The 114,842-nt window shown below is 32.0% G+C and overlaps 9 protein-coding genes and 1 pseudogene across 13 annotated transcripts; 4 read left to right on the top strand and 6 right to left on the bottom strand.

Moving 5' to 3' along the window:
• Window positions 1-3,783: 3,783 nt before the first annotated feature.
• LOC123200073 (LRR receptor-like serine/threonine-protein kinase ERECTA) lies at window positions 3,784-12,738 on the top strand. The gene is made up of 27 exons (XM_044615177.1): window positions 3,784-4,432; window positions 4,946-5,084; window positions 5,213-5,284; window positions 5,532-5,603; window positions 5,700-5,771; window positions 5,883-5,954; window positions 6,042-6,113; window positions 6,216-6,287; window positions 6,408-6,479; window positions 6,592-6,660; window positions 6,753-6,824; window positions 6,939-7,010; window positions 7,299-7,370; window positions 7,513-7,584; window positions 7,666-7,737; window positions 7,823-7,894; window positions 8,175-8,246; window positions 8,320-8,391; window positions 8,466-8,537; window positions 8,625-8,696; window positions 9,133-9,201; window positions 9,310-9,381; window positions 9,526-9,599; window positions 10,000-10,128; window positions 10,954-11,301; window positions 11,573-11,943; window positions 12,143-12,738. The coding sequence occupies exons 1-27, from the start codon at window positions 4,333-4,335 to the stop codon at window positions 12,512-12,514; spliced, it is 2,967 nt and encodes a 988-aa protein (XP_044471112.1). The 5' UTR covers window positions 3,784-4,332; the 3' UTR covers window positions 12,515-12,738.
• A 495-nt stretch (window positions 12,739-13,233) lies between these two features.
• Window positions 13,234-15,293, bottom strand: LOC123200961 (agamous-like MADS-box protein AGL65). The gene is made up of 9 exons (XM_044616387.1): window positions 14,991-15,293; window positions 14,853-14,912; window positions 14,737-14,755; window positions 14,598-14,656; window positions 14,492-14,507; window positions 14,312-14,373; window positions 14,132-14,228; window positions 13,953-14,000; window positions 13,234-13,489 (listed from the first exon to the last, which is right to left on the bottom strand). Exons 1-9 carry the CDS (start codon window positions 15,173-15,175, stop codon window positions 13,466-13,468), a joined length of 570 nt encoding a protein of 189 aa, XP_044472322.1. The 5' UTR covers window positions 15,176-15,293; the 3' UTR covers window positions 13,234-13,465.
• A 12,082-nt stretch (window positions 15,294-27,375) lies between these two features.
• Window positions 27,376-49,614, top strand: LOC123200508 (myosin-15). The gene is made up of 38 exons (XM_044615693.1): window positions 27,376-27,637; window positions 27,723-27,872; window positions 28,936-29,081; window positions 29,188-29,344; window positions 29,672-29,730; window positions 30,523-30,679; window positions 30,999-31,148; window positions 31,251-31,387; window positions 31,865-32,011; window positions 32,102-32,203; window positions 32,828-32,885; window positions 32,970-33,071; window positions 33,579-33,616; window positions 33,713-33,839; window positions 33,930-34,103; window positions 35,374-35,505; window positions 35,728-35,837; window positions 36,196-36,256; window positions 36,397-36,574; window positions 37,396-37,601; window positions 37,917-38,036; window positions 38,721-38,819; window positions 39,147-39,368; window positions 40,579-40,718; window positions 41,015-41,126; window positions 41,259-41,309; window positions 41,393-41,479; window positions 41,664-41,834; window positions 42,003-42,155; window positions 43,324-43,500; window positions 46,697-46,834; window positions 47,684-47,754; window positions 47,865-47,964; window positions 48,046-48,102; window positions 48,195-48,251; window positions 48,353-48,433; window positions 48,522-48,604; window positions 48,945-49,614. Exons 1-38 carry the CDS (start codon window positions 27,518-27,520, stop codon window positions 49,066-49,068), a joined length of 4,554 nt encoding a protein of 1,517 aa, XP_044471628.1. The 5' UTR covers window positions 27,376-27,517; the 3' UTR covers window positions 49,069-49,614.
• Window positions 49,615-50,773: 1,159 nt separating this feature from the next.
• Window positions 50,774-51,945, bottom strand: LOC123200664. Its single transcript, XM_044615984.1, has 2 exons — window positions 51,563-51,945; window positions 50,774-51,379 (listed from the first exon to the last, which is right to left on the bottom strand). The coding sequence occupies exons 1-2, from the start codon at window positions 51,901-51,903 to the stop codon at window positions 50,977-50,979; spliced, it is 744 nt and encodes a 247-aa protein (XP_044471919.1). The 5' UTR covers window positions 51,904-51,945; the 3' UTR covers window positions 50,774-50,976.
• A 5,023-nt stretch (window positions 51,946-56,968) lies between these two features.
• On the bottom strand, window positions 56,969-61,011 carry LOC123200663 (fatty-acid-binding protein 2). Its single transcript, XM_044615983.1, has 11 exons — window positions 60,741-61,011; window positions 59,720-60,239; window positions 59,356-59,578; window positions 58,925-59,000; window positions 58,724-58,826; window positions 58,449-58,517; window positions 58,163-58,199; window positions 58,004-58,078; window positions 57,881-57,932; window positions 57,591-57,635; window positions 56,969-57,425 (listed from the first exon to the last, which is right to left on the bottom strand). Exons 2-11 carry the CDS (start codon window positions 60,214-60,216, stop codon window positions 57,328-57,330), a joined length of 1,275 nt encoding a protein of 424 aa, XP_044471918.1. The 5' UTR covers window positions 60,217-60,239; window positions 60,741-61,011; the 3' UTR covers window positions 56,969-57,327.
• A 2,277-nt stretch (window positions 61,012-63,288) lies between these two features.
• On the bottom strand, window positions 63,289-73,287 carry LOC123200653 (guanine nucleotide-binding protein alpha-1 subunit). Of its 4 annotated transcripts, none has more exons than XM_044615961.1 (14): window positions 72,583-73,287; window positions 70,814-70,881; window positions 70,620-70,692; window positions 69,999-70,036; window positions 69,787-69,876; window positions 69,529-69,606; window positions 69,200-69,307; window positions 68,960-69,061; window positions 65,382-65,437; window positions 64,972-65,106; window positions 64,636-64,729; window positions 64,459-64,518; window positions 64,299-64,378; window positions 63,289-63,868 (listed from the first exon to the last, which is right to left on the bottom strand). In XM_044615961.1, exons 2-14 carry the CDS (start codon window positions 70,874-70,876, stop codon window positions 63,688-63,690), a joined length of 1,158 nt encoding a protein of 385 aa, XP_044471896.1. In that variant the 5' UTR covers window positions 70,877-70,881; window positions 72,583-73,287; the 3' UTR covers window positions 63,289-63,687. The 4 variants fall into 4 exon arrangements, with proteins under 4 accessions (XP_044471896.1, XP_044471895.1, XP_044471898.1 ...); XM_044615960.1 differs by having other exon boundaries at window positions 70,814-70,988; window positions 72,583-73,286; XM_044615963.1 differs by lacking the exons at window positions 69,787-69,876; window positions 69,999-70,036.
• A 1,615-nt stretch (window positions 73,288-74,902) lies between these two features.
• LOC123199926 (uncharacterized hydrolase YugF-like) lies at window positions 74,903-77,305 on the bottom strand. Of its 2 annotated transcripts, none has more exons than XM_044614974.1 (4): window positions 76,480-77,305; window positions 75,890-75,985; window positions 75,563-75,676; window positions 74,903-75,327 (listed from the first exon to the last, which is right to left on the bottom strand). In XM_044614974.1, exons 1-3 carry the CDS (start codon window positions 77,107-77,109, stop codon window positions 75,572-75,574), a joined length of 831 nt encoding a protein of 276 aa, XP_044470909.1. In that variant the 5' UTR covers window positions 77,110-77,305; the 3' UTR covers window positions 74,903-75,327; window positions 75,563-75,571. The 2 variants fall into 2 exon arrangements, with proteins under 2 accessions (XP_044470909.1, XP_044470908.1); XM_044614973.1 differs by having other exon boundaries at window positions 75,609-75,676; window positions 76,480-77,302.
• Window positions 77,306-86,436: 9,131 nt separating this feature from the next.
• LOC123200425 (polyadenylate-binding protein-interacting protein 7) lies at window positions 86,437-92,389 on the top strand. Its single transcript, XM_044615598.1, has 6 exons — window positions 86,437-86,806; window positions 87,599-88,463; window positions 89,154-89,604; window positions 89,708-89,778; window positions 90,722-90,846; window positions 91,728-92,389. The coding sequence occupies exons 2-6, from the start codon at window positions 87,690-87,692 to the stop codon at window positions 92,017-92,019; spliced, it is 1,713 nt and encodes a 570-aa protein (XP_044471533.1). The 5' UTR covers window positions 86,437-86,806; window positions 87,599-87,689; the 3' UTR covers window positions 92,020-92,389.
• Window positions 92,390-93,194: 805 nt separating this feature from the next.
• LOC123200882 lies at window positions 93,195-99,878 on the bottom strand (annotated as a pseudogene).
• Window positions 99,879-102,922: 3,044 nt separating this feature from the next.
• Window positions 102,923-105,232, top strand: LOC123200040 (peptidyl-prolyl cis-trans isomerase Pin1-like). The gene is made up of 2 exons (XM_044615125.1): window positions 102,923-103,405; window positions 104,758-105,232. Exons 1-2 carry the CDS (start codon window positions 103,171-103,173, stop codon window positions 104,880-104,882), a joined length of 360 nt encoding a protein of 119 aa, XP_044471060.1. The 5' UTR covers window positions 102,923-103,170; the 3' UTR covers window positions 104,883-105,232.
• The last annotated feature ends 9,610 nt before the right edge of the window (window positions 105,233-114,842 follow it).

Raw genomic sequence — 114,842 nt, 5'->3', positions numbered from 1 at the left:
ATCTCTCTCTCCTCTAGTTGGGTATTCAAATTAGAAAGATGAAACTCTTTATCTTTTCCGATGAAGACGAGGGATTAAAGTAAAAACATACAAAGAATTGATTATATTAAAAAATTGTATCTTTACAAATTTTTATAAATAAGTTGGATCAAAGTAGTCAAAAATTTTGTTAAGAAATGCCAAAAGCTAAGACAACTTAGTAGTGATAAAGAAAGTAATCCTACACTTAAAAAGATATTAATACAAAATGATATGATATAATATTTGAAATAAAATAATATTATACGTGTTTATTTTAAATATATAAATAGACGCACACTTATATATATTATCACATAATTAGATGTTATTTTATTTTTAATTTAAAATAATCCAATTATATAATAACATATATTAAATATATATTTATTTATATACTCAAAATAGATATTCATAATTCTATTGTTTGAAATAACATATCAATTAATCAGTCAAACTTTGTATATTTGCCTATTATTTATATTTGGTCTCATTATTGTGCGAGGATTCGACAACAAAAATATTATTTATTAAAAAGAGGCCAAAAGACTTATTCTCACCCAAGGTTAGGAATAAACTCAAACTCATACCTTCTAACTTTTAAAAATTTAAACACCTACTTATCATCCAAATTTTTTGTCAATAATAAGGGTAAAAATATTATTTATTAAATAATATTAAAAATAAAATTTATCTCATTTTTACCCCCTTAGTTTTATAACATAACAATTTCCCCCAAAAAACTTAAGTTTTGAAAAATTAACTATTCTCTCCTAGGGTTTGTTTTTAATCTTTATCTCTACCAATGGTCGGAATCCATCGGCATCTTCATTGCTCTAGCAAAGATTGGCTCTGTCTCTCCCTACCAGTGCTCTTTTAGTTGTTTATCGACATTTTCATCTTTGTCGTTTAATTCTCAACAAATTGAAAAAATCGATGATGGGTTCATCATCGATTCAACATGTTGCCCTCCCTGTTGTTCAACGATGAACCCTCTCTATCGCTCGTTTCATTTCGGCAACCAACAACAAATAAGATTCTGTTGAGAAGTCGCTCGATTATGGTCGAAGACTAATGAGATTCCTAGACCTTTGACTAATATTCATCTTTGTTCTACGAGATTTGACCTATTTCATTGGTCCTTCTATTGTCGGGAGTGATAGCGCACATTGGAGTGGATTTCGTAGCCAAAAAATGAAATGGTTTTTGAGTTAACTCTAGTAAGGGGGAAATTGCTACTTTTCAAACTTTACGTAGGGAAAAATTGTTAGTTTTCAAACTAAGGGAGAAAAATATGATAAAACTTTAATTTTTTAAATTTTGTTGTTAAATAATAAGTTTGTCTTTCACTTTAACTGAGGATTTTAATAAATTCATGAGTGGAAGTTAGAGTTTTTGAAAATTGGAAGGTTTGGGATTACATCTAACCTTGGGTGGTCTGTTGGCCTTAAAAAAATGCTTGGTGCTTGATTCAGTATTTTGTTGACATTTGATAAAAATTAACCTTTCAAATAATTTAGAAATTATTGATATATTTACAAAGAGGGGATTAAAATAAACAGTTGCAATAAAATTTTAGGGGATGCTTGATACAAAAATAAAATAAAATTTTAGGATATATTTGGTTCAAATAATATTTTATTATAAAAAATGAATTATTACTTAAAAAATAGATTCTTTAAAATATTATTAAATATAAATTATTACTAATTGATAAATATAAATTAGGTCAAAAAACTTATTTCTACCAAAGGTTTAGTTTATTGTCGAACTTTTATCCTCTATGTTTTGAAAACCAAAATATCCACCCATCATTTAACTTCCATTTAAATTTTATGTTAGTTACAAAGGTAAAAATATTATTTAACTAATAATATTAAAAAATAAAATTATATTTCATTTTTTCACCTTAGTTTTAAAAATTAATTATTTCCCCTCTAGCCTTCTGTCACCTTGAGTCTCTCTCTTTGTCTCTTAATGTAAGAAGAAAAGATATAAAAGAGAGAGACATTGACGACCTTTCTTTCAATGAGATTTGTCTTTTCATCATGACAAAGATAGATCTGTGTTGAAGAGACGTCAGCTTTCTCTGCCTTCAACTGAGAGGGAGATAGACTACTTGAAGACTGGATGGAAAGCATCTCTAAAGAGATGGATCTCATCTTTGTTGCAATGGGAAAGAGAGCCGGATGACATATCTTCTAGGAGTAAGAGCGTCACTCGATGGTGGGAGGGAGAGAAACTAGCTAAAGATGGTGGCTAGAGACGGATACGCTGGTCAAAAAACTTGGGAAAGAAAAATAAACTTTAGAGGAGAAAAATAATTTTTCAAAACTTAAGTTAAAAAAATTATACGTTTTTAAAATTAAAATAAAGAAATAAGATAAAATTTAGAATTAATTTTAATATTATTGATAAAATAATAGTTTTATCTTTACAATTAACTGAAAATTTTAACAGAAATTAGATAACGAGTGAATATTTAAGTTTTTAAAATTTAAAAATGTACTAAATCCTAGGTGGCAAAAAGTGTTTTGGCCTAAAATTTTATTAAAACCTCAATTCCTTCTTCTTCTTGCATTAATCCATCAGTATCTCTTAATTCATGTAAATTTTTATTTCCAAACTTACTATTTTTTTCTTTAGAATCCAGTTTACAGTCTCTTTTCTCTTATTTTCAAACACCTCTTTCTATATTTTTTAAATTCTTAAATTCAAATAACTTTAATTTCCCATTTAATAAGATCATTTTTTAATAAAAAATACATCTATTTTAATTTTTATTAGTAAATATACTTAAGAATTCTACTAGAACTGCTCACCCGAAGATCAAGTTTCGGTTTATAAATAAAATAAAAACGAGGGAAGGACAGTTAAAAACGGAACGTAACCAACCTTTATTTTAATAACTGCCAAACCGAAGGGTTTGGTTAAAAAAGACCAAAGTACTATGTCCCACCCAAGTTTTGGTGAAAAAACAAATATATAACCGTGATATTGAAAAACTCAAATATTCACTCAAAGTTTAGTTCATTGCTACACACAGAAGAATTTTCCATTAAAATAAAATTAAAATTGTTATTTTATTAGTAATATTAAACTAATTAAAATTATATCTCATTTTCTTTTATATTTGAAAAATTAACCATTTTTTTCAAGATTAAAGTTTAAAAAATTCACTTTTCTCTCGTAGGGTTTGATATTTTAAAATTTGACTATTTCTTCTAATAAATGATGACCCTCTTTTGAAATTCGATCAAAACTTTCGTTTAGATAAAGAGCGTCATCCTTTAAAGGGTGATGTTTTATCATCACTAGGTTTGAGGTGAAGTTTTAGGTGGTTAGGTTTAGATTAAAAACTGACAATTGTCGATGATAGAAAAGACGAAGAAAAAACTTGTGGATTTGAAGGGGAAGGGAAACTCACTTTTTAAACCTTAAGGAGAAATATTAATTTTTAAAATCAGAAAAAAAATAATATAAAATTATATATTTTTAATATTATTATTAAAATAATAAATTTATCTTTTAATTTTAACCAAAGTTTAGAGGGAATGAATATTTAAGTTTTTAAAATATCACAAATACACTTTTGAAATTGGAGTAAAATATGGCTGGTAAATAGTTGTTTGGCCGTTAAAAAACAGTATCTACTAAATGATGACACTGAGTTTGAGATACCCTCTTCTCTTTTAATTCAGATAAACATCGTTTAACATTATTATTAACATGAACATTACAATTTCATTACTCTGTCTCTCTGCAACCCAAAGAGAAAGAGACCCTTTATTCACAATGGGATGACCTCATACTTTCTGAGAAATTAAGAGAGAATAATAAAGATATGAAATGTAGTAAGTGAGTGAGAGAAAGTTTTCCCAGTGTTGCAGGTTTTATGGCAGAGAGTTTTTTTAACTTTTATCTGTGAAATAATTTCTCTCTTTCTCTCTCTCTCTCTCTTTTACAGTTGTACATGCACTTCTCTCTCTCTTTCATTGCTCAATCTACACTGTATATTATAGATACGCTCTGTAAGCTGCTACAGCGCTGTGATTGAACGACCAGACTCAACAGAGCTCTATTATTTTGCCTCCCTTATCTCTATTCAAGTTCAACTTTTTTACTTCTTCATTCTTCATAAACTAGGGAAAAAGTTAAACAAGGGGTTCTCTTTGTTGTTGTATGTCGGTGAAAGGTGGCTAAATAGAGGGCAAAAGCTGTAGTGGTTGTTGAAGAGCTTCTGAGTTAAAAATGTTGTGTCGTTTTAAGATGGTTGTTGGCACTTGAGACGAGTGAGTGGTTTTGTGTAAATATATGGAGTTTGTTTCAAGGGCAGCCATGACATTTCATGTCCAGTTCATCCCACTGGTTTTTCTCTTTGCTTTGGGGTTTGGTTTTGTGGACGCAGATGATGGTGAGTGTTTGCTTTCGGAGTTTTTTGTGTTTTCTTTATGTTTGGTTACTCGAAAGCAGCAAGAATTAGTGACAATTTAAGTTGAAATGTCAAGGCTTGGTCTGAAGTATAAAACTTCAGTTTTTAGCTTTCTCTCTCTTAAAATTTCCGTTCTTTCCGATTCCGAGCTGCCAAACAAGGCCTACAGTAGTTTACTACTTGTTATTGTATTCAACGTTTACAAAGTCTGTTATTTCTCAGCAATATATCTCCTTTATGGTCCTTTTTCTTTTTCTCATATTACTTAGTTTTTTGGTCTAGTTGTTCGTACTTCTAACACTCGTTTTTGGTTTTAATAGTTGAGTTTTTTTGTCATCAAAGTCTAGTATTTTGCATAACTTGAATAATGATTTTAGATAACATCTGAGTTAGAATGATTTTGTGCTATGTCGTGTTGTGTGTTTAATCAAATATCGTGGCTAGATTTTTGGTTCGTGATTTAAATTTAATCATATGAACAATGGTATATTGAAGGAGCCACATTATTGGAGATAAAGAAGTCGTTTAGAGACGTAGATAATGTTCTCTATGATTGGACGGATTCACCATCTTCAGATTATTGTGTTTGGAGAGGGGTCACTTGTGACAGTGTCACCTTCAAAGTGATTGCATTGTGAGTATCGGTGGGGTTCTTCAAATATTTTTCTTCATTTATATATCAGTCTCACTATATCAGTGTTTTGGCATGTTTTTCTCAATATACTGTTTCTTGGATGTTAAATGTTTTTCTCTTTGTTGTAGGAATCTGTCAGGTTTAAATCTTGATGGGGAAATTTCACCTGCAATTGGAGATCTTAAAGACCTACTCTCATTGTATTTTACATTGATCTCTGTGCATTTGTTTTGAAATCTTAATCTCCTTTTTTATTTTTGTTAAGGTTCTGTTTGTTATCTCTGAGAAGATTCCTTGAAAAAGTTTGTTAAGGGCATTACTTGTTATGTTATCTTCAATTATTCCCCATTGGAACATCTGGTGTCTTAGCGTATCTGCTGCTTACGAATGTGGGGATTTAAACTTGGTTTAAGTCAAAACTGAATCATTTTTGTGTCCTTTGAGCAGAGATCTCGGGGGCAATCAGCTCTCTGGGCAGATTCCAGATGAGATTGGTGAATGTTCTTCTCTGAAAAGCTTGTAAGTTTGTTAGCATACTTTATGATGTATGTGTTCAAGATGTTAAGCATATTTTTTTTTTTCAATTTTATTAATATTGATGTCCGGTGTTATCAGAAACTTGTCATTCAATGAGTTATACGGGGACATACCATTCTCAATTTCAAAGTTAAAACAATTGGAGTTTCTGTGAGTTCTCCTGCAAGCAAGCATGTTTCAAAATTTTTTAATTCCATTCATATTGCTACCTTTTTACTAGGATTGAAAGTATATTATAACTTTATTTTGATCTTCTTGCAGAGTTTTGAAGAACAATCAATTGATTGGTCCAATTCCTTCATCTTTGTCTCAGATTCCAAACTTGAAAATTTTGTGAGTTCCCTATTACCTTCACCAATCTTTAATATATCTCTATACTGAATAATATATACTGATGTTATTCTTAATGCCTTGTTCTAGAGACCTAGCCCAGAATAAACTCAGTGGGGAGATACCAAGGCTCATATACTGGAATGAAGTTTTGCAGTATCTGTGAGTACATGATATAATTGTAGTTTTCTCCTTGTGATTTCCCACTAGTTTATTTTTAATAAATCTTCAAGCTTACATTTTTTTCTTTCCCTTTTCCCTTAGTGGTTTAAGAGGTAATAATTTGGTTGGTTCGCTCTCTCCAGATATGTGTCAACTTACCGATTTATGGTATTTGTAAGTCTTGTAATATCCAACCTTTCTTGCTGACAATCTAAGCCTGTATGACTCTTAGCTATGTCATTTGCTCTATAAAATTCTCTGCAAATGTAACTGAATTTCACCTATCATTGTTAGTGATGTCCGAAACAACAGTTTGACTGGTAGCATTCCTCAGAACATTGGCAATTGCACTGCCTTTCAGGTCTTGTATGTATCATTCGTTGAGGCCATACTTACTTGAAGTACATAACTTGTATTAATTTAGCTTATAAAGGCTAGTTAATTTATTTATATTATAATCTTTTATTGTTACTGGCAGGGACTTGTCATACAACCAGCTTACTGGAGAGATTCCATTTAATATTGGGTTCTTGCAAATAGCTACATTGTATGTGCTTGCTTTTGCTTTTTTTTTCAAACCAGCTTGGTCTTGATACTTTGAATTCTGAAGTTGGTCTAACTTTTGACTGTTTCTGGTAGATCCTTGCAAGGTAATCAGCTTACAGGGAAGATTCCATCGGTGATTGGTCTAATGCAGGCACTTGCTGTGCTGTAAGTTCATTTAACTAATTGTTTAATGAAGTTATTTCTCAATGCACAGGTGGTCACAAGTGAAGCTTTATGAATTTGTGTTATGCCCTTCTGAGATCCCTCTGTCCTATACAGGGATTTAAGCTGCAACCAGTTAAGTGGACCAATTCCTCCCATTTTGGGGAATTTAACTTACACAGAGAAATTGTAAGTATGTTCTTGCTGCTTTTGTAATTTATCATCCCTGTTTCTGGTGGGATATTCTTTAAAATAAAAAATTAATACGACATAAGTAGTTGCTAGTATCCTGCATGCCACCAGAGAATTAATTATCATATAAACGCTGCTCTTCTGTATAATATGGAACTGTTATTTAAAATTTCTATTATATTTATATCTATGTTATGATTTACTTGAACAGTCAGTTAATTCTTAACTTTTCCATTTATCATTGTATGGAATATTATGATCAAAATAATCCTGTGCTTTTTGCAGGTATTTACATAGTAACAATCTGACTGGACCCATCCCTCCAGAGCTTGGGAATATGACAAAGCTTCACTACTTGTATGATTACTTTGTCGCTATTGCAGACATTCCAGTTTCATATATTATATCACAGCTGTGTCTACTAGGGTGATATTCGTTGTGTGTTTTGAAAGTGGAAAAGGTTATATCTCACTCTCAACCAGTGCTGTTCTTTCTACAGGGAATTAAGTGATAATCATCTCATAGGGCAAATTCCAGCAGAGCTTGGGAAGCTCACTGATTTATTTGACTTGTATGTTCTACCTGAATTGTTCCTTTTTCTAAGCATTCCAGCATTGACTGTAACTGAGCTTCTAATGCAAGATTTGTGCAGAAATGTTGCAAACAACCAGCTGGAAGGGCCTATACCCGATAATATTAGTTCCTGTACAAATCTCAATAGCCTGTACGCATATCAGTCATTCAACTATATTCTTTTGAATGTTAAACTGTTCTTAAAGATAGTTATCGAACTTTTGATTTGATGTCAGCAATGTGTATGGAAATAAGTTAAACGGCACAATCCCAACTGCATTTCAAAGGCTAGAGAAGATGACAGACTTGTAAGTTCAACTAGTGGTTCTATCAAACATTTGGCTTGAATGATCCTGGACTTGCTTTTCTGGTTTATTTATTATGTGTGCTGTCTGTGGAACTTTATTCTGCACGTTATTTCTCAAGTCCTATTACTTTGATTGTGTATTTTTTTGTGTTGTCCAGGAATTCCTTCACCAATTTTTCTTAGCTTAATTCTTGCCTTCTTTATTTCTCTGTGTTTGGTTTGTCCATGCACACAAACATGCATATGCATTTATTCACAGAATTTGGATATGCATTGCTCAGGAACCTATCATCCAACAATATCAAGGGTCGTATTCCAATTGAGCTCTCTCGTATTGGTAATCTAGATAAACTGTAAGTATTCACTGCTCTATACTATCGTCTTTTCACATATACCTTTTATACTAATTTTTCGCCTTATGCTCAGTGATCTGTCCAACAACAAACTTAGTGGTTTGATTCCTTCTCCTCTTGGTGATTTGGAACATCTTTTAAGGCTGTGAGTTTTGCTGCAATTTAGTTTCTGCTTTTCTATGACTTTCAGCTTGCTTAAAGCCTCTATTTTTTATTCAGGAACTTGAGCAGAAATCAGTTAACTGGATTTATTCCAGCGGAGTTTGGTAATCTAAGAAGTGTTATAGAAATGTATGAAATCTCTAATCGTTGCTTTATTTATTAGCTTTGGGATTTTAATGGTTTATCTATCTTATTTTTCATTCTCTCACATAACAGAGATCTTTCTCATAATCATCTCTCGGGTGTAATTCCTCAAGAACTTAGTCAGCTTCAGAACATCTTCTCTATGTAAGTTAATAAATGTCACCATATAACTTACCAATTTTAGGTAGAACCAATGGTAGATGCTCTGTTGTGATATTATATATGACATTGATAAATTTAATGAGACCTAAACCAAAAAAAAAAAAATTAACTGTACTACGGTTTCCAAGGTTACGCATTAAATATGAGCCGAACTGTTTACTCAGACAGCTTTACTTTTTGATGATTTACAGTGTACAGGTGCAGTTTTGTTAACTAACGGTATTGTTTTATCAATCTCATGAGCAAAAAGGGTAGTCATCATTAATAATGTATAAGTTCCCCTGGGTTGCATGGTGTTGGTTCTAGATGTGGTTGCTTTCTATTTGTTTGTGGATTGTGAGTTCTAGTTGTTAATGGTTCACCTGCCACTTTTGTGGCCATTGTTCCCATTATAATCTCTTTCTGCCAATTATTGTAGGAGGCTGGAAAACAATAATTTATCGGGGGATGTGACACCGCTCATCAACTGCGTTAGCCTTGCAGTCCTGTCAGTTTATCCTTCACAATCTTTTGTTTTCTTTTCAATTTAGCTTGACTGTTAGATTTTTCATTTTAATTTTGTCTTATAACAACAAACTTAACCTAACTCTTACAGAAATGTCTCTTATAACGACCTAACTGGTAATATTCCCACAAGCAATAATTTCTCAAGGTTTTCGCCTGACAGGTCAGAAAGCTTCTGTTACTTGAATTTCTTGCTGCTACTTTAAAACTTAATGCTGAAGTCTATCATATGTTGTTTTGTAGGTTTGTAACTTAGCTCATTTTTTTCTTAGGGACCTTTTTCATGAATTGACCTTTGCATGTGCAGTTTCATTGGAAATCGAGCTCTATGTGGCTATTGGCTGACTTCTCCATGTCACAAGTCTCTCCCATCAGAGCGAGGTAATCCTTCACTTGAAGTGAGAAATTCATTTGACATTATCAATCCGTTTAATAAACAGCCAATAACTGTCACAACTCCTAATATATCTGATGAATCTTTGGCTTGATGAACTGCAACACCAGTCATTAGACCATATCTATTCATATCATGACAACCTACTAGCTCAAGAGGACTGAATGCAAGAAGCAGAGCACTTTTGTCTTGATTTTGGTTTCATATATCAGTGAGTTGTAGTTGTTCTGATTAAGTAACAAATCAGTAGAAAGCAATGGTTTATAAATATGTTCTGCAGCTAGTATAGTCTGCTTTTCAATATGGGGATAAAAGGCAACTTTTGAAGGTGTAATCCTTGCTGTAGAATGTGCTAACGTGTTTATCCATTTGTTGTTTTCTTTACAGTTACAATTTCAAAAGCAGCCATTCTTGGGATTGCACTTGGTGCACTTGTAATTCTTCTGATGATCTTGGTGGCCGCATGTGGACCATATAATCCTGCACCTGTTCGGGATGGAACTCTTGACAAACCAGGTGCCTTTTCTTATTATTTATTAGAACCATTCGAATCTTTATTTTGCGTGGAGAATCTCCTAGAAAGGCTATTAGTGAGGACAGTTTATTTGAGACTCCCAATTGCACAAACAAATTAATGAAAAAAGAAACCTATTTTTATTGAATTAAGAGGATAATTACAGCAAAGAGAGAATACAAACATCCAGGTGCTCCACCTGGAAACTGACTTGCAAAGCTACTCTGCATCTAATGATTATCCATAAATGCTGAATGAATCATTCCCCTCTACCTAATACACTTAAATAGCTAGTTCCTTCCTTTATTCTCAATCTTGACCTTCTAATTTACATTTGATAATATTGCCCTTTTCTTTTGTCTTTCCCCTTTAGTCTGATATTGTTGCCATTTGTCATTGCCTTGCCCTTTACTCTGATAACATCGCCATTTGTTGCTGCCTTCCACATCTGCAGTTGCTGCCACCTTTCTAGTCCGCTGCACCTTTCATTGTTTCTTCCTTTTGTAGACCTTCAATGCCTTAATCTTCCGTTGTCTTCTATGGTAAGTAGCAACAATCAGGGGCCTAATAATTAACTATGACTTACTCATTGGCTCAGTTACCGAGGAGAATGATTCATAAATTGAATTCATGTTAAGCCATTTTGTTTGTAAATGGTACTTATTATAGCGAAGAATCCAGAACATGGTGACTGTAAAATGAGGTCCACGTGTGCATTAATAGATAATTCAAAGCTCTTTGTTATAAATGTAATTTTGACATCTGATCATCCAGTCTATCAGAAATTGTGCCAAATTACTGATTCTTTTGCTTTTATGGAACAACAGTTAATTACTCAACACCAAAGTTAGTAATCCTTCACATGAATATGGCACTTCATGTGTATGAGGACATCATGAGGATGACTGAGAATTTGAGTGAGAAGTATATAATTGGTTATGGTGCATCAAGTACAGTGTATAGATGTGTTCTAAAAAACTGCAAGCCTGTAGCTATTAAGAGACTCTATTCTCACCATCCACAGTGCTTGAAGGAATTTCAGACAGAGCTTGAGACAGTTGGGAGCATCAAGCATCGGAATCTGGTCAGCCTGCAAGGATACTCCTTGTCTTCCTCTGGGAATCTTCTCTTCTATGATTACATGGAAAACGGAAGTCTCTGGGATCTTCTTCATGGTCAGTTAAGAGTGTTACAACGATTTCTATCCATTTTTGATACATGATGTTTCATTTTTATATATTTAGCCCATTCTTAGGTCATCAATAAATGTACATAGCTGAATACAACTCAATGTAGGCTTGTGTCATTTTGATATATTGTTCAACCCTATTCTTCTGCTCTATTGATGATGAGACCATGTGATATACTATAAACTTGGACATGATTACCTGCAGGAGGATATGTATTTTTGGAATTCTTAACTCTTATGTGCTGTTTCGATCTCAGGTCCTGCAAAAAAGAAAAAGCTAGACTGGGACACTCGACTTCAAATAGCACTCGGGGCTGCACAAGGCCTCGCATATTTACATCATGATTGTAGTCCTAGAATCATCCACCGGGATGTGAAATCATCTAATATTCTGCTGGACAGAGATTTTGAGGCCCATCTCACTGATTTTGGCATTGCTAAAAGCTTGTGTTTGTCCAAGTCGCATACCTCTACTTACATTATGGGTACCATTGGTTATATAGACCCCGAGTATGCTCGAACTTCCCGTCTGACTGAGAAGTCTGACATTTATAGCTTCGGGGTGGTTCTGCTTGAGTTGCTAACTGGAAGGAAAGCTGTGGATAATGAATCCAATCTTCATCAACTGGTTAGTCTTCTATTCATTGAATTTGCAATTTTAAGTATAATGGTGATGCCATTAGGAGGAAGATCATGAGCCTAGTTCCTCCTGGGGCAGTACCCACCAGAATTTTTTTTTTTTTTTTGGGTTATAGTTCATTACATTATATTTTAAGCAAGAGTAGATTGTTAATTAGTTATTCACATTTTGAACCTTTTTATTTCAGATTTTATCGAAGACAGCAAACAATGTTGTGATGGAAACTGTTGATCCCGAAATCACTGCAACATGCAAGGATCTAGGAGAAGTAAAGAAGGTTTTTCAGCTAGCCCTTTTATGCACAAAAAGGCAACCATCAGATCGGCCAACCATGCATGAAGTTACACGTGTTCTCGGGAGCCTTATAACCGTGAGCACACCCCCAAAACTACCAACTTCAACCCCCGCTGTCAGGCACTCATTGACCACAATGCCCTCCTACAAGGATGAGTATGCAAATCTCAAGACACCACACTTGCTCAGTTGTCCATCAATGAGCACATCAGATGCTCAACTCTTCCAAAAGTTTGGAGAGGTAATATCTCAGAACAGTGAGTAAAATGTGCCTAGAACGGATGATGATGAATTATTGGAGAGTGAAAGTTGATATGAAAATTTGAATTGTCTGTATGAAAGATCTGTTGCTAATCAAGGCTAGATGAGGAGAAGTTAAAAAGAAAAGTTGAACTACTTTTACCTATAGATAAAGTTGAAATGTGATGTAGTACCAAAAGTTTATTTATGTAATGTAAGTTGAATGGAAAAATTATGGCACTTTGTTTAGGGTGTGATGGGGCCACTGCTACTGGTTTAATGGTCTGTCGTGGTGAGGCTAAAATTCACACATTCAGAGTTTTCAGGGGTTGGGTCTGTTGCTGCAGCTCTGTAATATGGCTGCATTATATGCGTGAGAGAGAGAGAGCGAGCGAGCATCAATAATGCACTGAGGACTGAGATAGCCTTTAACTAGACAGGACTTTTGACCGTGATTTTATCTGTTAGGATGTTGATAGATCCCCTAGTAGATTTTCCTTGTTTTGCCTGTGTCATGAACATTTTCTGAAACATTATATATTAAAATCTTTGTGGGTTGTCAAGGATGAGGGCTTGGGTTCAACGTCTGCTGCTATCGTATCAAAATTTATGTTTTTGTGGTTGGTCATTGGATTCGAAATTTTATGGGTTTAGTTTGGTTTTGTCGCACTCTAGGCCAAGAGCAATCATTCATATGCTACATAGAAATGCCCAGAAATCTAGGCAAACCAACATGAAAAGATATAAACTCAAGAAAGTATGGGTAAAATATGAAACTGACAATGTCAGAAGCACAACCCTCAAATTCAAAATTAACTTTCAAAATATGGGCAGTTACATGGTCCATTTAATTTATAATGAAGATTATCATTTATGTTTTACAGAGGCCATAAATGATGCATGAGTCTTTCTGCATGTCTTGAAAGGGTAAATGATAATTGCTGCGAAGGTGCCAGGCTGTGAAGATTTGTTTGTATTATACTTTCTGGTCCTTAGATGCCTGCACACAAATTAAACCCGGCTGTCAGCTGTTACACATACGTATTAAGTATTGAGGTTTTAATGATCATCAGCATAAATTTGAATCAAAAACCCCAGTATAATCCTATGAAAAATCAATGGCACCCATATAATTTGTAACCTGGAAGATAGCTAGCAGTGTATGCATGGCAATATCTCAACCTGGGTTGTCTCCGATTCCAAGAAAATCGGTAACTCAAAAATTCATGCCTAGGTAGTTGTTTGGTTCGGAGGGAAATCCCACACGGTAAAACAGAACCCAGACCCAGATTATCTTCTCTGAAGATGTGCTTAATTTTAGATGGAAGTGATATCTATGATTAAAGTTAAACCACCTAACATGAGTTTCCCAGAAGGCTGGAATCAGAATTATTGAAATAAAAGTGGGATTAAGGAAATTTTCATAGCCATACAAAATAGGTAAAGTTTAAAAAAGGGGGAACCTGGTGAAGGGCATCAAATTTCTGCTGGTATTCGAGCAATAGTTGTCTCTGAAAATGAACAGAATTAGTTAAAGTTTGTAAAACTTTATCATCTATAATGGGTCATTTGACTTAAGTTCGGTAGCAAAAGCTCATAATGGTAAAGACAAGAAATCAAGTCTAAAAACGATTTGAGATACCTTCTTAAATCTGATTTTATTGACAGAACCCACAAGATGTTCCTCCATGATTTTGATCTGTTCAAGGTCATTCACAATTTGGGGATTCTTCCATTCCCTAACAAATCAGGATTATATACTTGATTAAAAAATGAAGATGATAAAACAGATTTGAGATATGAAAATTGACTGTTGAAAAACCTCAATATTCTGCTTTTCTCTTCAAGTTTTTCTTTTACATCCCTAAGCTTTTCTTCATGCAACTGCACAAATGATTACAGCGTTAATCACATTCCCAAACAATTTTTTTTATTATTTGACAGGAGAAAATAAAATCAATGGACTTCCATTTCATAGCTGTGACCAAGTGTGGAATTCTACCTGGAGTACTTCATTTCTGCAATAAATATTAAAAATAAAAACAAGTTAATGGAGTTTACCCAGAAAGCAGCAAGTTCCAATTACCAATCAGAAAGAAAATCTGTACCTGTCCTCTGAGAAATTTCTTGGATCGATGTCAGAGTTAGCATATATTTTCTTCAACAACTGAATTTCCCAGGAAAAAAAGTTAATAAGGACAGATAAAATGGATTTGTAAAAATTAAAAGACTGAGCTTTTTGCATACCTTCATGGTGTAGCCTCTCCTGGAGGACAAAACAACAAACACATAATATCAGAAGACAAATAATTCACAACAATTAATTAAATTTAAGCACCAGTTGAATTATATCATTATGTCACCTCTGTTCACGATCTTCAACAGACAATTTTGACATTTTCTCCACCACATTGCTGAGATCCCTGCAATGGAAAATGCAGCAGTAAGCAAGAATTGCAGATGGGTTAATGAAAAATTAAAAAAAAAATAAAAGAAAATACTTGTTGTGGCCAACAAAGAGTGATGGTTTTCCCGTGGGGGAGAACATGAGGAGGGCTAAATCAATTTCACAAAGCACTGAAAGTTCTTTAGCCTTCTTCAGCAATCCTACTTTTCTCTTTGAATATTTTGACTGCCTTGCCTGGACAGTTTCCAGTCTCCTGATTGTCAACTTTGTTCTTGGCATTTTCAATTTCCTGTAATGATTTTCTGAACAATGAAGTTAAATAGGGTTTACTAGTTTAATTACATAGAGCTAGAAAACAAAATGTAATTAAGAGGAGTATCTAGGGGAGTTCATGACATTAAAGTTTGGATTTGTTGTATGAGGATTATGGTTTAAATTTATATTTATGCAATTTAACCTAATCTGAAGTCCACCCATTTCATTATTATTAGAACAAATGCATTCATCAACTTTTATTTTTATTTCATTCTTATAATAAATTATGGGTTTCCATAAAATTATACCATTGTGGTGCATTTTAGAATGAATTTTCATATTAAACACAATTCAACTTTTTTTTTAATTAATTCATTCTTATGAATTTTTTCTTTTTCGTTTCATTTTGCTTAAAGGGTTGAAAGGAGATGGTCCATCAAATTATTCATAAGGGCCAACTTGATCCTCTTCTTAAAGATTCCATACGAAAGAATTCTAACAAAGTCGTCTATTGTAACTCCTATTCATATTTATACTTTTTAAATTGACAATTTTTTTTCACATTTTGTTAAAAGACACTTTACTTCTTGTAAATACACACTAAACCCATATTTATTATAGTCTTGCATTAGTTGAGGATGATATGAACCACTTACCCCATTTATTGTGAGCGAAACCAACCCCTTTAAAGGTAGGTTTAGGACATAAGCTAAAAAAATTTTAATATGTATAAGTCATGCTTACCTTTGTTTTAATTTGATTCTTTTAGCTTGTTTTCACTAGTGCGCTTCTTTTAACTTGATTTCTTTAGCATGTAAAGGATGATGTGCACTTGAGTGCAATCTCTAACTTTGGAATTTCATTTTATGAATTTTATTGTGAATTGCACCTTCTTGGTATAGGTTATTTAGTGAGATGCATGGTCAAAATGTTTTTATTATCACTAAATAACTATTTTTAATTTTTAACCACGTGTGCTTAGATTGTCTCATGTTTTGTTGATTGAGATTATGATGTTTTAAAACTATTTATAGGCATTTTCTTATTAGTTAAGTGTATTGTTATCATTAATTTCATCAATCATTTATCTAACCGGCTTGTCGTTTAGCTGTTCATTATACATATGTGCAATATAACTTCTCTATTTATACATAAGTGTATATATATTTGTGTATCTAAAGTAGGTATACATAGTATTGCTTCTCATTTAATAAAATTACATACACCCATTTCATGTGTGTCTTCATGTGATTGATTGATTTTGAATTAAGAATAAAGTAATACCTACTCATGTAATGATACATATAAATGTATTGCTCTTTGTCATTACCATATCGTGTTTTCCTATTTTGAATTTTAAATTTTTTTAATCTATTTCTTGTTTTACTTTCTATTTTATTGCTATTTTAAATTTAATCAAACATCGATTTAAGTTTTGATAGTAAGTTATCATTAAATTAGTCTTTTGCTCCTTTGGTTCATTTTAGAAGTGTCGATGGGCTCGGCCGAGCTGGCTCAGGCTCGGCCCATCAGGCTAACGGGTCGGGCCTAAAGCCCAAACAGTGATGGGCTTTCGGACCGGGCCGACCCATTAATATATGAAGGCCTAAGGCCCGACCCATATATAAATGGGTGGCTTTGAATATTTTTTTTAAAATTATTTAAAATTTTTAAACAAATTATTTTTCAAATTATAAAACATAAATAAATATATATTATAATAATAATTAAATAGATTGAATTCATTTGATACTTGATCTATTTGTAATATTTTGTAATGATAAAATTAAAATAAAAATAAAATTGTAAACACAAAGAATTATTATTTATGAATTTAGATATCTTCTGAAAGATAATTAATTAGAGAAAATAAAATTGAAAATATAATAAAATAATTGAGATTAGAGATTTGTAAATGAAAGTGAAAATGAAGAAAAATTAAATAGGTTTATATAAAAAAATAAATTAATTAAAAATTTTTTTAAAAAAATAAAGGCCAAGGCTTCTACTACAAGGCAGAAGCTTTGTTTGGCTTCTGCCTTGCGGCAGAAGGCAGAAACACAAGGCAAAGGCAGAAATTCTGTCAGCTAAAATTTAAAAAAAAAATCTTAACAGTATCGGGCCGGGCCGGGCCAGCCCACGGGATTAATATTAAAGCCCGAGACCTGGCCCAGTAGGCCCATGGGCCTAGCCCGACACGCTACAGTATCGGGTCGAGCTTTCTCATGCCGTGTTTTTTTTTCGTGCTTTGTGTCGTGCCTCCATTCAACCCGGCCCAATTGACGTGTCTAATTCATTTTGATATGTATGTATAATTCTTTTTATAGATAATTTGATTGTTGGATACTCTATATTTCATTCAATAACTTATATTTAAAGAAAAGAGAATAATTTTTTTATAGCATTACATTATGGGAAATCAAAATTTTTATACTTCTCATAATGTAAACTCTATGCTTGTTAGGATTACATTATGGAAAATCAAAATTTTTATACTTTTCATAATGTAAAATCTATGTTTGTTAATCATTTGCATAACTTTTTTTTTATTACATGTTACCGTGATTTTTGAGGGTTTTTTTTTTTTTTTGTTAAACTCTCGCTAAATTTGAACTATTATAACTTGGAAAATTTTAAACAATAGATAATGAAACAAAGTTTATAAAGGTGTATTAGTATCCATTGCATTAAATATTTTATATATCATTTTCACAAAATTATAAATGTTAGTTAAAGTGTTGCTTGAATCTCATTTGAGAGTTATTTCATTAAGAAATTCATCCATTTTGTATTTTATGTTTAAAACCTAACACAAGTGAAATGTATATTTATTATAAGTAAACTTCTTAAAATTGAGTTAGATGTAGGTTGGTAAACGATGATGACCCCCCTAACAAAAGTCTTGATTCAGTGGACTAATTATAAAAATTCATTTTCATTACATTACAACTCATTTCCATGCTTTTTTTTATTAGAAAACATAAATAAGTTTAAATTTAATATTGCTAAAACAACAAGTCAAACTTGAGTTAAAATTGAGCTTGGCTTTTCATACAAAGCTCGAGCTCGAGCTTGATTTTATGAAAATTGTTGAGCTTGAGGTCAACTCTCTTAAGTCAAGCTCGAGCTTAGCTTGATTCGAATTTACCCCTATCCACAATTGAAATCACGTATATTTAATCTATATAGTGAGTGAAAACCGTGTATACTTATTTCTGTTGACTTTTCTGACAATTTCAATTAATTATCAATCATCACAATAGGGAAAAATGTTCGCATATCGATCTTTATTATGTTTAATAGTTTATAATATTGAGATCTAATGTTGTTTTAATAGATTTCGTAGGTTTTAAATCATGATTTTTTTTATTAAGTTTTTGTTTGAAATAGCTAAAATCATTTCTAATTTTCAAGAAACTTGTCAATTGTTTTGTGTTAGAATTAGTTTAGAATTGATTGTTAGTAAAATTAGTTTGAAAATGAGAGGTTTTTACTAATTTTTGTCACCATGCATGATTTGTAATCACCATGTGAGTCATGCATGGTGACGAACGATGAAAATGAGAGACTTTTTAATATTTTTCAAGAACGTGAGATTTGCATGGTGAGAGTTTGTTGTTATTTTCCACATGCAGTTGGGTTGATATTCACCATGCGGGTTACACATGGTGGGTTTTTTTATATTTTCCAAATGGTCCTTTTTTTCCCCTATTTACCAATCTAGGGGGTTACTAACATTTTCTTTTTTTGGATAATTAATATTCTATAATTTAAGGTATTTTAACGTGTATTTTTTGAAAATTTGGTTTTTTAAAAATAAAATATGAAATGTTGATATATTATAGAAAATAATTGATTTATTATTTTTTTTAATACAAAATGTTGCTTCTAGGCCTATATGAAAACATGAAGCAACTTTTGGTGACACTATATTCTAATCAAGTGTCATCTTAAGGTGCAAGTCATTACATGGGGCCTTGAGATGTGATGGAAAAGATTTTTGTTGCATCCTTGGAGGAACAAAAAATATTTTAAAACAACATGTTGTGGAAAGCTTTTACATTTGGAGGAGTTGAGCTTTAGCAGAGTATTAATACATTTCGTTATGTTATAGGAGTTAGTTAAGGTAACCTTTAGTGTGAAGTTATAGTTCAACTTGAATAGGGTTGACGTTGGGTTCAACCTATTAAAGTTTTCCTTTGTGATGGGTTTATGATCTAACTGTCATATGAAGATGTAACATTATCTTCCTGTCTCATATGAACAGGGGATTTAAGATACTTAATTTGGAGATGAGAGTTTCAGTGACTTAAGACGATATGACAAAGGTGATCAAAATGAGTTTATAGGGGGAGGATGACACCAATGTTGTTAAGGTGGTGTTACTATGTTGTTTACACATCATATCAGACATGGCAATGGGTCATGTTAGGTTGGCTCCGGCTCGACCCATTAGGTTTATGGGTTGGGTCAGGTCAGGCTTAAGACTCATACAGTAATGGGCCTTCAGGCCAGGCCAACCCATATATTTTTGAAGGCCCAAAGCCTGACCCATATATAAATAGGCTGGATTGGCCCATTTAAATAATTTTTTAAATTTTAAATATAAATTATTTTTCAATTATTATAATTGAAAATAATACATCGAATATTTTATTTATAATCTCTCATTTGTGGCGAAGGAATATTGTGGTTACATGATAAAAAATATTATAAATTTATAATATAGTACAAATAAATTGATTTACATACTGTATAAATTACAAACAGAAATAAAATATATATACTATATCGTTTATCTACTCATTTTTAACATTCAAATCTCTAAATTCTTTTGACATTGGATCCATTTGTAATATTTTATAATGATAAAATTGAAATTATAAACATAAAAAATTATTATTTGCGAATTTAGATAATTTTTGAAAGAGAGTTAATAGAGATCGATCATAAAAAGGTGATCAACAAGGACGTCATTTAACTACACTTAAATGGATTTAACTCTTACTCGTGAGGGGTACAAGTATGGAAAATGACTTGCATATTCATTTGTGATTGTATATGTCAATTGTATAAGGACTTGGAACTATTCATGAGGAAGATCCCTTCATGCGATCGTACAATTTAATGAAGTTTCTATTAGCTTTCTAAGTAAGTGTGTTGTCTATTTGCATAAATGAATATTTATGTAACAATATGCTTATAATTTATTATTAGCATTTTAACTTTGTTATTATAGTATTAGATATATGAGACCTTTGACACACTAGATAGCTAAGCAAATTTGACGTCACTTTTGACAATACCTTGAATGCTAAGTTAAGACATTAAAGACATCCTAGGTTTGGATGATGTTGGGACTATATCCACATTATTAGTTGTTATTTATTTTAATTTAATTTATATTTTGATATGAAAATATTAACCAAATGATAACTACTAACACACAACGTAAATTTCTCATTGGTTGTATCTTTGTTAGAGAAGGGCAAAACTTGGTATACAGTCATTTTAGAGAACATGAGTATGACTTATATGCACAAGAAGATTTTGCCATTTCCTTCATCTACTGATGTAGGTCTTCTATTGGGGACAAATAGTTTCCCACCCATATGTGAGGTGAACTATGCATCACTTGAGCCCATAGTTGTTGAGTCTCCAACACTTGAGCCCGTTGTTATTGATAAGGGTTTGGACGAGTGTATCCAAGGCTATATTGACACTATTATAGCCATATAAAGGGTTAGATGGAGGATTGACATAATAGGATGGAGGCTCCGTTTATTGACAAAGTTAGTCAGTTAGATTTTTTAGTAGCTTTACCCATACAACTCCACTCAAACCAAAACAACAACAAAACTCATCATAAGATTTAGGGTTTAAAGTTTATAGTTTAAGTGTACAGGGTTTATGGGGTTTAGCCTTTAGGGTATCAAAATTTTCATGCATGATCAAATATCAATTTGAGTAATGTGAATTTGTGTGCTTGGAGTTTCATTTAGTGGTTGGAATGGGGTAGAATCTGACTAAAAAGAATTCTGCAAAAGTGCAATACATAGTCATGTGGGGTAATGAACATGCTAATGTATCTTTAGGTGTAAATAGTCTCTATGTGCGTAATATGAATAAACGTTTATAATTAAGGCAAAACATACCCCCATGTGGACAGTCTTGTGTACTACTTTAAGATAATATGCTCGTGTAGAGAGAACAAACAATCGTGTGTATTTGGGAAACTTAAATGTAAGCATGTATGGAGTTAGGCAAGTTTGTTCATGGTAATATAATTAACAATTTTACCCCTAATGCTTGTGAATGAGGGGAATTATGAAAGATTAGCCCTAATTAAGGCTAAATAAGTCGAATAATGCTTCAAAGGTGCTCGAATGTGTGCATGACGATATAAATGGTATTTGAAGGTGTCTAATTGTGTGTATGACAACACAAACGTTTTTAGGGGTGTTCAACTATATGGATGATGGTGTAGACATTGATTGGTGTGATTTTGAGTCAAAAATTGATAAACAATGTATTATCTTATTTTAGCCATCGAGCTATGTGCAGTGGATTATAAAAACATTAGAGCTAATTTGTGTGACTTTGATACTTGTATGATGATTACGCATCAACGTGTGTCGTCTTAGCATCTGAGATGCTTGTGTAGTATTGGGAGAGGCTCGAGGTCTTACTTCACTTATGATACAGTATCCTTAGCCCGAAACCTAACCAACAAGTGTACTAGGTACAATTTATATTTAACATCTGGAATATCTCATGCTTTTACCAAACGTTTCAGACATTAATGTACATCGTTTGATATTAGTCAATTGGGATGACATCGTTATTAAAGAATAGGCATTAAGTGTTGGAATATTCAATGACCATTTGAGATATTGGGAAAACAATCGAGAATACCACAACATGATTTGAGAATGGAATACATATGAATTTTGGTTATTATTAATATTGTGTGCATGATGCCAAAAGATCGTCGAAATGTTTATCACTCACTATATAGTTTTGTAGGTAGGTATATAGAGTAATAGGGTGGCGAGGAGAGTCAACGGGTCAACTTGGGACATTGCATGAGAAGAGGGGCATTATGGTTATTTGTACTTATGGGCGAATATCTTTATGTCATTCTTTATTGGGTTTGTTGTTACACACTTTGGTTTATGTATTCAATTACATACACGTGGACAATTGGATTGACCTATGATGGGGATTTTAATTATTTATGATATTGATGTATCAATAACTTATAAGTTGTACCTTTTTTTTGTGTATGAGTTGATTATAATCGTGCTTTTATTATTCATTGTTTGTGTTTGGGAAAAATAAATTATAAGTTAACACATCTTTTCGAGTGTATAATTCAAGTAAATGTATGTATTTAGAAAAGGAAAAGGATATTACACACTACTAAAAAAATATATAAGGAAAAAAACTAGTGTTTTTCTAACAAAAAAAATATTTTATTCCTTTTTATTTTTATTGATTTTGAAATACACATCAAAATTTATCAAATACATTCATCAAACCAATAAATAATACATAATTATCAAATAAATGAAATTTTGAGTTAATCACTCACATAAATACCTAGATTTAACAAAATTCCTTATTTGAATTTGAAATCACAATATTGGAATTTGGATGAAAGTGTGAAAGTGACAATTTTCAAAGTTTGTATGGTTTGGTTGTGGTATTGTTTTATATAAAACATAAGAGTTGAGGTGTCAATAGGTTGGGATGAGCCAAAATCTACCACTTGGCAGACTTTCGTGTCGAGCCAACCCAAAAAAAAAAACAAGGCCCGAGGTATTGCCCAAGGCAGTGCTTGCATGGGGCTTTAGTGAGCTAACTTGTGTGCTTTTGTTGGTTGACCCACTAGATTAAAACATTTTACTATCTTTTTAATTTTGAATTAACTTTTTTAAATATAATTTTAAATCTTTTTAGTTGGTTGTGTTGGGTTGGATCATGTGCCTTACCTCACGGCCTAAGACAGAACCCTTTTATATCCGTGCGAGATTGACACAGACTGTGCTAAAATTACAGGGGCCAACAGGACCCTTTTCACGCTTCTACATGAAGGTTTATATAAAAGGGGTGATCATATTTTGGTTTTTAATTTGAGTAATATTATGTACAGAAACAATGATATATCACTATATGAACGAGTAATTTTAAATTAAAGATAAAACAATATTTAATCACATAATAATATAGATTATTTATATATAAAATTATATACATTATTTGTATACATAGATTTATTGTTTTAGTATTGGGTTTGATAACTTTGGTTTTATCCATGTAACCCCTAAAAAGTTAGTCCGTTAAATTTTTGTCATTTTATTTAATTTCCATTTGTTTTTTGTATTTTGATTTCACCCAAAAATACCCTCTAGAAATGTCTAACTCAAGTTGTGCTAGCCCAAATCAAAAGGAACAACTAAGGAAAGTGACCATAAAAGCCCAACAAAATTTTCTTGGACCTTAGAATATGGTAAATCAATGGTTGAATATTTTTCCAATTATTTTAAGAAAATAAGGATCTTATTGTTCATTTTTTTCCTCATTGTATCATTTTAAGGTGGATTGTGTTGCCTAAATTAGGAGCTCTATAAATACCAAGTCACTCAAATATATATATGGAAATGCAAAATAAAAGCAAAAGTTTTCTTGCTTTTCAACTTAGTCCATAGTTAGCAGACTAATGACTAATTAGTGCATATATTTTAGGAAAATGATTGTTAGCCCTTATCTAATTTTTCAATATCCTCTCCCTTTAAATACAATATTAGTCTAATAAAATTACTAGAAATAGCATTATTTTCATTTTAATTTTAGCCTTTAATTCTTATATAATCCTTAATTCTAAATTTATATATTCATACAATTTTATTGTTATTTCAAATATTAATTTGTTTAATGAACTTGAATATAAAAAAAGAATTCAAATTCAAAATTAGGAAAAATGGGTATAGAATAAAAAATATAATTAATTTGAAATAGGAGAAAAAGAGTGAAACAAAAAAAATACTTTGCTATATTTTACTGTTCATATGATATTATCAATTAACACACAAAATTTTTTCATTTTTTAAATTTGCTAATTTTAATTTTATTATTTATTTAATTAAAAAAATTATTCAATATTTTGTCTGTATATAAATTTAAATTTAATCTAAAATAATTTTTTATTGTTTTTAATTAAAGACTATTATTGTCCTTTAATTAAAAGACTTATAGCTGCTTTAAAAAGTTTTGTACCCTAATTAGGACAAAGGCCTATTTCCCACCCAAGCTTTGGTGAGATGAATATATAAATTCGTAGCGGCTGAAATATTTAAATACCTATTTAAAGTTTAGTTTATTATCACATATTTTATAATTTTTTTATTAAAATTAACAGAAAAATTATTATTTTATTCGTAATGTTAAAATAACTAAAATTATATTTTATTTTCTCCTATTGGTTTAAAAAATTAATAATTTATCCTCAAAATTAAAGTTTGAAAAATTCACTTTTTCTCCTAAGGTTTGATATCCCAAAATCTAGTCACTTTCTCTTGTGAACAACAACCCTCTCTTAAAATCCTACCAAAACCTTTGTTTAGATAAGGCGTTTTCTCGTCTAGCATCTTTTGAAGGACAATGTTTTGTTATCCCTAAAGTTAGGATGAAGTTTATAATAGTCGGTTTTAGACTAGAAACTAACTGTTATTGTTAACTAGAGAGGTAAAGAAAAAACTTAGGGATTTAACAAAGAAAAAGTTACTTTTCAAAGTTGAAGTTTAAAATAAAATGTTAATTTTCAAAATTTAAAAGAAAAATGAAATAAAATTATATATTTTTTAATAATATTATTAAAATAATAATTTTATCCTTATATTTAACTATAATTTTAACAAAAATTAAAAAATAAATAAATATTTTAATTTTTAATATATCATAAAAATACTTTTGAGGTTGGCTAAAATTTAAATGAAAAACACTCTTTGGGCTCTCTAATTAATAATAATATTATTATTAACAACCTCGGGATAACGTCCATGCTTAGATGAGGTGGGGCTGATTACAGCGTATTATCGGCCCAATTGCGCCGCTAATTGCTGCTTCGTAATTTGAAGCGATACAATGCCGCGCCAAATATTGTCCGGACAGAATCAGCCAGGGCCCAGCGCACTCACTCGGCAAGTGTAGACATGTTAGCGCGGAGTGCCAAAGCCATGTTATTTTGGAATTTTGTGGTGGACCAAACTACCCTTTCTTAATCTATAAGAAAAACCAAAACATTCAAATTTAGTTTAGGGAAGTTTCTTTGTTTGGTTGGTAGTCGTGACTCGTGATGAAGAAAATGAACCAATTAACACATTCTTTAAGGGTTAATAACTATTTACCACTCAAATTAAGATGAAACAAAATTATCACTTTCAAGTTTAAAAAATCAGTTTTTTTCATTTATTTTCCAATTTTATCAATTGAACTTAATTACTAAAAAAGTAATTTAATAATGAGAGCAAACATTTATCTTGAATAAAAATAAATTTAATATTTTTGTACAAATAACAATGAGAGAGAGATGTGAGTCCAATGTGCCTAGGATGAAAGGGTGGGTAACATAGGGCATTTTCCTCCTATTCCAACAAATTTATTATTTTTAATCGTTTGAACGGATTCAATTACTTGAGCAATTTGAATTAATTTTGAAAATTGGTTGATTCATTAGTTTTCATATTAAATTTGAGTAATTGGAGATTATGTTGAACTTTTCATTGATTATTAAAGGATATTTAGATTTTAATTAATTTTACAATTAAAACTAAGAAAATCTAGGGATGGTTAATAGGTGAAAAAATAAACTTTTTAAATTTAAATAGTAAAATTCTGTAAGAGTTTGGGTGGCAAATGGTTGTTCGGCCGATTCATAATCACAGAATATAACCTGCATTTTGTCTCTTTCTTCTCCATTTGAAACTTAAAAAAAGGTCCCCCTCATTCTTTGCTTTCATTCCAAACAAAATTTAACTTCTTTTTGTCACATTCCGTGTGTATAGGGATTAGGAAACTATGTTAAAATTTGACTAATTTATTTTTTTAAGGGGGAACTCCATTTTAGTCCAATCATTTTTTTGAAACTGGTATTTAATATTCAATCAGGTTTGCTAATATTTAACCTTAACATTACACATTTTTGTTGTTTTAAGGCCAAAGGACTTATTCCCACCCAAAGTATACTCTAACCTTAAATTTTTACCCCTTAACTACGAAAATCTCAAACACTTACCTATAGAGGTTAAATATGTTAGTTTTAAGGATAAAATCATCATTTTATCTATAATATTAAAAATAAAATAAAACTTAATCTTCTTTCCCCTCCAAAACTCTAAAAATTAAAAGTTTGTCCCTTAGGATTTAGTTTTCAATCCTCAACGACGAAGATTTTCTGATGCATCACCATACTGATAGAAGCAGATCTAGTTTAGACAAACGAAGACAAAGAGACGAAACTCTTCGTCTTTCTAGACTAGATCTGTGTCGATCGATGTTCTAGAAGAAAGGAGAGAGACCGCTAGAGCATGATGATGCGTTGGAAAATCTTCATTGTTGAGGAATCTTTGTCCTCGGCGATATCTTCGGATTTGACACTGGGGATTGAATACTAAATCCTAGAGAAGGAATGCCATTTTTTAAAACTTAATTTATAAGGAAAATGATTAGTTTTTAATATTTAGGGAAGAAAAAAATATAAAATTTTAAGGGGTTAGAGTTATGTTAATTTTAATTGCTTATGAGTAGATAAATAAAATTTTTAAAGTTAAAGGATAAAAACTTGAAATTAAAGGATACTTTTGGTGGGAAATAGTCCTTTGGCCTTGTTTTAATTTCTCAACTTATTTTTTAATTTTGGGTAATGCTGTAATGATGTGTTATTTTTGGTGAAATAAATACGCAAATTTGGGAAATTTGTTATATTTTCCCAGCAAGTTACCAAAGCGTCGGTGAGCAGGAGTATTATGTGTCAATTCTTATGCTGTACCTGCGCATTCAAAATGATGTGATTCAGGGAGAGTTGTACTGAAAGCGAGAAATTAAAGTGACGAAAACGTAAGAAATTAAAGGAAATAAATTCAAATGAAACGGTGACGTGTCGAATACGGTATAAAATACCACTTATGTTTCTCCTAATTTGACTCCTATCCTAAACCACCTGTTAGGGCGGGAACCCAAAATATTCACCCAAAGCCAAACTAAACACACACACACACGCTCCTCTCTCTTAGGGTTTTGCTTTGATTTTGAATTTTCAAATTCACTCTCTCTGTGTTCTCAATCTCCAGGTTTCTCCCAGCGAAGATGAATCTTCGCAAAGGCTCTAAAGTATGGGTGGACGACCGGAATTTGGCTTGGATTGCCGCCGAAATCACTGATTTTGTAGGCAAGCAAGTCCAAGTTGTAACTGCTTCTGGTAAAAAGGTAAAACTGGTTTTTTTTTAGTCCTTGTTTATGTATTGGTGGGGATATGTTGCTGTGTTGATGTTTTGTGCGCGGGTTTTTGTAGATTTTAACTTCTCCGGAGAAGCTGTTTCTGAGAGATGCGGATGAAGATGAGGAACTTGGAGGAGTTGATGATATGACAAAGTTGACGTATTTGAATGAACCTGGAGTGCTTTACAATCTTGAGAGAAGATATGCTCTTAATGATATTTATGTAAGTCAGTTGAGTGTTAATGTACTTGCACGCGTGCGTGTGTTTGGGGATAATGTGATGAGTTGTTGCTTTAAGTAGTTTTTTTGTTTTTATTTAATTTGACTATCATGAGATATGTTTGCAGTTAGCAATTATGATGGATGACTATGATTGGTTGAATTTGAGTGCTTTTGATTAATAATAATAGAAATGGACGTTTTTAGATGTGTTAAAGTTATTACCACGGTGTTTAGTCTCGTGATTGCTTGGAGTATTAGATTGCAGATTTAGAGGTATACATTAAGGATGCACGTGTTGTAAGCATCTACGCTCTATTTTTGGTTATAATGTTACTGATAACTGTTTGGGTTTACAAAGTGATGTTTTTCTCATTAACAATCAAATTCAGTTTATAACTTCATTTAAGTGATGCTATGATGGTCTTTATTACAGTAAAACCTGGTATTAATTAGGTTGAATAGTGGATTAACGGACTGCCGGAAGCCGAACATACCAGCCACCAAAGGGAGTTTATCTTGTCCCATTTTGCCTATCATAAGTATGGTACCAAATGCATACTTACTGTTGAGGTTCTCTAGCTCATTTTCTCTCCACCCATTTGTTGAATAGAACATCCTTTCTTCGCTGTTGTGAGGTAGCTTGTGTTGCGACTATCAACAACTTTGCTCATCCTATCAAGCATGATGAGGTTGCCTTTGCTTGTGCAACAAATAACTGGCTGCGGCTTACGATGGTCTAAGTCGGAAAGGGTGCAGTTACAGTAGTCATCAGGCTCAAACCATTCTTGCTCAAATGAATTTCTCTCAAAATTGATTATTTTTCTATAATGCAGTTTGTTTAATTATTTTGAATGATTAGTCATTCTTTGAAGATTTCATGTCCATTTCAGAATGACTGTAGAGTTTATGCAAATTTAATTGTTCTTTAAATTGGGGTTATTTACAATGTCCATAGATATGGTAGAAATTTAAATAATCTAGATTTCTGATTTTTAAAAACGATTTATCTAAAGTAACATTTACACAAAGTTTTATTTATTTATTTTATTTGTTGTCTTTGATAGACTTACACAGGAAGCATTTTGATAGCTGTCAATCCATTCACAAAGCTTCCTCACCTATACAATGCACATATGATGGAGCAGTATAAAGGAGCTCCTTTTGGTGAGCTAAGCCCCCATGTTTTTGCTGTAGCTGATGCATCATACAGGTGTGTTGAGCTTGCCTTTTTTGTGGATATTGAGTGCTGATAGAAGGCTATATATTTCTATTTGTTGGTTCCCTCTGAGGCAATCTAACGGGTATTTTATATTCAGAGCAATGATGAATGATGGTCAAAGTCAATCAATTTTGGTAAGTGGAGAAAGTGGGGCTGGGAAAACTGAGACAACAAAACTGATTATGCAGTATCTGACATATGTTGGTGGCCGAGCTGCAGGTGATGACAGAACTGTTGAGCAACAAGTTCTTGAGGTAAGTGCTAGATGGAGTTAAACCATTTGCTTATTGTTGCTTTACACTTTCACTTTAACCAATATTTGTCTATATATATTTTCTTATCAACTTCTGCACGCAATGAAGATACATTTTTCTGACTAAATGATGTCAATAAAATTCCGAAAACAAAGAATCTGTGGTTTGGCCCGATTTCATCTGTTTGGATGGATTGGTTTATCAAGTTGAAGTTGGTAGAGGGTTTCCTTCTCTTCCTTGGCCCAACTTATGTCTTCTTTGGAAACTTTTGAAATTTCTACTTTTGTTATTGACATGTTGATGATTTGACTTTTCTGCCTGTTCTAGTCAAATCCTCTCTTGGAGGCCTTTGGCAATGCAAGGACTGTTAGAAATGACAATTCAAGGTGCGGTTAAAGTTTAATATGTGAAACTGATGTTTTATTATTTAGTGAAGGTGTAAATGTAATTACAAACCATTTAAGGGTGTAAAATCCCTCTCCGACTTTGGGTAATAAGCTTGATACTTCATTAATTGTATTTTGTCATCATAAAAATCATGGTGTTATCATTGACCCCAAGTTCTTAAATAAATTTGCATACATTCAAGATGTTGCATTGTGACCAAGGTGGTTAATGTTATCCAAATTTATAATTTTTCAGCTGGTTTAATTCTTTATTAGAATTTTACCATTAAAGGGCTATTCAATGGAAGGGTGATTTAATTTCATTAATCCTTTCCATAAATATGGATATGTGTTGGATGTTGGCTCGGAAATGAGGTTTTGGTCTCCTTTTCATTTCTAATGCTATGCTGGAACTGGGATAGATGAGATGTTATAAGTATTGTGCAGTGCAAAGTGTTGTGACAAAATTATGCATTCATTACCCATAGCAAAACTTATATATTCAGAGTTTCACATGCAATGTAAGTACTAATGGACTGACTAGAGATATCTGTAGATAATAGCTTGGGAGAAGAGATATTATATAATTCAGCATGAAACACTTACTATATTGCAGTGATTATGTTTAGATTGGAGATTGCTACAACTCAAATCACTTTTACATGCATGATAGTTTGTTAAGTACATGTTTTTTTTTTTTCGACCTAGGTGATGTAGACATTCTTTAATGCCATCAAGTACTATGTCTCCTAATACTCATGAGTTTTATTTTATTTTATTTTTTTGTGGCAGCCGTTTTGGCAAGTTTGTTGAGATCCAGTTTGATGCAAGTGGTAGAATATCTGGTGCTGCAATCAGAACTTACCTTTTGGAGAGGTCCCGTGTAGTTCAAATAACAGATCCAGAAAGGAATTATCATTGTTTTTATCAGTTATGTGCATCTGGGAGGGTAATCTTTCTCTTCTTACCTGTCTGACCATCTGTCTCATTCCCTCTCTCTGTCCACCATCCCACATGCATCAATTAATTATGGTGCTGAGATACTTGTAGCACTGTATATAATTTCTGATGGTGATTTTACTGATAATAACATTAAACAAAAAAATGCATATGTATTTTGTTTGTTTATTTTCTAAAAAGGGTGCATGATTATGGTACTGATTATTATGTCCTTTGTTATTTGTGATTGTGTCTGCTATAGTGAACTCATCTGTATCTGATTTTTCGAGCTTACATTCATTGCCTTTGGGATTGTTTCACATGCTTAGGATTCTGAGAAGTACAAACTTGATCACCCAAGTCACTTTCACTATTTAAATCAAAGTAAGATTTATGAACTAGATGGTGTAAGCAGCGCAGAGGAATACATGAAGACAAGGAGAGCAATGGATATTGTTGGTATAAGTCATGAGGATCAGGTTTAAAAATTTAAACAGTACTATGTTTCCTTCTATTGCATATTGCCATTCACTTCGCTATCATTTTTCTTATTTCTTTTTTATATAATGCCCTATCATCAGGAAGCTATTTTTCGGATCTTAGCTGCAATTCTACATCTGGGTAACATTGAATTTTCTCCTGGCAAAGAGCATGATTCTTCTGCTGTAAAGGATCAGAAATCTAGTTTTCATATGCAGACGGCTGCTGATCTTTTAATGTATGTGATTGCACAAGATAGGTTGAAAATAATCTTGTTTGTATCATTTTCATAACAGATTCAAGTACCACCTGTAGTTCTAAAATTTGCTTTTTTTTTTTTTTGGTTTTGAATATAGATTTTCTTCTTGTTAATATTTGCTGGAATGTTATGGTTATTTGTTCAGGGTATGAGAATGTAGTCTGTATCTTATTTTGGAAGTGAAATTTTTTTTTCCTGGTCTAATGCATGAATGAGTTTAAAATTGTTGAATCATTCGTATCCAATTGACTATAGATTGAGATTTTGTTCAAAAAAATTCATTGATAAGTTTGAAGTAAAATTTGCCTTTTGTCACCTTATGACCTTGTCTCAACCTGAGTTTGATGCTGGGCTATACTTGGTACATAACCTGGTGGTGAGGTTTATAATGCTAATAGTATAATTGAATATTTTGGTTTTTGTTGCTTGAAATGTCTAAACAGCTTCTTTAATCAGGTTGGATGTGAACCTCTTGGTGGCTACACTTTGTACTCGTACAATTCAAACGCGCGAAGGAAGTATTGTTAAATTTCTTGACTGTAATGCTGCTATTGCTAGTCGAGATGCATTAGCTAAGACTATTTATGCTCGTCTATTTGACTGGTATACTTATGTTCACTGCATAATTTAGAACCAAGTTTAAATTATGCCGATACTTCTTTGAAAACTGAATTGTTCTTTTGTTTCTTTCAGGCTTGTTGAAAAGATCAATAAATCTGTTGGGCAAGATCTGAACTCTCAAATTCAAATTGGAGTTTTGGACATTTATGGCTTTGAATGCTTTAAATATAATAGGTAATTTCATAATTAATTAACCTTAACATTCAGATTGCTTGTTTCTCATTAAAAAGAATATATTTCCTGCTAAGTCTGGTTACTCTTTTTTTTAGCCCAATTTGGGATGAAGATTTCTGCCATAGCAGCAACTTGTAAAACATTTTCCTTGGCAATTTTAACTCTAAAGCATTTTCCTTGGCAATTTTAACTCTATTCTTTATTCATCATTTCCTTTGTTCTACCAATACAATAAGGATTATCTGCGTGGACACTGTCCCAAATGATGTGGATTCTTAGGCCTTTGAACCTTGACACCTTTAGCGATTGTATCTGAGTTTTAGTCCTTTTGTGTGTGTCAATATTACTTAATCCAATTCCTTAGAGTCCAAATGTCCAATAACCATCAATGTTTTTCTAAGTAGTAGAATTGGTTAGTTCTGTTCTAATGAAACTCATATTCCCAGATCTCGACAGAATTTTTTCGTTATAACTGCATTTGATTCAAATATTATTTTCGGCTGAATAGATTGTTAGCTATCTATATCTCTATTATTTTTGCTATTTGTTTTTAAATTTCTAGTTTTGTCAATCTTGCCGTCTTATGGTCCATTCCATTTATTGATCATTGTTTTGTTTCTGTAGTTTTGAACAATTTTGCATTAATTTTGCAAATGAAAAGCTTCAGCAACATTTCAATGAGGTGCGGAGTTATTATTCTGGGATGAGCTTGTACTTTTTAAAGATAATTCTATGTTAAACTTTTTTTTTCCCTTCCTTTATTCAGCATGTATTCAAGATGGAGCAGGAGGAGTATAGTAAAGAAGAGATTAATTGGAGCTATATTGAGTTTATAGACAATCAAGATGTGTTAGATCTGATAGAGAAGGTATTCATTTGTCTTTCTTGCAGTAGTTTTAGCTATTCAGCTCTATTCCTTTTTTCTAAGTATTGTACAACACTTGCAACAGCTGTTCTTTCTGTTTTTTATTTTTCTGGTTTTGGGGATGTTCTTTTTTAATATGATTTTTGTGCTCTTCATGGTATGATACTGTGTTTTATGTTTGTATGACTAGATAAGTGCTACAATGTTTGCCGTCATAGAAAGGTCCTAATGTAAATATAGTTGTGTATTATGTAATATTTTCTGAAAGTTTTATCCTTTCTTCTGCAGTGTTCACAGATTGTGTGAGGTGGTGCAATGTGTTGCATGTCACAACAATTTTTTCACATACTATGTTTGCCGTCATAGCATGTTTTTATTTGTTGTAACTCAATTAAGGAATATATTTACTATCTATGTAAGCATAATTTATTGTTCTTGTCTTTGTTTCTGTTTTTAAGTGTCTTTGATTGTTAGAAATTGGATCTTACACCATCATGAATTTATTTGCAGAAACCCATCGGGATTATTGCTCTCCTGGATGAAGCTTGGTACAGTTTGACTTCTTAAGTATAAATTGGTGCGTGATGCTTTATCAAATTGTTCCTATGCAGTTTATTCTCATCCTGATTTTCTCATTTATGCAGCATGTTTCCAAAATCAACGCATGAAACATTTTCAACCAAGCTCTTTCAGAACTTTCGAGCCCACCCAAGGTTGGAAAAAGCTAAATTTTCGGAAACAGATTTTACCATTTCCCATTATGCTGGAAAGGCATGTAATCTGTTCACATCATTCTTCCATATGGATTCATTTTCTTGTATCAAGAATATAATTATGATGCATTCACTGCTTTTTCTGTAGGTTACCTATCAAACGGATACATTTTTAGAAAAAAATCGTGATTATGTTGTGGTAGAACATTGCAATTTATTGTCTTCCTCCAAATGCCCCTTTGTTGCTGGTCTTTTCCCTTTGCCACCAGAAGAATCTTCAAGATCATCATATAAGTTTTCCTCTGTCGCATCTAGATTTAAGGTATGAGACATACTGTTTAACCTTCATACTCCTGATTTTAAGTCTTTATGAATTTATGTATGTATGTATGTTTGTATTTATAAAAGAGGAATCTGATTCTGTCATGTGCAGTTGTTCTAGAAGTTTCTTAATTTCCTTAGTCTTTTGTGTTCGGAATAAAATTCAGAATTTTGAAAACCTGAAATATTTGTTGTTTTCCATATTTTGTTAAACTAGATAAAATATTATTATTGCTTGGGTTTTTGATTCTGCACTTGTCTTGGATAAATTTTCTGGACTTCTTAAATGGGAGTTTGCATTGACTAGCTCTATGGATTGCTCTGGTCCTGGGTGCTAGTTAATTTTATGGTTGTTCTATAATGTTGTTTCTGTAGTTTGGATTTGGTTCAAGGACCGGTTGGATTTGGGAATTGGTATTGCCGTGTGACATTTCTATAAAGGATATCATTTTTGGTTTGTGTCTGATAAAAAACTTTTTCTGAGACTAGCTGGAACCATTTTGGTGTGTTTGCTTTTGTGTTTTATGCACACTAAGGGATGTTTGATGACAACATTCTATCTTTACAATCTTAAAGTTGACTGTGCCATCATTTAAGTTTATTCAATAATGGTACAATCAAGTATAAGACACCTTATTTAAAGTAATATAATCACCCACTGCCACAACCACTGCACATTGTTTATTGGTGCCATTGGATAACCTCAGTTGCCATAATAATACCATCAGCATGAATCAGCCACTACCAATATCATAAGCCTAACATGACTACCATCGTACATTAATTGCGTTGTGCATGTAAATTGCTATGCTTTTATTTAAATTTAGAGTTTTTGAATTCAGGTGATTTTATATTTTAAGTTATGTGACTTTCAGCTTTAATTTATTGCATAATCAAACTGGTAAAGATTTCAGTGTTATTTTTTCGCACTGATAAGTCTGTCGAAATTTGTTTAAATAAAAAATCATGAGTTTTTTATGCATGTTTCTGGAATAATCCTGGATTGTTGTAATCATAGCAAATTCTGGTTTGTGTTTCTCATGATTTCTCGATGTTGGTATTCCGTAGCTTTTGATTCATTGTGGGTAGTTATACTCTTCGGAGTTTAATTGCTAATGGACTTATCATTATTAACTATTTAATCGTTGATTGATATCATCTGTTTGAAATTTTAATAATAATAAACATTTTGGCTTGATCAAAGGATACATTACTTCTATACTTACAATTTTCCTACGCACATATTGTTAATGTTTTATATTTGTTTCCAGCAACAATTGCAAGCACTCATGGAAACTCTCAACTTGACAGAGCCTCATTATATACGCTGTGTGAAGCCAAATTCTCTAAATCGACCTCAAAAATTTGAGAATCCGAGTGTTTTACATCAATTACGCTGTGGGGTTAGTAATAGAAAGTTTTTATTTCTCTCATGTTCATATTCAACAAATAAAAAGAGATCACATGCATCTTCTAGGTTATTAGTTTGTTGCAGTACAGTTTGCTTCCTGTTGCCATCTCTTGCATTATGTGTTTTATGTTCTTGTCAGGTTATAATATTGAGATAGTCTTTTATATTTTATCATGTTTAGTAAGTAATTCTTAAATTTTTTTTGATTATGTAGGGTGTTCTGGAGGCAGTTCGGATAAGTCTGGCAGGTTATCCTACTCGAAGGACTTATTCTGAGTTTGTGGATCGCTTTGGAATATTAGCTCTTGAATTTATGGATGGAAGGTGGGCTGTTACCTTTTAATTTGTTGGTGAAGCTCAAAGATGGAAGAATTTATTAAATGAGTTCCCTTGATGGCTAAGTTGTATCTTCTGTTTCAAGATCATGCTTTATCTGCTCATAATATATTGTTACCATGAGTATAACATAATAGTTTTTTAAAATCATAATTTAATATTGAACATCTTATTTTCGTTTCATTTTCTACCTTTTTGTAAACAAACTTAATCATTGAAATCGGAAAGAATTTTGTTTTCCAATTGTTTTTTGTTTCAAAATTGCTACAGTTTTTTTTTTTTTTGGGTGTTCACTTACAAATTCTTCTTTCTTGTTTTTCTGTTCTTTGATATTATATATTTGCAGTTATGATGAAAATGCTCTAACAGAGAAAATCCTGCAAAAGTTAAAACTTCAAAACTTTCAGGTACGCTTCCTGCTAAAGGTGTTGTTTAGGTTTTTTTATTGTAGTCCTGGTCTTGATGCATTTTCTTTTGTGGGTTTATATTATTTGTGTTGCTTAAAGTGATTTTATTATTTTTTTGTTTTCTAATCCTGTTTTTGTAGATGGGAAAGACAAAGGTGTTTCTTAGGGCTGGTCAGATTGGTATTTTAGATTCTAGACGTGCTGAGGTTCTGGACAATTCTGCAAAGTGTATCCAACATCAATGGCGAACATTTATTGCTCGTAGGAGTTTTGTTTCAATCCGTGCTGCTGCATTGTCCCTCCAGGCATACTGCCGAGGTTCTAATTTTTTTTTTCTTTTTCTAATTTTAAGGTTGCTTTTTTCTGATCTGGTTTTTCAAATAATTTGTTATTATGTTTGGAGGATCCTTTTTCTCTGTCATCTTTAAGAAAGAATTTTCAATGTAATTTTTCTTCATGGTTGATAAGTTTATTCATTTAGAAAGTTGACCGAAGAAAAGCTGGAATTTGTGTATTGGCCTCTTAATTTTGAATGTACTCTAGTTATTGTTGGCATTATATTCATGTACCATTTTTGCATCTGGTTGGCCTAAATGCTGCTACTTTTGATACTTGATTGAGAGCTCTGTCACAACCTTACAGTTAGTGAGAAAAAATTAAGCAACCAGTTTTGTTGCACTGTCAACTACCTAATACTTGCTATTTGAAATTCTTGCCATCATTAGTCAAAACTCAAACCACAGTTGTACTTTTTTTTCTATAATTTCCTGGAATTTTTTTCATTTTTAATCAATTTCTCTATGGGAATTTTTTGCAGAACTCCTTGATAGATCAACTTTATTCAAAGGCATCTAGAGTTAAAGAATTAGAACACCCGTCCAAGTGGCGGGTTTTTGATATTTTGCTAGGGAGTTTTTTGATAATTTGTACTAGAAATTTCACATTCAGTGGAGTTTTTAATAGTTTAGGGGAACTGTAAGTGTCCATGAGAAAAGTTGGCTTTATCATTTATAACTCAACAGTCTCTTTTATCTAGGGAATTTAGCTTCATTAGGAACTTTTGGAGTCATAAACTTCTTTTTATTGTCATTTCTCATTCTCTTTTTGTTTCAGACTTGATGTTGTCTCTTTTATTGCAGGATGCATGGCACGAAAATTGTTTGCTGCAAAAAGAGAGAAAGCAGCCGCTATTTCAATACAGAAATATGTCCGCATGTGGCTTTTAAAGAATGCTTACACAAAACTATCTTTGGCGGCTCTTGTTATACAGTCCAATATCCGTGGCTTCTCAACTCGCCAAAAATTTGTGCATGGGAAGAAACATAAAGCTGCCACTCTTATTCAGGTAAGTTCAGTTTTGTTGATGTTCATGTCTTATCTACATGAGAATATCTTCCTCCTCATGGTCTTTTTCAGAGAATTAGTTCCATTATAATATGTCCCAAACACTTCATCTTACATCTTTTTCAAGAAAATTTTGTTTTTCAAATCCATATATTGGTATATTTTAGTTGGATGATGATAGCTATACTCAGGATGTGAGGTAGAGCAAAGAATAGCTCCTGCTTGCTCATTGCTTTGAAGTTTGTGTATTTGTCGAGCTGTTGCAATTATATTGACACCATTTATTCCTCATTTTCTGTATAAATGAATGTAATAGGCTCATTGGAGGATGTGCAAGTTCCGCACTGCTTTCCGACACCGTCAAACTTATATTATTGCAATACAATGCCGGTGGAGGCAGAAGCTGGCAAAAAGAGAGCTTCAGAGGCTTAAGAAAGTATGAATTATTGTGCTTTTAGTCATAACAAAACCTACATTCCATGAAAAGAAAAGTCTGACTTTTTAAGTAATAATTCATATTTTCATCCACAAAAGCTCACATGCCTATTAAAATATGACATATGATTAGGTGTATATGTTTAATTTGATAGATAATGAAGTTTTCTAAAAGGAAGCCTACTCTTCAACCAATTTTATTTCTAGTTTATTTGATAGTTGTTTTGTCGAAACATTTTTTAAGCAGGCATCACATTTTTTTTTTTTAAAGACTTGTAAATTGTATCATTCAGTTTAAATCAAGCACCTAGAAATCTTAGATCTCTATTTTAAGCTAGCCTGTTATCTGCAGGTGTGATTCTTTGGTTGATTACTTTCATTTATTTTTGTTGGATTATCTAATATTTTGATTTCCTTCAATTCTTTTTGTCTAGATAATATCAATCTAAAATTTATTTATTTTTTGTTAGTGATTTCTTTTCTGTTTTTTTAAATGTGCAAACGTGCAATAAGCCCATGATTTTATGAAAGAGAACGTGGGAAGACTTTTCTTTGATAACAAACTTTTGAGTATCAGCTTACCGATGCGGCACATTTGTCCCAATGCTAGCTACATATAATTTTAACTTCAGCTCTTTTATCGCACCAAAATGTTTTAATTCATGACCTTTGTACTTGTTTACAGGAGGCTAATGAAACTGGTGCATTGCGATTGGCTAAGAATAAACTTGAGAAGCAGTTGGAAGATCTTACATGGCGGTTACAGTTAGAAAAGAGATTGCGGGTATTTCTTCTCATTGACAATATTATTATTTGGCTAACTTCTGAAAGGATTTCTCCATAAAGAATCAGAGATCTTTTGTGTTTTATTTTTTTGTTCATGTCTATTTGGCTTATGACCTGATCAAAACCGCCTTTATTTAGAATTGTATCACCTTATGCCATATGGTGTTGAAGCATTGCACGCCATCTTAAGATTGAATAGCGGTTTCATTAGATATATTAAACCTGGTCTCTTGCAATTCTATAATCATGCCATTTCCCTTTCTGTTAATTTTTTTTGTTGTGCATATCTTTTATCCATTTGTTTAAAGAGGATTTTTGGATTCAGGTTTCTAATGAGGAGGCCAAGTCAATTGAAATTTCTAAACTTCAAAAATTGTTGGAATCTTTGAAACTTGAGTTAGATGCAGCTAAGTTGGCAACAATTAATGAATGCAACAAAAATGCTGTGCTGCAAAATCAATTGGAATTATCAATGAAGGAGAAATCTGCCATAGAAAGGGAACTTGTTGCAATGGCTGATTTTAGAAAGGAAAATGCATTATTGAAGGTGTGTTTTATATTGTTGATAAATTTTCTATTTGTCCTTTCAATTACTAACAAAAGAATGCTTGATTAATGTCCTTAAATCTTTTAAAGGTGTTCACACACTTATATTGAATAAATGTCTGAAATATATTCTTTTAGCATATTATGTCACTTCAGATATTACTAAGATTTGCCACTCTAATGTATATTATTCTTAGTTCTCTTTTTTTTTTTTTTTTTGAGTTGGATTAACATTATTAAATTATTATTATTATTATTATTATTATTATTTTAAATGCAAGGTCAAGGATTAAAATCACATGGGGATCACACATTTGAGATAATAGATCCATAATTTTCTTGGCTACGAGTGCTCAAATATTTGAAAATAGCCCCTGGTTTATAACTTGATGAACATTGGAGGGACAATTAAGGGTATCTGGAAAGAGTGAGGGTTGTAAGAACCGTTTGATACTTGCTACAGATCAAAGTGTTAGATTTTGATACGATCTTAAGAAAGTTTTTTTGCTTCTATAACTTGATACTATTCATTGTTTCATTTCCTTACTTGAAAACATCAATAATGAGATTTGAATGATCAAGACAAAAGAACTTATACAAAGGACTATCTCATGTTTCTTCCACAAGTTTGACAAATATTTTGTTATAGTTATGTAGTCATTTTCTCAATAATTTCTACTTATGTGTAGGAAGTAGTATTTTGTAATATCTCCAGGACTAAGATTAAGTGATTTAAATGTCACATAGGGTCAGACTAGGGACTAAAACATTTTTTTTAGTGAATGTAATTACTTTACACAATGCTTTTATAATATAGATCATATTGTGCCAGAACTTTTTAAGTTGTTTCTTAATATATCAAATCAGTTATGATGCTGAGAAGATGTTCTGGAATACTCACAAATTTGATAATAAATATAATTGCCTGCAAATCTTTTCCTTGCAAGTATTTTATAAGGTAATATTCTTGCTGTGCTAGTTGCTATCATGCATTACTTCTTTAGAATTGATTATGTTGTCAAATTCTATCATTATGCTATAAGATTGTCTGATACATTCGAAAATTTTGAAATATCATTATTAGTTAGCATTTTGTGATTTTATTTCTTTTGAGAATCGATCTCCTCGATTCTTATTCCTGTTTGTTACTAATTTATATTTACTGCTGTTTTTCAGATTTTTTCTTGACAATTTATGGTTTGCTACTGCAGACTTCTTTTAGTACCTTGGAAAAGAAGAACTCTGCTCTTGAGCTTGAGCTTATCAAAGCACAAAAAGATAACAGTGATACCATCAACAAGCTGAGGGAATTTGAAAAAAAATTTTCTGAGCTCCAACAGAATATGCAAAGGTGTTGTTTTATTAGTTGTAGTCATATCCCCCTTGAAAGAGTTTTTATTTACTAGATCTTATTTGTCATGTTGGCAACTGTCCTGATGAATATTCTGCTAGCATAAATCTGTCACTATTTTGTTCTATTTTTCATTTTTTGTAAATTCTGGGCGCTCAAAGTTATCTTAATCACCTTGTTGTTATACAATCTTCCTGAAAACAATGTGTACAAGAATTCCCTCTTCAAAACATTTGTATATAATTTAATTGTTTTCTCTTTTTATTTTTATACAACTGCTACTTCTCTAAACTCAGTCTTGAGGAGAAGCTCTCACGTTTGGAGGATGAGAATCATGTATTGCGGCAAAAAGCATTGGGTGCATCACCTAGAGCCAACCGTCTTGGTCTTGCAAAGGCATTTTCAGATGTAAGATTTTCTCCTTATAATTTCTTATGTAAGGTGGATTATGGGTTGTGGGTTGTCAAAACATTATTTTACTTTAAGTCCTTGCATCAAAATTGTTTTTTGTTTTAATTAATTTTTTTTTTTTATGAGCAGAAATACTCAGGGGGGCTTTCTATTTCTCATGTTGACCGGAAGCCTGCATTTGTAAGAAAAACTGTGTCAGTTCTGCCATTGAATATAATTCACTTTATATTGTGTCTGTTTCATGCATCTTTCCTTTGGCACAGGAGTCTCCCACACCTTCAAAAGTTATACCTTTCACTCATAGCTTGTCAGAGTCACGACGACCTAAATTAACAGCTGAGAGGCATCAGGTTTTTTTTGTTGCTTATATAGCCTTAAAATTTCAACTTTAAAAGTCAAATATTGTTTTGTGACTTAGATAGAATGACAGCAGTAAGGTTTCTAAAATATTTAGATCTTTTTATCTTATATGCATCTTTCATGCTGTGGAGGTTTTGCTTTTATAGTGCTGAAAAGGTTGTCTTTTCTGTGCAGGAGAACTATGAATTCCTCTCTCGGTGTATCAAAGAAAATTTAGGGTTTAACAATGGCAAGCCACTTGCAGCCTGTATCATATACAAATGTCTTGTTCACTGGCAAGCCTTTGACTCTGAGAGGACTGCTATCTTTGACTATATTATTGAGGGTATCAATGAAGTTCTGAAGGTAATTCACTGGCTCTGTCTTTTTAAACACTCTTATGCAATTAAAAATCATATTCCTTTTTGTTGCAACTGATGTAAAGATTCCATGGCCCCTGAAGTGTTTAAGATTATATTGTTTGTAATTTTCATCAGTGAATTTTGATAATTTGTTTTATGACAACTGTTTCAGGTTGGGGATGAGAATATCATCTTACCCTATTGGCTATCCAATGCATCAGCACTTCTATGCCTCCTGCAAAGGAATTTACGGTCAAATGGCTTTTTAAATGCAACTGCTCAACGTACTGCAGGCTCTGGTAGCTTACCCGGAAGGGTTGCATTTGTGAGTTCTGTTAATCTGATTTCATATTTCTCCGTTTTATTTTTTTAACAAGATGTCATATACGTGTTTAGTTTGTAGATGAATTTGAGTTTCTTCCATTAATTTTAAATTTAATTTCCTTAAGTCATCTGGGCAAAGTTGACCTACATTGAAACATTAAGGTTTTTAAAGGAGTTGCTATCACTTTTGCTATAGTTTGTTTATTGATTTTTCTATTCCTTTTAATAGTCGTTTTTCAATATGTGACAGCAACCTGATTTGTGGGAGAGAGAGGGAATGGAGATGTTTTTGAAATTGTTCTAGTTAACTATTCTAGACCTAAAGGAAAGAATAGTTAGAGGAAAGGGATGACTAACGAATGTGATGCCCCTTGTGAATAGGGCTGGATTCGAGCCGAGCCGAGCTCGGGCTCGGCTCGAGTTCGGCTTGTTTTTCATATCAAAACGACATCGTTTTGTATATATATATGGATCAAAACGACGTCGTTTTGTATAAAAAATTTAAAAAAAAATCTACCGAGCCAGCTCGAGCTTGATCGAGCCGAGCAGAGCCCGACTAGTTTCGGGCTCGAACCGAGCCGAGCCGAGCTCGAGCTGGCTTGGCTCGAGTCCAGCCCTACTTGTGAACAATTTGTGTTGCCATTTCCCTATACCATTTTACTATTTGTTAGTAGACTTCTTGTAATTTCGGCATAACAGAGATTAGTGTGTTTTCTTATTGTTTAAATAATTTTATTTTAGAGTAATTTAATTTGCTGTTTGGAACAAGAAGTGTTAGAATTTATTTGGGGTAAATTTTGACATCACAACATGTTGACTATGGTTTAGATTCAAACAATTGTAGTTTACACTCCAAGTTTAAGGCTTAAATGCTATCTTAAATCTAATTTGCCTGATTACTAAAATGAAATGTGTGGACAATGTGGCTAAGTGTCAGTTTATGCTATAAAATTAATGACAATTTTTTTTTTTTGGACATATTTTTGATATATTTGCATTGTAAACTTGATCACTTTTTTGGTGCATCACAAATGATTTTGGGTTAAAAATTTTCTAAGTAATAGTTAATTGAATGTTTAATGGTGAAATAACATTTTATATATTTTGACACTTTATGGTAGTTTCAAAAAAAATGTGTTGTCATTGCGTTATGGTTTGAACACTTGCAGAGCTTAAAATCTCCTTTTAAATATATTGGATATGGGGATGTTATGTCACATCTTGAGGCAAGATATCCTGCTATACTCTTCAAACAACAACTAACTGCTTGTGTAGAGAAGATCTTTGGTCTGATTCGTGATAATTTGAAGAAAGAATTGTCTCCGCTCTTGGGATCATGCATTCAGGTAATGGTTTCAAAGTTTTCATTATCTAGTGTTTGGTTCCTTGTTCAGGCTCTTACTTTCAATTTAAGGAAGTTTTAATAGATACATACAAGCAACACTAAAATTGTGATTGTAATTATTTGTTCATTGTTTGTTCGTGTAATGTGGAAAACTGAAACATATTTAATTGATTTTATTGTTCAACTGTTAACAGTGGACCTATTCTAAATAAGGTTAGGATCTTTGAATATTAGGAAAGAATTAAACTAGATACTTGTAAATGAGAGATATTCTAAGGAATAAATGAGAAATAATTTCCATAATGATAGGTGTTGGAAAACAGGAATAAATCCCTAAAGTTTAGGGATTTATATTTCAATGTAGTCATTGTATCTTCTTGTTTTATTTTTTCCTGTTAAGTTGACTTAGTTTTATTTGTTTTCCTAGTCATGCTGATTTAGTTTTACAATAAAATTATATGTATACAATTTTTAATATACAATTGATCTGTTATCATGTGATTATGTGATTTTGAATTAAGAATAAATCACATGATATCACATCAGCTTTATATTCAATTATATACTTAATATGTACATATAACATTACTCCTAGTTTTATGTATTTTCACAGTTGTAAAACATGTATAAATGCACCTTTCAATATTGAATGAAATTAAACATGAATTATTCAAGTTTTTCAACTTTGTTTCATGGTATCAGAACACAAGCTTTGATTATTTTTTTCACTCTTAAAAGAAGAAAGGGTGTAATCATTGGAATATTGTCGGAACCCTATTGAAATATTATTAGAATTTTCTTCTAGAACTTCGGGTGTAGTACTTAAGTCTTCTCCCACTGGTTTCAAGTTTGACTAGAGTCTTACATTGTCTTTGTTGGATATTCCCCCACTTAAAAATGATACAGATGTCCTCATTCCAGACGTTTCTTTGCTTTATTTGATGTCACATTTCTTGAAAGTCAATTATTTTATCCCAATGTTGCTCTTGAGGCAAAAAAGTTCAGTGAATCTACACATTGGGATCCTTATATCTCTCTTCCTTTTTCTTTCCCTTTGTTCCGCTATATTGATGATCCTTCATCTACATCACCTAGTTTCGGGGGAGAAACTCATGACTAGATAGATACCATGACTGAAATGGAAGGATATTACTTACATCAGGAGGCTAGAAGCTCTTCTTGCCAACTATTAAACTTGAAGCCTAGTCTGGTGGTGGTAACCTCAGAGATATATAGGTAATGAACAGCACAACTATCTTGATATTCCTATTGCCATCCAAAAAGGAGTAAGGTCTTGCACTCAACATCCTATTACAAACCATTTCACGAACTACAAATTGTTTGGCCCATTTAGGGAATCTATTTCAAAGATATCTGGTGTTGAAATTATTAAAAACCTTCAGAGTGCCTTATGATTTCTAAAGTGGAGAATCACAGTTATGGAAGAACTGAAATAGATAATGATACTTGGGAGATTGTGGATTTACCTAGAGAAAAGAAGGTTGTTGTCTGCAAATGGGCTTTTACTGTCCAGTTGGGTTTAATGGAGCCATTGAAAGATACAAGGTTAGGTTAGTTGCTTAGGGATTCACTCAACCATTTGAGATCAATTATGCGGAGACATTTGCCTTTATTACAAAACTCAATTCTATTGGAGTATTACTTTCATTGGTTGCTAATCTTGATTGGGAGTTACATCAGACTGATGATAAAAATGTTTTTTTTTTTTTGAATGGAGAGTTTGATAAAGAAATGTATATGAAGATTCCACTTGGTTTTGTGAATCAAGAACAAAGGGGTAAGGTGTGCAAACTGAAGAAGTCATTTTTATGGATTAAAACAATTTTCTAGAGCTTGGTTCAAAAGGTTTAGCTCTGGTGTGAAGGGTTTTGGGCGCCAAGGTAAGCTTTCTCACACTATTTAACAAGCATCCTCATGATAGTACAATATCTATCTTGATTGGTTATAAGTCATGATTTTTAGCATTTGATTGACACCTAAGAATTCAATTGAATAGAACATGATGATCTAAGAGTTCCAGTTACAAGTCACATTCTAACTTGGGTAAGAGAAAAAGTACATAACAACTTATTACAGTAGGTGCACCATAATTTTTATTTGGTTGACTGTTTCCCTCAATCTGCCTAAAAGCCATCGCAGCTAGATCCAATTTTTCGTGTAAGCATTACAGAGGCTTCGAGCCAATAGATTGAATTTATGCTTTTGAGTTAACTGCTTAACCCGTTGGAAGGTGGATTAGTTGCAGTCATGTTGGTAGTCGATGTTGAAGAGTTAATAAAAAGGGTTGACATTGTCCAAGGTTGGTAATGAAGGTTTAATGAACTAAGAAGAAAAGGTTCGGTTGCTATTAAGAAAGGAAGACCCAAAAAATTAGGCAATGAAGACTCTAATACCATGTGGAAAAGTGAAACTTATTCACTTGATTTCATTAAAAGGTAAATTATAGGAGATATTTTATATATATTGCAGTGGGCCTATTCTATATAAGCATAGAATCATTAAATAATAGGCTTAAAAATGAGAGAAATTCTCCATAATGATAATTGCTAATTTGGGGATATTGTAGGAGATATTCTAGGAAATAAACGGAAGATATTCTTCATATTCTAAGGATGCTAGTGGAGAGATATTAGGAATTTCAACATATACTTATAGTTCTTTGATTGATGGGTCTTCACGATTGTGTACCTAAGGTTCCTTTCAAAGGATCTGTATCTTGACAAATAGTGGAATCACTGAATGCAAAGTTTTGACTGTCTCAGTCTTGATAAACTAATGTTGTTGAATCTATACATTTAGTCTTTTTTTTTTTGGATAAAATGAGGACAACCATTTCAGTGAAAGCTTTCAAGTGCCTAATATATGACTTGAATTTATTTTCCTACAGTAAGTGATGCTATCACTGAATTCATTCCTTGTTTTCAACTAAGTGCAACTTAGCCAATTGGCTGAGAGATAGTAGCTTCCAGAATGTGCATATACCATATATTCGCACTGTGTTGCATGAGATCTCTGCTTTATTTGACTGAGGTTTTATTTGATTCCCAATGATTAACTTGATCTGAACCAATACCTCCTATTCACTTTTCTCTATTTTGTTATTTTTATAATTGATTGTGTCTCAAATTATGTGGGTCATTAGCCATTCTAATGCAATCTTGTTACACTGTTGGAAGGTGCCCAAAACTTCTCGAGTACATGCTGGAAAATTGTCTAGATCTCCAGGTGGTATTCAGCAGCAAACACAAGTTAGTCAATGGGACAGCATCATCCAATTTTTGGATGCTCTTATGGGTCGTTTGCGTGAGAATCATGTATGTGCTTTGTTTTATTGTTTTCCTTTTCTGTTCTATATTTGTTAGTATGTTGATTCCAATTGTTACTTATAGAAACTGTTAGCCTTTTTATTCTGAGAAGATTGGCCTTGTGTTTAGAGATGTAAATAAACCAATAAAATGTTTTTCTGTTTGATCCCACCCCTTTTCTGTCTTCAAAAATAATTTTAATGCTTATTTCATTTAGGAATATTGGTACTGTGAACTCGTGTGCTCCTGCATGACTAGGATATATGATTTAGTCATTGTATATGGAGTTTTTTTTTCCTTTTATTTTTAAATAAATAAAAATTAGAAACTCAGACTAAATCTTGATGTCTTTAATCAATTTGCTGCCACCCACCAGTTCCAAAGAATAAAGAAAGGCAATACATGTCAAAATTTAGATGGTACAAAATTCCAACACTATTCTAGGAGATTGTATTACATTACCTGTTACTAGCGTTCATGAAGGCATGAACTGCAGAAATAGAAGCTGCATTCATGTGATAATGTAATAGTTCATAAATTAGACATTGCAGTTGCTTCTATATCTATTTCTTTATTTCAAAGAGTCGCGAAAGCTTTAGATTAGTCATTCGCATCTCAAGTGAGTCTTGGGGAGTTTAACCTTTTGATTCCGCAACTTTTTTGGTTGTCAAATGACTCTGCTTCTCAAAAGAATAGACTGTCTGATCCATTGATTATTTTGGTAAGATTGAAGTTTACTTGGAAGAAATGATAAATTATATTTGACCTTTTTGAAAATGGTGTGAAGGTTAAGCATTATAATTTTAAATTTTTGAGTGCCTTCTTTCTTCTGTTTTGAGCTATATAATGTGCTTGCAGGTACCCTCTTTTTTCATCCGAAAGCTCATTACCCAGGTTTTCTCTTTCATCAACATATCACTTTTCAACAGGTCAGTGATCACAACATCAGAATTCTGTTTGCTTCAACCCATGACCCATTTATGATTAGTTAATGCTTGACATAATGCACATTATTATTATTATTGTTTTTTTTCCTTAGCCTTCTGCTGCGTCGTGAGTGTTGCACATTTTCGAATGGGGAATATGTGAAATCTGGTCTGGCAGAACTTGAGAAATGGATTGTTAATGCAACAGAGGAGGTAAATGCTATCTTTTGTTGTAATAACTGCCTCAAGGGTTGAATAAAATAAATTTTGAGTCTCAGTTATTACACAATGCAGTATGCAGGAACCTCATGGCATGAGCTAAATTATATAAGACAAGCGGTTGGGTTTCTGGTATAAATCATAGCCTTCCTTATTTGATCTTTGAAGATGTAAACCACTCGACAGGTCTTTTACTATTGAGGTTCTTTTTGCAATTTCCTTAGGTAATACATCAGAAAAGAAAAAAGTCTTTGGAAGAGATTAGGCAGGATCTGTGTCCGGTATGCTTATCTATTTCTTTTCCCTCCCACTCCTCTCAATTTGCTGAATCAAGAATTTTATAGTTGTTTTTTGAATTCATTTTATTGTGATACTTGAACAGACATTGACAGTTAGGCAGATCTATCGAATAAGCACTATGTACTGGGATGACAAATATGGCACCCAGAGTGTGTCAAATGAGGCAAGTTACAATTAAATTACCATCTCTTTTGGGAATGCTTAGTTGTCAAATTGGGTTCTTTGGTTTCTGAACAAATTTTGGTCGGCAGGTTGTTGCTCAAATGAGGGAGATTTTGAACAAGGACAATCAGAATCTAACCTCAAACTCATTTTTGCTGGATGATGATCTAAGGTAATTTGGTTTCCAATACTGTCAATTTGGATGATTGTAGTTCAGGGAACTAATATCTAGATATTTCTTAGTCCTTTTTCTTTCTCAGTCTTTAATTATCTAAAGGTATTTTTTCAGATGGTAAGACCTCATTGATTCCAAGTTTTTCATCACCCCTGTGATTAAATTTAACTTATCAAACTCTCAACATTTTTGTTAACATGCCCTGTTTATTGATAGCAAAATTCTGTCATTTGTTGAGTACTCATCCGGCACCTTAACTTACAATTTGATGGCTAATTGTTCTATGATGCTTTTTTGTTTAGTAAAGCTGTAGTTTGATTAATCATTTTACTTGCAGCATACCATTCTCGACTGAAGACATAGATATGGCGATTGCTGTTATAGATCCTTCAGATATCGAAGTTCCAACATTTTTATCTGAATATCCCTGTGCACAATTTTTGATACAGCTTCAAAAGTAAATGATGTAGCACTTTGTTCGAAAGAATGGAAACGTAAGGACCAGCTCCATGTGAAGATTAAAGCCTTACTATGAATTAAAAATCATGGCTTTATGATTATTTTACTTGTAGAAGGCCCGGGTGAATTTTGGGACGACTAGAAAATTGTTAGGTGACTAATTTGTTTGTATAAAGAAATACCTAGGCAATGGAAGACTTGAAGTGTATCGTCTGGGAACAAGTACATTACCCCTAAATTCTTCTAGGTTCAGCCATTAGTTGTGATTCGTATAGATTGGTGCTCATCCTTGCCCCTGTGTATAAATATTCTTCAACTACGCAATTGTATTAAGATGCTGTCTCCAACCTCCTTTTTTAACTCCTGCAACAGAGTTGCCTTCTGGGTTCCTGGTTTAGATGATATGTAATTATTTATTATGTTTTGTAGGTCATATTTTACACCAAAATCCATCTACGCACTTTTGGATTCTCGGTTTGTCACAGTTAGAGCTGAATTTGAAAGTTTGAGCTTGGTTTAATTTGAATAGAGTCAAGTTCAAGTTTGAATTTCTTGAACTTAACTTAAAGTTGTTCGAATTAGATTCATTTGAGTAGATAAGCTCGAGTTTGAGTTTGAATCGAGTTTTAAGCTTGATTTGGTAGTGTAATTAAACAAAAATGATTAAAACGATGTTGTTTTGATATGTATTGATCAAAACAACGTTGTTTTAATTTAATTATATTGAAATTTTTGAGGTTTGTGAATTTGACGAATTGAATATTTCAAAAATTTGAGTTAAAAAATGTTTAATTTTTAGATTTTAGTGTGAATTCAAGTTTACTTGAATTAAGTTTATTTTTACTTTATTTACGATGCTCGACTTAAACTAACCTTTAATTATAAGATCGGTTGAGGTTAGGATTTTAGAATAATCAAAATTGTTTTTTTTTCAAAGTTTTTTTATTAATCCAAAAAACCCTAATTGTAACCTTTAAAGGGGTGTTTAATTTGGTAATATTTTATTATTAAAATAAAAAAAAAATTTGAAGATAGATTATTTGGAAAGTTATTAAATATAAATGATTATTATAATAAAATTTGATAAAAGTAAATAAGTATAAATAATTGTTGTGTTTAGTTAAAAATAATAAAATAATATTAATAAATTATTTTATTTAAACGTGTTTGAATATAATTATTTTTAAATATTTTTTATATTATTTGTTATATTAATTAAAAATAAATTTATTTTTATTTAAAAAATTAATAAATAATAATATAATTATAATAAAATCAAGAATATCTTAGTAATTTTTTAATATTTAAAATAAAAATGATAATCAGATTATTACCTATATTATATTTTATATCATTATTAATAATAAACAATTATTATAATATTTTATTATTGATAAATTAAATAAAATTTTTTATTATTAATAAATCAAATAAAATAATATAAATGATAAAAAATAGATTCCTAAAATAATCTTTAAATTGATAGAATCCAACAACCCTTAAGAGTTCACAGCTATGTAGACCTATGATCACAGAGCAGACAAATCAAAAGATAAATTTTATCATGATACCCTCACATTAAAATTACTCACCCTGGACATTTACAGAAACTTTTTAGCCCATCACTATTTAGACCAACCCTGGGTTGATTGACCAAAATTGTTACCAAGCTTTGTTGGTCAAATTGATGTAATCGAAGTTACCAAGTTCAAAACAAGCAACAAGTTTTCTTAACAAGATGTTTACATTCAGAATTGACAAGGTGAGAGCTTCAATTGCTCTTCACCTTCTATTACAACTAAAACCAATTAGCGTAAAGAGGAGCATGAACAAACGCCATGCATCCACAAACTTTTTCAGTAAACTCCATTCTCGCCTGTACAAATGTCAGTTTTCTCACTAGCCAAACATCAAAATGAATTTGAGGCTACATCAGTTGTACATCGTTGTAAATCCACCACAGAATATGACCGCCGAGAAGACCCTCTAGACTGTGGTCCACGATGCCGGGGCGGCAATTGTGGCGGAGACCTTGAAGCGGAATCATCACTTGTACTAGCTATGCTCTCAGAGCTGCTCAGCCCCACCGCCAGAGCTAAGGTGCTCCGGCTAGAGATGATTGGCCGCTTTGATATCCCGCAACCATTGCTTCGGCTCTTGTCCCGCACATGATTGATGGCAAGTAGATTTCTGCGCCTTCTTGTGTATGCATTCTCTTGTTTTGCAATGTCCTTGATTGAGCTTGTTGATGAAGCTTCTGCTAAACTTGTGAAGGACTTTGATTTCCCACCATAGAAACTAGAAATCCCTCTTCTGCAGCCATTTACATAAATCAATTCGCATTCAAATCCATTTTTAGGATCCAAAATTAAGATTCAAATTATGCCATTTTCATTTAGGTCTCTAGCTAAGAACAAACAAATCCCAGAATTTATAGAATATCAAACTTCAAAATAGAAACTTTTGGGAAATTCTAAAACAAGCAGAGATATCAACCTGATGGGTAAAACTTCCTCCAATGAATCCAACATATTCAGGGGTCCTTTATAAGAGCTCTGAACCTCATTCTCCCCTCCATCCTCTCCCTCCAACGACGATCTCCTCGACAGATCGCTGTTCCTCCCGATCGATGACGTGGACGTTGAACTACACCAATTGGCTTCCTCCGCCTTCGCGTCGGAGATAATCGGAGACAGCTCAAATACGGCCACCCCGCCTCCTCTGAACCCCGACGGTTCCATCCTGTCCATTGCTTTCGACATCTTTCGATCTCTTGATAGAAAAAGAAAACAACAGAAGTCTGATAATTTCCTTGTTTTGTTTTGTTGGCTTCTCATATAAAATATGCGAACGGCCAAATCTATAACATTAAAATAGAAAGATTTTAAATTATTTAATTATTGTGGCCTTATCCTCATCAACCGGATGGGTGTCAGAATATTTATTTCCTATGTTTTTTTTTTTAAATATAAATCTAACCAAAACCGACGTGTCGTTTGCATTAATGATCTGATTTGTTATTAAAAAAAATAATAATTTTTTTTTCTTAAAATAGTAAATGAAATAAATAACTCAAATTATGACCATTTGTAAATCTGTTTTAATTTTGTAATTATCAAAAATTATGATTAAAATGGGAATTTATAAATAAAATAAAATTTAGAGAAATAAATACGAAACGTGGGCAAATGGGAAGTGCCACGTGTAACTAGATTTATTGGTCGGAGATGGTTAACCGAATCTGCGGAGAAAAGTCTTCGGGCTTCTGTCTGTTCAGCCTTATCCATATGCATTTTTCCATGCGGAAATTACAAAATGCCCCCTGCTTTGGTCTCTATCAGCTCGGCCTGGTTAATTGGCTTAATGAATAATTAAGACCCTAAGGAAAACCAATTTAACATTAACTTGAAAGGATTTAATTTAAATTCACCGGTTTATTAATTATAATAATCATATTTTAAAGAGATTGTATACAAATAATCATTTCTTTTAAGAATAAATTTTATAACCAAATTTTTATATGTCTAATCTTGTTTTTCAAGACAAAGGATATCAAAGAGGAGCAAACGAGGTTTTTGAGAAATACTTGTCTTTAGGTCATCTGTTGTAGCTAGTGTTGGTGGTTGTCCATGATAGAAGAAGAAAACCAACTGTCAATTGGAGAAAGTTCATTGGAAAAGGATAAATAAAAGTGAAATCCTAAGATGAAAAAGTCAATTTTCAAACTTTAGGTAAAAAAAATTATTAGTGTTTTAAATTTAGTGAAATATGTGATAAAATTTTATTTTTTTAATTAAATAATATTTTAATCCTTAAATTTAACAGAAATTTTTAATAAAATGATGAGTATTTGAGTTTTTGAAATCGTAGATACGAAAGTTGGAAAGTACACCAAGCCTTGAATGGGGATGAAGTATTTTGGCTTTTTTCTAAAATATAAATCTAACCAAAACCGACTTGTCGTTTGCAATACAGGGGGTAAATTTTATAGATAACGGATAATGTTGTTTCTTAAAATAGTAAATGAAATAAATAACTCAAACTACAACCATTTATAAATCTGTTTTAGTTTGTAATTATTAATAAATTACAATTAAAATGGGAGTTCAGAAATAAAATAAAATTTAGAGAAATAAATATGAAACGTAGGCAACTGGGAAGTGCCAACGTGTAATTGAATTCAGTGGTCGGATGACAAACTTGGTCTAAGGAGACAAGTCTTCGGGGTCCTGTCTGACCAGCCTTATCCCTTTGCACTCTTCTATGTTAAAATTACAAAAATGCCCCTTGTTTTGGTCTATGAAATCCTCGTGTGAACTCTTTCTTTTTTTCATTTTAAGCTAAGCTCAATTAATGATTAATTTATGAGTAAGGTTATACATATAATTTTATACATAAATAATAATATATTATTATATAATTAAATAATTAAAAATAAAATAACAACTAATTATAAAACTAATTTAAAATAAATTTAAAGAGATTTATTTAAATTAATTGGTTTATTAATTAAAATAACCATATTTTAAAAGGGGTTATATATAGATAATTAATTCTTTTAATAACGAAATTTTTATAACTAAAAAACTTAATTAAATATAAATTTGCCTTCAGCTTTATCCTCACAAAAAAAATCCTAAAATCTTTTAACCGTAATTTTCATTTTCTTCTAACTCTAGAAATTTATATCTAAAATCTCACACCAAAAACAAGAATTTAAATAAGAATGTTGTTTTGTTAACCCTAGATAAAAAGATCAATATTTACTCATTTTTCCATGTTAATTGGATAAATTCTTGAATTGCTAGAAATATAAACAAGATTTTAGGAATTTGACCAAATGAATTGTTACTTATTAGGATTCAGAGGGTGGGGATAAGTAAGGTTTAAAACTATGAGAAATTTCGGATACTTTCAATAGTATTTTCAATTATTAAAACCTCTTTATTTCATTTCATGTATAACACCTCTGGATCTGGGATATGTATTTTGATTTTTTATTGTATTTCAATTGCTTTTGATAATGTTTTATTAACGAAATCTTTCAATGATATAATGTGATAATCTAAGTGTAAGGTCTGTAACTATAAATTTTTTATTTTATGGAAGTACTAAACATATATAGATTGATATTTATTATGCGAGGGAGCAAGTTACTACCAAATTGTTGACAATATAACATGTACCCACAAAATTTCAAACCGCAATTGTGTTGACAAAACCCCTTTTAGCACCTAGATTTGGGTTGCTCATAAGAAAACCTAAACTTAGTACCTAGCTTGTTAAAAAATAATGATCAAATGCACACAAATGAGCAATTTTTATTTATAGTCTACCCACAATATACAGGAAGATCATTGTGTTTAAAATTTTGCTAGGAGTCTTGGTGTTAATATGATATTGTGAGTAGTGAAGAAGAATGGCAGTGCTGTGTGTTATAGGAGGAATAATTATGTGGTATTGAAGTACTTACAAATATCCCTACTTATAAATGAAATATTTTAATAATATTTTGTAGATTTAAAAAAAAAAAACAGTTTATAAGTAAAAGGAAAACACTAAAAAATTAATGTGGGTATAGATTAATTATGTTTTAATTTGATAAAAACTAGGTAAATATATAGTCTATTAAGAATTTTTCATTGGCATAGTGCGATTAATTGCAAAACCCAATACGTGTATAGTTAATTAATCTAATTTATAAACATGAGATACTAAAGTTTATTAGATTTATAATAAAAGAGTCTAATAAACTTATTATTATAAATTAAGGAGGAACGTTTTGAGTGAAGGTTTATAATTTGAGAATTCAAAAAAGTAAACTCTTTTGATTTTCCCTAAAACGATAATTTACTCATATTTAGAAGAGAGGTTTATAGATTAAATAACGTCTTGGGAAAGGACATAAAAAATATATTATTTATTTAGATTATTAGGATATGAATTATCTTTTAGTTTATTGGATATCATCATTTCTTTTATATCAAGATACTAATTATTTACAAATGATTTCTAACCCAACAAATAAAATTATGTATGCAAATAAATTTTAATACTGAGGTGATAGTTTATGATTTAGCATTGTGACTACTTATTTTTTTTATATTTTAAAATTACTCAATTAGATATCATCGTATCAATACATATAATAAAAACAAGGCCAAAAGACTTATTCCTACCCAATGTATAGTAAAATCTCAAACTCTCACCTTCCAGCTTTCAAAAATTTAAACACTCACTTATAAAAAATTTTAGTTAGGGTAAGAGGTAAAATCATTATTTTATAAAAAATTTAAGTTTTATTATATTTTTCTCCCTAGGTTTAAAAATCTCATAATTTTTCCTCAACCAAAAGTTAGAAAAGTGACAAATACCCCTTAGGGTTTGTTCCTCTCCTCTTTGATGCAAATTGGTGATCTCTAACTGTTAGTCGTCCTTTCTCTCGCTTTATCTTTCCCTTCGGTCTCTCTTCCTTGCCTCTCCAATTATATTCGACCGAGACAAAAATAAATCTCAAACTAAAATGACGTGTCTTCATCTCGATCGAAGATGACTGAAGAGGCAAGGAAGAGAGACTGGAGGGAGAGGTCAGGTGGGAGGGAGGATGGCTAGAGACTGTCAATTGACACCGAAAAAGAGAGAAACAAATCCGAGAGGATATTTGTCACTTTTTAAACTTGGGCAGAAAAGATAATAAAACTTAAATTTTTTATTAAACAACGGTTTTATCTTTAACTATAACTGAGATTTTTAATAAAAATTTATTTATAAATAAATATTTTGATTTTTAAAAGTTACAAGTAAAAGTTCAAAATTCCACTATATCTTTGGCAGGAACAGGTCTTTTGGCCCAAAGAAAATAAAGTTTTATGGACCATCCTCGGTCCGCGAAATTTACACTGACGTCACATTTTAATAAAATATTAAACACTTCAAATAATATGACAATCTAAAAGTCATCCATGCTAAATATATAATATTAATTGAACTCAACTTGAAACAATTAATATTAAGGAAGAATTAAATCAATTAAGACTTGGATGGAGCCGCAAGTTTAGCCAAGACACCGACTACTTGTGAATTTACGTAAGCGCATGGCTCAGTGTTTGATGAACCCCAGTGTTTGTCATTGAACTTACCATATGGGTTTGGTCCTCCGAAAATGGCTCTGGTTAGCTCATTCGATTAGGGTTCGGCCCATCTTTATTATACCAAAGTGAAAAGCTAGTTAAACAACTCACGAGCGAGTCTACAACTGTTTTTGGGATTGAAGCTCCCCTGTGATGGGGCTGTGTTGGTGGATTTTTGCCAAATCCAACCATGAATGATCTGCCTTCTGGGTTTTTCCCTAGAATGTAATCCATATGCAATTTTCACATAATTTGTCCAGTTATATAAAACTATTATTAGAGATGTCTTTTGGTTCTGATTTTAGTGTGTGTGTATATATATATATAAACATCCCTGCTGCTTAGCAAGAGCCATGACCTGGTTAAAGTCAAATTGTTTGTTGCCTGCCGCAATTCACCTTTTGGTTATATCTAGCAAGTTTATCACTGTATATGCTAGACAATGAAGCTGCGCCTATAGGACATTGAGAGTTTGCTCCATCCCTCCAGTTGATCATATCACCTGTAATCAAACGAACCTTTCAAATAATTTAGGTCGGCACATTTTAAAAAAAAAAATGATATAATAAAAATATATAAAAAAAAATTTTGTGATATTTTTTAAAAATAATAACATATTGTTTAAATTTTTTATTATTTTATTAATATTTTAGAATATTATCTTTTAAAAATCATTATATTATATAATATAATGTAATATTTGATATATGATATAAAAAATTAAAATTTCAATAGTACACCAAAGAGCAGGTAGTGTACTGTACTCTGAATCTTGAATAGCATGATAATTTATGATATTATTATTAAATGGAATGAAGACATTGTAGTACATTCTTCTCTGTATTGTATATTAAAAAATGAGAACCAAAAAATGCTATAATTGGGGAAAGCTATCTAACCCCAAAGCCCCACAAAGAATCACAGTAATACTCTCTGAAAAAATCTATATTCTCCTCAATCATCTGTATCATCACTGCTAAAACCCAGAAGCTGTTCAGTGAAATCTGCAATTGCTACAACCTTCAGGGGCAATTTATCAATCAATTTATACTAGACTTACGTCATGGCTAAATACTTCACCAGCAAACTTTTGCTCCTGGCTGAGAGGATGTTGATCGTAAAAGACCCACTTCAGCACTTCCTTATCATGCTGACCACATTTTTGCCAATCTCTTCTTTTGTTTGCTCCGAGACCGGAACATCTCCCAGGTACATGTCAAAGAATGCCCCTGAACGTAAATCAACTAGTTAGAATCTTGATATTCAGCATTATAATGATGTTACTCCATGTGCAACAACTGTTCCTAGAGAAGTCACTGATATGTTACTTTTTTGATTCGGAAAAGCACTCAATTTGTAAACAATGATAAATTGAGAACAACACTTTGACTTACTGCATAAATCCTTGCTTTTGACTGCTCCTATACGATTACCTCCAACTGCAATAAAAAAATACCGTAAGATGTATGCAAAATATATAGAGAAAATGAAAAAAGACTTCTTAACTCGACCCCTGTTCCAGAAGTATACAATGGCATTAATATCATTATGTGACTGCGATATTTAAATTTCACCTTAGGGCAATATGATAAGGACGTGGGTTAAAGTAACAGAGCCAGAAAATGTGTCAGGGGAAGCAACTAGAATAACTAGTAAATAAAATAGTCCAAATATAACAACTTACTCTCAGTAATTAGTTGTCCATCAGCTGTTCGTCGCAGATCAATTGTAGTTCCCTGTGGAAGTTGATGAATCTTAGTCAAAGATGCAAGAAAAGCCAAAAAGAAGCAAGAGGAGAGACTATTACCTGAGGCAACAGAATATCTTTAGTGAAGTAAGAACCAAAAGTTTTCAAGCAACTATAATCGGTGTCTGGATTTGTCTAATATAAATCAGAGAAAATTTTGAGTCAGCAATAGTTCAGAGCACAAATGATCAAAAAAGTTTTTATATTGTGATGATTTACCTTTACCAAACGAGCACGAAGGGATTTCTCAAAAGCACTGCCATATATACAACAAAACAAATGAATAATAAAATTAACACTAATTTTGTCAACAACACATCTCAGAAACAAAATGGCTAATCACAATTATCATCCATGAGATAAATCTCAAAGTAAGAATATTCATAAAACTTGGTTTGTGAGGATTATGCTGACTAATGTCATTAACTTTCTAATGTCTTCTTGTGACAGTAGCATCAAAATCCACCAAAACCTACAGTGTGCACAGGAAGGAAATTTAACTTACTCCTTTACAGAATCGATTTTCACACCATTGCAATTAATCACAAGCCTCACAGTCATATCAATATCCTCCCTGCATCACCCACATAAAAAAAATCCTTTAAGAAAGTTGGGAACATTAGATACAAACAAAAAATTCAACCTGGAACTGTTATAGCTCCATAACTTCCAACTAAACTACTAATCAATGGTTGCGCCCTGCTAAACATCACCACACTGATTAAAAATTTTTAATTTCCTATATTTGCAGTGCGTTAAGAATGACTGTCACTCATATACCTCAGAAGATCCTCATAAAACTCATGGCGGTTGTTCAGGTTACCCACTGGTATAGAGGCATATTTTCTACCCAATTTCTCACAGACAGCATGAGGATGAACATCTGCCAAAATAAAATCAAGTAAATGAATAAATGACAATGACATCAAGGAGTTGATGACAAAAACCAAGAAGCATCAAGCTGGATCTAAAAATACTTACAAAAACCAAATGCATAAACCTTCAGAGATTTTATTTTAATTATTTTCATAGTTCTGGATCCAGTTCCAACAAGGACCTGAGCAAGTGGAACTGTATGTGTTAATGAAAAAAATTTTTAAAAAAATGAGACAAGGAGAAACAGCAGCAAAAGGACCAATGGATTAGTTGAAAGTTTACACAGTCTCAAAGCATAAAAATTAAATTAATCAAACAACAAACACCCTGTATAAACAAATACTGAAGAAGATTGATAGAAACACTGATGTACTAAAAAATTGACAATGACTACACATCTAGTTATAAATTCTAAGACAAATTTCATAAAGCATAGGAGATTTATCCAGAGTAATAACATGCCAAAGCAATCAAATCACCACAACACATCAAATGACAGAGAATCAATTACTCCAATTAAGTTTTATAGCATTTACCTCAGAAGTTAAACTGGAATTATGTCCTGTGTCTAACATGTTGTCCAATATAACTGGAAACTCTATGCCTGTTTTCGGTTCAACAGCATGTCTTCTCCTGTTCAAGTTGGAAAAAGATAAACTGCCACAATGCTGGGGCTCAACCTCACAAGGCCTTTGTTCCACACAATCATGCATTCGTACATCCGTAGCATCCAATGGGACAGCCATTATCTTTGAAGATCTGACAGAAATCATCATCATAGCCAATTAATGGAAGTGAACAGCACAAAACAGATACCCAAAAAATAAATGAAAGACTAACAAGAAAAGTATAACCAGAATTAATCCAAACTATCGTCTCATGTTATTACAAAAGACTTACATGTTATCAAGTGGTGGGATCACTGCTGTCGCTAACGAGAGCAAAAAACATGATTGGATTCCTTCTCCTTCTCTAAGCATGCGTCTGATGAGTGAATTAGAAATCTTACTAAAAGCCACAGACGTGGCTGAATCACTTTTTGAACTGGAACTAAAATTAAATCCGGCAAGAAGAGAATCACTAGAAGTAATTTGCTCAACTTGCATAAAAGGTTTGCAGCTTCCAGGCTTTGACACATTCTGAGTGCCTGCTATTCTCCTAGACAAATTTGAACTTGATCCACTTGTGAACCAAAATAAAAAGGCTCCGGCAAACTTTGAAATGCAGCTAAAAGCTTCGTTTAGTGCTAGGCTTCCAGGATCACGCCTATGTTTAGACTTTGAAAATAAATGATCCCTTAAACTACGTGAAAAGAAAATTTCTGTAGGTAAGATGAATGGATTCCCACCATCTAAATCCTTGAAACAGAACCAATCATTCCGCATGTTCTTTTGCATTGAAGCAGGAAAAACACAAAAATCTGCACAAAAAAAAAAAATCTTTAAATTCATATGAACATCTAAAAGAAAGAAAAAAGGCATCGTGTGCAGATTAAATTTCCTAGGATGAAGTTGATTCTTGTAACATGACAATGAAAGTTTTGTGCTATAAAATTGATTGTTTAATTTCTCAAATTGAATTCATCAGTGTTCAAAACAAGCCAACATGAAATTTTAACAACGCATATAATCCACCCAAAACGATGTAATATAAAACGAAAAAACATAAACAAACAATGAAAAAACGTGTTCAAAAAAGAAGCTAAAGAAGCTGATCGCACGATTTTACTGATTTTACCATTCTTCTTTCATAATCCAGAGAAAACACTACTTTCATAAAAACCTCACATTGATTAAAAAATAGTTCATTCTTTTTTTCTTTCAGGTTAAAAAGCTATGAAACGTAAATTTGCTTTAAGCATTCTCTCAACTTTTAAATGGAATTTCCCATTAACCCAACAGAAAGCGAAGAAAAAGCGTACCTTTTCTTACAACCGAGGAAGAAGAAAATCGAAAGAAGGATTAGGGTTGGGGTTTAAAAGAGAAGAGGAAAGAGGGAGACGAGAGAGAAAGGAATTGGAACAACGGCTGAAAGTAGTTTCCGCTTCACCGAAAATTTAATTCATGTTTTCCATTTGATGGTTCCTGTAAATTCTATTCTATTAAAAGCTTTTCTTCATACGACATTACTTATATAGGCTCTGTAAACCCTACACGGAATGGAAATATTTGCAGAGGAAGGAACACGTTGAAAATGGTAAAAGCGATGAAAAATATAAATGAAAATGGTCTAGAAGGAGAAGGTCGTCATTAAGTAATTAAGTAATGGCCAAACCACAATTTCCCACCCAAACTATGCTGAACTCTCAAAGTTCCCCCTATTAACTATGAAATAACCGTTTACTCACCCATAAACAGTTAAAATTAACAGTAGTAAGGGTAAAATTATCATTTTCTATTTAATATTAAAAATAAATTTAAATATGATCTCATTCCCCCCCCCCCCCCCCCCCCCCCCCCCCGCAAATTAAAAAAACTAACTTTTCTCCCTTAAACCAAGTTTAAAAAGATTACATTTCCCTCCCTAGGGTTTAGTTTCCAAACCCCTTCACTTTCTTCGGCGCCATCACAGGTGTCTCTCCCTCCGACGGTTTCTCTTCCACTGACAGTCCCCCTCAACTCTACCCCAACCCATCCAACGCTGAGAGACAATGTCTGGGAAGAGAAATCGTCTTCCCAAACGAAGATGAGATGACTCATCGTCCTCTAGGAAGACAATCGTTTTCCTAGATGATGAAGACGAGATTGATCGATCTCGTCTTCGTCGTATGGAAAGATGATTCCTCTTCCCAGACGTTGTCTCTTGACGCTGGATGGGTTATGGTGGAGTTGAGGGGGACCATCAATAGAAGAGAAACTGTCGGGAGGGAGAGACAGCCTGTGATGGCCCCGGAGAAAGTGAAGGGGTTTGGAAACTAAACCCTAGGGGGGGAAATGCGATCTTTTCAAACTTAGCTTAGGGAAAAATGTTAGTTTTTAAACTTTTAGGGGAGAAAATGAGATTAAATTTTTAGGGGTTAGAGTTTCGTTAAATTTAATCGATCATGAGTGGGTAAACCGTATTTTCATAGTTAATAGAGGGAACTTTGAGATTTCAACATAGTTTGGATGAGAAATAGTCCTTTGGCCTTAATTAATTAATTAAAATGATAATAAAGATTACTTACCAATAATAATAATAATAATAATAATAATAATAATTTTTGGTAATTGGAACCCAATCTGAATCAGACTGTCCTTTCAGGATTGAATCAAGTACTAATTACATCGAATAGGATAAACTTTCGATTTAATAATCAATCTCATAACTACTAAATCAAATAAGTTAATAATTAAATTCTAATATATCGTTACAGAAAACTTATTATACTCTTTTATATGAAATCTTATATTTTGTCATTTAAATTATTTTTCAAGGGTAATAGTTATTAGACCAAAAGGCTTTTTTCCACTTAAGATTTAGTGTAAATCTAAACTCATACCTATTAACTTTTAAAAACATAAATTTTTATTTATTTATTAAATTTTATTATTACTATTAAAAATAAAATCTTAAATTTCCAAACTCTAAATTTTTAAATAATAATTTCATTTATAACAATAATAACAAAATTTTTCTAATAAATAGGTGCTTAAACTTTTCAAAAATTAAGAAATTTGAGTTCGGATTTAATTTCGGGTGGAATTAAGACTTTTGGCCTAACTATTGTTATTATCACGGAGGTTGGGGGTTTCTCTGTCGAGACACCCACCTAATATTACGTGATGGCCCACAACCGTCCATGTGCTAAAGCCATCGCCAAGCCAAACCGACAAACTTAAAGTTGTCGTCGTCGCTGTCAACTATGAGAAACCTAGCACACGTCAAATCTCATTTGCCTTCTCTGTTTGTGCAAAATGACAAGTCAGTCAATCAAATCAACCACATTGTACAAATAAAATTCTAAATTTAATGATTATTTTATTATTATTAAATTAAATTAATCAAAAATTTTATTTTATCATATCGGTAAAAGCTTTAAAATTATATATTTTTTTATGTAAAATTTTTTTATTGACAAACATTATATTTATAAATGTTTTTTTTATTTGTATAAAAAAATTATATATATATAATCAATAAAATTATATATAATTTGATATATTAATAATGATATATTATTATATAATTTAATAATATTTAATATTTAATATTTAATTATTTAATAAAAAATATATTATTATTTATATATAAAATTATATATAAAAATAATATTTATATCACCCTGTATTATATAATAAAATATTCGTCTGAATTTTTCAAATAATAAATTTCGGACTGGCCAAGTGGGGCATAAGGAAGGTTGGAAACGGAAGGAAAGCAAGTTGGGAGAATGGTCTTTTCTGCGCCTCCAAGATGAGAGGCCTAGTTGAAAATTCATTGGTCAAAACTTTCAGATTGATTGGCATGAAAACGACTTCGTATCAGACTTTTCAACAACACAGAAGACATGATCTAATTTCTTCAATATTTTCACTTACAACCCAGTTGATTCCACCAGTCACAGAAATATCCCCACAAATAATGCTTATCGACAGACAATGAACTATATCTGAACAAAATTTATAAGCCATTCCTGTAAGTTTTGATGCCCGCTCTGAAACAAAACAGATGAGAAAATTAATTCTGGGTGGGTTGGGTTTTTCTTAATACAAATAGCAGTCAATGACATTTCGGAAAAAATTCCTTTGTCCTTCGTCTGTGTGAGAAACAATTGGGATTCAAAACTTGGTGTGTATGGAATGTGATATAATAGCCGACAACAAATTGGTTGTTTCATCCAACTTTCACGTCCAAAATCTGACCAATTCATAGAAACTGTTCTATCTTCATGACAATAAGCCTGCCTCGAAGAGATTTCTGCGTCTTAATGTCTCGTCTACTAGTTTGAAGGTTTTTTTCACAAGCTTCTGATCAAGGGCAGTGGTTCTATATATCTTGAAGACGCGGTCCACACAATCAGGAGTTGTGCTTTGAAAATATAACTCCTCGAACTTCTTCTTGACATACCTGAAAGGGAAGTTTTCAACATGGAATGGTCATTGGATCTTTTCCGGAAACAAACTAAACAAATTACATGAAGGTCTAAAAAAATTCTAAAGTTCAGCTGGAGAAAGCTGAATTTTTCAAAATGATATCAGTTGAAAATATTTCAAGCCAATATCAACAAATGAATGCAGAAATTATCGACATACAAGATGCATAGATATGAAGGTAAACCATGTAAACTCATGGTACTGAAAGCTTTACTCCAAACCCTGAGGCTCACAAATATGTCAGAGAATTCTTACATATGTTGTAATTTCTTAGATGTTTTCTAAATTTTATATCAATTCTTTCTATTGCCAATTGTAATTTTGACAACTACTGTAGCTGCTTTATTGCCCAAAAGTTACAACATAACGAGTAAACATGCAACTACAAAGATATGAATGCTTACTCATAGGCATGCTCAATCTCTTGTTTACCCGTTGAAACTGGCTGGTAATCTTTGAACCACTTGCATACATTCAGTGGCACCTACAGAAAGCAGAAAATTATAAACCCGAATTGATGAAAATTTGTCAATTACACGTATCCGCCGGTATTTTTGGGCTTACTTTTAGAACCTTCTTTTCAAAAATATCAAACTTGTTCAGAAACAGCATGAAGGAAGTTTTCTGCACCAAAGAAACCAAATATTCCTCAGAAGAAAATCCAACTGTCCTGATAATGCTCATGCACATGTACAAATACATATGTACAAATGCATAGCAGAAAGTGGCATCGAGGGAAACCTCAAAACATGGTTGCTTCAGAACCCAATTGAAAAGCTCCTTTGTCTCCATCATGCGGTTCTTTTGTTCATCCTCGAAGAGTGTTTGATCATACCTGAAGCACCAAAGTTTCCATGTAACATTTTTAAAATGGTTAAGATTTAATTTAGATGTTAGCAAAACGTGGTGGCAGTTTAAACACATTCAGAGTACATGCCAACAGTAGCAACTATAATATTATGCTGAAAAACCACTACTCCGAAAAACCAAAGCTTATAGGGAAGAGCTTAATGATGGATTTTAAGTGAGAACACATACAAAATTATAAGGGTTTAACGGAGCCAATGAAATTCTTACTCGCTAATAGCAGCACAAAAAATAACAGCTGTAACGCCTTCAAATAGATGGATCCACTTCCTTCTCTCATTTCTCTGGCCTCCAACATCATAGAGTCTGTAGACTTCACCACTTTTCTTATGCTCTCCTACAGGGCTGCAACACCATAGCCAATAGTAAGTCCCTCATTTAAGCATAAAAAATATACAAACAAGCAGAAGAGTTCGTTGCTAAAAACAAACACATGTAGATGACATTAATTTATTGAAAAACAAATGGCCAAAACAAGGATGTTGAAATGGTTGGGTTGTAAGACTAAGAAATAAACAAATGAATAAAATTATGAGAAAAGAAAAAGGTAATGCAGATAACAACATTAAGTTTCACATGAGATAATTTGATCATTGGCAACACTTCAATAAAATGTTTACCTGAATTGGATCTCTACAACACCAGTCGTACGAACTCTTGCATAGAGAACATCCTCCTGCGACACTAAAATACAATGAAAAACGATTGTACGAATCACAAATTCATGGACATATGTTTTGTAATGCCTTGAGGAATAATTAGATATACAGAGACACTACACTGCAATACTATAAATGGCCTACACTTGAAACTTTTAAATGACATATAATTAAAAAATTGACAGAAGTGGCTGGTAGCAGATAACATGTATATACTTTAGCATTATTGTGCTGATTAACAGTCTTCAATACTACCACATAAGCGCTTCGTAGCCAGTGCCAGGATTTTATTTTTGTGGGGTCAATTTAAATTAATATGCTACAACATTAATATACTAAAAACTTGAAAACTGAATCACTGTATATATTTATTTAATACATTTTTCAATTAAGCTTGTAAATTTTCATATACCCAAAAGTTTGCACCGATATATTAGAAAATACTAGATAAGCTTTGTTCTTTTTCTATAATTCTTGGATTATGAAACTCTTGAAGCATGTTAGACCCCTGGGCAGTTATAGTGTACCACTGCTAGAAAAACAAATATTGGGGTAGTGATACAACAATTAAGGACCACTTGGAAAAGGAGGGACAGGTGGCTAGAGAAGGTTTGGGAAGTAGAAAGAATAAAAAGGGAATTGGTGAGATAGAGGGAAAGCAAAAATATATTGTGGGAAATTTTTGGGGAGAGAATTGGCACCCTCAAATTTGCCAAAAACTTAGCTTATTTCTTCATCGTTGTTTTGTATTTCACTTCAAATACGAAGTTGTTTTATTTATATCAATCAATTTCGTGTTTGGTTGTGTTGCGTGGTCAATTGAGTTGGTACATAACAAATTGGTATCAGAGTAATTGCGATGGGGGAATCGATTTCATGATGCAAGAAAATAGGAGGTAATTGTGGTTTTGACAAATGACGGAACTAGAAGCTCGATCGATGGGAGAGAATAAAATTTGTCTTAGTTGTGAACGCAAATAAAAAACAAATCACGATTGTAAATTTGAATCGCTAATGGTTCTATTGGCAGATGAGGATGGTTCGATGATGACATCATCCTAATTGTGTACAACAAGCAATAAGAGAAGAGAGAAACTGATTCGATTGATATGGAAGTTTTAGGGGAAGTTAAATTGATTCTGGTGACCAGAATAGTGAAAAAGAAAGAAGAAGATAGTGTTTTTAATGACCTGACCCAATAACCTAGTAATTTATTTCCAAATCTGAGCTCAATTTCCAAGTAACCCACAAATCGGTCCAACCCAACCTAATCTTAATATTTTATCCAACTCCAATCCAACATTCAACTTGGCCCATCGCAATTCCTTGAATAACCACAAACCCAATATATATAACACCAGCCCATATATACTTTACACCCACCCAAAACTGAATTCAACCCAATCTATCAAACAATAAAACTATATGTACAAACTTTTAAATACACAATTTAGTACACAAATAATATGTCATTATGTGATTAGATGATTTTGAATTGAAGATAAATTATCACTCATTCATATAATGACAAATCATCTGTGTATCCAATTGTTTACTAAAAAATATGTAGACATAGCATTACTCTTTATCAAACTACCAAACTAACCCAAACCCAATTTTTATTAAAATAACCTCCCAACTACCTTCTCAATCATCTCCTACTTAGAACCCAACCCACTAATCACTTAACAGTCGACCTAACTTCCACCTCACTTATTAAATCCAAACCAACTCATATATAGTAATCACTCAAGCCCAAATATTTATAAATACCCTTCTATCACACAAATCCACTCACACTCAAACCCAAACCTAATATACCCAAATATGAGACCCAACCCAAAACCCAATTGGATTAATCCAAATACTATTCAACCATCAAGCTCAACCCTTGACCAAGCCAACCCAAATACACCTACATTTAAACATCCTAGCCCACATTGAACCAAATCCATCCCAATTACATAGATGACCTCAAGCCAAACTCACTTAATCAAACCCAACCCAAACCTTTTTAACCCGACTCAACCAATAACCAACACAACATAAACCTACTCAACCCGACCCAATCCAACACCTTTAATAATTCCTGACCCAACACAATAGTATACAATCCATCATCTCATTCTTAAGGATCGATTTTCTCATTTCCACCTTAAGGACAAGATAGCTCTTGTTGAGTGAGGAAACACTTGACCCCTTGGTGGTCAAAGTGTACCACTGGTAGAAAAAATAAATATTGGGGTAGTGATACAACAATTAAGAATCACTTGGAAAAAGAGGGACATGTGGCTAGAGAAGGTTTGGGAAATAGAGAGAATAAAAAGGGGAATTGGAGAGAGAGGGGAAGAAAAAAACATATATATCGAGGGAAATTATTTGTGAGAGAACTGGCACTCTCAAATTTACCAAAAACTTACCTTATTTCTTAGTTGTTTTGTATTTCTCTTCAAATCTGAAGTTGTTATGTTCATTTCAATTCATTTCTTGTTTGGTTGTGTGAAATGTGGGAGGCTTGTGTGGTTGATTGAGCTGGTACATAACAACACATTTTATAGAAAAAAACAATTGTTAAATGTGTTCTACAAATACCTTTCAAGTATTGTAAACAAAAAGCTCTTTTATAAAAATAATTATACAAATATGCAAGCGCCTTATAGATCAAAAGAAATTCAATGTCATGGTAAGTTATCTTTTGTTGTTGTAGTTAAATGCAATATAGAGAGAAAGAATAAAGTTAGAACGTTATTGGATTATGAGGGGAAAAAAAAAAAGAGAGAAAATGAAATAAGATAATAGCATGTTATTCAGAGTCATCACAGAGGGTTAAAGATTTAGGGAAAAGAATACAAGGCTGATATTACTACATAAGAAAATATTAATAATAAAGGGATTTTAATTGTAAAAAAATATAGGATAATTCATAATTTTTCATTGTTGTCCCTTCCCAAGGTAAGTAACAGATCATATATTAAAGAACAAAAATAGAGCTCACTGAATCTCTTCAGTACATATTATTTTCATAATAAATTTATGTCAGATCATTCCAGAACCTAGGAGGATGATGAAACTAAGAATTAAACAGATAGGTCAAAAAAGAATTCCCCAAACACCACAAGAAAATAATTATTTAGTAGGAATTTGTAAAGAAAGTATTAATTGCAGGCAATATTCCCATATAGCCTTTTTCAAACAGTCAGAGCAAGACTAGGAGCACTGGCTAACTTAATATACTATAGGAGAAACTATGCAACGACAAAATTTGGTTACACCTTTCCAGGGATGACAAGTCATTAGCTAAAGAGCAGTGATATAGACACCTTAAGATTATCATTTCATGACAAACTTGATCTCTTCCAAATTCTATACTGATCCAGATGTTGTTCAAATAATGATGTTCATAGCATGCTCATTCTATCACAAGAGGCTAATTCATCATGGTATAATTGATTCTCTCTTCCATATCAAAACATTCCTATTCTTTCTGAAAAGGAGAGAAAAATAGACAGACTCATACAGACATTATAAATAATGATTACCTTTGTTGGAACATAATTCGTGTCAGACAATCTTTGCAAATTGTCCATGAAATAGTTAGCACAGTCTGGAAGTTGGAGCTCATTACCACGAGCAAATGTTTCCTACAAGTATAAACAACATGTTAGAATCTTAGCATTGTAGCAAAAATTATAAACATATAAAAGCACTAAACAACTGAAATAAAGCAATGAGACTGATATAGCAATCAGCATATGTGATCAACATTATGCAACAGCTACCTGAATTGCAGGATCTTTCCATAGAGTTTCTATATCCTGTGCAAGCTCTCTAGTCAAGCGTGGATAATCCAACCTGCTTCCGATTTCTGATAGCTTTTCTCCAAGACCCTGATAGAGAATGCTAGTTTTATACGTGCACAACATTTTGAATATAGAATTGAGAAAGCAAACAGCAAATACTATGATTGGCTATATATTCATAAACATAAACATAAACACATGAAAGTACAGTTTACATCTGTACGCGTATGGTAAAAACAACTTTAGGACTGAAGCAGATGTGATAATCTCAAAGGCAATGTAGAAGACAAAGAATGACGAATACTAACCTTATTTTCACTGGCTACAGCATACTTCAAGGAATCTGTTTCGTTCTGAGCCAATTCCTTCGACCCATCATACAAAATCTGTTCAAGCATATTGACTATGCTTTATATTTAAAGATTAAAACTCATATCTTTAGCTCTAAGCAGAAATCACAACTCATCCATTATGAACCTATATGCTTCACTATAAACAGCTGACACCACACACACTTTGTTAATCAAAAGGGAAATAACCAACACACCCTTTCAAATATTGCGTACTTTTATAGTCTGATAAACATTGGCATGTATGACTGAGATGTAACTCTTTAGCTCTGCCTCATCAAAGCCAGTTTGGAATAGAAGTTTAATCTGAGGACAATTATACATGAGAAAGAAAATATATTTAATTGGCATTATCAGTAGACAGTATTCTTCAAAGAGAATACAACAAGTATGTCTTCTTCAAAGAGAATACAACAAGTATGTCTTGCCTGCTTAAAAATTGTGGATTTCCCGGACTCCCCAGCACCTTAACAACAAAAATTGACCATGTCATTTGGTGAACCTAAAAATGCAAAAGAAATAAAAGAGAAACTGACAAAGACTCTGGAAAATAACAAGTAGAATAAAAAAGGTGTACGGGAAAAATATCACAGCACATCATAAGGAAAGCCCCAAAAGTGACGATACTTTTATGAGGATCATAATAAAAATTGGAAATGAAAAGTAGTCATTCAAAATGGAAATATATACAAAGTGTAAAATGAAACAACAGATATCTTTGTTAAACATATTGATGAGGAAAGAATCAACAACAGAAACCTAGATGGCTGAAGGAAGGCATAAAGTAAAACGAAGAATTCATTAACTGTTCATTCTCCAACTGTAAGTCTGCTATCTTATTAGAAAGGAGTGTGTATTCTCCATCCAAAAAATATACATTATACCAGTCTTTCATTCCCCAAGGGCTGGAAAGCAATACCACAAAAATTTTTAAATGAAAGCTTGTAACTTGGAGAGATTTAACTGCCAATATATCACCAATTTCACACAAAACATAAACAGATAATAAAATTCAGTAACGAACAAAAAAGAGGCTTGAGTTTACACACCAAGTAGTAGAAGTTTGTGAATATGCCTTTCGGCCTTTGTTTCTTGTTCAATGCGTCTTTCAACTTCTGCAGTCTGAAAATGCATGTGAAGTTTAAATTGATGCCAAAATATTACATAAAGAATGAGATAAAAAAAAAAGCATAGACAACTGGCAAAGGGGAAAAAAGTGCATGTTTTATAAGAAACAATTCACCTGAACATTCTCTTCGACATCCGCTGCATTGTAACGACGGTTTTTGCTGCAGAGTAAGCCCATCTTTTCTGTTAAAATAGAAAGAATAGAATATGCAATAGTCAAGCACCACCATGTGTTGCTTGAGTCTTCAATTGGCTTCTATAAATTTGATTCATAATGTAATTAAGCTAGCCTGCTCTCAAAGTAAACAAGGATCACGGTTAGGAATATCTCACTCAAAAGAATTAAGTGAATCAAGTCAACTAACAGGTCCAAAACAATAACATCTTCAATCATATGTTAGCATCTTACTGAAATTACATCACAGATGATGACAAAGTAAAAATTTTTAAGTGAACAAGCTGGGCAACCATTGGCCGAATTGTTAAAAAATTTCTTAATTTGACATAACATTAATTTAATAAAATCGGATAATTAAATAGTCTAATAACAGTTTACATATGGACTTACATGATCGGTAAAAATACCCAATACACTAAAAAGCTATAATCTGAGTAAAAAACATTAATGTGAGCCTTAAGATTTATTGAACTTTTCATGAGGGGTCCAATCACTTACTATATTTTAACCCCTCTCTAACACCCAGTTTTACTGAAAAAGACTGTCATTTAGGGAAGTTTTAGGGGTGAAAGACCTGTCAAAAAATTGAAGGATTCAAAATGCATGATGTATCAGGTATTCTTATAATCCTAAACAAATTTAATTCAGAATTTTATAATCTATGTGTAAATCTTATGAGACTAGAAGTGAATGATTTTTTCAGTTCATATAAATAAAATTTAATATATGGTATCAAAGCTAGACAAATTAGATTATAAAATCTGAATTTCTAGAACTGAAATAAGAATTTATTAATTTTGAATTAGGGATTAAAATTAAAAAATTAGGGCTACAATTAGGATTTGAATAAATTTTGAGGTTGGGTTATCATTAAACCTTGAAATTACAGTTAAACAATTCTTGATTTTGCTCATGTAGGGTTGAATTTTATTCACGATTTCCGCCTTTAGATCAGTTTTCCAGCAAAATTGAGCCCAACTAGCCACAATTTGTGGCTAAATGACTCATAACCTAAGAAGGACAAGACCACAAGTAAGTCAATCTAATAGATAAGCCATAGCCAATTCAGTTAAGCCATTTTCTTCTGTTTTTAACTATACTCAATCCATGAAAAATGCTTATATGCATTTTGCTGCAAATAAAACCATGTTTCACCAAAATGCTATATTAGCAGAAACTTCAAACAAATTTTCACATAAATGATAAATGTGGAGAAGGCATCAAACATTTAACTTTATCAAAGAACACAAACACATATTAGTGTTCCACTACAGACCAGTGCCTCAAATCACATGCCATTTCACGTGAATTCAAGTTAAGCTGAGAGCAAGAAGCATCAGCAAAAACACTTTGAAGAGTGTAGAGACAATTAATACGACACAATAAATCAACTCACAGTAAACCTGCATATTAAGCAAAAATAAACACAAATTATTAAGGTGCTTCACTCATTTTTCTCAGTCCATATATCTCATGGTTGCCAACCCCACTATTAAAGAACAATAATTAACAGAGTTAAATTGATAACCACATTAAAATTAACTTAATCTAAGCAGCCACAACAAAATGCAATCAATCAATTTAGCAAGAAACTTTCAAACATCAAAAAGTATAACTAGCACCAAATTTTCACAATAACAAAAAGGTTTATAAACAATTAACAAGATAAAGCAAGAAAAAAAATAAAGTAGAAACAAAAGCTATACCTCTTGATCTCCTACTAGAGAACAATACAAAGATCTCAGCACAAAATTCGACCCAGATGAGGAAAATAGAAAAGAAAGAAAGATCTACCAAGAGAGAGAAATGACAAATTGAAGGCTAAAAAGGGTTACCTGGTAAGAAGAAAGACAAAGAAAAGCAATAGAGCCAAAAGGGTTGTTGTAGATTTGGGTGAATAGAGAGTTAAAAAAACAACTCTTTCTCCTTAGTTCTCACTTAATACATATATAAACATGGATGTGTTAAATGCAAATTTAAGCATAGGAAAAAAGACATAGAAAGTGATAGAAAGGAATCACGGTAACACAAAACTTGAAGAGAAAGAGAAACAGAAATAGAAAGAGCGCCGAAAGCTGCGAAACTATCAGCTTGAGTTCAATCAGCCTTCCTCTCTCAGCGGTCAAAGTTACAGAAATAAAACAGAAAAAGTTATAAAACAATGAAAAAAACAGTATATATATAGAGTCTTTCTTCTCGGGAAAATACACCACTAAACAGCTGGTCTTGCTTTGTTAAGACCAAACCACTCAGAAAGACCGAACTCCACACAGAGCTCAGCCTTTGCCTATTTGCCTTTCATTTCATAATCATCTGGGAAATGTTTCAGTGTGGGTATCTGACAGTTCATCATTAAAGCTTTCGTTCTTTTCAGCCGTGTGATGAGAGAAAACCAGTTTGGTTGGTGGGTCATGGGTGGCAGTTGAAGTTGAGTTGAGATGACAAACTGTCGCTAAATTTGGTCAAATATTCACATCGGGCTTTGTCGTTTTCTGTTTACTATACAGTATGTAATGCCAATGTCATTGCCATTACCACTGCCATTGCCCCAAAATCGAAGTATTTCACTTTCGTAAGGCCAAAGCACTAGTCCCCACGCAAGTTTCGGTAAATATACAAATATATACCTAATAGTTTATAATGGTGTATTTATGAATTTTTTATTACGGTTTAGGGATAAAATAATAATTTTATTAATAGTATTATAATAATTAAAATTATATCTTTTTTTTTTCTTAGTTTAAAGTAATAATTTCTATCATAATTAAATTTTAAAAAATTCATTTTTTCTCTTAAAATGCTAAATTTGAAATTTGATCACTTCCTTAGACGAACAACATCCTACAATGGATCAAGATGTCATCTTCCAGAAGACAACCTCTGGATGATTAGCATCATCTTTAGACAATACTTCATTATTTAGATTTGAATGATACTTGTCATCCAACAAAGTTTAAGGCCTCCAGTCATCTGCGATTGCCAATTGTTAGAACTGTGAAGAAAAAATCCAAAGATTAGATAAATAAAATTAAAAAGAAAGAATAACACTGAAAAAAACAAGGTGTAATGAACAATATTGTTTTCTATTATACTCTTAATAGGTAAAAACGCGAATTATTTATATTTAATTGCAATTCCTATTTAATTCAAGTTTGAAATATGTTGCTTCAAATTTTTGAACAAAAAAAATATTAAACACATATATTATATATTTGTTGTATTAAAGGCGTAATTTTTGTCTTTTTTACATTTGTAGTTTATTTATGAATTTTTTAAAGTATAAAAATGTCTCTTATCTTTTTAATTAATTATTGTAATAAATTAATTATATAAAATTAAAAACTCAACTTTTTATCATCTAAATTTCTAATCTCTCCTGATATTTTTTTATTATGATTAAATTTTAATTATATATTTTGTTATATTATGTTTAATAGTCAACTAGATATTTTACATTTGAATTGTTAACTAGAAAATATATGAAAAATGTTAAATTATGTTTAATATTGTCGTATTTTTTGAAACGTATTATTAATAATATAACATATTAAACTTGTATATATATTTTATATTTTTTTATTCAAATTTTATGATTATTTTTTTATAAATGTATTTTTTTTATTGTATTATACATATATATATTTTTATATTATTTTTTTAATTCTTGGTATAACATATGCTTTGGGGTGGAAGGAAGTTTAAGTGGTAATAAAAAGAGTTTTATACATAACAGGTCATAGGTTTAAATTTTTTTGGTAATATTTTAAATTTTAAATTTTAATTTATATAGTACAATGATTATAAATTTATTATTATATCTTAATTTTATCTGTTTGATATGATTGATTCAATTTTGAAAGAATGATAAATTTAAGTTGAGTTTATTATTACCAAAAAATATATTAATAAAATTATGTAAATAAATAATATGTATAATTTTATATACAAACAATAATATATCATCATATAATTAAATATTATTTTATTTTTAATTTAAAACTATATCACCGTATGGTTGACATAAAATCACTGAAAATGTATATACTTTTGGATAACTCAAGATCCCCATAACACTTATAAAAATAGGAGTCAATCCAGTGACCTCCCAGTAAAATACTACAAAGTGAGGGCCAATAACTATTGGGTTTACAGACGGCCCAGACTAACTGGCCCACGTGTGAAACTGGGGAGATGAAACTTTATTCATAATCAACTAAAATTTCCATGCCTTGCCCAAGTCATGGCATTCAAATTCACACAAGCTTCACTAAATAGCATTACATTTCATGCAGCAACTGGCTTTGCCTCTGCCTAATTTAATCAAAATCCACTGTAATTAGACGGCACACAAGAACTTCTTAACAATGTTGTTGAACAATTGAGGCTTCTCAATTTGAGGCACATGGGAGGTCTTTTCGATTACTTCCAGCCTCGATTTCTCCCCCAGAAGCCTGCAAAATCGCCATAAATTGCTTTCGCTTTGATTATGGCTATCAGTCTCTGAAAATTTAAGTTAAAAAATAACAAATCTACTTTGAGTAAACAAATGAGTATATATTTGATGTGTATCATCAAGTGATTAAATAATTTTAAATTAAGAGTTAAATAATATTTAATCGTATGATAACATACATCAAATATGTAATTATTTGTGTAGTTAAAGTGGGTATATATAGTATTACTAACAAAAATAAATCAATCAAGTGGTTGGCAGATTGAAGAGGAGACATACTCCTTGAGCTCCATAGCCATCTTCAAGGGAAATATCTGGTCATGGTCTCCCCAAAGGATCAACACATTCTACACACTCAAATTAAGCGTAATTAGCCAGTTTACCAATTAATAAAATAATTAAAATTATATATATATTTTTTTTAATACATAAATATATATATATAATATTATCATATAATTAAAAAATTTTAAATTAAAAATAAAATAATATTAAATTATATAATAATACATCATTTACACCCTTAAAAGAGTATTTACATAAAAAGGGTAACAGAGAACCTGTTGAAGTGGGGAAAGTTTTGCAGTATCGTCCTTTCCAAGGGTGATTCCCTTCAGAAGCTGTATCTTCTCCTTCCTGTTGTCCGAGTATAATTTCTGCAGCCACAAACACCCATTTCATTTCCTCTCCTCTCCTCTCTTCAGGGATGAAACAATTAAATTAAGGGAATTTGGGTCGGGTCGCCCGCTTGACACCTCTACCAATAGTCTTACCAAACAAGACTTTGCATGGACAATTCACTTGGTAAGTTTAACTACCAAATTTAGAATCTATGCGATGTACACGTATAGGACAAGTTTGCACACATAAGTATTGTTATATGGTCTTACAAGGCAATTATATATTATATAGGATAAGTGGCTAACAGCTATATAATATCCCTCACGCAGATTCATTGGTCCTCCAAAAGTTTAGAACTTTTTTAAAGGAAAAAATTAAAGCAAATTGGTGAAAAGGAAAGATCATTAAGGGCAAAATCTTCATCATTGAAAAATATTATTCCTCCCCAATAATGTATGAATTATTGTCTTCTTCTTCTTCAACGTAATAAAACATGACAAATTAATTTAGAATAAGGATCAATGCTTACCTCAATGAAATCGTTGAGGAAAAAATCAGGAACGATGCTGAGTTTCATGGAGACGGCTAAGCTGGCTAAAGTCCTCAACTGTGATGGCGTTTTTGGCAACATAAGATGCTCGATACTCTCCACTTTCGCCCTCTTCAATAGGGCGTCGTTATCACTGCGTTTCATGTTGACTCCGGAGCTGGCGATCACGACTTTCTCCACCTTGTCCGGCCACATTTTCGCCATGTGATACGCCACGAAGCCGCCGTAGCTGGTGCCCATAACGGCGAATTTTTTAACACCGATGGTTTCCAGCAACTTCCCAACACAAACCGCTTGAAAAACCTCTGATCTTTCTGCGGACTTTGTGGTGGAGTTTCCGAAGAAGACCAGGTCAGGAACGTAGACATGGAAGTCAGGGGAGAAGAACTGAACCTGTTTTCGCCACTGCCAGATGGCTGCGGGGCCAAAGCCATGGATGAGAACGAGGGAAGGTTTTCGGAGGGTCTTTTGATCGGGGTTAGGACCCCAGAAGTGGATGGTTGTGCCGTCTTTCAAGTCGAGGGTTTGTGGGGCGAGGCCGGAGGCGGTGAAGCAACGACGGAGGTAAAAACTGTAGAGGGAAGCAAAGCTGAGAAAGAAAGGGGCCATGGTGGGTAAGTATGAGGTTAGAGCATGGCGGAGAAATTTAATATACGGTGGGAAAGAATCTGATTATATTAGTAGTGAGTTTTGTTGGTGATATTTTGGAAGGAAACTACTGAATTTTTGCTTAGATCAAGAGGCTGATTATGCGGTCGTTCACCTAAGGGAGATTTGTAATTAAATGTCGGCCAAATGACTAGGTCCCACGCCAACTTTGATAAAATGATTTTGCTACCCTTTTTATTTGAAAAGTCAATTTACATACTCATCATCCCTTTTGTTGATAAAACTGTTATACAAAAGGATAAATAGATTATTTTGCATGAAAGGATGTAAATCCAACAAGCCATAATGTATCTATAACTATATCCCCAAGCGGTAGTCCAACAAAGGCATGAATACAAGATGCAAACAGAATGATCAGTTAGGATTGCTTCTATCCCATTGTATTATTCATTGCGTATTAAAGATATCAGGTGCACTAGAAAAGAATGAGAATGCATCTAAACCATAATTACATACTGAAACAATCTTTCTTGAGAGATATGAGCATGTGGTGAAACTGATGAACTATACTTACCTTTGAATAGATATGTAAAATAAAGAACTTGTTGTATCTATTGTCCATATTTTCTCATATACTTTGAGAATTGTATGAATAGAGAGTGGTCTAAAGAAAAAGAGGTTCTCATGTGGAGTCACACACTGACTTGAGCAACGTGAGAGACTTGTGAATGGATTGAGCAAAGCCCTTTGGAGACGATGAAAGAATAAAATTTTACTGAGATTTAACTAAACATGAAGTTATGAAGAGTAAAATTGAGAAGGAAGTAATCGATGAGGACAGTTGGTGTTGGAGATTTTTTTTTTTTTTTTGCATAGTCAGTAACCTTAATGCCATTTTCATAGTTAAAATTAACTACGAAAATTGGTTGATGGGCGGAAAAATTGAATTTTCAAACCTAAAGGGTGGGCAAGGTTATTTAGACAAACCTTGGGTGGGAATGGGAGAAAACTATTTGACATGGATGGGTGCATTTTGGTAAATAAACATTTTCCTTCTTATTTTATGAAGAGCGTTATGCATGTAAAGTATATATTCTTTTATTTGCATGCAATTTATTCACAATATATATTATTTTATTTGCATACAATTTATTCATAAAAAATGAATAATATTATATATATACATATTTTATATATATAATTTGGGTATATAAATAATTTTTTATTATTATTTAATTGATTATTATTTTATATTTAATTTAAAATTATTTAATCATATAATGATATATCATTTATGTACCTAAATTATATACTAAAAAAATATATATAATTTTATTACAAAATATTTAATTGACACTATATATTTTACGTTCGCAAAATTGCATCAAATTATTGACATCACCAAATTACTCCTTAAGCTGTAACAAGTTTCAACAGGGACACAAAATTTTACAATCACAATGGTTAAAAAAAAATTAACATTGTAAGTCAAAGTTACAATAAATATTACCAAATGTTTTGAATCTGTGAGGTGGCGTATGGGCTAGGGCAAGCTGTCGAAATAGGAGAAAAGCAGAAGTGTGTGGAAGAAAAATTGTTTAATAGAAATTCAGAATGGTTGGGTTGGTGAGATCTTAAGATTTTCATCCACCTACATAAATTAATGCGCGTTATGGTGACATATTATATATATTTATATGGGCCAAATGACTATTTCCCACCCAAGGTATGCTGTTTTCCCAAGATTCTTTTATTAATTTTGAAAATTTTATTTACCTATCTGTAGATAGTTAAAACTAACGCTTTCGAAGGTAAAATCATCATTTTATCTATATTATAAAAAATAAACTTAAATTTGATTTAATTTTCCTCCCTAAACCCTAAAAACTAACAATTTCTCTAAACCCAAGTTTTAAAAAGCAACATTTTCCTCCTAGGGTTTTCAATTTTTCAGATTTAATTTTTCGAAGTCGTTTCTTCCTCTCTGATGACCTCTAGGCGATGTCTCTTCCTTTCCGATGGGGTCTCTTTTCGACAACTCTCCTGGGAGTGCTACTCGTCTTCGTCGACGTCCACTCCTAGGAGAGCCACCGGAAGAAGACCTTGTTGGAGAGGAAGAGTTGTCGTTTGGAGGTTACCGGAGAGAAAGAAACGACATCGAAAAATTGAATTTGAAAATTGGAAACTCTATGAGGGAAAATGCTATTTTTTAAAACTTGAGTTGGGGTGAAATTATTAGTTTTTATGGTTTAGGGGGGAAAATGATATAATTAACGAACTCAATTAATTTTAATAGCCCATGGGCGGATAAATGAGATTTTCAAAGTTAACAAGAGAAAACTTGAAAAATATGCATACTTTGGGTGGGAAATAGTTCTTTGGCCTTTAAATTATATATATAAAAAAAAATTATTTAAATATCATATAGATATATTTTACCTCTTCGATAATATCACACCTATAGATTGGATTTTTCTATTTTCATATCAAATATGCCCATTACCAAAAAAAATACACACCTTAAAACCCTAATAAATCCCATCTCCATCAACCTTGTGCCGATTTTCATTTAAGAACATACAACTTTCATTTAAAGGATGTTGGAGTTTCGTTACATATTGGAAAGTTATGGATATAGATAAACTTTTTGTTATTTGAGATATTAGGCTATATTCATATAACCTCTAGGGTGATAATTAATTTCATTATATGATTAGATAATTTTAAATTAAAAATGATAGTAAAACTATATATATATATATATATATATATATATATATATATATATATATATATATATATATATATAATTTGGATATACAGATAATATGTTATAATATGATGGGTGATTCTGAATTAAAGATAAAATAATACCTCATAATATTATAATACACTATTTGTATACTAAAAGTGTGTACACATAATATTTCTTTAAAAATAAAATAACATTCAATCAAACACTGATATATTATTTGTGTCCACAAATTATATATAAAAAATATATACACATAATATTACTCTTTCAATAATTAACCATTTGGAGGATGGTGAAAATTTTTTACTTTCAAAATCTTCGGCTTTGTGTTTGTTATTTTTTACTTTCAAAGATAGCAATAATTAACATATATGATAATCAAATTAAGGCTTAATGTTTTGGTTTAGGGTTAATGTTTACAGTTTAAGTAGGTTATGGATTTAAGATTAAAGTTTAAAATTTACAAATCAAGATTACGAGTTAAGGTTAAGAGTTAAAATCAAGGTTTTGAGTTCGAGTTTAAGTAATAGGCTAAGATTTAAAGTTTAACTATTAGGTTGTAGGCTTAAATTTAAAGTTTAAGGTTAAGATTTAGGGTTAAAGTTTAAATTTTAAGTATTATATTATGAGTTTAAGGTTAAGGTTTTTTGAGTTTAAGGTCTAAGATTTAAGTGTTAGAGTTTAAGATTTTAGGTTTTAAGTTATAGTTAAGTTTTACGATTTAGGTTTAGTGTTGGTTTGTATTATAGTTAAGTTTTAGAGTTAGCATTTACTACATTCATTTGTTTAAACTCCTTAAACGTACATGATTTAGATAATTACGAGTATTTAAGAGTGTCTCGTATATATAAGTTTACTTGTATTACACAATTTTTAGTGTGTTTTATTTTCTTTTCCTCCAACATTATTCATAATTTTTTTTTAACTGGAAATCCTTCTTATATTTGTTGAATAGATAAATCAGATTCATAATCATTATATCAGATAAATCAAGGTTTTACACATTATTTATAATATTATCATTTATCGTCATCTATTAACCTTCATGTCTAATCGACAAAACGATATTTAACATTTTGAATGATCTTGTAATGATAACGTGATTTCTTTTGGAATAAAAATATACTTTAAAATATTCAATATCCAGTCAAAATTTCATTTCACAGAATTGTATGGTGTTAGCATAAGAATCATGCTAAACATGCAATCGGTAAATAGTGCCATAGTTTAAAATTATTAAAGACACTAAACATGCAAAAGTATTGATTTACCCCTGAATATGCTAAGAAAAATTTAAACACCTATTAGAATGAAAACTTACAATAAACCCCTTGAATCCACTAAAGTTACAATACTCGAGATGATACTCTAATGCCTTTAGCCACCTTAGCTTCTAAATTTTATGGAAACATCCCCAAATATGCTAATGAAAATTTATCATCCCCCTTTATATTTAAAATCTTACACTAACCCCCTTTCAAAATTTAGGGCATTGGCATGAAGTTTAGTATTATATGCTAAATCTAAACTTTCAAATAAACCTGAAAATCCACCAAAAATTCCCTTTTTTTTTTTACATAAAATACAAAAATACATCAACATAATAATAAAACCAAGTACATATCGACCTTCATACATGAATTTAATATTTCTTATTGAATTCATATTTTTTGTGTGAGATTTTAGAAATGAGATTGTGAGATCGATAACAATAATGGTAGTTAGGGTTAAGGGATGTTAGGTTTTTGTTGAAATATTGGGGATGACAAAATAGTTATATTTAATTTAGTTGCTTGGCTATATTGGCATAATCCTCAACCTTTTGTCTACTTTTACATAACTACACCTAAAAATGTTTATTTTTATTAATAACCATCAAAATAACATGCAAAATTGAAGGGAATTTGTAAAATTGGCACATTTGGGGGTCTTAAGGAAATTAAACTCCCCAAAGTGGGAATGAAGCTTTCATATAATAGTTTTTTTCTTTTTTCTGGGTACGTGATGAACAAACCATGTAGTCGAATTGCAAATTATAATTAATATTGAAAATATAATTTTCTATACTATATTATGTACCGTATCAATTAGGGTTTTAAATTATTAACAATATTTTGAAAACTCACAATAATATTTTCAACCTAGCGAGATTTTACCGGTTCTAATACACTTTATGTGAATATGTGGGGAAATGATATTTAAGCAAAATAATCACAACAATATATAACATAAAGTAAAAATTACGAGAGAGAAAAATTGAATGCTCAATGAATAGTGGTTTGATACAACTTAACCTACATCTATTCCTTCAATCTATCTTTAATAGAATATTCTGTTATCTCTCATCAAAATCCCACCCAAATTTTTCTTCACAATAAAATAGTTTTTAAAGTTCTATTACCCTCTACAATCTTTAGAGTTTAATTTTTTTTACTAGAAATATCTAATCTCAGCAAGAGTAAAACTCACTATCTTACAATCAAATTTTGACAAATTTTGGAAGAAAAACTATGGGTAGATATGACCGTGTATCGCACAACACAATCCAATCCATTGAGTTACAAATGAAAATATATAATTAGAGTGAAAATACAAGTGAGAGCTCAAAGAATGAATTTCTCTGTTGAAAGTGAAAGTTTTTAACAAGTAATATGCTACTCTTCAAATGGGTTTTGATGGGTTTATATAAGGGGATTTGAAAATATAGCTATTATAACCAAAAAACAAATATTCAAATCCATAAAATTTGATCAACTATATTTAATTAGGTCAACTAGATTTGACATAATGTCTATCTGTCATTAATCTTTAGAAAATTTAATTGTCAAATTTACTTAACCGGTTTGGATTGGGTCTACCAAATTATAGAAAACCAAACCAATTTACCCTTTGTTTGATTTATCATGACAATTCAAAAAGTCGAGTTAGCCAATTTTGTCGACCAATTTAATTACATTTTGCCTTTAAAATTTTGAAAAGTTTTATTCCCCTTAAAACTTTGAACAATGATAGTTTACCATATTTTGAAAATTATAAAAAATCCTAATGATAAGAGATGACATTTTTGTCCATGATCTAAAGATTCATAATTTTGAATAGTTTAAATAATAGTATATTAAAATTAGGTAAAATTTGATTTTAACCTATTAATTTGAAAAAAAGTGACATTTTAACATAATATTTTATGAAAGCTTCGCATGCACATAATTTTTCTAATAAAGACTAACATTTAATGATTACAATAAAAATTACCTAGTTTGAGCTTCTTTCTGAATATTCAAAATTTTTTTAAGTGTATTGAGTAATTTTTGCATTCTAAACTCACAATAACGTAAAAAGCATAAGCAAATATGTTTAATTATTGATATATTAGTTTTCTATCATTAAATAAGAGTATGGTAACTCTTTGAGTCATCAATCATATTGTAAAATATATTTTTTTAAATAATAATAAAACAATAAAAATTTTTAATTGTCAAGATATCATCTTGTAAAATATCACCAAATATCTCTAAAGTTCTAAAACTTCTTGAATACACCCTTATAATGTCATCACTTCTCTAAAAATGAGTATTTTTGTGATATCAAAGTGATTCAAGGACAGTCATTTGATATGTCAAGGTCCTCCGACAATGAATATAATGTTCAAGAACAATCAATTAGAGATGAATGTGTAATGTCATCAAGACGAAGGATGAGTAGAAATTCTAATGAGATTGTTATGTGATAAAGTTATGCAAAGTATAAGATATGGAACACTAAGTATAAGTTTAAGTTATGGACATGATGTGATGTGATAGGTCACATATTTTCTAAGTGTTTTCACACTTATCCATTCTTTTATGTTTATTTTTGCAAGCCGGAGATAAGTTAGACAACTGCGGGAGGAGAATGGGTTACCCAACCAAGATTGTATAAGGATGGGTATTATTTTTGTTTCAGTTGATGTTCATGATGTATTTGTATATGTATACACATATTTTATGGCTTATATATATTATTAGAGGTGTCAATGGGCCAGACCAAGCCAGGTTGGGCTAGCTCAGGTTCGACCCATCTGACTAATGGGTCAGGCCGAGTCAAAAAATCCAAACAGTAATGAGCTTTTGGGCCGAGCCAACCCATTAATATATAAAGGCCTAAGGCCCGACCCATATAAAAATGGGTCTTAAATAGGTTGAACCGGGCTTTAAAAGTGTCGATCCAACCCATTTAATCAATATTTAAATTAAAAAAATTTAAACACAAATAATTTTTCAATTATTAAAACCAAGGACAATACTCAGAATATTTTATTTATAATCTCTCACTTATGACGGAGGAACCCCGTATTTACATAATGAAAAATATTATAAATTGTAACATAGTATAAATAAATTAATGTACATACTATATAAATTATAAAACATAAATAAATAAATATTATAATAATATTTAAATGGATTGAATTCATTTGATACTTGATCCATTTGTAATATTTTGTAATGATAAAATTAAAATAAAAATAAAATTACAAACACAAAGAATTATTATTTGTGAATTCAGATATTTTCTGAAAGAGAATTGGTGAGAGAAAATGAGATTGAAAATATAATGAAATAATTGAGATTAAGAGATTTGTAAATGAAAAATGAAAATGAAAATGAAGAAAAATTGAATGGGTTTATATAAACAAAAAAAATGAAGGCTAATACTTATGCCACAAGACAAAGGGAAGCAAGGCTTTTGCCGCAAGGCAGAAGTAAGAAACAATTTTTATTTTTAAACAGTATCAGACCGGATCGGGCCAATCCATGAGCTTAATATTAAAGCCTGATGTCCGGCCCAATAGGCCCATAGGCCTAGCCTGACACGCTACAGTACCGAATCGAAGTTTTTTGTGTCGTGTTTCGTATCGGGCCTCCATTCGATCCGACCAAAATGATATGTCTATATATGATATTTGAATGTATGAATGTCAGTGGATATTTTATTCAGGCCAAAAGACTTATTCCTATCCAAGGTTTGATCTATTCTCAAATTTTCACTCAAAAATTTTCAAAACTCAAATACTCATCTTTATATTAAAATTTTCAAAACTGTAATTAATAAAAAATTTAAAAAACCAAAATTTTATTTTATTTCCCCCCTAAGTTTAAAAAATTAACAATTCTCTTTCACTAATAGTTTTGAAAAGTTATATTTTTCCTCACAAGTTTTTATTTTTTCCATCACCACCTTTTGCATTTTCTCTCCCTCTCGGCTTCTCTTTCCCTCCCTAATTGGCCTTGTCACAGATGAGACAAAAAAGATTTTGTTTGAGGAGCCAACGATCAAACTTAAGAGGTTACATAAGGTTGAGGGGCATTTTGATCATTTGTGATTTTATTTATCAGATTATACATTCAGACTTTTAAATTATGCAATGCTGTTTTGATAGTTTGATTTTAAATATTATTTAATTTTATTTAATTTAATTATTTATGTGATTGAGACATTTCAATCAATTACGTGTTACAACTTTTTGCACACATTTAATATTGAGTGATCAATATCATGTTTTAAATTTCGCTATAAGTCAGTAAAAGTTTAAGTCAGATGCCTCTTTCAGATCATATTTCACCTATAGGTATATATTTGAAAATGAGTGTTATAGATATCATAACAATGGTGTAGGAGCAACACCGATGATTAGGGTTTCCAAAAACTTTCAATGACTACTTTGTGAGTTTTCAAACATTTTAAAAGACAAATAAGAATGTTTAAAATATTTGGATCTAATATAATAAAATCATTTATATATTTTTAATTAATAGACAGTAGAATTACTATTTTACTCTTATATTATTAGCTCTTTTAATAAAGTTTGACTTTTGTAATAACATCTAATTGAGTTATTTTAAAATAAGTAAAAAAATAAATAATCATATCACCTAATTATAATTTACTACTTTAATTTATACAAATAAGTTTTTACAATTTATTATGTGTTTAATATAGTTTTAAAAATAAGATTAGACTGGTCAGTGTAACTGATTGAACCGTCAACCACTAATCGAGTTTAACTCTATTAGTATAACAATTTGATTTTTTTTTAAAATTCATTATAAAAATTTGAACAAAAATCTTGTTTATCATATTTTAATATATATACAATCAAATTAAATTTATTTTAATGTAAATAAGTTAAATTATATATTTAATTATAAATTATATAAATTTTTAATATTATTTTTAAATAATTAATCAATTTGATTACCAATTAAGTCAAATTATCTCTCCTTAATATCCGATCAGGACAAAGCTTGGTGGAAAAATATAATTTCATGTAAAATAAAACTATATATATATTAAAATATTGTTAAAAAACTATATATATATATATTAAAATATTTATATTAAAATATTTATATTAAAATAAATATAATATTGCTAAAAAACTTAACAAGTATTTTATAAAGCAGAGAGTATGGCGCTGCCTTTTTGTGCTTATCTTTGAAATCCCATTTACGCATTCTAGTAAAAAGATTAATTAACAGTCTAATCAAATCAAATCAAGAACTAAGAAACAAAAACACTTCTGTAGAACAAGTGAGATAGACATAGAAAGAGAAAGAGAGAGGTCAAATCTAGTGGCGACGAGTTGGGTGTGTCTGCTTGTATTATTTATATGTGGTTGTAGTCTCTGGCCTCCTTGCTTTGCTTCTCTTCTTCTTCTTCTCTGCTCAACTTTCATGGCTCTTTTCTTTACCCAGAATAAATTTGTTTATTTTATTTTATTTTAAACTAAATTTGTACAGAAATTGGATTATTTCTAATCCCGAAAGATTTCTAACTTCATATCTCTCTGCAACCATTCCTTTCTTTTTCTCGTATCTCATCTCATCTCGTATCTTATCCTTTTTTTGGATCTGTTGTCCTCATCGCCGGCGATTATGGATCCATTTGATTTGGTTCGTAAAGGTATATGCGTGTAAACTACTTTACTCTAGTCGTCGTGTACAGATCTTTGATTTTTATGGTTTTTATTATTTTTTTATTTTGCTTGAATTGATTTAGATCTTTGTGGATTATGTAAACTTTGTTTGTTTGAATTAATTTTTTATATTTTTATGAGCCTGATTGTGTTAAATTTTTTATTGGTCAAGTTTGGTTTTTGAAAATTTTTTAGGGTTTATTAATGAGCTTCGTATGTAACTTTTTTATAAAAAATAATTTCAGTATTCTGTCAAAAATCGAGTGAAATTGACTCTTTTTTCGGGGGAAAATCTTATCATCGTGTAATTTTAGGGTTTTGAGCTTTACCTTCTGTAAGATTTTCTTATCTAATTTAATTAGTTAAGCTGTTATGTTAATTTCACAGTTTTATTATCGAAAACGTAGTTTTGATTTTAACTTGTCACATGTTCACTTAAGTTTTAACAATTGATAGATTGGACATGATTGGTTTTACAGTTAAATTCAGTTGTTTAATATCCTATGTTGTCTTGATCGGTTCCTGATTATAGATACTAAAAGATGAAGTGCTTTTACTTCAACTTATTATTATTATTATTTTTTTTGAAAGGTTTTATCTAGCGATGGTTTCTATAAAGAGTTGTGTTGAGGTTTGTCAGTATCAATATTTATGTCACTGGAGATAAGGTTGTTGAGTTTGTTTGAGGAAAAGACTTGAGCTTATGCATGGGTGTGTCTGGAAAATTAGTAACTTTGTCTGTGACTAATTTTAATTCTGAAAAATTAACTGTCTTGCAGGTTTTGGTTAAAGCTCCTGTAGTTTAAGGTTCTTTTGGGCCGATTTTTATTTATGCATGTAGATTTCTTTTTGTTGCTATTTTAGTAAAGAATGAGCTTATCCAAGAAAGGGACTCAAATTAGTGATATGAAGTTAAACAGTCCAAACAAGGCAACTGTATTAAATCCAAATGCAGCAGAGTTCATTCCCTTTGCGCTCAGATCACCATCATTTGGAAGTTCCAGTGCAGCAGCTGCAACTGCAAGGTTTACTACTTCTGGGTCTGTAGGAAAAGCTGTACTTGATCGATCGGAGTCATCTGTTTCAAATAATTCTGATGAAGAGGCTCACCAGTATTGGCGTCGACAGCTCCCTGACGATATTACACCAGACTTTAAGGTCATGAATGAAGATGACTCTCCAGGACTTGGGGGTCTTTCGTTGGCAGGCTTGTCGTTACATGACAGCATTGATGGGACAGGGTTTCCTGCTCCTACAGGTAGTGGGTATGTGCTGACTGAGCAACGAGAATTATCTCCGCATCTTAATGGAAATAGTTTTGCAGAAAAGATGAGATTTTCTGCTTCAAGTTATGGGGAGGATCCTACCACAGCCAACTTTTTGCCTTTGTCACCTAAGCCATGGGACAAGCAAATTGTGGGGGTTGATCAGCTTAGGGAAGGGCATCCATACAATGGGAATCTCAGGCACAGTTTCTTGAATGACATATCTGGTGAGCATGGAATGATAGATGATACTGAGATGAATCCGGTGAAGTTTTTGGAATCACAGTTTCCTGGATTCGCTGCTGAAAGCCTTGCTGAAGTTTATTTTGCCAATGGGTGTGACCTGAACCTGACAATTGAGATGCTCATGCAGCTTGAGGTATTTTCAGTTTTTAATTAATCTGCCATTGGTGACAAGTTTCAGGTGCTCCAGTTTCTGCAGATTTGTGAAGATATAATGAAGTACCATTTGTTGGTTCTCAATGTCGATTGATGGAACGCTATTTGAATCTTTTATTATGAGGCTGTTTTCCAGATTATTGACTGTAAAAAAGTGGCAAATATGATGTTGATGTTACATATTATGATTCCTCAGAACCAGGTTGGAAATATTTATTAGGAGCAAATGTCCGCAATCTTTTGCTGGATGAAATGACAATCCACTCCCTATACTTTGCTGAGGAATAGTTCTGTTTAGCATTGAGAGCAATCTGTTGTATGCCTTTTCTGGCATGACTCATTGATTTCTAGGTTAAATAATGGTAAAATAGTCTTATGTATTGATGACGTATATATTCTGGCCTGGTAAAGGAGGGCCTGCATTTAAATGGAGTCATTTTTTCAATCTGTTGTATCGTATAGCTGCTGGTGATTATTACTGGACTTTTGTTTTTCTTTCTTAAAATTTGTTATGTGTTCTGATGAGCAGAGCCACATGTTTTATTTGTTATGTCTTGTACTTCTGAAGTAACAAAATTTATAGTTAGATACATGATTAGCTGTGTCTTTACTTCTGGATATCCTTTCTATTTAGTGTATTTTTCACTATATGTTTTCTTTCTAATTGTAGCTTCAAGTTGATGGTGGTTTCCATCAGAATTTAAGTTCAAAGACCTTGTCAGCTCCCAATCTTAGTGCAATGGACTTTCCTGCTCTTACAGTGACAGAGGGTCAGAGTGGTCCTTCAAAATATTCGGGAGATGATCTTCAGCAAAGTGGAAATCCCTATTATTCTTCTGACAAGGAGAATTTGCTTATGTTCAAGATTGGCTCTTCTATTCCATCAAGAGGTGCAGTAGATTTTGCTTCAGCCGTCAGAAAATTGGCTTCTCACGATTCTGGTGCATGGAAGTATGATAGAAATGGTTCTGCTGATAGCACTATTGGGTCAAGTCGAAGTTCTAATGTTTTGACTAGTGCTTACAGTGGAAGTCATGCAAGAGGAGTTTATGCTGATAGGTTACAGAATCGTGGTTCAGCTCGGACAGCCCCTGTTTGGCTTGAGACTGGAGAAGCAGTGGGTAATATTCTTTAGTTAACAATGTTAATTGCTTTAAACACCTTTTAATTCTGGGATAAATGCTTTCTGCATGTATATGTGCTTTAACGTTGTTGAGATGACAGCAAATTTGTATTCTGAGCTGCGGGAAGAAGCTCGTGATCATGCACGCCTACGTAATCAATATTTTGATCAGGTTTGTTCTGTGTGTTGCACTGTTTTGCAGCTTGAAATTTATTTACCTGTCTCTTTCTTTTAGTCATTTCAGTAATATGGAAACTACAATTTGGCATATACACAAGGGGCATTGGTAACATAGAGGAGATGACGTAAAGTATCTAATTTGAGTTATGAGACTAATCAGTAAACCGTCAGTATAATATCTAAGTGATACTATTTTTGCAGAATAATGATATGGTGGTAACTAGGTTTTGTTGGTTTGCCACTATAAAACACTTCCGAATAGAAGACAACCATATTTTCCCTCTATTCAATCAGCTCTCTCCCCTTTTCTATCCTTGCATTTATTCTTGTATCACTTATTTTTTAGGGACCCATAACAATGTCAGTAATTTCTGATTTTCTTGGGATTGTTTCATTGTTTTATGTGCCATCTTTCTTCGACCTTCTGGCTGTGAGGTTGCGCTGCTGTTGCCTTGGAGTTGATTATACAAATCATTTTTTTCTTATAGTGATAATGTTCTTACTTCGGCATTGATTATTCAATGTTTACCTATGGTGTGAAGTAAATTTATTGGTAGTGATAATATCTATTATTTGTCTGTGAAAGAAATTGAGTAGAGAGCTAATTCTTGTTTCAGTTTATATAGATAAATAGGTTTTGACATAGAAACTTGGAATTGTTTATCTGCATCACTTCTATTTTGAAGGAATGCTAGGCAGGACTTTATGAAAAGAGTCTGTAGATGCCAAAGATCTAATTATGAAATAGCAATTTCCTCTATACATCCTATTTGAGCATTACAGCTTAACTTTATTGGCTCTCTGGGGACCAACAAACTGTGAGTTTGTCATCACGGTTAAGGTTAAATGGCAAGTTATAGGAATGAACTGCCATGGTCTGTGTCATCCTGGGTGTAATAAATTTTCACTACTGCATTGTTTAATGGATTTTACAGGCACGGCAAGCCTATATTATAGGAAATAAGGCTCTTGCGAAGGAATTGAGTGCGAAAGGGCAGCTGCATAATGTGCAAATGAAGGCAGCACATGGAAGAGCTCAGGAATCTATTTACCGCCAGAGGTATCTAACTTCTTTGCTGTTTTAACTTGATCATGACAAGCTGATGTCTGTGACTATTGATTATTTTTCCCTGTCCTATTCTCATGGCTTCCCTTCTAGTATACTGATGGAGACCTAATAGAAATATTATATGAACAATAAAATTATGTGTACACGCTTTTGGTACATAAATATGTACACACATGGAGGTGTCATGATGTGATTGAATGATTTTGAATTAATGATAAGGTATTACCCAATCACATGATGACATATCCATATATGTATATGTTTGTGTATTAAAAGTGGATACCCATAGCATTGCTCGTAAAACCATAATTCGAAGCTGAAAATTTATTGATGTAATTAATTTCCTAGTCCCTGCACCTACTTTACCAAAAACGTGTTCTCCCCTCTCACTTTTCATCTTTGGTGTAACAATTTGAACTGCTAGTCTTTTGGTCATTGCTACATTTTTCACTCCAATTGTATCGATTGTATTTACAGGTTTGTGAGGTGACACTTGTCATCCACGGCTAGCTTCTTCTTTTTTGTATTTTATTGTGAATAGTATATAACAGATAACATTGCTTGCATAAGCATGCATTTCCTAACCTTGCTTGTATGCGTTTGCCTATATGGGCCTGCTTTATCTTTCATGCTGGTGCCTCATCTATGCTTGTAAAGGGCAGAAGATGGAAGATGAAAGATGAAAGATGAAAGACTGAGGCATCGCAGCATTATAATGAAAATTTGTTCGCTACCACAGAATGCCTGAGAGTGAAAATTATGGTCTCAATTGTGAATTTTATTTTATTTTTTTATGTGTTTTGTTATTGAACCAGGTAATCCGATTGTTGATGATTTGTTCTCTTTCACTGTGATTAATGGGCAATTTTCAGGAACCCGGTTGATATGCAGGGAAGAGGACAAGATCGGATGATAGACCTCCATGGGCTGCACGTAAGTGAAGCTATTCATGTGCTGAAGCATGAGCTGAGTGTTTTGAGAAGCACGGCCCGGGCAGCAGATCAACGACTGCAGGTTTATATATGTGTTGGAACAGGCCACCACACTAAGGGTTCTCGAACTCCAATAAGGCTTCCAATTGCTGTTCAGCGTTACTTGCTTGAAGAAGAGGGCCTTGATTACTCTGAACCACAGCCAGGGCTGCTCCGAGTTGTGATATATTGAGCTGTGAGGTACAGTAGTTATTCTTGACACCCATCAAATTCCATGAAGTCATTGTCATCATTTTTTTTCTTGTAACTGTAAATGGGAAGAAGTTGAAGAAAGTAGTCAGAGCACTGAAAAGAAAAAGAAAAAAGAAGAAAAAGGGATGAAAAATTAGGGAAAGAGAAAGGTGAAAAAGAAAATGAAGTGTACCATTATGGTTTTAGCCGGTTGACAGCAGCGTTACATTTTGGTAGCATCAGGCCTCGATGACCATTTTTTTTCTGGTTTAAATTTTTGTTAATCCTGTACCTTAATTTTAGTTTTTTTGTAATTTTTTTGTTTAGATGTAATTGATAGAATTGAATTACATGATAGTACAATTCATGAAGCATCTCATCTTCATCTCTCCTCTCACAATGACTGGTAGTTGCAGAAATATTATTAGGAATGGACAAAGGCAAAAGCAGGATGGTTTTCACACCCACAAGCACCTTACAACCAAGGTCACCCACCATGCCTAAACTCATATCCATTTTCCCCGTTGTGGCCAACTCCTCGCCACTTCCCTCTTTTAGTAGTCAATATAAACTAGGCTATTGAAGGTGCAACAATAACAACTGGGTTAATTTGGCCATGATTTATTGGCTGATGGAAGGTCCACACACAGGTATAGGAGTATCCAGATCTAAACACGCACTCAAAATGGTTTTATAGCACCTCCTTTAAATCAATTGGCTGGTTCTTGTTTGAGAATTAGCATTTAAAAGCTTGAAAGTTTGGATGAAAACGTTAATGGGTTTTCCATAGGGGCAATTTCATCCTGAAAAATAGAGAAAATGGTTTTAGGCTAATCCTTGAGACAATTTATACACCAGGCTAGTTTTCAAGTTCCACCTCCATATTAGAGTAATTTATTATAATCTCCTGAAAATATAATTATATTTAACTCCAATACGAATGATAATTACCCTAATTATATATTTTTAATATATAATTTAGGTATATAAATAATACATTATTATATAATTGAATGATTTTGAATCAAAAATAAAGTAACACTTATTCAAATGATAACACATTATTTATATATTAAAAATATATATACATAATATTATTTCTTTGAATTAAGGATAAAATAATATTCGTTTACATGGGAATACCATCAACTGTGTATATAACCATGGATAACAATATCAACTAATAGGCATTTTATTGCGGTTATGATCATAGTAAATGCTTAATATAGAATTGAGAAATCATGCTTTGTAGCAAACTTCTCCATTACATTTCCGGGCTTCAGCGGGCCCATCACCTTTCTCTCCCTCCGTTTCCATTGCACATTCAGGATGAAGATACAAGCGACAATCATCACAGCAGAAAATCCACCCAACTGCTAACTCATTACACCCACCGCATTTGCAAACCCCACGCCGTGTAAGAACAACCTCATGAAGTCCATGCTTCTTGCTTCTCACCTTTTCTGGCCAAACCTTCGCCATCTCCTCAAGTTTTCTATCCATCTCCTTCTTTCTCTCCTCGGTGAAAGGATATGCATCTGATCCAAAGAACACCACGAGCTCTTTCGTTTCGTTGGTAAGTGTCTTATCATTTGCCCCAATGGCTATAAGGTGAGGGAGCATGGAGAACTTAAAGGTTAGTTTAAGCAAAGTTTCCCTCCTGTCATCGTAAGGGAGAGTTAACCAGGGCATTTCGGAATAATACTCTTTGAAGGATTCTTCGTTGAAATCAAGTGACACAAATACAACTTCGAAGTCAAGGTGCTTGGCTTTGATTTCATTGTATGTTTTGGCAAGTTTTGGGGTAAATGCTCGACATGGAGGACAGTGCAGTCGAGAGAAGTAAAGAAGCACAGTCTTGCCCACAAGTTCTGATACAGGAACCTGCAATATATCAGAAGAATTCAGCTTGCTTAATTATGTTTTCCAAACTAATCGAAACAATCCTAATAATCATATCAATCATTGGAGTGTTACCGTCATGCCGCTTTTGGCCAAGACAAAATCCAGTTCATCATGAACCAAAAGCGATTGCAGGGTTTGTGACTCACTTCGAGCCTTATTCAAATCATCCAGCTCTTGCAACTTCTCTTGCGAAAAGGGGTACGCCTGAGTTCCAAATTGTACAATGTAATCCCGGACATTGGGTTTAAGAGTTTTTCCATCCGGCCCCAGAATCAACAATGTCGGCAAAGACTTCAGCTGCAAGTACTTGGGCAGTTTCTTGAGAGAACTATCACCAAATGGAATGGCCAGCCATGGCATCTTCATGAATTCTTCTTCATAAGATTTCTTATCACCATCATCCAGTGAAACAAATACGATCTCAAAGCTCTCCCCTTTCTCCTTCAAGCTTCTGTAGAAATTTATCAGCGTTGGGGTGAAATTCCTGCATGATCTAAAAGAACCAAGTGACATGTAAAACCCCACCATCTTCCCTTCAAGCTCAGAAATTGGCACCTAAGTTTGAAATTTGATCAATCAAATCATTTCAAAAGATTTGAAGCAATGATAAAGACAAGACTTATATGTAAACATATTACCTCTTTCCCATCATTTGAGATTACAAAATCTCGAGAAGGTGTAGCCAACAAAGTTCTTAAAGTTTGGTTCTTCCTTTGAGCCTCTTCTTCATCTCTCAGTTCCTTGATCCTCTCTTTTGTAAATGGATACGCCAATGACCCAAATTCAGCAACAAGGAAATGCCCAGTACTGCTTATTAAGTCACCTTTCTCGTTTAATATTATGAGATGGGGAGTTTCTTGAACAGAATACAAACTCTTCAAGCCATGGCGGGCGGTTTCATTGGGATATGGAATAGCTAACCATGGCATGGAGTACCCGTTAAGGGATTCTTCATCATTGCCTAAAGAGACAAGTATGATCTCAAACCTGTCTTTTGAGATGATTTCATTGTAGGCCTGAACAAGCAGTGGTGTGAAGCTCTGGCTTCTTGGACAAGACGATGATGCAAAGTAGAGACCGATGATTTTGTCCTCCAATCCATCAACCGTAGTCTGAAACCACTCAGAAAATTATACATGTTAAGAGTTATTAGTAAAACTATATTAAATTTGACGGAGATAAGAAATTATGAAACCTTATTGCCACAACTTTGCAAGAAAATATGATCAGTATTCTTGATGCCAGGCAGCGATATCAATCTGGCGGAAATATTTGTCATTTTTGTAGCTTTTCTTTTAGCTTGATTTACCTGTCTTTGGTTTGAGAATTGTAATGAGGCTGTATAAACTTCTTATCAAACTCAAACCAAACTAATATATGTCCTTGTGTGGACAAGACAATCACAGATGTCTTGGGATAATCATCAATAAATAATATAGGCCAAAGGACTTATTCCTACCAAAGGTTTATCTCACATCTAAACATTCATTTTGCAAGATTTTAAAAATTCAAACATTCACTCATAAAGAGGTAACATCTACTCGTAAAAAGGTACGAGTGGATGTTTGACTTTTTAAAAAACCTAAACACCTACCTATCATTCAAATTTTGTTAAAATTTTTAATTATAATTGAAAGTAAAATCATCATTTTTATCACTAAACTCTAAAATTTTAAAAGTTTATATTATTTTTTTCCTCTTTAGTTTGAAAAATTAATAATTTTTCTCCCGGATTAAGTTTTGAAACCCTATGAGGAAAAGTGAATTTTTTAAAAATTAATCCAGGTGAAAAATTATTAGTTTTTCAAACTAAAAGGGAAAAATGATATAAACTTTTAAAATTTAATAGTAAAATAATGATTTCACCTCTTATAATTAACAGTTTCGATTAAGTTTAACAGCTTATGGGCAGATGTTTGGGTTTTTGAAACCTCACGGACGTGTGTTTGGGAATGGGATAAACCTTGGGTGGGAATAAGTCTTTTGGCCAATAAAATATTAGTGAGGCAAAAAAACTCAACTCTAGTTCTTGTTTTAATCGGCCTGTATAATATCTTCCTGTATTAAATTGAAACAAACAACTAGGCAGTCACAGTCACATTCTTAAACACATATAAAACATTTGAGAAGGCCTGTTTAGCAACAAAAGTCAAGAAGATAATTAAACCTAACCCAATTTTTTAATAACAAAGATGTTACTTTCTGATACATTAATTTCATATGATTTAATCTGATAATTGCTAATTTTTATTAAGAATAATAATAATAATAATAATATCATATTTTCTTCTTAAATAATGTGTTGAAGAAGAAGGGATGGTGTGATAGTTTTGAAAATTATAACGATCTCCTTCATGAAGCAAGCAAAAGTGTCATAGATAAGGCTACTCTTGAAGTCAAGTTTAAACCCAAATCATGAGTTATGGCTCCTTTAGTTGTCAGTTACCAGAATATCGTACAAATTATACAGAGGAATGAAATATCTCCTGCCAAAATTTTGTCTAAAACTGATCTTTTACAGTTTTATCAAATTTCCATATTGAGTAGAAAAAATGCATATTTTGCTTGTTTCATGTAACAACACTGAACCTGAAGTGAGACGAGAGGTGTGTAGCCAAGTCGATCACCTTTTGCTTTTGAACAGTCAAAAGATCTGCTGCAGGAGAGAAGGCTAATTCTTGAAGGTGTCAACTGCAGAACCTTCATTCCATATGGGCCCAGTAGCTTATATGCACACTCTATCTACCAAGTGTGCAATTGGCATCATAACCAAGGCAGGAATCCTTATACTTGGCCTGTAAACTACATCAATTAAGACGAGAGAGAATGGGAGTATATGTTACCATGAATATATTTAGTTCCCCAATTTTCTTTTAGGAAGCAGTGAATACAGATTACATATAAAACACAATTATTGGAGAAGGCTATAAGCTTTTAATTTTCAAGACCTAATCAGCAGTTCACAAATTCCAGCAAGTGAATAATAAATCATTTCATATTTTCAAATATAAATGAAGTCCAGAATGTTTAACAATTTCCACAACCATAGTAGCCCCAGTGGCAACAGGAAAGTTTTAAGGAAAAAAGCTGTGCTGAATGCCAAGTTTCCCATATGCAACATAAAACATTGTCCATTCATTGCAAACTCAAGAACCAAGGGGATCCACTCAAAATATAAACTAAGAAGAAAGAGATAAACACAACAAACCATCGGTTTCCTTTCTTCAAACTAAATGAGGAAGGAAAAAAGTACCTGTTATAGCCAAGACCTTCAAGAATTTGTGAGAAAAAAAATCCCAAAACTTGATTGGCTCCATATTGGTTATAAAATATGTCAGCAACACCATCACAAAACAGTAAGTTTGCAAATGAGTGTAACACTGTGCTCTCAGCTTATTTTCTACCAACAGAATAAATTAGTGGCCACAACAACAGAACCTGCCCTGCAGCTTTCTCAGCAACCATCAGTTCTGCAGCTAGAGCTTGTTTAGCACATATATGAGCACGTGCCACATTTTCAACATAAGTGAAATCATAACTATTATTGCCATCACTAATTATGAAGCTGACCATTTTGAGACGGAAAGAAGACAATGTTAGAATTCATTAAAGGAAATCTCCATTAGTAATATGTAGCAACATGAGCAAACATTGATAGCTCTAACCAAGAAACAGAGATCCTGTTATCAACAGTATTATTTCAATTATTTCCTAATCAGTCAAGCATATTTAGATGAAAATTGATCAAAAGAAATCACTGAGATCAATATGATGACTGTCATTAGGATCAGCAATGTCTTCAGTTTTACTACATAATCATGAATAATGTAACAATGATGTACTTATCAACCAAGCTGGTGAGAGTTAGCCCCCAAGCTAATTACAGAATTATCAACTTCCACGGCCAAAAAGATGAGAACTTTAATGCTATTGTAAAGAAAATTATAACTTATTCAAGTTCAAGAAAAAAAATTGCCAATTGATAAGATCAGATGAACTTTACAATACAGATGAACTATCAATTCAAATGGTGAAACTGTTGAGTAGCCTAGATTAATTTGGTTCACCATTTCCTGATTTTGATTTTTTCTCATTCAAACACCCTATTTGAGTCCACCAAAGTGTCTAATCTTAATTGTGTGAATTTCTGAAAACTCTGTCCTATTTCAAGGAATTCTAAAACCGTTCCATTTTTCTTGGCATCAAAATAGGATAGCCAGTGTAGAAATAGAGAATCTATTTTCTTTTTCTTGGAAAAACCAATTTTGACATTGTGTAATAGTCTGTAACAATGAGGTCACAATAACATGAATGAACAAAAATAAGCATGGAAACAGAAACAAAAGAATAAAAAATAAACTATATGAAAACACCAAGAAAGATAGGTGACAATTGATAAAGGGAAAAAAAACGTGTGGAATATATATGTCAGAAAAGCATAAGGTATTACTTTGAATAACATAAACAGGACAAAATGCATTTCAAAAACTATGTTGAAAGTGCATGATATAGAGATAAATGTATAATGCAACAAAAAATACTGATTGGTGAAAACAGATAAAAGTAGCCAACAAGAACTTTGTTGAGTTGCACAAAGCACTCCATCTAAAATATTTGGTAAGTGCTTAAAACCAACTTCCATGTTAACATGCCATGCATACGAAATGACTTAAAGCGAAGGGCAGACAGAAAAATAAGATTACCAAATCTCCAATGTACTGGTAATACATCATTTCCAGATAAATGAAGAAAGGGATTCGTCATGGAGTGAAAGTTTATAAAAAAAAAAGCATTCAGGAAAAAATCCAGACTTAAGCACGAAACAAAAGCATGAAACATTTAGCTCAAATGTGTAATATAGAGTTAAAAGCGATGGGCTCTGGTGCCATCAATAGAAGGATTTAGGAATTTTCACAGGAGCAGTTCACATAATAAGCAGCAACAATATATTGCACATTTTACAAAAACCATAATCACATAAGTACCATATATTTTACAGATTGCGAAGTAGATACTACAAGCTCATTCTAGAATACACTAATTATAAATCATATCAAATAAGTCTGTAGACATTTTATGAAGATTAAAAGGGAAAGAACAAAGATAACTAGTGGCATGGAGCACAAATAAAGAAAACAGCTCCCAGAAAAAAGAGAACTCATATCTAAAACAAAGAAGAAAATAAAATTAACGGATACAGAAAACATGGTACCTTAGACTTTCCTGCCCTTGCAGCATCAATCAAAGAGGGAACCAGCAACCTATCACCAGGACCAAAAATGCCGCTGGGGCGTAAGCAACAAGTTAGAAGCCCATTAGCACCATTTGCCTTAATGACCAGCCTCTCTCCTTCAGCTTTTGTAGCTGAATCAGAATCAATGTACTGAAAAAATTGGAGATAAATATCAAGCAAGGCTCATGTTAGTTGCAGTGAGGAACACAAACAAACTACTATGGGAACAAATCAGAATGTAACTTAGCACGGGTTGCACATCCAAGTTGACAAAATGGTAGAGGGTATAATTAAGCTTATAAATAGTATTTAGGACTTTCACCTTTCAGTTTAAATTTTGGGTTTAAGCAATAACTCAACATGTTCTAAATAATGTAGTAGTAATAGTCCTTGTGTTCAAGATAAGGTAACGTGAGGCGAAGAGTATACCTTAGAAGCATATGGTAATAATTCATTCCCATTAACAATTCCATGAATCCCATCAAAAACCACACTAGCGGAGCTAGTATAAATAAGTCTCTTTGCACTCAATACAAGCTTCAATAACATTAGCAGTTCCTGCAAATCAGAGTTTATATTAAGAAAAAAATCACAAACATTAGGCCAGGACTGAAAGTTCAAATCCTATAGCAATGGCCTTTACCAACAACATTAACTGAATGATGGAGCCGGTAACTATTGATGGATGAATTGAGTGCAGCCATGTGGAACACCACCTCATCTCCTTGACATGCTGTAGAAATAAACAAACTCGGTATCCTCTTTAAAAAATTCAGACATATGCATAAAAAATTCTCCTTCTATACAAGGGAAAATCTAAGATACAAGTCCTGGGAACCTTACTGGATCAAATAGTAACACACATCATATTTGTAACACTGGCACTGTCATTGTCAGCTTAATGTAAAATGAAAACAGTAGTACTATCCTTTGACATTACTAGACCAGCATCAACATTAACATGATAATATTTTTCAATCTCGCTTTGTCTATTACCAAAATGACTACTTATGTTTCATTAATAATATCACTATCCTGCATGATATTGTGAATTACTGAAACTATTAATTCTGGTAACAGTAATTGCGGTACTTCAAAAATATGAGTTGCAAATTAGCTGTGAATAATTGAATGAAATAATTTATGTATATTATTCTATGTTAATACATATGAATATATACATGAGTCTTACTTCCACACAAGTAATATTCTACTCAGGAAAAACCATATAATAGGAAAATCCCCTGAAACTCAAATGGGCAAAAAGTTTGCTAACTTGAGTTTGTAATATAAGTCATGAAAGCGTTTTGGAGGATGGTTAATGGTTTTGCTGAAGATGCTAAGTATTTGATCAATAACAAGTATTATAGTGAGATTAAGGGTGTCATTAACCAAATGATGACGAATAAAATGATAATCAATCTCAATGTGTTTAGTGCACTCATGAAAAATATCATTGTGAGCAATTTGAATGACACTTTGACTATCATAATAGATGTTTGTAGTTTTAAGTTGAGAGATTCTCATATCCTACAACAACTATCGAAGTCGGAGAAGTTCAGAAGTAGTGTCTACAAGTGCTCTACATTCTGTTTTTATTCTCAAATGAGAAAAGACTAGTTGCTTTTTAATGCACCAAGAGATGAGACAACCTTATAGGAAACAAAAATAATCAATGGTCGAATGTCTATTTATGGGATCACTCACCCAGTTAATATCAAAATATGCACGTAATATAAATGAGGATTGAAAAGAGAAATGAAGCCACAGAACAAAATACTTTTGATATATCAAAGGATACAAGACTTTGTTGCAAAGGGAGTAGTAATTTGATAGTTTTTGTTGTCACATTCTTCAAGCATCTATAGACAATCCATCTGTTTGTTGTCAGAAAAAGAGAAATCGTGAAAGAGTTTGTGGTTATGATGACACCTGTTTGCGGCTGGAAAAAGAAAGAACAACCAGGAAAGGTTAGGTGAGAACAACCCTGGAAAAGAGAACCAGTAATAGAAAAGTAGGGAATAACGTCCAACAAAAGAGAACCAGTAAAAAGGAACCCACAAATAGATGCTCCTGTTAAATACAGGAAAAGAGGAACCAGTAATAGAGTTTACCTGTCTGATCGAATCGGGTAAAATTCCTCGGTTATAAAAAAAAAATTATTTTTGTCTTCACACAAAATCCTAATTACCTTACACTTAAAATAGAAGTCAAAGATTCCTATCTCCAAAGTTGCTTAAGCTTTTCAAGGAGTCCTTTCTCCTACTTTTCCAAAAAGACATTGACTTTTTTAGGCCATTACCTTTACCATTCACTTTCCCTTTAGCATTACCTGCCACTGCCACCACTATGGCTACATCTACGCTATCGAAGCTGACTACTTGCCGCCATTCTCCACCTCCCCAACAGGAAGAAGTACTATGCTAGTGTTTATCATATTTATAAAAAACCCTAGCGCTTATCCGAGCAAAGGAATGAAGAGAAGTGTGTTAAACTAGGAATATTCTCGTTGCATGAATCAAGGGATGGATTCCATACTAATACAAGGAAACGACATCTTCCATTCATGGAGATTACTGTTGATTCTTCTTTAGGAATCAACTTAAGCAGTTTAGGCAATTTTCTTTTTGTACATATTTGCTTTGGTCAACTACTTTTTTTTTTTTCTTTTTAAACAAGGATCCCATTTGAATCAAATTATCACATTATATCAGAATCAATTATATCAAATAAGATAAATTTCATATATAGTGACCGATCCTATAACTACTGAATTAAGTAAGTTAAAAGTTTGATTTTATATATTACTAGAGAAGACTCGAATTTATGTATTTTTATATATGAAACTTTCTCTTTTGTCATTCAAATTATACCTTGGAGATTTTTTTAAGAGTAATATTATGTGCATTGTTTTATACACAAACAATAACGCGTCATCATATGGATCAGAACTAGTGACATTGGAGCGAAACCAATCACACCAAGTATGATAAACTCTAGATCCAATGAGTCATCTCATAACTACTGAACTAAGTAAGTAAAAAATTTGATCTTATATATCACCAAATAAGACTTGAACTCATGTTCTCTTATGCGTGAAACCTTTTCTTTTGTCACTAACGCTACACCTTAGAGATTTTTTTAAGAGAAATGTTATGCTCATAACTTTTGTATAAAACTTTGTACACAAATAATAACGTATCATCATTATGTAATTGAATAAATTAAAATTAAAGATAAAATAATACTCAATTATATGATAATTTATTATTGATCGTATATAAAGTTATATTTATATATTGTGTACACACTTTTATTGTTAATAAAATTAGGCTCCATTTATTTTCAAAATAATTTTGTTTATAAGTTGTGTCTACACAACATATTCATTCTCAATATAAGATAGTGCGGGAAAGAGAATTTGACAAAAGGGACAGAGTCGAGAAGAAGATGATTACATCCTAAAGGAGTAGGGAGAGGATTCTTAATCTTTTTTAAAACCTAAACGGGATAAGAATAAAATATATATATATATATATATATATATATATATATATATATATATAAACAAATTATAAAAATAAATAATTATATTATTCAATTACATATTATGTAATTTAATAATATAATTATTTATTTTTATTTTAAAATATATAATCAAATAATATTATTTCAATTTATTATTACATATAATATTATTCGGACAAACCCAATTACCAAGCCGAACCTTAGTAGGGACCAAAATGTTGCCAAATTGTCGCAGCTGCTAGTGATCTAAAAAGCTGGGATGAATTAAATTTTTTTAGCTCACTTTGAAAGCACACAGTTAAGAAGCTCCAGTGCTCCGCTTATTCCGGACTCTCTCCTTCTAAAGGCAAAAGCCGAGCAGCAGTAGCGAAGATTGAGCCAGATCGGAAGAGGAAGAATTCTTCGATCTCTTCGGCGGATCGAAAGCTGTTATCAACAACAACGAGAGACGAAGTGAGCGATAAGAGTCATAAGAAAAAGCCTAAAATGTCGTCGGCCAATCAGGTTAGGGCATCTCACATCTTGATCAAGCATCAAGGCTCTCGAAGAAAGGCGTCATGGAAGGATCCGGAAGGCAGGGTCATCAATAACACCACCAAAGACAGCGCAATCTCCCAACTCAAAGCCATCCGAGAAGACATCTTCTCCGGCAAGACCAAGTTTGACGAAGTCGCCTCTCGTGTCTCTGACTGCAGCTCTGCTAAGCGCGGTGGAGATCTGGGTCGGTTCCTATTTCCGTTATTTTAATCTAATTTTTTCGTATTCTCTTTTTTATACTTTTCGTTAATTTTTGCTTTTATCGATTTTCTGAATCAGTTGTATTAACCTATTTGGATTGGCCCTACAATTAGCAAATATTATGGTTGCTTGTACGAGAAATATTGAACCTGAGGCCATAGGTAAATTGAATATGATAGTTGGATTTTATATGATGAAATTAGGTATATGTAAACCAAATTCTTGCTAGATATAATTAAAAATCGCGAGAAAAAAATAATTCTGAACACGTAGAAATGGTATGAGAAGTTCTTGTTGTGGGAACAATACATATCTTTGTGATAGCATTAGTTCCAAATTTGTAGCAAGCGATTGCTAGTGTTTTTTAATTATTGCTTGAGAGGTTTATATATAATAATTGTGTAGAAAGAACTTCTGGGGAGTCATTGAGTGATTATAGTTTCAACAGAGATATGACTGATTCAGTGTTGATATGATGTGAATATTTATTGATATGTGGTATGGATGGTGATGCAATTTCTACCATTTGAGGATTTGTATTGGTTTATTGAATTGATTTTGTTAACGGTTGAGCATATGCAAGGGAACCTCTCCACAACCTTTCTGTTTAGAAACTGTGATATGATTATTTTGATTTCTGAAATAATTTCTGTAAAAATTTTCCTGTTACTCTAGTATATTGGCATATTTAAAAGGAAATGACACGAGTTTATTGGTTGTATTGTTATTTTTAAAAATAAATGCCATACAAAGGCTTTATAAAGATGGATTATCTTGAAGTGCTCTATGCCTTTCCTTTTGGTTCTTTTATGTAGTGGTAATATTTATTGAACTATATAGTTGCTGAATCTTATGTGTTGTATTGACCTTTTACCTGATAGCACAAGCATTTGGTAAGCAGATACTTGTTACAGTATCAAGTTAAAAGTATCATGTTCAAATTACTCTTGTATCATTTATATCAACTCAAATATTGAATTCATGAAACCCAACTCAGATCTTGATGAGTTTTGGATCCATGATAAACATTATTAATGAAGGAACATGTTGAATTTTAAATATATGAATATTAGGACTTATCTAATAGCATAAATATATGGCTAAAGGGATACTTGATGGTAGTGATGTTGATGATATGTCTAACCTATCTTGAGTTTTGTGCTTTGTATATATATCCAAAAAGTATGAAAGTCTCCCAAATACTTGCAAGTTATTTATGAGGTTGTTGTTTTTATGCATCTATCATGGTCAGTCTTTTGGAATAATGCATACCACATCTGCAACATGTTTGCATCAAAATGTTAATCTGAATATACTTTTAAAAATTTGCCTCAGGTCCCTTCGGAAGAGGCCAGATGCAGAAGCCTTTTGAGGAAGCTACATATGCTCTTAAGGTTGGTGAGATAAGTGACATCGTGGAAACTGATAGTGGGGTTCACATTATCATGAGAACTGGTTGATTATTTCAGTACACTGCGCCAAGTAGCCAAGAATGTTGTTTGATTTTGCTTGCTTCTTCGTGGGTCAATGACACAGCCGTATGACAACGACTACACTTTGGAAGTGGTATTTGAATCATTCATATTGTTTTCTAAGTCATTTTAGTTTATAAAACTTCCTAATTATGATTTGGGGCATTTTCAGTGACTATAATAAGCACATCTTGTTTGTCCATTTGTGGTTAGTAGTTATTATGTGGTATGACAGTATACTTGCATGGTTTTGTTCAGAACTGACTTGCTAAGACCTATTGTTAAAGAAAAAAATCAGCGAAAGATATGGTTTCACTTCTTTCGCCTTGAACCGATTACTTCTAGTAGCAATCGTAATCGCATATTTGAATTTTCATCGGAATCTGCTGTCGAATTGCTATCAAGAAGAAGGGTAAATTTCATTTTATGCCCCCCACGGTATAGTAGGTGGGGACAGTAATTTTGACGCGAATTTAAGGTCTCCAATTTTAACAAGGAGAGGATTATCTGATAGAAATATGTAGGGTTAGATTCGAACTGAGTTTATTCGAGCTCAAGTTAGAGCTCAAGCTATTTATCAAATTTTTTAATTAAAAATTTTGATACAAAATAACATCGTTTTGTCTAATATGTATTAAAACGATGTCCTTTTAATAACAAAAAATGAGTTAAATTGAATTCGAATCGAGTTTGAGTTTAGCTTTCATGAGCTCGACAAGCTCGAATTAGAATTCAAACTCGAGTTTAATTATATGTAAATCGAGCTGAGTTAGAGTTTAAACGAGTTCAAGTTTGGCTCAGTTCGAATCCAACCTTAGAAATAGGGAAGAGGACAAAGACGAAAAGTATCCTCGTAATCAAAAACAGGGTTATATATGTCCCCTTGATGTCTCGTCCCATCCTTACTTCTACTTTTTTTTATTAATATGTTTATTTAAAATATTAGTATATTTTTATAATTTTATAATTTTTAAATTTATTTATATTTTAATTGTGTATATTAAGATGGTTAATATATGATATTTTTTATATTTGAAATAGTAAATTGATTTTAATTTTGTTGCTTAATATATTTATATTTTATTTAAAAGATACAAAAAGAGTTTTTTTTTAAAAGAAAAAGCCCAAACCCGCATTTGGCACGTCTTTTAAAACATAATAAATAATTAAAATATATTATTTCATGTTTAAAGAATATCTATCTTTTAACTTTTCAAGAAATATAGAACTAAAAAATATAGAATGAATATATGTAAATTACACCTATTACACAAGGTTTAATGAGTCAATCACAAATTAAAGTGTATTCATAGTTTGATTGTAGTAAATTATATTTATTATATCAAATGAAAGAATTAATAAAATAATAATTTTAAAATTAGATCAATGATCAAATCAATTATCTTACTGGTTCATTGGTCTATCAAATCAACTAGTGGTTTAATGAATTTCTAAGTTATTATATGTTTTATAAATATTATAAAATATTTACTATATTTTTAAAACATCAATAATATATATTTAAAAAATATATTTGTTATCTCTCATATAACTTTTTTCTATTAGAAATATTTATATAAATAATTAACTTATTTCAACACACCTAACTCAATTTAATTCAACTTTGGTTTCCTTTTTATAAAAATATATATACACAAAACAAGCCAATCATTTTTTATGTGTAAACCAAAAAAGAGCACAAGTCAATTCAACCGGCGTGGTCCTATTTTAATAACAATGGATAAAACATAGAAATAAATCATTTTTATGTATCTATATATGTATAAAAAATTATATTATGGCCATTTAGAAAATGTGAAATGAATTGATGGAATGAAAGGGCCAAAGAATATTTTCTACCAAGGTTTAGTTAAATAACAATTTTCACTTATTAACTTTAAAAAATCTAATATCTATCAATATATTAAAATTTACTGTTAAAATTAAAAATAAAAATATTATTTAGCGAAAATATTTAAAAAACTAAAATTTTATTATATTTTTCTACTATATTTAAAAACTAATAATTTTTCCTTAACAAATATTTAAGAAGTGACCAAATCCTTTCTAGGGTTTTCTTTTCCTTTCTTCAGTGACTATCTCTAATAGTCAGTCTTCCCAAACTTCTCTTCTCCAATCGAAGCACACCAATCATTGGCCAAAATTATTGGACGAAGATACATGTTGTCGTTTGATCTTCAACTGAGGAGAAAGATACAAAGAAGGTCAATTATCAATCGAGATTGAAATGGTTGTTAAAAAAGAAAAAAATAACACTAAAGGAGATTCAATTACTTTTCAAATCTTAAATTAAAAAAAAAATTAGATTTTTAAACTTAAAAAATATATATAATAAATTTTTAAAATGATTTTATTAAATAATATTTTTACTTCTCATTCTACCAATAAGTTTGTTTGTATTGGGGGGGTTGGGTAATAATCCCCTTTGCCCAAAAGAGAAACAAATTTTCCTTTTAATTCTGCAATTAGTCGTGTCAAATTTGGTTTGGTGATGGTTAAGATGTCACAGTCGCATCACAGGTGACTAGTTGCTGTACGAGGACAAAATACAATTAGTCATCAATTATTCTTTTTGACTTGGGCATTTCTAGAAAGTCAAAAAGAGACAGGGGCCTCCGCGGTTTGACCTCTGTTGACTTTACTTACATGTAAAATATGACTGCGCACGTATTTCTTTTTTTTCTAATTTTCACTATATAAACCACAATTCAATTTAAGACGAAAACTATATAAATTTGATCATTACTTTGTGTATTGATTTTTCTAAAATGATCATATTTTTCATATACACGGCCACAGCTAATGGTTTTTTATTAAATATATAATAAAATTTTATATAATTTAAATATATAAATTATATATTATTATATGATTAAATGATTTTAAATTAAAAATAAAATAATAATTAATTATATAATAATAAATTATTCATCTAAATTATATATAAATATATATATATATTATTAAATATTAAATTATTAATGATCTAATATTTTGTTTTCATTTTTATCCATAATTCTTCTGTATATACACAGAAGAATGTTAACCTCTAATTTATAAACTCCTGAGTCAATATTTTTATAAATGGCAATTAAATTAGGTAATTAGAGAATGAACAATATTATATGTACCTATTTTGAGTATATAAATAGATATATATTTATGTGTATTATCACATAATTAAATATTATTTTATTTTTAATTTAAAATCACTTAATCATATAATAATACATATAAGTGTATATCTATTTGTATACCTAAAATAGATACAGATAATTTTATTCTTAGAGAATTCTATTTATTTTATATGGTGGAAACAAACTTTTTTTTTTTTTTTTATAGAATGTTTTTGAAGAGTTCTACTGCATGTGAGGTGAGATATATAACATGAAATGATAGCATCAAATTTTCAAATGAACCAATTAGATAAGGGAAAGAAATTTCAATCTTCGCATGATTGATGTTTAAATGATTCATGTATGGTATGTTATAAAGTTTTTTTGATGTGTCATAATATTAATTATAATTATAATTTAATAAAATTAGATAATTTAAGTCTAATAACAATTTACAAATTGACTTAAGCAATAAATAAAAATAAAGTTAATATACTTAAAAGTTATGATATCGGTATACAGTACTAATGCGAGCTTAAGGTTATTGGATATTTGATGGAGAAATCTAATAACTTACTCTATATTAGTTATATCTCATCTCTGAAACCAATATAAAACAGTTTTATCAATTGAAAGTTGTTATTTAGGAGATGTAATTTCGAAAGCTTTACAAATTCAAATTGCATGACGTTCTAAATATGTCTATAATCCTAAATTTTTAATTCAGTATTTTACAACTTATGCATAGATCATGTGGATTAAGGTTGATTGATTTCATATAGTTCATGTAAATTAAATTCTACATGTGGTATCAGAGCGAGATATGATAGGTTGTAAAAAATTGAAAATTTGGAATTGAAATCAGGGTTTGATTGAAATCCAATTAGGGTTTTATGTTGAAATTAGGGTTTCAAGTTAGTCAATTGAACTTTGAAAGAATCTTTAATTTCGTATTTCAAAGGTCTAAATTCAGTTTGGTGAGTTTGATTTTCAAATATGATGGCCAAAATTAGACTCAAATTGTTGATGACATCATATGTAACACCCACGAGTATGTTTCAAGGGCAATATAGTTATTTCTTATGTATCTTTATATGTTTATGTATGTGTATGGTAGTGTTAAAATGAAAGAAATTAAGTTTTATGAAAATCAAGTGTGGGACGATTGTTCACGATATAAGGACGCATGTGTGTTGGTTGTTACATCAGTCGAGTGGATAAATGCCACGCTTGATTGAGTTTAAGTGATGAATGATCATGTGTGGGAGGCACACAACCCTTCATGACGTTATAAACTAGCAGTTTATATTTGACACGTTAGTTACATTTTATGGATCATTATCCCTACCAAAGCGTGCACAATATTATGAAATAAAGAAAGAGTAGGATTGATTTCCGATGGCTGTTATAGCAGCTTCGGTGTGATTTTCTAACAATTTTCCTAGTAATAAGGGTAAAGAGATGCAAGACAACCCCAAATGTTCAAGTAATTAGAAGACAAATAAGTAGATACCTCTTTACCCTTCATTATGTATTAAGTTCATGGTCGACTAAGGCTTCTACCTCTACCAATTGATTCATTGATATGGATGGGTTGTACATATGTATATATATGTGTTGAGGTAATGATTCGATTGAAGAATTATGGACAATGGTTTGCCTTAAGGCTGCAAATTTGTATAATAATGGATTATAAACTCTAGATATGTTAATGTATTATCCATGTTGATCTCGATTTGTGTTAGATACTTATATGAATGTATAGGTGGTCTCCATTATATAAAATTGATGAATATTGTGGCTTTATAATGTTGATGAATGTGAGATTGTAATGTTTAAGGAGTCAAGAATTATCACCTTGTGGTGGTTGAGTTAATGATGTGAAATTTGTTATTTTTGTGTGGTAGAGAACTATAGAATTGTTATTGGAATAATGCATATTCATGTTACTCAAAAATCGCACATGATTGCCCCTGTTGCAGGGATGATTGTGTCCTGCTTAAAAGCATTTTATTTTTTGGTCATGCACAATCATGTGGTATAGGACATATGTAACATCCCCCTCTAATAGTATTACCCAACAAAGGAGAAATATTACGAATTACTATTCGGAGCGTCTATATTTTTTTTCTTTTAAAATATTTTAAAATAAACGCATCATTAAAAATGTTTAGAAATTATTTTTAAAACTGAATATCTGGAAGCGAACCAAAAGATGTATATACTCATGTGAAAACTCATTTGAAAGCATCTGAAAACGTGAAGTAATCATATACAACTGTACCATCATCTCAAAAAAGTCCAAAGCAACAATAACATGCAACTGTATGCATATAATATAAACCAAAGATAACCTACTCCAGCCGGATCTATCTTCGCTGACCTGACCCTGCCTCGCAGCTACCTTGATCACTTGTACCTGCAATCATGAAAGAAAAGGAAGTGAGTGATAAGAACACTCAGTAAGGGGAAAGAATCAAATAAACTATCTCTTTTCCTGTTCTGTCTCACTCTCGGGACTTAACCTCATATCATAACCTCTATAAGAGATTGAGGGAGGTAATCTAGTTCATTTTTTACTATTTGGGTCATACTTTGTCCAATCTGGTGTCTATTTAATACTTTCTGGAAGCTAACTATAGGGATTTGACACTTTTTCTAAGCTCAAGCTCTTTTCCTTTCTCTCACTATACCAATTGTGATCTAAATTGTGCTCTACTACGAGCATGCTCTACTGCGAGCAGACCCTACTATGGGTCTATGTCTTACTACGGACGTGCCCTACTGCGGGCAATGTAGTATAAAGTGCCCCCTCATAGTTTATAGCATGCATGCGGGTCTTATATTTTTCTAATTTTGCTTCCGTCTAAATTTATTCATAACTCATCAGACATTACTCTTGGGACGATCCCTAAATCTTGAGCCCTGAATTACTTTTCTTGTTTTTCTTTCTTTTCTTTTCTTTCTTTCTTTCTTTCTTTCTTCCTTGCCCAGAACTACGAAATACTGTTCACAGAACAGTCATTTAGCAGGGCAGCCTTTTTTTTCATACAATTTAACAGCCTAAATGGTTTCTAATTCATACAAGCTATATATCGTTGAAAAGAGGATTCAAAGATCTTTCCAATGAGCTATAATAGCACTCATAATTCAATAGATAAGACAGTCAAAACTAAGCTAAAATCAGTGGCAAAACTACCTCCTCTGTTTATTTGGTAAAGTAGTCCGTGTGGTTCATGCAATATTTAACAATCCAAATGATCTCTAATTCATACAAGCTATATATCATTGGAAATAGGATTCAAAGAGCTTTCCAACAAGATATAGTAGCACTCATAATTCATCAGATAAGATAGCCAAAACATGGGATGAACTCAGTGATAAAAACTGTAAATATCATGCAACTTTCTGCCATGAACAAAATAACACACATAGACATCCAAAATGGCAAAACAATATTCCTCAACTTCAAAATCATCATTTATAACATAGATCCAAGGAACCGAAAACTTAAAACATGCAACATATCAAAGATGATTCCTAATGAATTTCTTTATCCATTTAAGCATAAATCACATTAATTCTAATACCTTACACACTTATATAAGTAAAGGTTATTTAAATAACCTAACTCAAATTACTTCAAGTATGTAAAGTATGAAATCCTTACCTTTTCTTTGCTAATTAGGTGATTTAAGTTTATTCTCTTTCTTTTCTTCTTCCTAGTAACTTGAATTCGGATGTTACAACATACACCTGTGCATGTGAAACTCATATTTCATGTTCAAGTTTTTTGGTGATTCTAAAGGATTTTGACAAGAAAATTAAAATTTTTAGATCATGTTTACATCATATGTAACAATGGTAATATAAATTTTTCTATATTGTTTTAAAAAATAAAATATAGAAACATATAAACTACCTTGTACCTTGTACCTTGTAAGTTGACTTGAAGTTTGGAAGCTTAAATCACTAAAATAAGTTATCTCTTGACTTGCACCCTTCAAGGAAGAAAAATGGAAGAAAATGGATGTTTTTTCCCCGCAAAAGAAGAAGAATAAGAGAAAAATATAAACTTGATATTTATCAAGTTAAAACATGTGTTCAATTCTCATTGGTTGATAATTAAGAGAAATTAAAATTTGACACATGTTGAATAATTTGTGCCAAAATTATTCATTTTAACTTTATAAACAATTTGAAAGGTGTAAAATGACAATTTTGCCCCTTTTCCAAATCTTTTTTGAAAAGCACAATTTTAATCCTCGGAAAGTGCTAGCCAACTATAGATAAATATTTTCAGCTTCATAACACCATTTTCTTTCTTGAAATATGGGTGTGACCTTCAAGGTTCATAGTGACGTAGCCATGGACCCCATATCGAACGATACGTTTCATTATATCACTGTATAAACTAAAACTGTTGTTAACTCATATACTTTATTTTCCGCTAAAAAACGAAGCTTCCACTAATCATGTGGTGTCATCTAGCAATGTCCCATGACCCCTACATCACAATGTCCCATGACCCCTACATCACAATGAAGTACAAGCTTCACATAATGTCAAATGAACTTTTCTTACTCACACTTACCATGTAGTTCAATCCCTCCGTCGTTACATCCCGATTAAACTTGGATTCATGGAATGTCAAAATCCAATATTTAATTTTTTCAAATATCAAGTAATATATCATAACGTGCCACATCGAAACTCTCTTCATGTGGTCTTTTACCTACACTGGCCAATGTCTTAGATTTTCATGTTTCTCGATATTCGTATGGAAACTCGAGAGTAATCGAGCTGACTGATCCCTATATGATTATCACTTGTCCTCTCGCTTAAGCAACATATGATTAAAGCGACTTCTAAATGAGACATGATTAGCCTCGTGGTATACACCGTATGAACCATACGTTCCAAAACAAAACACAACTATGATATCTCAAGTCAAAGGATCTATACACTAGTATGATTTACGATGTGTCATTTACTATATGTTAATGTCCATGTGATCATCGTTCAGCGGTCACGTTCGATAAACAATATAATATAATAACATTTGATCAGTTTTCTAACAATCAAACGGTTCTATTGTTTACCTATGTGTATATCCACCATGTCTAATATCATCCACTGATATACTATGGTGATATAACACACACCTACTATGCAATACTATTGCCCAAATAGACTGTCTATACGGGGAACGATTTGATGACGTTTATTAAAACTCATCGGGACCTTTCACATGTCATATATAGATTGCCTAAGGTGATCTAAGGCTTGAGGAAGTACTATGAGTACATACACTTTACCCCACCTATAGTACGGTATGCCTGTTGTAGGACATCATACACTCAGTAGGTAATTGCTCCTAATAGAGTGTAGTACAATTATAATCAACAATCCAATAATGGTATAGGCGAGTGGATTATACAACTAGTACTCACATGATCAAGGTGTCAAATCTTTATATTTGATCCGTTCCGATCAGCCTAGTATAATGGTGCATATCCATCAAGGCAATGCAATAATTCACAAACTCAAATATGGAAATTAATGTTCATATGGCACAACAACACTTTGTCTTCCAATTTAACCAATCAAATGACCTCCAAAACATACAAAGTATAGATCATTGGAAAGGATATTCAAAAAGCTTTCTAATGGTATATTATAGCAATCACAACTCAACCAACAAGGAATTCAAAACTTGTTTCAAAGTTTGATGAAAAAATCTGAAAATGGCAAAATCACACACTATGAACAGTATCCGGGCATACAACACACATTCACACTTTGGATTTCAAGGGTAACAAGAAAGTTAACCAAGGCATAAAGGAAATTTCCACCAACCTTGGGGTCTTTCACCACCAATTCTTTCTCCAAGATGAATTGGATAAAGGAAAAAACAACTAAAGAAAAGCTACAAAGCTTTACTTGAATATTTCATCATCAAAGAAGTCTAGGCCTTTACAAGTGAAAATCTATTTTCATATACAAGAGCAAGTGATGGCAAAAATTGGGCATTAATTTGACATGAAAGCTTTTCCCTTCATTTAAGTTTAACCATTCATTCAATACTAAGACCATACCATATTAATTGAAGAAAACAACAAAAGGGAACAACTTTTCCCTAAAAGGTGGAACTATGTCCACCAACTAAAGTTACTTGCTTCCCTTTTAGTTGCAATCCAACTAAATGGGTTTCATGACATCTTGGGCTCCATTTAAATGATGGAGGGTTGCCTCATCTACTTGGGCTTCAAGTGGGCTTGTAGTTGGCTTCTTGGACTCATTTAAGTTTCTATTTTATTAAGGCCTTGGATGCAAGTAATGAGATTGCACCCAAAAGTAAAGTTGGGCCAAGGTGGAAAAAGCAATGAATCTTTGGGCTTGCATGGAGCTAATTCTTCATTCTCAATGGTGGCTTGAGCCAAATGGAGATTTGATAGAGACTTGGAAGCTAGGGTTGGAGAGGTAGCCGAAAATACATCAACAACTATTAGACATAACCAACAGATCATAATGTTTTCACTAAGAAATGATATGGTCACACTAGTTTGAGATTCAATGTATTTCTTAATGATCGAATGAGACACAGTTGACCCTAGGGAGGATATGATTACCTTAATTCAAGATCCAAAGTGATTTCTTAGTAATCGAACGAGACCTAATTGTCTCAAAAGATATACTAAATGGCCTAGAGGTTCCAAGTTCATGTATGAGTTACAATTGTGAGACATAGAACTTATAATCATCTTAATGGGAGTTTAGAGATAGACTCTAGATGATAAAGTTATAATAG

Source organism: Mangifera indica, chromosome 17 (genome assembly GCF_011075055.1).
Source record: "Mangifera indica cultivar Alphonso chromosome 17, CATAS_Mindica_2.1, whole genome shotgun sequence".
NCBI classification, from domain to species: domain Eukaryota; kingdom Viridiplantae; phylum Streptophyta; class Magnoliopsida; order Sapindales; family Anacardiaceae; genus Mangifera; species Mangifera indica.
This window is presented reverse-complemented; position numbering and strand designations above follow the sequence as displayed.

Coding starts and splice junctions, on each gene's coding strand:
- LOC123200073 (XM_044615177.1), top strand. CDS start 4,333: ATGGAGTTTGTTTCAAGGGCAGCCATGACATTTCATGTCCAGTTCATC. Junction 6,480..6,591: donor TGCACTGCCTTTCAGGTCTT/GTATGTATCATT, acceptor TGTTACTGGCAG/GGACTTGTCATACAACCAGC. Junction 7,738..7,822: donor TGTACAAATCTCAATAGCCT/GTACGCATATCA, acceptor ATTTGATGTCAG/CAATGTGTATGGAAATAAGT.
- LOC123200961 (XM_044616387.1), bottom strand. CDS start 15,175: ATGCCAAGAACAAAGTTGACAATCAGGAGACTGGAAACTGTCCAGGCA. Junction 14,913..14,990: donor CTCTTTGTTGGCCACAACAA/GTATTTTCTTTT, acceptor TTTCCATTGCAG/GGATCTCAGCAATGTGGTGG. Junction 14,001..14,131: donor ATAAAATCAGATTTAAGAAG/GTATCTCAAATC, acceptor GTTCATTTTCAG/AGACAACTATTGCTCGAATA.
- LOC123200508 (XM_044615693.1), top strand. CDS start 27,518: ATGAATCTTCGCAAAGGCTCTAAAGTATGGGTGGACGACCGGAATTTG. Junction 32,204..32,827: donor GAATGCTTTAAATATAATAG/GTAATTTCATAA, acceptor TTGTTTCTGTAG/TTTTGAACAATTTTGCATTA. Junction 37,602..37,916: donor AAGCTGCCACTCTTATTCAG/GTAAGTTCAGTT, acceptor TGAATGTAATAG/GCTCATTGGAGGATGTGCAA.
- LOC123200664 (XM_044615984.1), bottom strand. CDS start 51,903: ATGAGAAGCCAACAAAACAAAACAAGGAAATTATCAGACTTCTGTTGT. Junction 51,380..51,562: donor GAGGAAGTTTTACCCATCAG/GTTGATATCTCT, acceptor AAATGGCTGCAG/AAGAGGGATTTCTAGTTTCT.
- LOC123200663 (XM_044615983.1), bottom strand. CDS start 60,216: ATGCAAAAGAACATGCGGAATGATTGGTTCTGTTTCAAGGATTTAGAT. Junction 58,827..58,924: donor GGTTTATGCATTTGGTTTTT/GTAAGTATTTTT, acceptor TTATTTTGGCAG/ATGTTCATCCTCATGCTGTC. Junction 58,518..58,723: donor TTTTATGAGGATCTTCTGAG/GTATATGAGTGA, acceptor TGGGTGATGCAG/GGAGGATATTGATATGACTG.
- LOC123200653 (XM_044615961.1), bottom strand. CDS start 70,876: ATGGGCTTACTCTGCAGCAAAAACCGTCGTTACAATGCAGCGGATGTC. Junction 69,308..69,528: donor CTGTAGCCAGTGAAAATAAG/GTTAGTATTCGT, acceptor ATTCTCTATCAG/GGTCTTGGAGAAAAGCTATC. Junction 63,869..64,298: donor GAGATTGAGCATGCCTATGA/GTAAGCATTCAT, acceptor CTTCCCTTTCAG/GTATGTCAAGAAGAAGTTCG.
- LOC123199926 (XM_044614973.1), bottom strand. CDS start 77,109: ATGGCCCCTTTCTTTCTCAGCTTTGCTTCCCTCTACAGTTTTTACCTC. Junction 75,986..76,479: donor TCCTCAACGATTTCATTGAG/GTAAGCATTGAT, acceptor TTGTGGCTGCAG/AAATTATACTCGGACAACAG. Junction 75,677..75,889: donor AACTTTCCCCACTTCAACAG/GTTCTCTGTTAC, acceptor TTGAGTGTGTAG/AATGTGTTGATCCTTTGGGG.
- LOC123200425 (XM_044615598.1), top strand. CDS start 87,690: ATGAGCTTATCCAAGAAAGGGACTCAAATTAGTGATATGAAGTTAAAC. Junction 88,464..89,153: donor AGATGCTCATGCAGCTTGAG/GTATTTTCAGTT, acceptor TTCTAATTGTAG/CTTCAAGTTGATGGTGGTTT. Junction 89,605..89,707: donor TGAGACTGGAGAAGCAGTGG/GTAATATTCTTT, acceptor TTGAGATGACAG/CAAATTTGTATTCTGAGCTG.
- LOC123200040 (XM_044615125.1), top strand. CDS start 103,171: ATGTCGTCGGCCAATCAGGTTAGGGCATCTCACATCTTGATCAAGCAT. Junction 103,406..104,757: donor TAAGCGCGGTGGAGATCTGG/GTCGGTTCCTAT, acceptor AATTTGCCTCAG/GTCCCTTCGGAAGAGGCCAG.